This window comes from Dunckerocampus dactyliophorus, chromosome 4, assembly GCF_027744805.1.
Source record: "Dunckerocampus dactyliophorus isolate RoL2022-P2 chromosome 4, RoL_Ddac_1.1, whole genome shotgun sequence".
Taxonomy (NCBI): domain Eukaryota; kingdom Metazoa; phylum Chordata; class Actinopteri; order Syngnathiformes; family Syngnathidae; genus Dunckerocampus; species Dunckerocampus dactyliophorus.
The window spans coordinates 27,398,300-27,502,994 of NC_072822.1; the positions used below are offsets into that span (position 1 = coordinate 27,398,300).

At 39.6% G+C, this 104,695-nt stretch overlaps 3 protein-coding genes across 7 annotated transcripts in view; all 3 read right to left on the reverse strand.

Annotated features, from left to right (window-relative positions):
- ptar1 (protein prenyltransferase alpha subunit repeat containing 1) overlaps positions 1 to 6,023 on the reverse strand; it is a 21,368-nt gene extending 15,345 nt beyond the window's left edge. The window contains exons 1-5 of one of the 4 annotated variants that reach the window (XM_054774623.1): positions 5,969 to 6,023; positions 5,213 to 5,308; positions 4,459 to 4,628; positions 3,634 to 3,700; positions 1,314 to 1,418 (exon numbers count right to left, since the gene is read on the reverse strand). In XM_054774623.1, the coding sequence (XP_054630598.1) occupies positions 1,314 to 1,418; positions 3,634 to 3,700; positions 4,459 to 4,628; positions 5,213 to 5,298 (428 nt within the window). In that variant the 5' untranslated portion in view covers positions 5,299 to 5,308; positions 5,969 to 6,023. Of the gene's footprint in view, positions 1 to 1,313; positions 1,419 to 3,633; positions 3,701 to 4,458; positions 4,629 to 5,212 lie in introns of all 4 variants that reach the window. The other 3 variants (XM_054774622.1, XM_054774624.1, XR_008570130.1) reach the window with 3 other exon arrangements.
- A 3,871-nt stretch (positions 6,024 to 9,894) lies between these two features.
- On the reverse strand, positions 9,895 to 68,963 carry arid3c (AT rich interactive domain 3C (BRIGHT-like)). Its single transcript, XM_054774716.1, has 8 exons — positions 68,745 to 68,963; positions 68,099 to 68,653; positions 35,473 to 35,545; positions 23,700 to 23,883; positions 21,731 to 21,969; positions 19,742 to 20,017; positions 17,595 to 17,684; positions 9,895 to 16,683 (listed from the first exon to the last, which is right to left on the reverse strand). Exons 1-8 carry the CDS (start codon positions 68,805 to 68,807, stop codon positions 16,517 to 16,519), a joined length of 1,647 nt encoding a protein of 548 aa, XP_054630691.1. The 5' UTR covers positions 68,808 to 68,963; the 3' UTR covers positions 9,895 to 16,516.
- A 6,405-nt stretch (positions 68,964 to 75,368) lies between these two features.
- Positions 75,369 to 102,470, reverse strand: mamdc2a (MAM domain containing 2a). Of its 2 annotated transcripts, XM_054774197.1 has the most exons (18): positions 102,367 to 102,470; positions 102,250 to 102,287; positions 96,403 to 96,432; positions 96,175 to 96,300; positions 88,584 to 88,706; positions 88,345 to 88,472; positions 86,798 to 86,882; positions 86,579 to 86,716; positions 85,959 to 86,215; positions 85,367 to 85,483; positions 84,058 to 84,151; positions 82,583 to 82,729; positions 81,258 to 81,523; positions 80,878 to 80,974; positions 80,608 to 80,754; positions 78,235 to 78,494; positions 77,895 to 77,979; positions 75,369 to 77,778 (listed from the first exon to the last, which is right to left on the reverse strand). In XM_054774197.1, the coding sequence occupies exons 3-18, from the start codon at positions 96,428 to 96,430 to the stop codon at positions 77,711 to 77,713; spliced, it is 2,166 nt and encodes a 721-aa protein (XP_054630172.1). In that variant the 5' UTR covers positions 96,431 to 96,432; positions 102,250 to 102,287; positions 102,367 to 102,470; the 3' UTR covers positions 75,369 to 77,710. The 2 variants fall into 2 exon arrangements, with proteins under 2 accessions (XP_054630172.1, XP_054630173.1); XM_054774198.1 differs by lacking the exon at positions 85,367 to 85,483.
- Between the last annotated feature and the right edge of the window lie 2,225 nt (positions 102,471 to 104,695).

Here is a 104,695-nt window from a genome sequence, read left to right on the forward strand (position 1 = left end):
CTGCATTCTCTTCTCTCACACCAACTACCTTCATGTCCTCTTTCACTACATCCATAAACTTCCTCTTTGGTCTTCCTCTATGCCTCCTGCCTGGCAGTTCAAAGCTCAGCATCCTTCTACCTATATATTCCCTATCTGCACACAGCTGCACTAGCTAAACTAAGCGAACCCCGCTAGCTTCCATTCATGCTCCGTAATAGAGGAGTTTTCAAGGTATTTTGTCGCCGTTTCGTCATGTTTAGCCGTGTTTGTAAGATCCCCATTATCAACCAGCAGTTAGAGCGGCACTTCCCGTGCAAGCTCCCTTCACCATGACGCAGCAGTCTGGGCACAGTGAGAGGGAACTACCGCTGTGGCTACAGAGCCGAATGTCCAAAGTGAAATTACCTTCACCACGGTACACCACAGACATGTCTACATGGTGGTGTTGCGTCTTGTTCTTCTTCTTTGTGTGGCGCAAGCCGAGTGGCAAACAGCTTTGAGGCGCATTACTGCACCTACAATGTTGGAGTGTGGCTCAGAGTTACGAACGTGATACGGCAACCGGATCGTCGGAAGCCGATATTATTCGATCTTCACAAATGCAACGGATCAGCAGCCGATCCCAATCCTGACGATCGGATCGGGACATCCCTGGTGCCCTACGATCTTGATTCCGCTATTTTAAGAGGAAGGGTCATAAAAGTTTGCATGGTTTAAATGAAGGCGCTAACCAGAGTTCTTTTTGATGAAATGTCTGAACTTCTCCATTATTTTTCTAATTATATGAACTTTATTATGAATTTCTCACCTCATGTGTGAGTGCTTATGTGTTGACAAGTGAGGCCCAGAGAGGCTCCGTGGAAAGGTGGGGAAGTGTGGAGGGGGGAAAGGAGCCTCCAGCAGCCCGAGAATGGTGCCTAGAGGCCTGCCAGAATGGCAAGGTGTTGCACCTGGCGAACGCCAAGAGAGGCTTGGGGAAGTGCAGCGGGAACTGGGCCATTAGCAGCCTGGCCAGAACGGTGGCTGTTTATTCCTATCGACAGACTAGGTATTGAAACTAGGAATCGGAATTTAAACAATGAACAATCCCGGGACAATCGGAATGTCTTTTTGACATTGGAATTGACGAGGCGTGCAAACAAAATGCTCACATTTTCTTTGTTGTGTAGAGGTGCATGTATGAGTGACTGGCATCCTTGTTGGTAGGACTGGTATTCCTCGGCCTCAGACGTAGACAGCCTACTATCTGTCATTACTGTCGTTACTTGATGCATCCAGTACAATCAGCAGTTCTTTTCCAGTGACAAGGCTGACGTAACTGGCACACTTACCGATGTATCCATGTCTCTGGGCTCTTGGGGAATTTAGTGAGTGCCAACTTGCCAAGGTAGAGGTCTTTCTCAGGGTTAAAAACTCCGCACTGCAGCAACTCTTTCCTGTAATAAGGCAAATACATGACAATAGACCAGTGTTAGTCAAACGTTTTCCTGCAAGTGTGCACAGGAGACCGCATTCAAAACTACGTAGGACACGCAAAACAAGTCATTGGAAGACGTACAGTATATTCGTAGAGGCACGTACTACAGCAAATGTAAAGTTTAACAATATCGCCTTTGCAGGTATGTCTCTTCTGTTACAAGTACAAGTGACAAAGTGTGCAGTAGTACGAGAAATACTTCGGAGCCCACCATTGTTATGATCTACCAGGGGTGTCAAACTCATATTGAGGGCCACGTCACAATTATGGCTGCCCTCAGAGGGCTGCTTTAACAGTGAATACACTGTACCAGGGCTGGGCGATATACCGATACTATTAGGCCTGTCACAATAATCGATAAATAGATAACTCAAACACCTAAAAACAAACAGGCAATTATGATGTCCTCGATAAATTGACATGTGCATATATGTGTGTGCGGTTCGTCTCTCTGTGCCACACGGGCTGGATGACAAGAGGGTTCACTCTGCATCTGTCTGTGGGCATTGGTTTTATAGTAGAGTGAATGGAGAGAGTGAGACCTCATCTCATTCAGCCTCTTTGTGGAGGCGGGGCTACTAGTGAGTGGCTACAGAGGGTTAGCAGTTAGCTTTGTGAGGCAGCATACGCCAACATGAATGAAGGCACAGAAGCGATGGTTTCTGAGGCAAATGCCACAGCCGACAGCCCCGGTGTGGGAATATTTCGGTTTTAAACAGAATGAACAAGGTGAGCACATGAACACAGATGACTGACATGGATAGTTTTCTCAACTGAGAAAAAAAATATACAGATGTAGGTGCTCCGGGCAGCGGAGCCTTCGTCCCGACAGTCAGCGCTATGATTCTCGGCTCAATATGAGATGTGTCATTTTGTTGGCAACCCTACGTGTCGTGACACAGCAGACATGTAGGGTTTGCTGCTGCACGCCGATCGTTTTTAGTGATCAGCTTTGAAAGCCGTTTATGGGCATATGTCAATCAATTTTTTTGCAGAAGTCGGACGATACTGATCGGTGGCCGAGCGATCGCAGCATCCCTACTTGGAATATCTTGTTGCAGGATAAGATAATAATTTAAAAAAACCACATCTACAATGTATGTCTACATGACACTATTACCAAATGATCACAGCCAATATTATCACTGTACAGCTCCAATGTGCTGAAAATATACACTTCTTACATAGTCCTCTTTTGAGACACAAATATGTATCTCCATCAATATCAACTGACGAGGCTACCGACATGTTTCCTGATTGCAACATACTAAATGGCAAAGCATCGTAATGCACATGCATGCCATTTCTTACGATGGTTGTGCAGTTGGCTAACAACTGTGCACACCAGACTCCAATCAGGAGTTCTACAGTAAATACCATCATCTCATTTTGAAACTGTACGGTGACCAACTGACATTTGATCAGTTTAACGATGAACCCTATATTGTTAAGTGCCTTGTGTCATTGTGCACAAACGTCCTTCTTGCTGGAGAGCAAAATTCCAACTTATCAAGCTAGCGTCTACATGTGCGCCTCGCCAGTTTATAACCCAAAACAGATGAGAAAATGAGGGTCTGCATAAATAAGAAAAACATTTTATACTACAATGTGCTCTTTGACTTCCTCCTGCTTTACGAAACACCACTTTTTCAGCAGACATAAACATTACTGGCATGCACTGAGCTAATGAATCATGACGTCAATTTAATGTACCGTACAGTGGTGTGAAAAAGTCTTTGCCCCTTCCTGATTTATTTTTTTTTGTATGTTTGTCACACTTAAATGATTCAGATCATCAAACAAACTTAAATATGAGTCAATGACAACACAACTAAGCACAAAATGCAGTTTTTAAATTAAACTTTTATTACGGGAAGAACAAAAAAATTCTAAACCTACATTGTTCGTTCTAAGGGTGGCCCAAACTGTTTAGGGGGCAATCACTTTTCCACACAGGGCCATATAGGTTGATTATTTTTTTCTCCCTTACTAACAAAAAGTTTGATTTAAAAAATGCATTTTGTGTTCAGTGTTGTCATTGACTAATATTTAAATCTGTTTGATGATCTGAAACATTTAAGCGTGACAAACATGCAATAAAATAAGAAATTCGGAAGGGTGCGAACACTTTTTCACACCACTTATGTGACACATTTGTAACTGCCTGACAATACCTGACATTCCATGCAGTGGTGAAGTCCGGATTCAGCAGCAACAGGGTGGAGGTGATATCCACCAAAGCTGAGGGACATACAAAACGGTATCATTCAAGGCCATTGCATTGTCATCTATCACTGAATCTATCAGTCAGTGTGCAGATGTCAGTTCTTTGTATAACGAACTAGTTCAATGATTATTACTAGGGATGTCACGATACACTCAGTTCACGATATGAGACAATAAATGACATTGGGTCGATGAGAATGAGACGAGATTTTAATATTACTTTTAAGAAAAGCACAATGAAAATTAAAAAAAAATGACACAATATTGCAATCTACTAATTTAATCTCTACTACGTCACACTCTTCTGCACTGTGTGTGTATGCTAGTGGCTCAGCCTCCACCCACCGAGACTGTATGACTGACCAAACGGCTCACTGCGTTCATGTCGTTGTTCTATGGAACAAATATGCCAAGGTGCTGAAAACAATACACATTTAACCCTTTTCTTGCCTGTTTGGAGGCGAGAGACAAGGAAAACAGACATGCATGCAATATATTGAGATCATTTTTATTGTGTGATTAATTAATTTATTATTGCCACAGGCCTAGTGCCCACGAGACATTTTTTTTTCTGAACGAGAAAGTCACTTTTTAATCTCACACGATGTTGTGACACCCCTAATACTACTATTACTATTATGCTGCAATAAAATGATCTCTTATTGTGACCTCAATACATTTCTCTACCATTTGAAGACTAACATTGACCGCACTTGGCAGCTTTATCAGAACATGATCTGGTGATTTATTCCATGGTGACTGGCGTCGCTTACCTTCCCTATCCAGCCAATGTTTCCGCTGGCGGTACAAAACCAGCTTGTTGTGAACATATGGCAGCAAAAACTTGACACACCAGCTTTCAATGCCCAACTTGTTCTCCACCAACACGATGGGACTGCGATTGTAGCGCGCCTCTGGACATGGAATCACACCAATTTCATCACTGCAGAAAGAAACAACAATGTTTTTCCGTGTAGTAAACATACATTTGATGTCAGTAATTTGTGTAAAACGGTGTGTACATTTAATTGTTTTTGGTATATTCATCTTCTGCCTTGTGTTTGCATTTTAGTTCATTTCGCCATTTTTATTTTTGAAATGCTTAATTTAGTACTTTATGTTATTTTGATAGTGGTAAGCACTTCATCACATTGAGAGCTGATCTAAAATATTGACTGTCGTCAGTGTAAATTATATTTTATTATACAGATTTGACGTATTATGTAATGATTCAAAGAGTCTCGGGAATTTACATAATATACAAAGAATTAAAGCACAGCTGCCAGATAGAAGGTAACCTCGTATGCTGAAGTTGAACAAAAAACAAAACACTTTCTGAGGTCCCAATAAGCCAAGTAACGAAAGAGACTCTAAATGTATCGATGAAGAGAGTCAACTTTTCCTTGGTGAGGTGCGTTCATGTTCAGGCCCTTCAAATAAGCTGCTGCTTTCACAGATCCATTGGATGTAACGCACATAATTAATCATATTTTATATAACTTTATAATGACAAAACGCCACACTTACATGTTCGGGTTCCTCTTAAAGGCGTTGGTGATGTCTTTAACAACTCTCTGGACCAACACATCCACCTCCTCCTCCGACTCCGCCATTTTAGGTCACCTAATGACGTAAACAGGCCAATATGTTTCCGGGTCAAATGACAAGGACTACGGAAAGACACAATGATCGAACTTTGTAAATCGACAACAGTGGCGTTTAGCAGGCCACGAAACCCAAACCAAGGCTATATACCAAACTATGACCACACGTCTACTGAGTACTACGTCATGTCTACTGAGTCTAATTTACAAATCATAATACGTCTATTAAGGTAAGAGCATATTTACATTCTTAGTATTTACACTCCTTGACGATTCTTTTACGTCATTGTACTTGGCAAAGCTTTCTTATTATGTTGATTAAGTGAGCATCCATGGCCAGTAGATGGCAATGTAACTCTTTTGTTTCATCAGAAGCTGCACTAGTTCTAACCTACTCATGTAGCACTACTACTACTACTACTACTAATAATAATAATAAGCAATGTAACTGAAAATAATAAAAAAATAATGTAACAATAATTATGTTTCAAGCAAATGGAGATGCACGTAAATTGAACGCAGTTTCAAAACTACTCCTTTTCAACATACGCTCCTGACCAAAATCTTAAAACCAGTTAAGAAATTGCAAGAATGTTCATTTTATACCGTTCGACCTTAAGAAGGTTGTAAGTAGAGTTTCAAACTACAAATAGAAGAAATAGGAGCAAAAAAACAAAACCGTTTTCATGCTTGTGAAGGGAAAAGCCGAAAGGAAAAGAAGATGCTTGTTGTTCTAGTCCGTTGTTTGGTGTTACACTGAAATGCTTCCCATTACAAATAATGACACTTTCCGTATGAGGGAGCTACGACAACTAACTTCCTGTCTCTTTTTCGGGGTGAATTTCTGACCAAAGCTATTGGACAATTTCAAATGTGGAGGCGCGATCTGGTTTCCATTGGCTGTAAACTTTGTAACGACATGTCCGTCATTGAGGTCAGACGTTGCATTCAGAACACAGCCATCCGTTCACACAGACTCATTACAGTTGTTTGTTTCAATTGTTTGCACGCAATTTTGAAAACAGCGCTCCTTTAAAAAAAAAAAAATCACACAATTATCCAAAAGTATGCAAAATGACACACTTCAGTCCAAACGTGCACATATTTCTAAAAATGCTGTTTTGTTTTCATCTGTTCATTCATCTCATTTTCATCGTCTTGAAATGACCAGACACTATAACAGTCAGTTACACACTACTGTGATCAATACAAAGAACAGTTGTAATAAAACAAACAAAAAGATAAACCTATCTATTTTAGGAAATTACATCTGTTAAAGTTTTTTTTTGCCAGACATTTTTATGTAAGGGATAATGTAGAGGACAAAAAGATATTGGCATTCTTCTCTTTGTGATTATTTTGACGTATACAGAGAACATACACAAAAACTATAAACTTACCAAGCACTGCACAACACCGATGCTGCAGAATGAAAATATTTATTTCTTACCATACTTACAGCAACATACAGTCTTTTACACTTCAGCCCAGCACTTATAACACAGCTCAACTATTTGTTCAAAACCTTGCGTCGTGTATTAATATCACTGAAGAAAACTTGCATCTGAATCTGTGGTTCAAATGATTCACCCATCATGAAATAGTGTAGGAGCACTATTTTACACCACCCGCACACAAGACACCAGTAGCTTCACTGCTAAGTTGTTATTTCAATCCCTTACATTACTGCAAAAAACACTTGATGCATGTTCTTTTTGTGGTTCTAAACGACAGAGACAGTGAAATCATTGCACAAAATGTGATATTTATGTTTGAAATACAGTAGTAACAGGTTTATTTGAAGAATGGTGAAGAAAAGTTGCCAGAAGGCCAAAAAAGTAGCCCTAAAAACATTTTTGATCAGCTGCCGTGTACAAAGTGAACAGCTGTAAACAAAAACAATACTGTAACATTGTTACTTGTCGTTTGCATCAACTCTCTAGTCAGAGATTGTCATCATTGTCACAGGGGATATTTTCCCTTGATGAATCCAGGACGGACATTGGTCTGCCGACAAGGCCCAAGGTCAGGGGTCCTTGTCCTCTAGCAAGTCTTTTTCCCTTACCTCCAAGTCCACGTCCATGTCCTGTCACTGCTTGACATGTCAGCCGATGTTCCTGCTCCATGCTGTTGCTGTGTCGAAGCACATGGGTGCAAACCTCGACCTATACAATCTTTCAACAATGTGAAATCAATCATCCGTAATCGAAGTCAATCAGGAGTTGTCATTACCACCCACAGGAAATTTGTGCAAAAAACGCCGTTTCATCATTATCCATAAATCTACCATATTTTTAAACAACAATACAGTCACTTATTATTATGAGAAGAGTCATATCATATGTAACGGATGTATTCCATTTTCAAATAGTAATACTGTACTTTGATGTCGACGTGGGTCATTTTCAACAAGTGGTTTAAGTTTCAGTGAACAAATGACTTAAATATGATGTGTATTGTATCCAAAAACAACTGAAGAAAGTGTTTAGAGTTCGGAACAATTGTCTATTTTGATCATCTGTTTTGAGGTTTGTACAGTCGGTAGAGTTTTGAAAGTTGTGCAAAAACGTCTGAAGTTAGCATCAAAGTCATTGTAAAAAAAAACAGTGTAACACTACTATTAATAATAATTATTATTATTATTGTAAGTATTATTAAAAGCTTTATAATGTTGCTCCGCCTTTTGTTGTTATCATAATACAGTTTTGTCCAACTGCTAAACCACAATTCTGCAACCAGGCTCCCTTTATGAAAATATTGAACGCAAACTTATAAAAGCACACATCCAAAATGTAAAACACCTCATACATCCTGCAAAATAGAAAGACTGTGTCCAAAACTACATACAGCATGATCAAAATAACACTATGCGCCATGTAGTAGTGTTGCCCGCATGTAGTAGTGTGTAGTTGTGTGCATGTAGTAGTGTGGTGTGTGAGGAGTAGAGTTATGTGTGCATGCAGTTGTGTTGTGTGCATGTAGTGGTGTTTGTGTCGTGTATTAGTTTTGTGTGCAAGTAGTAGTGTTGTGCGCATGCAGTATTGTTGCGAGTTGTGTGCATGTAGTTGTGTTGTGTGCATGTAGTAATGTAGTGTTGTGTGAATGTAGTTGTGTTGCGTGCAAGTAATAGTATTGTGTGCAAGCCGTAGTGTTTTGCGTATGTTGTAGTGTTGTGTACAAGTAGTAGTGTTGTGTAATAGTGTTGTGTACATGTTGTGGTATTGTATGCATGTAGTAGTGTTGTGTATTGTTGTTGTGTGCATGATTGGTGTTGCATGAAGCAGGTGAAAGGGGATAAAGATTGGTTCATTAAGGCTGAGTATCTTGTTGTAATTATAGAAGTGTCAAAGATTAGCAGTCATCGATGTTGCTCCACCAATTTGCTGCTAATAGTCTTATCATTGGGACCAATGGGATGCTTGTACTTTATACTGGTGAATAAACAAAAACAAATCAGCAGCAGTCACCCAATAATGGCTTATCTTGTCAAGGAAATCCATGCCTCCATACACAGTGTTCATTTTATGCACCGCTGACAAGCACGCTGCCAATCAATAAGACCACAAGAAAGTAAGTCTGCTGTGAAGGTGGAGGGTTAGCTGTTTGCAGGTAGGCAGGAAAAAAAACAAAATGGACCAGCCTGGTACACCCTGACACAGCAGGGTTGGAGTGCAATAACGATATACAGCGGATCGCCGCACATTCAGCATTCACGGCCCTGCAAATTTGCAGATTTGTGGTCAAAAAATGTTGGGTTTTTTTTCAATTTGATGCGTTTTTTTCTGCAGAAAACACATCTCATTTATCTTAAATCGAAAAGTGTACTGCATGCATGTACCACTGTTACAAAAAAAAAATCAAATTTTTTACATGTTTATGTCTTGATGCTTCACTGATAAATGTTTTTTCATCAAGTGATGAGATGTTGCACTTTCTCGGCGGTCCTTGAATGCACCATAGTTGTGTGCTGAAATGTGTTTGGTTACGTTACTACGAGCTTCGACAGTGAATTCGGCCACGAAACTTGCAGCGAGGTGAACACAAGTTAATATACGATGCTAAGTCCTCACTGGAATTACAACAGCGCTAGCCTGACTAGTCTAAAGGCTACACTGCGACACAGATTCCATCTGTTCACGGATCACCTTTCATCATCATTCATTAGTGGTGAGTAGCTGTACATGTTATACTGTTAATGTGTTTAATGAGTGTGTGAGGCATATTTAGGGATTAAAACTGGATGGTGTCACGAGTAAGCAATGGCAATTGAAGAGAGAAGGGGAGGGTTCTGGAGCTGACTCGAATGTAATAATTACAAGTTGTGTTTGTTGCAAATGTTGATCCGAAGAGAAGAACATCAACATCAAGCTAGCAGGAGGGATTGGAGGATGGGAGACTGAGCCGTGTGTTTAAAATGGTCATTTTAATGGTCTTATCAGTTACTCGTGTTTTTTTTTTGCCATGGTGCTCCCGGAATTTAACACCCCCGCCCTGAAAAGTGTGGCTCGACTGTATAGCTTTGGGAACGACACAATTTTCACAATGCTCATGTTCAAAGAAAATTTTATTTCTAAATACAAACACAAAACAGGTTTTTTTCATACATTGAACCCCTGAGCACCACAATCCAGCCTTCCCATAATGCACTGGACTCATTCAAGATGAACAAAAGGGAAAGAAAAGCAACACTGAAAGCTTTGTACATAAAACTACCAGCAAAGCACTGCTCAAATACACAAATCTACTTTTTATTGTCTTGCCAGGGCTGACAATCAACACTTATTAAATCTTCCTGGACACATTTTGTCATCATTTTCACGCCTGTCAATAAAAAAATGACTTGCCTGATATTAATGAGGTCATTCAGGCGAACAAATATATGTTTAAAGTATTGTATTTCTATGATGGTGCCGACACACACTTACAGTAACTCTCCATTGTTTACCCGTTTTCATAAGGAGAATGCACTAATAATAGACTATCCATAACATGTACATCAATTGTTTGTCTCCATCGTGAAATTAATAAAGTACAACTTCATTCACTACATTTCCGTGCACACAATATTCCTGTATTAAGTATGTTCAGACATGTCAAAGCCTTCAAATCAAAGCCAGGGTATTGATGTTATGAGCAACAATTTCGGTGTTTGGTAAACGGGAATATATTTTTTTGCTTACAAACACGTTTATGAATATTGTAATATCGTGTACATGGAAACAGGGTCATTGTCCCAACTGACAGTTGGCTGAAGATTGTCCCCAACAAACCGTCACACAAAATATCACTAAGTTGCACTCACGCTACGACACCAGCATCAAAAACCTCAACACGTTACACATGTTGCCGTGAGAAAGTTACACTCCATCAACCAGTGGTGCGCCGTCAGGGTCAGCAACGCCTTCTCTGCTGGCCTAAACAGTATTAGGAGCTACATTTACAACTTCAATTCTTGTATATGCTGAGTATTTTTGTGATAATTGCAAGAGATGAAATGGAAGCTGGTGGTGGAGGGGCTGCTTTCATGTAGGGTCCCATATTTTAAGCAACACTAACATTCAGTCAACCCTCATTAGCGCCCGATGCTGCATCATTTAGTCGCTGTCCGTCATCACTGATTGCATGTCAACCACAAATGTCAGCATGAGAAAACAGGAAGTGTAACTTTGCCTTTTCAGCCTGCTTCTTTCATTCGGAAAACACAGTGCATCCGGAAAGTTTTCATTGCTCGCGTGGCAGCGTTTTGTTCGTCAAAACTCTACACCCGTCACGCGTGGGACCTTATATAGACAGGTATCATGTTCAAGCACCTGAATTGACAACAGGTGGACTCCAATGAAGCTGTAGAAACATCTCAAGGATGATGAGTGGAAACAGGATGCACCTGAGCTGATACTTATGTACAAAAAATATGAACCCATAAAACGTTTGCTCATGTTGTCATTACGGAGTGGTGTGTTTATCTTCATGGAAAGAAAAAAAAATTGACATTTTGGACTATGGCTTTGACATAAGAAAATGAGTAAAAAGTGAAGTGCCGTGAATACTTATGTGACGTCTTAAGTTTATTATTGTTTTTAATAAATTTGCGAACATTTCAAAAATATATTTTCATGTTGCCATTATGAGGCATTGTGTGTAGAATTTTGAGGATTAAAATGAATGTATTCCATTTTGGAATAAGACAATTACATAGGAAAATGTGTAAAAAGTGAAGCACTGTGAGTACTTATGGGTACGCTTAATTTTTGTATTTATTATTTTTACATTTGCAAACATTTAGAAAAATAATAACTTTTCATGTTTTTGGGATGGGGTGTTGTGTGCAGAATTTTGAAGGAAAAAAGTTGACTCCATTTACGAAGGTTGTCACATGAAAACATGTAAAAGTGAAGTGCTGTGAATACTGATGTGATGAAGATTTCTCACTTATTACATGTACTTATATATTTCACTTTATTCTATTTTGGAATAAAACGTGACCAGATTTCTCGTTCAGTCTCGATAATAAATCATTTAATCACACAATAAACGAAAATGAATTTGATCATTTTGCCGACCTCCTTGTATTGCCATGTGCATGCGTGTCTGTTTTCCTCGTCCCTCTCCTCCAAACAGGCAAGAAGAGGGTTCACTCATCACTCACTCGCATTGTTTCAGCACCTACACACGTCATAGAAGGGCTTGAGACGTTGTGAGACAGCGCGAGAGTTCAGGTCAATCATAGTCGCGTTGTCTCTGTGAGGGGAGGCGGGGCCACTAGCATGCACGCACCAAATGAGTGGAGCCTCATGAGGAGCAATGCAAGGTAACGTAGTAGTACAAACTTGCTCACCTAAACATATGCACCTAACCCAGTTTTCCCACAAAATTAAACACCAACGGTCAACACTCACTGAGACACACAATCACCCACAACGGATCAACACTAACAACGGAACAGCGTAAAATGGTGTGCGTTCACAGACAGTGTAGCTTAATACATCGCTGCTCTTTAACAGTTGAAAAGCCAGCATTTCAAAAAATGCTGCAAACGTTTGACAGACAGTACGAATTGCCTGTGAGAAAATACACGTCGCAAATGACAATTCCACCAGTCTACAGAGTCAAAGATGACATATTAAAAGAAATATTGCATTATTTCGATATATTATTATTATTATATATCATCATAACATTAATGGTTTATTTGGTCTCCTAAAATGTAGACAATAATATAGTTTAGTGTCAATTTGTGGGACATTAAACATTTCAGAACGCATCTGCATTGTTTTGCAACTCGGTTAAATAAAAGTAATATTTTTTCATTGTACTCTGCTTAAAATTAATGTTAAAACCTTGTCTCGTGGAGCCAATCTCGTTTCGTCTCGTGAGTTGGGTGTCTTTAAGAAAATGCGAAACAAGCGAAGATCTGTGAATGCTATGTCATGTCAAAGTTTTTTTTTATTTTTAATACATTTTCAAACTGAAAAAATATATATTTTTCATGTTGTCATTGTGAGTCATTGTGTGTAGAATTTTGAGGGAAAAAATTTAATTTATTTCACTTTGGAATCAGGCTGTTACGTAGGAAAATGTGTAACAAGTGAATACTTTCCGGATGCACTTTGCGTTACAAAGTAATACCTCATTTCCAATCACCATCATCATTATCAGTGTTCTTACACTATCAGTAAGTACATGAGCCATTACACAAACATCACATTTCTTACGTTTTCTCTGACAATGTATTATTTCTAAGCTTTTGGCATCTGTTGTTGCCAGGTGCTGTTGTCTATATGTACATGTTTAAATATAGACGCTAACACTGCAATGAAAAAACAATTATCTCCGTCACACATACAGTAGTCATGAAAAACAACGATACACTTAAGCATGTTGGCACAGTCTATAATAAACGAGGTAGATGTGTCAATCAAATATTCCCTTCTTTGGTATAATCATCAAAAATGATAACAAAGTCCAGTGATCTGTCACGGAAAAGACCGAAAAAAGAAAAAAAAAACATGGCATTGAAGGTGTATTATAAAAATGCATGAGGTATTTTTGCATGGACTGTGACAGAAAAGTGGTTGGCAAATGTTGAACGTGAATGCAATATTTGCAGAAACAAACGTGTCCTTCAAGTATGACTTTTTGCAGAGTCCATGTCCATCTTGCAACCTTTGCATAACAAATCATATTCCAACTGAGCACAATGTTTTTCCTGTGGCCACGCTCTAGGTAGACAAAGTAGAATCCCCCAAAACTACAATTCATGTTTTAAAAGAATAAAACATATAAATTACAATAGACATGTCATTTTTTTTAGATGCATTAACGTAAAACAAAAGACATTCAATAAACATAATTTATGTCTTTTACATCCTCCTTTGTTTCTGATCACCTCCAAGATGAACAACATTTCTCATTTCTGTCCTTTTGGCGTCTCCAACAAAGCATAGAGGAACCTCCATCACATCTCATCAGCTTTGTGCTTCTTCAAGGATTTCATTTTCTTAAACAGCAAATGTGTGTATGAATTTACACTGTGGAAGCGTTGTGTCATTTGTAAAAACAAAAACGAAAGTCTCCTGGACATGAGCTTTTATCATGACAATGTTGCCATTTGATCCATGTCTTTTGGGGTGAGTGAAGAATGTCGGTATTTTTCTAATAGTTTGCAGACACGTAGAAGTACACAATGACACCTTTTTATATTTACAATGTCAACTTTGAGTATGATGCAGTGTAGCATTGCTAACCACCATCATAATAATACCAACTATATTCAAACAAGCACTTCCAGGTTGAAGCTAACTAATGTATAACCCGTATGAAGGTCACCTGTAAAGATTATAGTGTACTTTAATAGGGCTGTCAAAATTAACAGCAGTGACTCATTTATTTTTCAGCGTAATTAATGCATGCACATCGTGGCAAGCCGCCTGTTATGAAAGCAGACGGAGGTACAGACGGAGGTACAGCGGCCACACAGTCAGCAGACTATGTCGCTGTTTTTCATTTTAAATTTGATTTAAAATAATAATGATTACTCAATCATTTTATTCAGGCCAGAACCTGGGCAGTGCAATTCCAACACCATATATGTATCTCCAACTTGTAAACCTCTCTCCTAGTTGCAAATGGTGGTTAATCATGATTAATTAATTGGAAAACTGTGATTAATTGGATTAAACATTTTAGTCATTTGACAGCCCTAATTTTAAAATATATTATAACCTATATGAAGCTCACCTGTGAAGGTTATAATACATTTTAGCTTCATCCTGAAATTTTGTGAGTAGTATATATAACCATAAAAGTACAAATATTCCAGATATTCATTGGACATGCTGCAGGACAGGGGTCTGCAAGGTATCAGGCTTGTGCAAAATTCTCAATTTAATTTTCAATTGAGTTCAGAATTTGAATTGGAACTGACGTTGTGAACACAAAGTAGAATTGCAATTCAAATTCCAATTGATAATGTTGGTGTATTGCAGACTCATGCTTTACAGCATATTGCTTACGGTTTGATATATTTCACAGAAATATTATTACACTGGAACCTCAGTTTTTGTCATTAATTCATTCCAAAAGGTCAGACGAAAACCGAAACGTAAGCAAACTGAGGAAATTTTTCCAATAGGAAATCATGTAAATCCAATTCATCCGTTCCAAAATTGAAAATACATTTTATGGAGAATAATTATAGTTTTACATGCAGAAAACAATGTGACATAACGGTGACTGAGTCAGCAACATGTAGGGTGCTTTGCTTGGGCATTTTTTGACATGAAGTTGTATGACATCCCCATCAGCAGTGGACTATATCAAGACTTACGTCACCCCTCCTACGTGATTAAGTCGCTCGCGCCTTCTTTTGCGATGGAGCACTTCGGCCGTCTTCCGTGTTCCACACCGAGCGTCTTCATCACATACATAAGAATCGAGAGGCGTCAGTGCGCAGGGATACGGCGGAGACAAATAGAACACCGAGCAATTAGTGAGGTCTAATTTTCTCGAGAAGGATTTTTCTGACGCAAATGTATTACTCTTTTGAATGCATGTTGTTTTGAATAGTCAAACTCTTTAAATGACCCAGCAAGTAAGCAGAAATCCGAAATCCGGGGGGGGGGGGTAAGTCATTGTTGATGTACTACACTGCTGCTGGGGATGTCATACAACTTCATGTCAAAAACTCCGAACTATCCCTTTAAGAATAAAAGCATCTTCTGTAAAATACATCATGTCATTTGATGTATTCTAACTTTGAAATGACGGAAAATGCTGAAAAAAATTCCCAGAATGCTTTACTTTATTGAAGTATTCCAAATGGCTGAAATGAAAAGAAAAGTCTTTTTTTTAACGAATTCAGCTTTCATTCCACTTCCTGTCATTCCAATTCAACATCCTGTGGGGCGGAGCTAATTCAATTCCAATCCATCAAATGAATTTAATCGAATTCTAAATTCTGAATTTTGCACAAGCCTACAAATTACGGCCCTGCTTATTTTATTTTTTTTGTAGCCCGCAGTCCAAAAATAAATAAATTGAGAAACAAGTCTTAATTTTAGCAGAAAAAGTATAAATGTTGACTGTTACCAGAAATGCCACTAATAGTGCTAAGTTTTTTTAAAGATATTAAAGTGATTATCATATCTTCATCTACTTTGGATTGCTTTTAGCAATTTTCAAGGGAGACATATCAAAGTGTCCCCCTCCTCCCGCATTCTTCAATTCCTCGCTGGAAAAAGTTTGTAGCTCTTTTTAAACATGCTGTGTCTTTGGTCGCTTGAAAGCCTGCAACCTCATCACCTTTGGTTGGGTTGAGGTTTGGATGGTGTTTCTTTGGTTGGGGTGAGATTTGGGGGTGGCGTTTCTTTGGTTAAAGTTGAGGTTTGAGCTGCGTTTCTTTTTTTGCGGGGGCGTTTAGGCTTGGGTTTGGGTGGCATCTCTTTGGTTGGGTTAAAGTTTAAGTGGTGTTTCTTTGGTTGGGTTAACGTGTGGCCTGTTTCTTTTTTTGAGTTGAGGTTTGGGTGGCATTTCTTTGGTTTGGGTTGGTGATTTTGGGGGGGTTGAAGTTTGGGTGGTGTTTCTTTGATTGGGTTGAGGTTGAACTTCATGAAGCCATGATTGTACTCCAAGCAGGACCCAAGTAGACATGAAAGGGTGAAGCCACCAAGAGGAAATAAGCTTTTTGTGTTGAGAAGATCATCTTCCTGATGGAGTGGGAGAACACAACTCAGGATGACGACACCGAGGTTCTGTGCGTATGGACAGAGGAAGAAGAAGATGAAGAGGAGGAGCATGACGGATGGAAGTGCATGGGACTGGTCTTCCCCTGAGAGGGACAGTTGCTGTGTTTGCCTCGCTGTCCTGCTGTCATTCCTTGGCCAGCAAAAAGGACACCTGCAGAGCAAACACATCACATTAAAACTTAAGATTCTTGTCATGATGCCCTGAACATGTCCTCTCTGTTGGACCGTCATTTGAAAGATAAAAAAAACACACATTTTCTACAGTGCAGTCGAAAAAAATTTCCACTCCAGTGTAGCTTTTTTGCCTTAAAGGAAAGAGCCCCCTGCCTTACAGGAGAGAGCCCCCTGCTTTAAAGGAAAGAGCCCCCTACCTTAAAGAGGCAGGGGACTCTTTCCTTTAAAGCCAGAGGACTCTTTCTTTTAGGGAAACTCTTCTTTTAAGGCAAAGGAAACAGTCCCCTGCTTAAAGGAAGTAGTTCACTACTTTAAGAATCCCCCACCTTAAGGAAAGAGCCCCCTACTTTAAAGGCGAGTCAAATACTTTGGTCCCCAGCTTTAAAGGAAAGAGTCCCATGCCTTAAAGGAAATAGTCGCATGCCTTAAAAGAAGAGTCCCCTGCTTGAATGGAAAGCGTCCCCTGCCTTCAAGGAAAGAGTCAGCTATGGTGGCCTGCTGACATGGATCAATTCAACACTGTGGCTGCTGGCTTTCTAAGATGTTTCAGATATGAAGTGACACCTATCAGGCTTACACTCTGACATGAAGTGTTTTGTGTAAGCACAGAAGCAGTAATTACCCCAACACACGCACACACACACACGCACACACACACGCAGATCCTCGGCCCTGCGGGCACATAAGACAATAAGCCCCATCGACCTTGAATCCACAGGCCCAGTTTTGAGATATTTAACTTTTTTAACGCTATTGGACTGCCACTTGATTACGATGGATTTGATAGCAAAGACATCAAATTGCGCAGAGGACTAAGCAGCAGGGTGCTGCTATAACTTATTGAATTTCCTTCCTGCAATTACATCAGCAAACGGAGCCTCTATTTACCTGTGTAGACAACTCCATTTATTTCTATTGACATGTTGATGCTGCTAATGCCGCTGGTAGACAGGTTCAATGCAGTCTCTTGTCTATCATCTGTCAAGACAGGAGGCAGAGGAAAACTCAATATGAGCATTTAGAAAGGGAACACAAGGAGCCAGAGGACTATTGGGCATAGTTCCTAGAGTGACAGGTGAAGAGAGCTTTATTAATGACTTCTGGACACAAAGCACAGTCGCAAGATGGAAAGGACATTTGTACATGTCATATCACCGTCGGTTGAGGACATATGTCTTCATATTATACACTCTACTGAATGTATCATGTATGTACAGTATGCAGTATATACTCTAGACGTGTAATGCTACGCCATCATTTCAATGTCACCCTTCATCTTGGGTATGGTAAGGAACCAAAATGCTAAACTTTTGTGGAAATAACTTTACTGATTTTTAAAGTCAAATATAAAAAAATTGCAAATACAGCAAATACAGTCTTTGTATTTGTACTTTATTTATCCCACAGCGGGGAAATTCACTCACCTTACCTTATTATCTATCTTATTATCTATCTTACCTATTGTCTTACCTTGTTATATGACCATTTTCATCTCCTGCAACTCCGACGTTTTTACAATATTACAACTTTATTCTCATAATGTGACAATGTTCATCTTAGAAATTTCCAATTAGATTTTTTTTGTAATACTCTGACTTTGTGTGCTCGTAAAAATGTGTTTTTTTCTCATAAAAAACATTACTTTTTCTTTTTTTCCTGTGACTATCGTCTTGTAAAATTCGAATGTATTTTTCCTGAATGTACGACTTTTTCTAATATTAAAGACTGTCTTTTTGACTTTGTCCTTGTAACATTTCAATAGTTTCTTGTGACATTATTACTTACTAATGCAAAATTCCTTAAAATGACTTATTTCCAACTTTTATCTTGTATCACAGTTAATTGTTAATCACAGTTAATCACAGTTAATTGACTCCAGACGTGACCGTGGTAGGTGAATTTTCACAAGTAGGATTCCTTATTTATAAATCACATATTTTCATAGTTGGAGCATAGAAAACCTGTTTATGACCTTCTAAGTACGGTTTTTAACCTTATTAGAGCCCCCGCAGACATGAAATAACACCCACTACAGTCAGCTTTACACATGCAGTGCCCATTATAGTAAACAAAATAAGCCATTTAAGACATATTGTATATAAGACTTGTGTTCGTGTGTGTCGCGGTGCTCGGCGCGCAGAGTTGCTCGTGCAAGGGTTATTGTGCCTGCAATAAAAGCCTGTTGTTCCAGCGATCAAGTCTGGTGCTTGTGTGTCTCACCGAACACTACAGTAACATTACTGATGCCTATGAATGTCTTTGAATGCGACACAAGGCATTACTGTAATAGCGAACAAAGTAAGTCAAATGTGGGTGGGGATAAATGGTAGTGCTGGGTGAGAAAGTGATTACAGTGTTTATGTGTAAGGTCTGTATCATCATGTATCTTCATAAGTACAATCCTTCGATCATGACTAATACCGTGTGCAGCCATGCAGACAGAAAAGTCTGCAGATAGAACTCATCCTCTTCCTTTAGCCTCCATCATTAAGTCCCATGTGAATTATGACTTGTCAGCTCAGCCAGGTCAGCGTTTTTACTCTCATCAAGCTGTACTACACTTGCGTCTTTCTACATAACAACAATGGAGCAGGCTCGAATTACGTATGTCATGTGACCAAGGACTCTTGGGAAAGGAAGTATTTGATCCTCTGCTGATTTACTATTTACTCAGCACATAATTGTTATGGTAACTTTATTTGAAGCTGACCTCAGGGACAAGATTGTAGACCTGCACAACGCTGGAATGGACTATGTAATGGATATGCAATATGTCTGAACAATAACAAACATTTTCAGCACAAATATTGAAATATCAGGAGTAAAATATTATGCAAAAGTTTCAGGCAATCATTGGATGAATTTTTGCAGTATAAGATTTGGAGGGTTGTTGGTTGCATTGATGTTGTTAGGTTTTATTATGGTAAAAAGACTGCTGGGAAAAAGCCCAAAGCTGGTTTGAACAGTACTAAAAGGTCTTGTACTGTATAAGCAACATGAAGAATAAATAGTGAATGGAAATTGGAGAATCTGACCTCTGTTGTTGAGTTTGATGCTGAGAGGCAGTTGGGTTGCCATGGCCAGCAGGTTCTGTTGCAGCGCATGCTGCATCATCCTCTTCTGCTCCTCTGCCACCGTCATCATCTTCTTCTCCGGGGGTTCGTTGCTTTCCAGCTTGTCTCGGAGCTGCTCCAGAGCAGCGGCCTGGACGGCAGCTGCAGCTTGAGCAGCCACAGATGGAGTGAGGTGGCTACTGGGAGACATGGGGAGGACCATCCTGCCTGGCACACAGCTGGCAACCATGGCATCCTCTGAAAAGAATGATTTGAACAACATATACTTAACAGTGCAAGTCATTCTGCCACCCTAAAACTACAAATGCATAGTCATAGAAGACTACAATCCTCCTCCAACTGCTTATTATACTGATTAGGAGTACTTTCCTAAAGGGACTAACATTAAAAACAGGTCTGTGAAGGTCACAATGCTTGCTGGTTAGTAGGAGATCAATACAAATTCATTTATAAGCTTTATTAATGTTATTTTTACATATTATCTCCATCTATCCATCCATCTTCCACCGCTTACCCGAGGTCGGGTCGCGGGGGCAGGAAAGTTCCCAGGCCAGTTGAGAGACAAAGTCTCTACAACGTGTCCTAGGTCTTCCCCGAGGCCTTCTACCGGTCGGACGTGCCCTGAACACCTCCCCGGGGAGGCGTCCGGGAGGCATCCTGAGCAGGTGACCAGATCTCTCTATTTCCAAATAAAGTTACCATAAAAATGGACTATTCATATCTTCAGAAGTGTGAGAAAAATGTGAGAAAAGTGAGCTAGATATTAAAAATATTCATTCATTCATTCATGTGATTGAATTTTTGCATTTGGCAACCCATACCCTCTCGCTCTGAAAGATATGACATCGGTTTTCAGTGTTATTGTTCAGGCTAAAGTTCACATAAGTAGGAAGAGTTCTGAAATGATTTGTTGTTGTTTTTTTTTTTTGTTTGTTTTTTTTTACAAACACTGAAATTTTAACAGGAATGCAGACATTAAGAACACAGTTGGGCTCATGTAGTGTATTGATAACACAATAAGACGCTAACTGGAAAATATATGCAAACTGAGGCAAAATTTTGCTCAAAATTTTTTATGTTAAACAAAAAACACGCTACCCTGGGCGTACGCTAACCGAGGTTCCACTGTACGGTGTTGGGAGTAGCACCATTACTGATTCCCAGTAATGGATCAATTAACTACTATTTCAAACATTACTTCCTTCCTATTTATGAAGGAGCAATTGCGTTACTAGTTCAATTACTTTATTGGAAAACTACTGCATATCAAATGACTTTTTGAAAGTAATTTACCCAACACTGGTCTTATAAGACTTGAAATTCAACGTATGCCATGCCTGGATTCCATTCCATGCAGCACAGATCATCCAGGTGCTATCTTTGAGGATCAAAACATCCTGACGTACGTATTTGTGGTGTGTTCCGACATCTTGCATCTGGCTGATGTGAGGATGTCCTGCAAGATGTTTCCTCTTTGAGGGCAATGACCCCTGTGCGAGGTCCGACTCTAACTGACACGTACATTTTTCCCATAAGAAATAATGTGAATCCAATTAATCTGTTCCAGAAAACCAAAAATGTTAACACAAAACACGCTTTTATAGTTTTACAATTACAGTTTTACATGCAGAAAACAATCCAAAATGCATATAAATGCATCAAAATGCTGAATAAAAGGCATCATTATTTGACAAGCACTGCCTTAGACTGATTCACACATCAGTGCAATATTTATTTCTCTTACTCATCAACTCGTTTGTTAGATCAGATTTGATTAGGATTTGTTCAAGCACCGGCTGGCACTGCTGTTCTGATGGGGTTTTGGCCTCGCTAGTGCATGGGGGCTGCCTACAGGGGGTCAGCGTGTATCACTGGCAGGTGTGCCAAGGGATGTATAAGGACGGCATATATATATATAGATTGTAAAGATTGTAAAAAGTATGTTCTTACCTTTCTTGATCATCTGGGAGATATGAGCAGTATTGTGAGTAGGCATTGGTAGATGGGAAAGTTGCATCTTTGGTGATGACAGAAGGGTCGGGGTGCCTACAGGAGAGTAGTTGAAGACGGCGGACCCGTAGCTCTGCCGGCGGCCTTCCCGCCGATTGCTGTCGATGGCTGCCTGAAGCTCACCAGGGGAGCTCAGTCCCCGCTTTTCGCATTCATACGGATAGAGGTACTTCATGTATCTGTCAGCAACGACACAACCGCACTTATTAACCCTTTACGAGACACTTTATTTCAATCCTTTCATTTCAAAGGAATTTCATTCATTTTAATTCATTTACTTGTATCCATTACAAATAAAGTCATTTAAAAATATAAAAAAAAAAATTGATTGAAATGTATTCTTACTAAGAATAATGTGGGTGCCAAACATCAACTTCCATATAACCAGTGACGTGCAATGAAGGGAGGCAGGCGACCTGTATTATAAATGTATTTTCTGTGTGAACCCAATAGTTTTAACATTTTCTTAAATAAAAATTGCCGAATTTGCACATTTCCTGATCAATTACATGGCAGAAACCCAAGATGAGGCTACCACGAAAGTTTCTTTTTGGCTTAGTGTGTGTTGCTGTAAAAGTATATGTTTTGGATGCAGCAAAATGCGTTTGCGACACAATGAAGTGTTATGCTTCGCAAATCACAGCAGCTGAAATGTTTTGTATTATTTCTTTCATTGTCTTTGTGACAAACTTTCACAAAATGGCGATACGCAAATGGGCTGAAGTTGACATAAGATCAGGCGAAGAAAGTATTCTACACTGTTTCCCCTGTTTAGTCACTGTGTTTGCAGTATATTTTATATGGTTCTGGCTTCAAACCATTGTAGTCTGTGCGTCAAGCCCCTCGTGGCGGCGCCCTCTCTGGTGTTCCTTTCAGGAGAATCACCCATATGTAAAAGCTGGCTACCATTCTGTGCTTCTAATTAGCCTTTTCTGAGTGTCCTTATAGTTGGGATGCCACATACAGTTTACAATTCACACACACCGTTATGTCTTCAATTTACATAAACTTGCAGTGGGGAAAATAAGTATATGATCCCTTGCTACTTTTGTACATTAACCCCTTGCAAAGGTATGAATGTCCGAAAATAAAGTTTGCAACACGAACGGTGGTTTAGTAGTTGGTGTAGAAATTCCTGTTGGCAAGCACAGAAGTCAGTCGTTTGTTGTAGTTGCTCCGCAGGGTTGCACGCACCTCAAGGGGGATTTTGCTGAAAGAAGCATTCCCAAAGCAGAATGTTTCTACCTCCATGTTAGACAGTCGGGATGCTGTTGTTGGACTCATATTCACCATTTTTCTGCTGATTCCGCTTGATGCGTGCAAAGAGCTCCATTTTGGTGTCATGTGACCACATCACATTCTCCCAAGCCTTCTTGAGTAAGGGGACCTTGCGGGCACTGGAATATCTCAATCCATTACGTCAAAGTGTCTTACTAATGCTTTTCTTGCTGACTGTGCTCCCAACTCCCTTGACATCATCAACCAGCTCCTCCTCCCTTGTCATTCTCAGCTGTTCCCTCACCTTTCTCACCTAGCTTCTTGATGATGCTCTTATAGTCCATTCCTGTCTTGGGTAGGTCTATAATAATCCTGGGGTCAGCCCATTAGTCTTGCCCATGGTCGTGTAGAGGTTTGAGTGGAGGTGTTTGTGTGACACGTGTCTTTTATCCACATAATGACTGGAGATTAGGCGTACTTTCCTAAACAGATGGGACTCAAATAAAAATCGGGCAGGGGTGGGGATGGAGGTCAGAATGTTTGCTGGTTGATACGGGATCAAATACTTATTTAATTCAATCAACTATTGACCAATTTATAAAATCAGCAGGGGATCAAATACCTATTTTCGCCACTGTACGACAAGGTATGTCATTCATTAACACACACGAGCACAAGTCTTATTACTCACTGTGTTCGAAGAGTGAAAGCTGCGCTGGTGATGGAGGTAGGAAGGTTAAGGCCTTTGGTGATCTCACGCCATATTTTCTTATTGATGACTTCCACTAAGCCGCCTTTTTCGGTGACGAGCTTGTAGAGCATGTAGAGATCCAACACCTGCTTGGCCATGATAGGAATCCGATTCACTGGAGTCCCTGCAGAAAGCCAACACAATATCCACAATCAATTCCATTAACTTTGGTTCCTTCCATCAATAGGCGTCTGCACCTTCTTATAAGACCAATTTATCTTCAGCCAGTCAAACGTCTGACAGCTTCCTTAGCGGCACGCAAAAAGTTTCTCCATTCTTACATGGACATTGATTGCACATGGCCTCATTCAATATAAATGTCATCATTCTGTCACGACTTTTAACAATGTCTCTCCCCCAAATGTTAACTTTGAAAAATATGTAACAATCAATCCAAGGAAATCACTCCACAAAAAAAGACTGGAGGAACTGAAAAAGGGAAATCCATCAATAAGTCTTCATTTGCTGGAAACATTGTAAATATAATCATTTGAAATTGGGGAGTAATTTTCCACTTAATGACAGCCGGCCCTGACCCTTATTAGCAAAATAAAGAGCCCATGGTAATAATTTGTATTTGCAATTTAATGTCAGGCAATAAAGAGAGAATGCCCACTCATTGTGAAAATTCCACAGTGCTTGACCCTGAGATAATTAACCTGCATTTTGCTGATAGAGTTCCATTGTGCCCATTGGATTTACCATAATAGGGATCAATAGCTGCAGAAATATAGTGCAAACAACAGCAGCCAAGGGGGAGGAGAGCTTGAAGTATCGTCTGAGGTGGTAAAAGCACATCAATTAAAGTCAGTAATTACGGCTTCATTTTGTGGTGCTGGCATGTGAATGGATGAGACACTATTAAAACACAAGATTGATGCTCCCTTCTGCTCTAAAGACAATATCAGCAATACCGTCCAGGCTTGAAACCAGCACAAAGTGCCAAAGTGGCTTCATTTAGACTCCAAAATTGCATCAGCGGGTAATGAATGAGCTTTCACAGGTAAGTCGGCTACCAAATCCACTTACGGAAAAGTTCTAATGACCAAATTCGATCTTTGAACTGCTTTGGAGGACAACACCTCGTCCAGAGTTGAAATACAGTAGCACCCCGATATTCACAGGGCTTACGTTCTGGGACCATTGTGAAAAACTGTGAATAATTGATACGCACATAAAAATGACTATTGTCAACAGACAGCTGCTATCTTGATGTTGACGTTCTCCTCCAGCTACCATTCTTCAGTCACGCACGACACAATCCAACTTTAAGCCCCAAATATGCCTCAAACACTTATTAAACACATTTAAAGTATAAAATGTACTGTATAGCTACCCACCGCTAGCACTGCAGTGTTTCTTCTACAGTATTTGGTGGATTTATTAAACTGTGGCAGCATCTGAAAAAGTTCGAAAGTTTCACTTTTGCTTTTCAACACTCAACTGCTGTGCGTTCAGAGACCGCCAAACAAAGCGTGAAATCTATAAACATTGTGGGCTTGACATGTATGCTGTACATTTTACCTGTATTATCACATACAGTAATCGCTGTTAATAACTTCCAAACCTGATCTTGGTCAGTGAATTTCTGCAAAGTAGGCTTTCTTATTTATAAATTGAATATTTTCATACTGTAGTTAGAGCATATAAAAACTGTTAACCTTCTAAATACATTTTTAACATTATTAGAGCTGAAATAACACCCCTATATCACTTTTACACATGCATTACCCAATATCGTATACATAATAAAAGAAAATAACATAAGACATTAATAAGACTTGTGCTCGTGTGTGTTGCTGTGGGAGGGGAGCTGTGTGAGGGGCGGACAGGAAGTGGCGTTGGGGGTTTAGAGGTGAGTTTTAGCTTGGTGTAGGCTACGGCCGCAACAGTAGCCTGTGTTAGGGATTATTGTGCCTGTTGTGAGATCATTCAAACCTGCAATAAAAGCCTGTTGCTCCGGCGATCAAGTCTGGTGCTTGTGTGTCTCACCCAACATTACAATAACATTACTGACACCTAGTGACCAGTGTAGAATACTACATATCATGACAGCATCTTTGAATGTGTCTTTGAATGCCTTATATTTGTGTTTTACTTCATTTAGCCATTTTTATGCTTGAAAATGCTTTATCTAGGCAAAAAGTAAGTAAGTACAATTAGGCATATTTTTTTATGAATAAGATATATTTTTTGAAAAACTGTGATAGAGTGAAGTCGCAAAATTCAAAGCCTGCCGTGGCGAGGGATTACTGTATTTATAAACTCTTACCCACTTATGGTGAATGAGGTGTTTTCCACAGAAAAAACAGCCAATTTTCAGAGGACAAAAAATGTTTTTGGACCAATAATGGGTGAATTTGCAGGGATGCACTTTTTGTCTGTATCTGCGCCGTATTACATTGATCATGATGACAAAGCCAAGCACAAAGCAAAAGGTTCTTCTAAGGACATTAGCAGCACAGGTGGCAGAGTGTTGCTGGTTTCTTTGGATTCACCTGGAATGTAACGTGCGTAAAGCGAAGTTTGTAGAATGAGATGAGCCAACCAATTTCAATATGTTCATGGACAAATGCTTTTCGTTCCCAACAACAAAAGCTGTGGGCGGCGCTGAGCATAGTGGGTGGCACAGTGGCCTCATGCACAACATGTCAGCTGATGTGCTGCATCTTATGTTGGTCACTTCCTGTTTCCGCCTGGCGTTTCCTGTCTCTGTTCTGTGTTTCCAGCTTGGTCTGGTGACTGGCACGGAGCAACAAGGCAGGTGAACATCATGACCATTGATAAGGCCTGCATGAAAACACCATATTATTCCTCACAGTTCCTCCATTTAGACCTGAGTTCTCATGTCTGTACCATGACTTCCTTGCCTTTCACTCTCTTTCTCCAGCGTCTGCCTTGTTGCTCCGCTCTTGGCTATTGTTTGCTGGACTTTTACTTTCTTTATGATGATATTTTTCTGGATTTGCGTCTCTGCAACAACTATTGTGAATGTAATTTTGTTCACAGCGGTTCCTGTGATTCATGAATGAGTTGCAAATACAATAAGCCTGCAAACAAGGCTCGGAGCAATAAATAAAAGTCTTCGCCTTTGTCTGGGGAAAGAAAAGCTTCTTTAAGGAAGATGTATGTGCTTTCAATAATAGACGTGATACATTTGTCTCCCTGATTTTGTGGAGGAGATATCAGGAATACAACAGTGAAGATGGAGGTCTTTTGTCAGCGCAAATGATCTCATCAGCTCGTACATCACCGTGACAACACATCAAGACTGCAAGCGTCCTCTTCACTTCATCCAATGCACTTCCAGATGTGCAACTTCATCATCATACTGATGATATTTCTTTATATACTTCATAAAGAGAAAGGTAAAACAGCGCAACCTCAATCAACATTTATTTCTCCACTCAAACTGGCTTTTCATCAATATGAAATCAATATCTACTTTTATGTCTACTCTAACATGTACTTTAATGTCTACTTTTATGTCTACTTCAACATTGTAGCGTCGCTGGGAGCACTTCCTGCTTCCCAGCATATTTTAGTGGACTGCTTTGTAAACAGTTGTAAATATTACATGTTTAATGTTACGTAAGCTGTTGTTTGTCATTCCGTGTGTTTGTAGTTGCCCTTTGTGCTTATCTATGTGCTTATCTGTTGGTGTCAAGTTTGCTGTATCGTGTATCTCTTTTATCTTTGTCTGACGCCATGACCATGGTTAGTGTCCTTTGCAATTACTCCCATTTCTTTCCTATTGTGTGCCAAGCTCATTGCACGCTCTGTCCTGACATCCTCCTACTCAAGCAGCTGAGCGTCTCTTCGCCGACACGAACAATACTGTATGTACTTCAATATCTACTTCTCGCTCTACTTCAGTATGTGCTTCACTGTCAACTTCAATGTCTTCTTCTATGTGTACCGTGAAGCACCGTGTATAAACCGCACCTGTGTATTAACCGCACCCCCATTTTCAGGCTCACGGCGGGGAAAAAAAAATGTTACTTCATAAATGCTTGCCAACTCTTTCATCTCAAATCAACATGCGTAAAGGTACTAAGCGATTTCAAAAAGAAGAAGAAAGGAGAAATCTGCCGTCCATCAATTCATCTGCAATGGAATTACATAATGCTGCATTGCTTCAGTGTGAATTTGAATAAACTCCCAACGTTTATTCAAGCATACACAAGCATTTTCAGCAACTGTACAGCAAAGAGCACTAAAGTCAAAGCAACTGTCTGACCCACAGACGGCATTTCTCCCCACATTTATAGCCAAATTCTGGCCTAGCGGACCCAAGCGTCCACGAGCTTGCGTCTAGTGGCGCCAAACTTTGACTGGGCGTTGTTGGAGCGGTGATGAACTTTGCCGTGGCAGAAAATTGGCCGCTCGTAATATTTTGTGCTGCTCAAAACTTTCGGAGCGGTGAGAGGGACCATCAGCGGTGGCTGAGCGGATACGGCGTTGCCTTAACGGGGTCCAACTTCTGTTAAACGGTGGTGAACGAGCGGTGATTAATTTTTTTCACCGCTCCAGGAACGCTACAGCAAAGTTCAGGCGGTGTGACCGCGCTTGTAGTACGAGTGATCTTCCGCTGAAGCGTTGTAGAAGCGTTGTCTGATATTATTTTTCAGTCCGAGTCTGGTTACAGACCTGTCATCGTGTATAAACTGCACCCCGATTTTTTGCTTCTTAGAGGTGGAAAAAAGTGCGGTTTATACACGGTGCTTTACGGTTCTTCAATATGAACTTCAATATCTTCATCTATGCAGTGGTGTGCAGTCATGGCCAGCAAGGCCTTCTTTGCTGGCCTAATCATAACCGGAAGTACTGACCTACATTTCAAACTTAAATTGTAGAAATTTTTCCATTAAATTATATTAATTTATTCACAACAGTCTATCATCTGGCTGTAGTGCTTCCGGTAGTGTTTGTTTTTTTTGTTCAATCAGATTTTGCCATATCAATGTAATCTGCCCAGGACCTTCAGAACCCGGAGTGTTGGCTCCTGTCACATACACACAATTAGCAATGGGGCTGTTTTTAGTAGCCAATGAGACTTCTGATTCACCTCTCAGGGCTCAAGGCCCCAGTTCTGACTAGACGATCAGAGCAAAGAGGCAGGCCCCCAGTCCTTATTGGTTGATCAGAGCAAAGCTCTTCAACAAGATAAACTGCTTCAGATGATGCTGTAGTGTCAATGTTTGGAGTTGGAGTTGGGAGAATCACCAAGCCGCTTTTATTTATGCTCATTACATTTGGCTGAGCACCAACTTTACAAGCGACTATACGATCATCAGTAAAAATTAGTCACTGACTCAAAATTATTAGCAGTAATGTAAGTCAGGCGTATTGGTGACAGAGGCTACGCTCACACTTGCAGGGTATGATGCCCAATTCGAATTTTTTGCTAACATCCGATATTTTATGTGGTTGTTCACATTAAAGCATCCGGAAAGTGGCCCACAAGTGCAAAAGCACGAAGTCACACGCTTCCCATATGAAAAAGAAATAGAAAAAATATATAAAAAATGTAAACTTTCAGTCACGTTCAGCCCACTAAAGGCCCAGACACCAAATGCGCTGCCCGCCACTGCTTCCATGTCTACTTCAACATATGCTTCAATCAGTGGCGCCGTGAGAGCCAGTATCAAAAACCAGTAGAAAAATAATGACAGGGAGGTTTCCAACCACGGCCGCTTGTATACAGCAACAGTTTGGGTACCAATGCCCCACACAGGTGTTTAGAGAGGAGGGAACTCCAGCAGATTAAATATGACAGCCGCGGCCGCCGTGAGATTGCTGCGACTACAACATTTTACCAATATAGGTTTGGATACACAGACACCAATACACTTGACTTACTTTACTTCTAATAACTTGGAGTTAGTGACGAATTTCCAACAGTACACTGGTGCTTGTAAACATGGCGTTCAGCCAAATGTGACAAGCATAAATACAACGGCTCCGAGATTAAAGGTTCAGACAACTCAAAACATTTACACTACAACCTCATCTGAAGCAGTTCACAATCAGTATTTATCTAATAGTATGACAAAAATATAAGACCTTTTAAGTAAAATACATCTACTTACCAGAGGTTGATCCTCAATCAGCTATTGTGTGCATAACTTATAGTGTAGAACAGTTTTGTTGAAGCCACAAAATTTAAAGTGCAAACTGGTAAGGGACTTCAGCGCTTTATAAGGACCTCATTTTATTTGTATTTTCAAATTATTTGGAGATTTGCAAAAAGGACACGGCAATATTCCCCACTCATGGTCCAAACTAAAGGTTGTAGGCAGCACTTGGGACTAATCTCAAATATATAAATGATCTTTCACTTGTATGGCGCTTTTCCACCTCCAAGGCACTCAAAGCATTTTGACACTGCGAGCAAATTTACCTCCTGATGATGCAGCTCCAGGAGCAACTGGGGGTTCAGTATCTTGCCCAAGGAAACGATCACGTGAGCACAGAGGATGGAGTCCGCAACCCCCAGGTTGGGAGACGACAACTTACCACCTGAGCCATGCCTCTCACGCTGCAAAAAAAGGGCTGGCCAAATATAAGACAAAAAGACTAGATTTTGGGAAAAAACTACTTTAAACTAGTGAAATTATCTGTCCATGCAGCAAGTAAATTTTACTTGGTAAGAAATCCTGAATTAAGATTTCGATATCTAGAAATAAGCAGGACTGAAATCCTATATTTAAGATTAATATATCTAAAAATAAGCAAGACCTTTAAGCTGGATATACTTATTTTTAGAATAAAATACGTATGTTTTAACCTTATTACAAAAAATGAAATGTTCCTAAAATAAGAAATATGAACACATTTTAAGTGAAAATTACCTAACTCTTAATAGTAAGTATCCTTCTGTCTCGAGAGACACACGTGGCAGGAGCAAGGTGTGAGAGGTGTCTTGTTGCCCCAGGGACACAACGACACTGGTAGGGCATATGGAGCGAGGATTGACCTGCCAACCCTTCCAGTTTCTGGATGAACAGCTCTACCTCACGAGCCACGACCGCCCCAACCTAAAAACCTAATACTAGTGTAAAGTAATAAAGCTGTATACTGAAACTAGTTGACACAATCTTGCAATAAGCCTAAATCCACTTTAAATGCAAAAAAGGGGTTGCCAGATACACTGTAGGATAAAGAGATTAGGAAAAAATACTTAAAACTAGTGAAATGATCTGTCTATGCAGCTAGTTAATTTTACTTGATAAAAAAATGACGATTTCTTTTTCGAGAAATAAACATCTTTAAGCTGAAAATACTTATTTTCAGAATAAAAGTCTTCATACATCCAATAAAAAGTGAAATATAATTGAAATAAGTGAAAATAAGTGAAAGTTTAACATTTCTGAACTAAACTAGACAAAATAATCCCTCATCCTAAAATTCCGGTTATATTATAAAGTCAATGAGTAAATAGCCCTTAAAAATAACTAAAAATATCTAACATGTCAAGAAATATTATTTTAAATCTTCGCAAGTGGCAATTAATTTGCAGTGCAGCTAAAGCAGAGTAAAGAAATGCTTCTCGAGGTAGATCGTCGACTTCGTTCAGTATATTTTTCATCAAAATAGTAGTCATGCCAAAATGTCTTGTTGCTGCTGGATGTTCATAGGTTCTGAGTGATACTGCAAGTTGTGCTTTCTTTCCAAAAGAGGGAACGTTCTGTTCTTTGCAGTGATCATTTCACTGACGACTGCTTCGAAGGAACACATTTACAAAAAGTGTTTGGCTTGACAGTACAGTATAAACACATTTTGAAAAAAGATGCAGGAAAAAAATAAGACAACGAAGAACGACCACTACGTCAAAGTTGGCACAAGAGAGTAAGTCATGTCTTGTTTACATAATGTCTTCTGAACACTACTCCACGATAGCGACAAGCCTGCAAAGCATTATACATCTTATAGAAACATCTTTTGACAGCGACGTGTTTACTGTGGGACATTCATCCTTGACGTTCTGCCACATATACAATAAAACAGGCTATAAAACCCCTTTACACTCATTAAGAAGTCGATTTAAAATAATAATTGAAGGATAGGCAATTGAAGGCAACCAATCTTTATCTCCGAATGTTTCTTCCTCCTCGAAAACTACTGCCACATCACTCAAGTCTTCGCTATAATCACTGTAAACAGTCAATGTTTGTTTACCTGAGCAGTATTACTTCGATGATGTCACTTCCGGAAACGAGGCTGAACTGCGAAAGCTCGTTCGTCATGACTGGCGTTATGAACTATAAAGGTAATTCTTGCGAATTTACCGTTCGCTTTCAAAAATCGAACAATGTAGAACATAATTAGAAACAATAAAAAACACATTTCAGCAAAGTTGATGAATCATGTCAGGGATCCTTTAATGTCACTGTTGTTCAGTGATAGTGACAGGTGGCAACAGAAAGAATATTCCATGTGTGTGACACGTATGATACAGCTGTGATTTCAAGAAACATTGATTGTGTTCCCTGGAGCAGATCACACTTGTCAGAGGTGAGCCTTCACCCTGACGATGTCTCCTTACACTTGTCCAAAATCAATCCCTAATTGAACACTTCAACACCAATCCATCGAGTATTAAACCCAAGTCTGCCCCCCGGCACTCGTGACTTCATCAACGTGTCACCTTTTGCATCCTACTCAGTCACATTTTGGACTGGATGAAGCTGAAGCACGTTTTTAATGTCATATATTTCCATGTGTTTGCTGTATTGCGTGTGGACGAGCAACATCTTTATTTTATTTTTTGGGGTCTTTCTATTGCTTTCCATGATGAATGTCTGGGAAATGTAAGCGTGGAGGAGCGATTGCAATATTGTATCAGTGTTTGTATCAGTATCAACCAAGACACACACACGCCTCAAATGTAACCATAGAGAAGCAATCACATTACAGTCTAATCCGTATTATAATCCCTGTTAAATACACATAGAAAACATGCTTTGATTTGGCATGACAGTAATCCATCACCACTCAAATTTCAGAGTTTCATTCTATCAGGTATTTTTACAAATATTTTCATATAAATCATGCTGTTTCGTGGTAAATATTGCCTATTAATAAAAAATGCATATTGAAGCAAATTTGATGTATTTTTGCCAAAGCAAAATACAAATTTAAGGCGTGCAGAAGACGTATTCAGAGACGTGATGATACAGTATATAGCAACCCATATTGGTCACTAGGTGTCAGTAATGTTACTGTAATGCTCGATGAGACACACAAGCACCAGACTTTTTGTTTTTGCTCCCATTTGTCATGAGCTGAACTCAAAGATGTAAAACTTTTTATGCACATAAAAGGCCTGTCTCTCTCAAATATTATCCACAAATCTGTCTAAATCCGTTAGTGAGCATTCATCATTCATGATTGATAATCTATCCACCTGGCAGGTGTGGTATATCAAAATGCTGATGAGACAGCGTGATCATTGCAAAGGTGTGCCTTGGGTCGGCCACAATAAAAGGCCACTCCAAAATGTGCAGTTGAACTGTATTGGGGGGTGGTCCAAAAACCAATCAGTATCTTCTGTGACCACCTCAAATACCGTATACACCAATCCAGAGCATCCCAAACCTGCTCAAAGGGTGACATGTCGAATGAGTATGCTGGCCATGCAAGTACTGGGATGTTTTCAGCTTCCAGGAATTGTGTACAGATCCTTGCAACATGGGGCCGTGCATTATCATGCTACAACATGAGGTGATGCTTGTGGGTGAATAACACAACAATGGGTCTCAGGGTCTAGTCACAGTATCTATCTGCTGTCAGAATGCCATCAATACAGTAAAATGCACCTGTGTCATGGATGGAGTGGAGTTATGGTATGGGCCGGCGCATATGTTATGGACAACAAATACAGGTGCATTTTATTGATGGTATTTTGAAGATAGCGAGCATGTTTGGGATTCTCTAGAATGGTGTATACGGTATTTGAGGTAAATGGTGGTCACAGCAGATACTGACTTGTTTTGGACCCCCCCCCCCCCCCCCAGACTGCCCCAATACAGTTCAACTGCACATTTTGGAGTGGCCTTTTATTGTAGCCAACCTAAGGCACACCTGTGTAATAAGCATGCTGTCTCATCAGCATCTTGATATACCACACCTGTGAGGCAGGTAGATCATGAATAAGGAATGATGAATTCTCACAAATACAGATTTAGACAGATTTGTGAACAATATTTGAGAGAGATAGACCTTTCGTGTACATAGAAAAACCTTTAGATCTTTGAGTTCAGCTCATGAAAAATGGGATCAAAAACAAGTGTTGCATTTTGATTTTTTTGAGTATATATTGGGTAATACAGGTGTAAAGGTGACTACATGGGTTAGGGTTTTGTAACTGAATGTCATTAGCAGCAGTGCCATGACACTCCACGGAGACTGGTGTTTAGGTACCAAAACATGCCATTTAATTTAACGTGCGTCAGTGCCCGGTGGTACAGACGGAATTTGGTCGGTGCCTAAAAGTACTATTAGGGGTACTGCAGGGGTATTATTTCATGTCTATAGGGCTCTAATAATGTAAAAAATACATACTTATAAGGTCGTAAACAGGTTTTCTATCCTCCTAACTATGCAAATATTCCATATATAAAGATAATAAAGATAATATTCACATACCACGGTCGTGTCTGGAACCGATTAACTGTGATAAACGAAGATTACTCAACAGTTTTTGTACACCCCAGTTTTTGTGTGGCTCGATTTACAGCAAAGATTTTGTCTCGGTACAATTTTGCACGTACCAAACTAATCCGTTTGTCCCGCGCTGTATCATTATGCGCAATCGAGTGCCCAAAAAAAGCACCCTACATGCTGCTGACTCACTCAACCGTGCATTTTTTTTCTTGCGTTCGATTGCTAAATAACCAGCCATGGGGCCAAAGAAAGTCATTTCAGCAATTTGATAAAGAAGGCGAAAACACTATCATTAAGAGTGCATCCACAATAAGTCCCACCCATTTAACATTCTTTTCTTCATGTAAAACTATAATTATTCTCTATAAAATGTATTTTTTGTTCATATTTTTGGTTGTGTGGAACAGAGTAATTGGATTTACATTATTTTTGGAAAAAAAATTGCCTCGTTTTCCTCGTTTTTTCAGAGGTTCCACTGCATTTGAAACGAAAAAAAATGTTTTTAATTTTTTTTTTTTCAATATTAATGAAATTGTGTGTGGAAGAACAAAATCGTTTGAAGAAAGGATCAGTCATTGTTGGGCTGAGGAGAAGGGGTAGGATTATAAATAAGCTCTGCTTCTTCCTACTCTTTTTCAGACATGTTGAATTGTGTAATCACATGATGTACTTTAAAGTAACTTGGTAGCCATGTTAGAAATAAATAAACCATAATCATTACATTTTTAGAGTGCCTTGTTCTGCGTTCGTAGTGAAGGACTTCTCGTTAACTATGATGTATGTGCTGAACAGTAAAACATTAATGGGCCAGCAAGGAATTGAAAGAAACAATAAGCTCCTAAAATACATGAACCGACTGGTGAAGTTTGCTGTTAAACTTCCTGGTATTGTTCCAAACATGGATCTAGTTCCCCAATATACAGATCATTTGACAGTGAGGAGGCAACCATTCGTAGTAAAGAAGCAAAATGCTGCACAAATGGTTGAACAGGGCGGAAAAAACTATAACAAATGGTGTAAGTAGGCTGTTGGGTTGGTGGCTTACCTCGTTTCTGCATGAAACTGAAAAGGTCATCCAGAAATTCTTTGCGCTTTTCGTCATCATCCAGTTCATACAACTGGAAAAAAAGAGAAGACATGGATTTTAACAATTTTAACCACAACAAGCCAGAAGAAGACTTTAAACGTGTTCAAATTTGTCCTGTACAGCAGTGGTCCCCAATAGTTCCCATAAATCTCATTTCAGTAATCCCTCGTTTATTGCTTTCAGAGCCGAGCGTTATAAATCAATTTCAGCAAAGTAGAATTCCTTATTTATAAATGGAATGATTTTTGCAGTTAGAGCATAAACTTGTTTACAACCTTTTATATATGTTTTTTAACATTATTAGAGCCCTCTAGACATGAAATAACTTTATACTCCTATTACCCAATATAGTAGACATAATATGCTGTAAATTTGTTCCAGTGGTAGGGGAGAGGACAGGAAGTGACTTTGGGGGTTCAGAACCTTTACTTTCACAAACCAGTGGAATTATTTCAGTAGCGCAAGTTATAACATGAAAGCCAACGGCTAGATACCCCCAAATGTCCACAAAAATAGGATTTTTCTGCAGAAATCAATCATACTCCTTTGTAAACAAACCCCCACCCTGCTTTGTATCAAAGCCTCGTCTTCTCTGTACCCAAATGTCCGATGCCACTGAGATTTCTAATGATTATAAAACTTTGAGGATATACTGTATGTATTACATGTATATTAATATGACTATAGGGGGCGCCACAAACATCCTTTACAGTCACGAGTATCTTAGCAGGTTATGGTGTGTTGTTGTTGCTGTTACGGGTATCTTTTAGTTTCCCATATTGGCATGTCCATTATTGTCCTGTCCTATTCACTGGGCCAGACATCAGTCAAACAGGTTCCAGGTACAGCTGATGGAAATAGGTTGACTTTCAGTTAACAGGATAATCAATACAAGGAGACAGAGGGATGACCTTTGGAATCAGTGGGGCCCTGTGGATGAGGCCCCTGAGATAATAACTGATCATTTGGAAGCACACTGGCTGCCACCAATATTAAAGGACCAGTGCAGGTCAGTACTCGGCAGGAAACAGTCGGGGGGATGGGACTGGTTGAGAGGAGGGATCCTGAAGTGGCGAATGGTGTGAATGGATGTGTTTGTGTTGACTGAGCTGTGGGTGGTCCATAGATGAGGCGATATTGAAAGGAACAGCAAGCAAACTTGTAGAGTGCACAAATGCACCGTGGATGAAAATAACAATGATCAATGGTCACATCCATGCACAGACATACACACATGTAAGCATGCATGCAAACCCACACCAGTGCATCAAAAGATATTGTACAGTAGATGATCCCATTGATTCCTTTGTGCATTTTATCAGGAACCCTGAAATACATACAGTATGTCATAAATGTGTGCCATTCACAGCTGCAGGACATCCCGCTAGGAGTGACCACGTCTGCTGTGATATAAACAATATTCGTCAGACAGCAACCTGTTTCAACACCAGCTTTGACAGTATCTCATTACCGTTACCAACGTGAAATGTGGTCTGTTATTATGCACTGGGCTCTAACGGCTGTTCATTCACTTGCCGGCTTGCTCATAGAGATCCTCTAAGTGAACGATGAGAACTGATTTGCAGATACAACAATTTACAGTAAGATATTGTCATTGTTCAAGAACCATTCGAAAAAGTCGACCCGTTGTCAAACATCATATCTCTAAGCTACACAAGAGAAGTAACAATGGTGAGCTGGAGCAATGTGTGGAGGTCCAAATGTCACTTTTCAGGATGTAAGCTTCCTCACTACTTCGACGCATGATGTAAAAGACAAGAAATACACGTGAAGTGTACATTCTGCACCACAGCAAAGTGTTTGTCCATTGAGTGACTCTAATCTTATCCATCATCTCTCAACACCAATACAAAACTAGATCCACATTTCTTTCACATATTTGAAGCTTTTTTTTTTTTAAGTAACGCAATCATTACTTTTCATGCTAACTACTAACATTTATGAAGGAATAATTCTGTTACTAATTCAATTATTTTTGGGGGAAAGTAACTATAACTAAGTAATTTGTCCAACACTGTTCAAACGGGAAGGAGAAGTGTGACTTTGCATGCCTGCTCTGGCTCTCCACTATTCTCAGAACCGCCAATCCTGTCTCCTTAGGCAGTGTCCACACAGAAACGGGTCACTGGGTGAAAACGATGTAATACATAAGGCACACTTACCTGTGGTGCTGTAAACGGACACGTGACACCAAAACTACAGAAAGAAGAAAGAATGTAAGCGCATAAAGTCCGTCGCCTCCGATGGCGGAAATTTTCAACATTAACGCTAACCGAGGTTCCACTATAATTAGATGAGAAGGCTCCTCTCCAGAAAAATGGCAGACTTTATCGTGCATTCTTTTTTGTGAAAGTGACTGTCCTTGTCCCTCGTCATTGCCTGCATTTATCCCAATAAGAACGCTATATATTACTAACATTGGTGGTATTCCCTACATTCTCCAATCAGGTTCCAGGGGCTGTTATTGATGCTGTAGTCTCCTCCTGTCATCCCGCATACTTCCTCTCTATCCCTCTGTCTGTCGCCTCTCAAAACCAACACATGAAATAAAATATAACAAAATCAGAGCAGGAGGAGTATTCCAGACTCACCTGTTGCACAGTAAATATGTAATCTCTGTAATAAGGTGCACAAATCACTCATACTGCAATACCAAGCTGCCAAACAGGACAGGAAAGGCAAGACATTCCACTGATCAGTGTATTTACATCCAGAAACAGATGATTGATTACTCGAATTGCCACAACAGCCCTACGTTTCAATGTTTTATGGGAGCATTTCAGTGTGTTAACCACAGGGCGTTATTCAAAAGCACTTATAGATGGTGGTGTCCCTGCAACACTAAGTTTGTTTTATACGGCTCTACATTCCAGATTTAGTTTTATCCTCTCTGTTAAGCTACCTGTTGGCAGTTTTTGGAGGTTTCAGAAGGCTTTATAGGTGGAATAGGTGTGTCTCATTACGTGCATTCTTAGCCGTCTCTTTTTACCTGTTTTTATATTTTTAGAATGCACAGAAAATATAACATGAGGATTGTGGATGATGGGCAAAATTCCCCCAAAAAAGTGCAGCTTTCCTTTAAGGTGTGACGGTGGGTCCAGGAGCCAAACCAGTTGAGAAGCACCGCTGTAGAGCATTTATTGGCTGGTGAGTGACGATGAATGAAAAATACAAAAATACACAATTGAACAATAACATAAAATAAATATTAATATTTGTCCGAGTCCGTCCACTCGGTGGCCGAGTGGTTAGCATGTTGTCCACACAGTCAGGAGATCGGGAAGATCTGGGTTCGAATCTCTGGCATCACTATGTGGCGTTTGAATGTTCTCCCCATGCGTGCGGGTACTCCGGTTTCCTCCCACATTCCAAAAACATGCATGTTAGGTTAACTGGCGACTAAATTGTCCATAGGTATGAATGTGAGAGTAAATGGTTGTTTGTCTATATGTGCCCTGCCATTGGCAGGCGACCAGTCCAGGGTGTAAGCCCAAAGTCAGCTGGGATAGGCTCCAGCATACCACCGCGACCCTAGTGGATGGATTTGTCCGTCGAACTGTATTTATTATACAGTAAATGTATTTTCTGTACGATTCCACCCATTTTTTGAACATTTTCTTCAGTAAAAATGTGCTAAATTTGCAGCTTTCCTGACCAAATATAAGGAAGAAACCCAAGGTGAGGCTACCGTGAGCGTGGCTTCTAGGCTTAGTGCGCAAGACCCGCCTGCCGTCTGACTGCACACTGAGTGGGCTCATGGCGCCTGCGAGTGTGCGTTTGTCAGCATGTGGCCAGTAATATAATGTTGCAGAAACATTTATTACACACCATGACTTTCTACAGCCTGTGTAATGTTTTTAATGTAAGTATGACATCATTATTCTTGCTAATCAGGCCATAAAATACATAGAAATGTCATACGTGAGGCACTTGCATCCTGAAGGGGTCGTGCGTGAGCTGGAAGGTGCTTGTCACTGATGTCCTTCCACAGATGATTTTTTTCTCATCAATGAAATGCATTCAATAAATTTTTAGGTTTTGCTGAATGAAGGAATGAATTTTACTGCCAAGATGGATGATTATGTATATGGGTTTTTCAGCAAAGTGTCCAAATGGAAAGGCTGCATGTACTTCATTTACAAATAAAAAGTAAGAACACAAATGTTTTCCAGTTTCTAAAAATAAATGAATAAAGAGATCTAAGAAGTACCTTTTTACAAAATTTTTTTAACCAACGTTAATTATTTTCGTCAGTCTCTGAATGAGCAACATGTATCAACAAAAAAAAACTCCAAAGGAGTCAGTGCTTCACCAGCCATGAACCTCACCTGTACAAAGTAGTCAAACCACTTTGAATTCAATATTCTTACTGCATCATATTCCAGTTCAAGTTTGTAATAGATAATAAGATAGTCCTACTCCATCAATACTACTTGGAAAACTCTTGAAATGTTTTACTGTTGCTTCATGAAGAGGGATAAAATGTTACTTGTTGTACTTTTAATGAACGACATCCTGTGGATACACGCCAGGCTGCCCTTGGTTATTAACTGGTAACATCAAGCGTGGCTTTAATTGCGCTCATGCAGGTGTGATTAAAAGCCTGCAGGTTTAGTGCTTTGACTTGTTTAGTGGCTCTGCAGCAGCCACGGGAGCTCAGTGGGTCAACATCTGGATGCTTCTTTGTGGAATCAGCCACAAATGAGACTTTTACAAATGCAAAAAAAGGGAATGATTTGCAATGGTTGTGTCTGTTTCCAGTACGCAAGTTGATTCCAATGACTGGCATTTTGGAGACAAGGTTCAGATGATTTGACCCTAATAACTACCAAGTACAGTAGTACCTCGCATAACGTAAACCTCCTTTTACGTAAATTCCACTGAACGTAAGGAATTTATGTAAATTTTTCACATCGTATTACGTAAGGAATTCCATATAACGTAAAGCGTCAAGTCCGTGCAAACGACAGAGAGACTAACAGAGTACACTTGGTGACGCCTTCTGGCTTCACGCTCTCATTAGCTGATTATCGGGGCACCGCCTACACTCTCATCTCATTGGCTGACTTATCCAGCGCGTCCAAGAGAGGTATATAGTCCACTTTGTGTGAAAAAGGTATTTATGGCATGTCTTGATTTATTTATGCCCCCTGTCATAAAAGTTTATGATATGGCAATAAAACAATAAAAGTTTATGATATGGCAATAAAACAATAAAGCAATAAAACAATAAAACATCAAAGCGTTTTCACACCTATGTGTCAGGAAGCAATAAAAGTTTATGGCATACCAACAAAACAATAAAAGTTTATGGCATACCAATAAAGCAATAAAACAATAAAATAATAAAACATCAAAGCATCAGGAAGCGGACATGCGGAAGTCATAAACGGACATCTGGAAGCCATAAAACATGAAAGAAGTTTCACACCTATGTGTCAGGGATCAAAGCATCAGGAAGCGGACATGCGGAAGTCATAAAACAAACAAACAATCATAAAATCATTCCCACGTGACTGTGTTTTCTTCCGGCTGCATGTGGGGGAAGCCCCCATTCCCATACCCCTCCTTTCCTAACGACCCCCCCTCCACCCCCACCACCCCCAAGACATCCTCCGGCCTTATCTGGGTGTGTCTCAGCATGTGTGACTGGGGCCCCCAATACCGCCCCCTCCGGCCTGTCTGTGTGTCTCAAAAATGTAGTTTTCCCATTGAAACAATATAAATAATACTGCTAAAACATTCAACACATCGCATCCTTAGCTCACACGTCCCCATTCAAACCATTTAAATCAGCCAATTGCAAAGACAGTCAAAACACTGAAAACTCTTTTTTACATTAGTCCCATTGAAACAATATAAATAATACTGCTAAAACATTCAACACATCGCATCCTTAGCTCACACGTCCCCATTCAAACCATTTAAATCAGCCAATTGCAAAGACAGTCAAAAGCATTGCAAACACTTTTTTACCATAGTCCCATTGAAACAATACAAGTAATACTGCTAAAACAGTCAAAACATTGCATCCTTAGCTCACTCGTCCCCATTCAAATCATATAAACCGGCCAATTGCAAAGACAGTCAAAACACTGAAAACTCTTTATTACCATAGTCCCATTGAAACAATAGAAATAATACTACTAAAACAGTCAAAATGTTACAACATTAGATACCAGTCTTTCTACTATAGCTATTTTGTTAAAAATTACATTTTAATGTCATGATTACCTGTCAGCAGTCCATCCACCAGCCTTGTTTCTTCAATAGCAATGTACAAATGATACATCTAGGCCACTCCCTCCTGCATCTAGACCACTCCCTCCAACCGGCCGATACAATTATTGTTGAAAGCTATCAGCTTGACCCCTTGGCGTTAAAACAGACTTTATACTTGCATTTGGTCTGCTTTCTTATGTTAAAATGTTTTGCATCGTGACGTCATCCTCTGAGCATGATGTATTGCACTCCTAGAGCTTTCCTAACATAGCCATGCTATCCCTGCAGTGTCTTATCTTTTAATCAGCACTCTAGTGTTATGAATGACTAAAGGAAGGTAGACTTACAACTTGCAACTATTTGGGCTCTTTTAATAAAAATAAAAAGTCTAGAACAGCTACCTGTCTTTCTACTACAACTATTTTGTTAAAAATTATATTTTTTAAGAAAATATCATGATTACCTGTCAGCCGTCCATCCACCAGCCTTGTTTCTTCAAGAGCAACAAACAAATGACACATCTTGGCCACTTCCTCCTGCATCTAGACCACTCCCCCCAACCGGCCGATACAATTACTGTTGAAAAATCACAGCTACCAGCTTGACCCCTTGGCGTTAAAACAGACTTTATACATGAAAGCAAATAAAGGTGATATACCACAGAGTCAAGAAGCTGTAAAAAAAACAGGAAACCTTGGGACAACTGTCTTATCACCCCCATGACTTATCAACTGTGGATCATTACAATCATCTCCAAGTACCCAAATACAAGAATGTACTATATTCTATTTATTTATTTATTTCCAATGCAGTACCAGTATACTGCAAGTACCCAAATACAAGAATGTACTATATTCTATTTATTTATTCATTTCCAAACGCAGTACCAGTATACTGCAAGTACCCAAATACAAGAATGTACTATATTCTATTTATTTAGTTATTTACAAACGCAGTACAAGTATACTGCAAGTACCCAAATATAAGAATGTACTATATTCTTTATTTCCAAACGCAGTACCAGTATACTACAAGTACCCAAATACAAGAATGTACTATATTCTATTTATTTATTTATTTCCAAACGCAGTACAAGTATACTACAAGTACCCAAATACAAGAATGTACTATATTCTACTTATTTAGTTCCTTATTTCCAATGTAGTACCAGTATACTACAAGTACCCAAATACAAGAATGTACTATATTCTTTATTTCCAAACGCAGTACCAGTATACTACATGTACCCAAATACAAGAATGTACTATATTCTATTTATTTAGTTCCTTATTTCCAATGCAGTACCAGTATACTGCAAGTACCCAAATACAAGAATGTACTATATTCTTTTTATATATTTATTTATTTCCAAATGCAGTACCAGTATACTGCAAGTACCCAAATACAAGAATGTACTATATTCTATTTATTTATTTATTTATTTATTTCCAATGCAGTACCAGTATACAGCAAGTACCCAAATACAAGAATGTACTATATTCTATTTATTTCCTTATTTCCAAACGCAGTACCAGTATACTGCAAGTACCCAAATACAAGAATGTACTATATTATATTTATTTATTTATTTCCAAACACTGTCCCATTAGACTGCTGTATTCTATTTATTCATTTATTTTGAAACGCATCAGTCTTTGCCCCCCTTACCTAGTCTTTGTGAAGCTTCGATCAACAGGGCTCCTCTTGGAACTTCTTCTCCTGGCTTGTTTGTCATGAATGAACATCCTGACTCGGGTCCATTTGGTGTGACTTCTCTCGGGAGTCCATCCTGGCCGCATCTCCATTTGGTCTGCTTTCTTATGTTAAAATGTTTTGCATCTCAGCATGATGTATTGGACTTGTAGAGCTTTCCTCACACAGCCATGCTATCCCTGCAGCGTCTTATCTTTTAATCAGCACTCTAGTGTTATGAAGGACTAAATGAAGGTAGACTTACAACCATTTGGGCTCTGTTAATACAAATAAAAAGTCTAGAACATACTGTATAAAGATGATCTAAAACGATAGATAGTGACTTTGTTAGGTATGTGTCCTTCTGAAAGCCTTTCCTACAAAGGAGTGTCTTGATTGAAAAGTGTGAATGTTGGTCATTAGCAAACCTGATTGTCCTGATGCATACATTTGACATTACAGGGCCAATTCCTCCCCCTAAAGTGGATGCAAATACTGTACTTACTGTATGTTGGCTAACAGAAAGACACACATATACTGTTTACATATGACCAATATTATATTTATTATCATTATGTATATATTGTCATTTAATGCACCCGGAAAGATTGGTTTATGGTTGTTATTATTGTTATTCATTGTCTAGTTGTCCAGATATGATGTTTTGTATGAGTTCTATTAATTATTTTCATTGTGTCCTTTTTAATCACAGTTAATTAGTACATATGTGTACTATTAATTTGACCTCTCTTTTACTTCTTTCTTCATTTTTTCTTTTTATTACAGTTAGAACATGGTGTTCAAGGAGTTGGTAATGACACAAAATGCATGCTACCCGTGCATTCTGTATGAAATCCTACAGAAGTACTGATATGATGCAGTATGGGGTGCTACTTCAGTTACACATTTGACAAATACATCACTAGCAGCAATTTTAAAGGTTCTTTCAGTTAGATATGCGTATGTGCCTGATAGGACAGGATGCTCCATTTGTTGTATAATGTATAATCATGCCATTCTCTCAGCAGGGGACGTAAGCACAATACGCTTTTTAAAAAATTGTATTTAATTTCCAAACACATCGCCGGTATACTGTAAGCATTCAAATACTAAAGCAGAGACATTATTTGATTTAAAAAAACAAACCAACAAACATGCCCTGACTTGTCTCCAGGACATGGGGGGCCTCAGGAGGCAGGCTATGCTTCCTCAATCTCCACCCCCCTTTCCACAGATACCCGAAAAACCATCCGCTGTACCCACTACATTCTACTGTCATCTGGAACTTGATTGAGAGAAGGAGACTCTTTTTTTCCCCAACCCCTATTTAATTCAACATGGCGCAGCAGAGGTCTTCAGGTAATATTCACCCTTTACTGATTACCACAAACCCATCATCCATCATTGGAGAACATTCCTATCATAAGAAATTCCTATGTAAAACACTATTGTCTAAACATTGACTAATATTTGTTTTTAAAGAGTGTTCATTAGATATAGAATATCATGTGTTGATATATATGTACTGTATGATATAGATTTCCTTTTCATCTCTGACATTATCTTAAAATATGCTTGATACTACTGTGTTGCCGGGCAAATTCGTAAGACTACTGGTAAACAACAGATGCATTACCCATAGCAAAACATACTTTCTCATCAATACAGTTAATCTTGTTGTTTGTTTCATTTCTAATCTCATTATTTTCTTTATAATCATACAGGAATCATCAAGGATCCACACAATAAGACGGCTGAATGCACCAATCTCGACAATGTCCCCACAACTTGGGGTTATGCCGACAATGAATCGACCTACGTGCCCGTTTATCGGCACGACGACGTAACCCCATCTGAAGACGTTGGAAGTGCGACAAGATTCACTGCAAACATCATCACCCTCTTCCAAACCTTACTGAAAAAATGTTTGAATCAGGTAGCGTGGGAAATAGCACGATCTGAATGCAACGGCTGCATCATAGAACATCCAAGCCAGTTGCAGCATTCATGTCTAAATGAACGAGGAAGTGTCATTTACATCAACCACTACAGCAGGGTAGTTGACAACCGCACTTCAGCAGCTGTCATGTGTAGAACCAGGATACGTTGTTATAAGTACAGAGAGACTTCTTGGTGCTGCCGAAGCAATAATACACGACCTGATGGAGAAAGCATGCTTTGGTCGCATTCAGGACGACGATGAGGAGCAAGGAAACGAGCCCTCACATGGAAAAATATCCATGGCTTTCTTGACATGGTTACACTAAAAACCATGTGTCTTCTTTTGTTTTTATTAACTTTTCTATCTGTTTTTATACAAAAATGTACATTTTTATATGTAGGATTACCTCACATGTGTACTTCAAATGACAAATTTATTCCTTTGTTTTTATCCTGTCACAGTTAGGTACTGCAATGGGGGGCGCTAGTGCTCCAAAGGCCTATTTCCCGCCCCCCACTTCCTGCTCAGCCATGGCTACTAATTGTCCATAGTTTTTCCGAGACTGCGTACACGCGTGCGTTCCTGTGCTTTCCCCTTTGTTTCTTTTTTTCCTGGCTCAAACAACAATTGTTAAGAATATAGATTTTTTTCTGCGTGCTTGCGTGTGTACAGTTTTTGCTGGTTGGTGTTCTTATATTTTTGGGTGAAAAAGCGTCATTTACAGCCAAGGATGGATACCACCTTTAACCGTCAATAAAAGAGTTCTTTAAAAACTATGCCTCTATTTCCTCATTCGCTTTTCAATAAGCACAATCTTCCAACAACACATCTTCATTGCATTATGAACACGAAAATTTGTAGAGTGACGACGAGCGTCGGACAGTACAGTGACATAAAAGGCTTTGCAGAAGTATGAAAGAAAGTGTGAAACAAACGTTTGCCTTCCTTACTGTGTTACCAATGCTAACCAGGCTACATAGAAAGTCAATACAAATAAATACATTTATCAATCAAAAACTATGACATGCAACTGCAGAATGAACTTGATCGGTACATGAAATCATTTGCTGCTCAAATCTGAACATAAAGAATGAGAAGTGCTGTGTGTCACCTTACTCACAGAGATGAATACATCAACCGTTGGCAACTTGGATTGCATAACAAAAGAAAAGTTTAAAAACCTTGTCACTATTTTTTGACCCATTATTAAAATGTAATGTGCACTTTTTTATTATGTGTTGCTTTTTAGGATGTGTGAGTCCTGTTTTCAGTGCATCACAATTATTGAAGTTCACTGATCTGCTACAACTTCTATCCAAACTACCCTCTACTACTACAATATTTTCTTCTCAATGGAGATGTAAGAGGGAACAATTTTACTTCAACATTTGCATGCAAAAACAAACACAAAACCTTGTGGAACTCTATTATGGCACGCACTGAGCAAAGAACTTAAACAATGTACGAAAATGAACCGTTTCAGGAAACAGTACAAGTTGTCGAGTATTATTACGTCATTAAAAGCACACAAACTAACTGTTGTCGCTGTATTGTTACTTCGCCATGTTTTCTGTTGCTGGGAACATGTCATACGTCATACAATGCCAACACGGATTTACAGTATTCATTCATTTCCTTATTATTGTTTACATCCTCAGTAATTACTCATACATGACATAATGTATTGATAATTTTACTTCTGTATTATTATATGGGCCAAGAAATTATGCCTTATATCAGTTATTGCTCGGAGGTCTTGGGAAATACCTATAACAGTCATTTACAGATTTTATATAGACTGCAAAAAAAAAGGAGTTGTGCACAATGTCGGTTATCCCGACCGTACCAACGTACTGTTCTTAAAATCTAACGCTTTAAAACTGAGGACTTGAAATTAAAAACACTGTTAGTAATATAGACAACTAAAAAGAACCAGCCCGACAGTAACATCCAACAATTGTCTGCCAATCGAAATGAGAAATATAGCTTAAGGTGAACACAAAGTCTGAAAGTACAGTGTACAGGTACAACCCTTAAGAGTCAATGTATCACACGCGAGGTACGGATCTATGGAATAATTTAGAGGAATACTTAAAAGGTGCAATTACTCTACAACTATTGAAAGGACATTATAAACATTTAAATTTGATAAATAAAGGTACATCAGTGGTATTATTGTGTCACACAAAAATAAAGGAAAAGCAGAGTCACTGAGATCATTTCTGATGATGATGGTTCATTTTCGTACATTGTTTGAGTTCTTTGCTCAGTCCTTGATGATTCCTGTATGATTATAAAGAAAATAATGAGATTAGAAATAAAACAAACAACAAGATTAACTGTATTGATGAGAAAGTATGTTTTGCTATGGGTAATGCATCTGTTGTTTACCAGTAGTCTTACGAATTTGCCCGGCAACACAGTAGTATCAAGCATATTTTAAGATAATGTCAGAGATGAAAAGGAAATCTATATCATACAGTACATATATATCAACACATGATATTCTATATCTAATGAACACTCTTTAAAAACAAATATTAGTCAATGTTTAGACAATAGTGTTTTACATAGGAATTTCTTATGATAGGAATGTTCTCCAATGATGGATGATGGGTTTGTGGTAATCAGTAAAGGGTGAATATTACCTGAAGACCTCTGCTGCGCCATGTTGAATTAAATAAGGGTTGGGGAAAAAAAGAGTCTCCTTCTCTCAATCAAGTTCCAGATGACAGTAGAATGTAGTGGGTACAGCGGATGGTTTTTCGGGTATCTGTGGAAAGGGGGGTGGAGATTGAGGAAGCATAGCCTGCCTCCTGAGGCCCCCCATGTCCTGGAGACAAGTCAGGGCATGTTTGTTGGTTTGTTTTTTTAAATCAAATAATGTCTCTGCTTTAGTATTTGAATGCTTACAGTATACCGGCGATGTGTTTGGAAATTAAATACATTTTTTAAAAAAGCGTATTGTGCTTACGTCCCCTGCTGAGAGAATGGCATGATTATACATTATACAACAAATGGAGCATCCTGTCCTATCAGGCACATACGCATATCTAACTGAAAGAACCTTTAAAATTGCTGCTAGTGATGTATTTGTCAAATGTGTAACTGAAGTAGCACCCCATACTGCATCATATCAGTACTTCTGTAGGATTTCATACAGAATGCACGGGTAGCATGCATTTTGTGTCATTACCAACTCCTTGAACACCATGTTCTAACTGTAATAAAAAGAAAAAATGAAGAAAGAAGTAAAAGAGAGGTCAAATTAATAGTACACATATGTACTAATTAACTGTGATTAAAAAGGACACAATGAAAATAATTAATAGAACTCATACAAAACATCATATCTGGACAACTAGACAATGAATAACAATAATAACAACCATAAACCAATCTTTCCGGGTGCATTAAATGACAATATATACATAATGATAATAAATATAATATTGGTCATATGTAAACAGTATATGTGTGTCTTTCTGTTAGCCAACATACAGTAAGTACAGTATTTGCATCCACTTTAGGGGGAGGAATTGGCCCTGTAATGTCAAATGTATGCATCAGGACAATCAGGTTTGCTAATGACCAACATTCACACTTTTCAATCAAGACACTCCTTTGTAGGAAAGGCTTTCAGAAGGACACATACCTAACAAAGTCACTATCTATCGTTTTAGATCATCTTTATACAGTATGTTCTAGACTTTTTATTTGTATTAACAGAGCCCAAATGGTTGTAAGTCTACCTTCATTTAGTCCTTCATAACACTAGAGTGCTGATTAAAAGATAAGACGCTGCAGGGATAGCATGGCTGTGTGAGGAAAGCTCTACAAGTCCAATACATCATGCTGAGATGCAAAACATTTTAACATAAGAAAGCAGACCAAATGGAGATGCGGCCAGGATGGACTCCCGAGAGAAGTCACACCAAATGGACCCGAGTCAGGATGTTCATTCATGACAAACAAGCCAGGAGAAGAAGTTCCAAGAGGAGCCCTGTTGATCGAAGCTTCACAAAGACTAGGTAAGGGGGGCAAAGACTGATGCGTTTCAAAATAAATGAATAAATAGAATACAGCAGTCTAATGGGACAGTGTTTGGAAATAAATAAATAAATATAATATAGTACATTCTTGTATTTGGGTACTTGCAGTATACTGGTACTGCGTTTGGAAATAAGGAAATAAATAGAATATAGTACATTCTTGTATTTGGGTACTTGCTGTATACTGGTACTGCATTGGAAATAAATAAATAAATAAATAAATAGAATATAGTACATTCTTGTATTTGGGTACTTGCTGTATACTGGTACTGCATTGGAAATAAATAAATAAATAAATAAATAAATAGAATATAGTACATTCTTGTATTTGGGTACTTGTAGTATACTGGTACTGCATTGGAAATAAATAAATAGAATATAGTACATTCTTGTATTTGGGTACTTGCAGTATACTTGTACTGCGTTTGGAAATAAAGAATATAGTACATTCTTGTATTTGGGTACTTGTAGTATACTGGTACTGCGTTTGGAAATAAATAAATATATAAAAAGAATATAGTACATTCTTGTATTTGGGTACTTGCAGTATACTGGTACTGCATTGGAAATAAGGAACTAAATAAATAGAATATAGTACATTCTTGTATTTGGGTACTTGTAGTATACTGGTACTGCATTTGGAAATAAATAAATAAATAGAATATAGTACATTCTTGTATTTGGGTACTTGTAGTATACTGGTACTGCATTGGAAATAAATAAATAAATAGAATATAGTACATTCTTGTATTTGGGTACTTGGAGATGATTGTAATGATCCACAGTTGATAAGTCATGGGGGTGATAAGACAGTTGTCCCAAGGTTTCCTGTTTTTTTTACAGCTTCTTGACTCTGTGGTATATCACCTTTATTTGCTTTCATGTATAAAGTCTGTTTTAACGCCAAGGGGTCAAGCTGGTAGCTGTGATTTTTCAACAGTAATTGTATCGGCCGGTTGGGGGGAGTGGTCTAGATGCAGGAGGGAGTGGCCTAGATGTATCATTTGTACATTGCTATTGAAGAAACAAGGCTGGTGGATGGACGGCTGACAGGTAATCATGACATTAAAATATAATTTTTAACAAAATAGCTATAGTAGAAAGACTGGTATCTAATGTTGTAACATTTTGACTGTTTTAGTAGTATTATTTCTATTGTTTCAATGGGACTATGGTAATAAAGAGTTTTCAGTGTTTTGACTGTCTTTGCAATTGGCCGGTTTACATGGTTTGAATGGGGACGAGTGAGCTCAGGATGCAATGTTTTGACTGTTTTAGCAGTATTACTTGTATTGTTTCAATGGGACTATGGTAAAAAAGTGTTTGCAATGCTTTTGACTGTCTTTGCAATTGGCTGATTTAAATGGTTTGAATGGGGACGTGTGAGCTAAGGATGCAATGTTTTGAATGTTTTAGCAGTATTATTTATATTGTTTCAATGGGACTGTGGTAAAAAAGAGTTTTCAGTGTTTTGACTGTCTTTGCAATTGGCTGATTTAAATGGTTTGAATGGGGACGTGTGAGCTAAGGATGCAATGTGTTGACTGTTTTAGCAGTATTATTTATATTGTTTCAATGGGAAAACTACATTTTTGAGACACACAGACAGGCCGGAGGGGGCGGTATTGGGGGCCCCAGTCACACATGCTGAGACACACCCAGATAAGGCCGGAGGATGTCTTGGGGGTGGTGGGGGTGGAGGGGGGGTCGTTAGGAAAGGAGGGGTATGGGAATGGGGGCTTCCCCCACATGCAGCCGGAAGAAAACACAGTCACGTGGGAATGATTTTATGATTGTTTGTTTGTTTTATGACTTCCGCATGTCCGCTTCCTAAAGCTTTGATCCCTGACACATAGGTGTGAAACTTCTTTCATGTTTTATGGCTTCCAGATGTCCGTTTATGACTTCCGCATGTCCGCTTCCTGATGCTTTGATGTTTTATTATTTTATTGTTTTATTGCTTTATTGGTATGCCATAAACTTTTATTGCTTTATTGGTATGCCATAAACTTTTATTGCTTCCTGACACATAGGTGTGAAAACGCTTTGATGTTTTATTGTTTTATTGCTTTATTGCTTTATTGTTTTATTGCCATATCATAAACTTTTATTGTTTTATTGCCATATCATAAACTTTTATGACAGGGGGCCATAAATCAATCAAGACATGCCATAAATACCTTTTTCACACAAAGTGGACTATATACCTCTCTCGTCCATGTTTGTGTGTGAGCTCCCTTCCTCATCTTAGTCCCCCTTAGACTAGTTTGCACGCATTGAAATCTCTTCTTAATTTGTTTACTTTTATTTGTGTTAAAATTACCGGAGTCATGGGCCCTAAACCAAGTGTAAGTGAGAAGAAAAAAAGGGAAAAGTTGTCGATCGAAACAAAGCAGGAAATGATCCAGAAGCATGACGGTGGTATGAAATTAAGTGATGTTGCTAGACTATACGGCAGTTCCCCATTGACCATTATACCTTATTTATCTTATTTTATATTGGAATGTTACTATACTATGTTTATGCTGTTTTCTTATATTTTCCCACCATATTTGGTGGACTTTGAATATTTTGAAGTGCCAAAGGTGTGAGTTTGGGAAGATCTTGGAACGGATTAGGCTATTTACATGTATTTTACGCTTTGTATAACATAAAATCCCTATAACAGAAAGGTTCTTGGAACGGATTACTTACGTTGTAGGGGCGTCTACTGTACTTAGACAGGGCTTGGACTGGACCTTAGTTAGCGCTAAATCTGAATTCTTCAACTCACACAGCAAAGTCCATGAAGGCAATGTTGAAAGACATGACGCGCTTGGACGTGGCATCGCCCACCCCCCGGAAAAAACATTCAACTACTGTGTATGTAAGAATAAAAAAAAAAACACCAAATTAATGTGTACTTATTGTGCATAGTAGTTTTGGAATATTTAAGCTTGTATGTATAATACAATACAATACAGTGGATTCACCCACTCTGCAAATTTGCAGACTTTTATTCTGAAAGCATGCTGGGAAGCCAACACGCACGCTTCCAACTTGATGTGCTGTTTGCAAAATACGCACACAATTTCTGCTACACAGACAATATCGACCAAGTACAGGAACTTTAGAAATCCAATAACAATCATTACCTTTTGTATCCGCCGTCACCGCATACGTTAATTAGCGTGGGAAGCACCTTGCACGTGTTCTGTTTTGCACGCACCAGCTGCAAAGTGAGAAGCTAGGCTATAGTTATGTGGCCAAATGACTCCACCTGAAAATAAACCTTATTAAGTTTTTTTTTTTTTTACCCCTGTCCTGTCCAGCCTTTAAAGCAGATAGAATTGTATACCTAAATGCCGTCAAGTGCTCAACAGATTTACTCTGCCAGAGAGAAGTGTGATATACACTTCCCCTGTCATACAAAATTTATTCGATCTTGATGCTTGTTATAAAGCAAATTTGGAGCGACCGGACCGGAGCAGGAGGGGACAGAGAAGAAGAGAAAAGGAAACGGGGGGGGGGCGAGAGGGGACAAAAACAAAAAAAAGAGAGACAAGAGACAAGGACAACAGCAGCAACAACAACAATTGTGACAGAACAACAGAAACATACAGAACGACATCAGCAAATAAATGTCCGTGACAACTATAAAGACGAACAAGGATAAAGGACAAATCAATATCAACAACCACAATGACAAAGCTGTCAATGACAATCAGACATAATAGCAGTCATGAAATGATGAACTATGACAGTGATCACAATGACAATACTGCATTGAAACAGTCGCACACAATAGCAGTCATGAAATGATGAATTATGATAGTGATCACCATGATAATACCGCATTGAAACAGTCACACATAACTGTAGTAATGAAATGATTATCCATGATAGTGAATAGAATCAAAGTTACTGTAATGCACATCATTGTAAAAAAAAAATATATACATATACACATATATATATACATACACATACATACATATATATATATATATATATACCGTACATATATACACATATATATATATAGTCATACTGCTGATATCACCGTCGCTGTAATAAAACCAACAACATAATAACACCCTGGTTAACTCAGTGAGTAATGTGGGGAAGTACGTATGTACTGTGAGTGTGCATATGTACAGGTATCTCTGTATGTGAGGAGGACTTCATATATATAAAGGTGCAGGAATGTGTGGACGTGTAATTGTCACTGAGAATGCATGAAAGGAAAGGGGCTGCCTTCCACCTCCCAGAGAGCCCCGCCCCAAATAGCAAGGCCGGGCCCCGGCCGCCAGAAGGCCACCAGGCCCATAGGGGCAGGCAGCACAAAGATCAGTGCCCCAAGAGCCAGCCCAGAGAGCCCCCCCCCCCGGGAAGACCAGTAAGGGGCCGAAGAGAGGCAATCCCAGCCAAGGACAGGGCGCCAGTGGGCCGGAGGACTGCCAACCCCTGAGACCAGCGAGAGATCACACCCCACAAAGGCAGACGGGTACCGGGGGCCACAAACCGGCAGGCCCAGAGACGCCTCCACAACCGGAAAGAAGCCCGCCCGCGCCGGAAGCGCCAATTCCCGCCCACCGCCACCCCCACCCCCAGGGAGCGGAGCCCGGCCCGCCCCGGGCCAACCCCCGCCCGACCCCCGACACAGGGTCGGGCGGGGTCCTCGGTGCAAACCTTATTAAGTTAATTATGTGTTGCTATTAAGGTTGTCAATGTTAACAAAATTTCCTTTAACAGCCCTATTTTTTTTTTCACATGTGATTAACATGCGCACGTCCTGTTTGACCCTCGGCCCACATCGTAGTTGGAAGAAAAGAGGCCGTGGATGTGGACCCACAAGAAGTATTGAGCGGAAATGGAGAAAGAAAAAGGTATTTTGAATGGTAAGTTTAGCTTCAAAGCCTTGGCAGATGGCTCTCGCAACAAGACCAAAGTTATTTGTATCTACTGTCGCTGTGAGTTTAGTGGTCATAGAGTACTCGACTGCCACAGAGAGGTGAAAAGCACTGCCGGTGTTTTTTTAAAATTGTCATTTATACAGTTTTAACTTGGCATACGAGTGTCCCAACTAACGACTCTTTTTTTTGATGCGAGCTGTCTCTCAGCTGATTTTTTTTCTACAATTTGGGTTACAAGCTGCTAGTTACGAACAGGCATGGCCAAGGACAGCTATTTGGGGGCTTGACTGAAGACGAAGAATGGCTGTAAATAGCATTAGCAGCTCTAGCATTAGCAGCTATAGCATTAGCAACTACAGCATTAGCAGCTACAGCATTAGCAGCGCGCTAGCTAGTCACCAAGTCACAAAGATTTTCAACACATCAGCAAAACATACGTACATTATAGTGATCTAATTTATCTTATTTATTATGTATTGTGTAAAACTGTGACAGGAACAACATCAAATTAAAAGCGCTAAATGAATACAGAGCCACCATCCACCAGTACAAGCGTGGACTTTGTTTTTCAGACAGGTGCACTGCACAAATATGCATATTAGCACTCATTAAGGTCATCAAATCTTACCTTTATGCATTCCCACATAGTATCAGCATTGGGGCCAAATATGAGGTGAAAGAAAAAGGGGAAAAAATACAGTATAGCAGTCAAGCTTGTGCAGATGGTAAGTTCAAGGACCATTGAACAAAGTGGGACAAGTCTCCGCTCACATTAAACATGCAAAAACTGTGGGATTTGTAACTCTCTATTATGTTTTAAATAAAATAGTGGCCGATATTTTCAAAATTGATATCCCTTTACATAAAATTTGATGTAGTTATGTACAAATTATGTGTTTTTTTGGCTTCTTTATTTTATCATGTAAGATGAATGTCTACATCAATAAATGTAACCGTTGAATCGTATCGTTCGTACACCGTATCCAATTGCATCGAATCGTTGTTTTTTTTAAATATATCGTTTTTCATTCGTATCTTAACCTGTGTCTCTAGGTGCGTATCGAATCATTTACCATAATTAATTACGAGTTAACAATGGACAAAATGCGATTAATCGTGATTTAATATTTTAATCAATTGACACTTGTAGTTGCTATCTAAACAGCATGTGGTGTCCAATCACTACAATTGTTATGACTGACATATTTCGGTGGACGCAGGGCTTTGTTTGCCACTATTGTTCATGAATTTAACTCTTTCGACATGTTTTTATGATGTGGCGCTTTAAAGTTTGACTTCCTTGTCAGGGAACACTCACATTAAGAATCACATCCTCAATGAAGGTAAAAGTAACCTCCAATGTTCATTTAATGTATTTATGTGCATTTCCAGTTGTTTTCTGCATGTTAAACTCTTTCTGGCTTTCTGGAACTGATTCATTGGATTTTATTTATTTATTATGGGAAAAATGTATTTGGTTTGCGTCCGTTTCGGTTAGAGTCTGACTTCCTGGAATGAATTAATAACACTAACCAAGGTTTCACTGTACACGACCCTAGAAAACACACATTATGAAATTCAGTCTTATTCCAAGGTGTTGTCACGGTTTTGTTAAGGGGCAGCATGGCTCAGGTGGTAGAGTGGCTGTTGCTGGTTCGATCCTCAGTTGAAGTATTCTTGGGCAAGATATTGAACCTCCAGTTGCTCCACCATCAGTTGGTAAATGTGGTAACAGTGTCAAAGCGCTTTGAGTACCTTGAGGGTAGAAAGCGCTCTTGAAATGAAAGGCCAAGTGAAAGGTCATAGAATTGTTATGGTATTGTCAAGATGTTATCATGGTATTGTCTAGGTGTTTTCATGGTATCGTCAAGGGCCAGCATCGCTCAGGTGGTAGAGGCGGTCCTCGGTGCTTCTGTGGCCATGTTGAAGTATCCTCGGGCAAGATACTGAGCCCCCAGCTGCTCCTGATGCTGTATCATATCTATTGTCAATATACCCACTTATGTCCACCTTATGTTATACATGATCAAATGTAATATCCCTGCTATTTGTGGGGGCTACAATCCGAGACCACTCACAAGCAAAAAAAATGCAAGTAATTGAAATGCCCATAAAAATGTCTGACGTCACGTCAGCACATTGTACGTGTATACTCTACTATTATGTTGTACATTTTATGCTGTACTATCACGGATTTGCTCATTTTCTGTGGGAAAACAGCCTATTTTTTGAAAGAAAAAGCACAATTGGGTGAGTTTTTCCCCTGCTAAAATAATGTATTTGAATAAAAATCAGTGAATTAGCCGGGAAACGACTGCTGGACGGTGAATATGCAAGTAATAACAACATTGTTGTTGTTGTACACAAGTCAGGTAGGAGCAGAGACATGTGGTTAGAGATGGAGTCATCCTGGAAGGATTTGGCAGCCTTCAAATGGGATGAAGGATTAGCATGCTGCTAAACTGCCAACCATAAACTCTCAAATAAAAACGTCACAAAAGTCCTCTGTGCCATGATGACAACAGTAAATGTAGTTTCACTGTAGCGTTTCATCTCCAACTGACACTCGGCCTGTGCGCCCATTACGCAAATGACCACCAGCTTTTGGCTCAAGTGCTTATCTGTTGTTTTAATCTGATGAATATCCCCTCAGTGATCTCCGACCAATTTAGGTACGTACTAAGCGGTACAAGTAGGTCAGAGGCCGTCAAATACTGCTAATGCCCATCAGAAACAAAGCAAGCAAGCGCATATTAGATTTGACACAGATAACAGGCGATCACATGACATGACCAGTCTTAAAGGTTACACGTGCCCACTTCTACACTTTTAAACCCAGCGCATCTTACAAAGAAGTGACTGTCGTGACGAAAGACACAAGAACGTTGAGTGTGAATAACTATTGTGTTGTCTGTTTAAGTGTTTACACCGCGCATCAAATGCATGTCAGGTGTCCATGAAACGTGACTTCTGTTGCCGCAGACCATTTGCAGGAAGACTGAAGACTATGTCAACAAAGATCCACTTGCTTTTTCTTAAAGCTCGGGATGTCCGACACATATTGGAATAGAAATGAGATAGAGGATCTTATTGGTTCAGGTTTTTCTGACGATATTGATTTCGGCGTGGGAGTGAGACCTCATCAAACTGGACCAATCTTGCGAGCTCAGTATGTCCACAGTGTAGAATTATTTCCAAGATTCACCTTTGGATTGTAAATACGCAATTAGCAAAGCCCTTTTTCTGCGAGGGGGTGGTATGGCATTTTCCTTCAACACGTCTAATCTAATATCACACCTCAGGAATATCACTCGGAGTCACACGTAGCATTTATGCAGCAAAAGAACGATCACAAGCGACCGACGGTACCCCCCACCCCCCGCTATACTTCACTGATTGTATTATTTGCCACATAGAAATGTGCAGCTTTCCAAACTGTATCGTTGCCAGCATTATTACTTGTGTATTTGTTAAGACTAACCTGTCTTACTTGTTACTTACTCGACTGTATTGTCATTTGGATAATAGTTTGCCTTTATTTTATAAGTGTAATGTTTATAATAGCAGACTGGATAATGGGTCGCATACAGTATGTCCATATATGCTGTATTTTTCATTCTCACAGTGAAGTTTCCCCATGGCCGTCACAAATGAAAGCTGGTCTTGCAAGCAGCAGAGTCTTCCTCTGTTTGTACAAAGTCTTTTCTCAAGCAATCTCAACAAAGCCGAAGACAGGATGGACAATGCTTTCCTTTATCACACTGAGGAATGCCTCAGCACCTCTGGAACACTTTCTACGACGACTACTTTTCTGCCTCAGTTCCTCCTTGGCACAATTCTGACTGATCATTATAATTTTTCATATCAGTATCATTAATCGTACTATGTATCATAGGTTTTAAGTAGAGCTAAAATGCAAAAACAAAGAAATGGAAGTGAGACAAAAAAATCATTTGAGTTAAGACTTGTCTTCTTTCTGCTCCCATTCATTCTGGTTTGAAGAGTGTTTGGTTTTATCTTATATTGTTTTAATATTGTTTGTTTGTTTGTTTTCTTCTCCCTTGAATGAAATAAATGTTTCAAATCAAATCAAATATCATTATCATTATCATATAATTTAGCATATAATTATTATTATCATGTAATACATGATTAATGATATGCACATGACATGTATCATACCATTAATCAAATCATTATGATACAATTTATTTATTTGTCATTATCATTGTCATTTATGATATCATTATCATTGATCATATAATTAGCATTTATCATATAATATATTTTATCATATCATTTATCATATCATTTACCATATCATCATTGATGATCAAAATTAATAATACGATTAACATTTATTATATCATCAAATCATTGGTCTTATCATTTCTCATATCATTATCCTTTATCACATCATCAGTCAGAACATTTATCATATCATTAGCATTGTCATTTTTCATATCATTTATCATATTATTATCATTATCACATCGTTTATCACATCATTTATCATACAATTTATCAAATTCTCACTAAGTTGCTCACAGTGTGCACAGAACACATGCCGGACATAAATGATTACATAAGTAATGAAAAGATGAGATACAAGAATGAAATGAAACAGTAATTAAAAGTAAGCCAAAGCACCAGCAACCTTTCACTGTCAACAATAAGAGCACTACACTGCTAAATTGCGGTTGCTTCCAGAGGATTAGCAGCCTTGCAGATACTGTAGGTGTCGTGTTAGAGTTTTGTGATTTCTGAACGTCGTTGAACATGCCATGAGTCCTGACTGTGTGCATGGCTACGGGAGGACAGCTGAGTTTGCCGGCAGTCGCACGTTTTGTTTTTGCAATACAGAGATTGTTGATGGACCATCTCGTCATCATCCTTACAATGTCCGGGTAGACGTTACACTATGGCGACCGTGCACTGTTGATAGGACAATAGTGTAACGTGGCCATATTTTGTTTACTGAAAACCAGGACACAACAAAAACAGGACGGCCAGGACAGGATGTGACAGGACATGCCCTGGGAATACAGGATGTTTGGTCACCCTGTAATAGCACATTCTTCCATGCCACGCTGTTTTATGGGAGTGTGTATGTAACCACAAAAAGCCCAAACTCAGAACGCCGTAATCCGAGGACCACCTTTTGGTGACTGTGTAATTTTTCATGTGTTGTGTTTGTGAGTGACTTTGCCGTTCATTTAGCCATCGTTTAGGTACGAGTTCCCACTTGTACTCTCAAACTTACATCCTTGTTGCGAAAATGTGGGTTCAGCTCTTTTTAGAGAACCAACTCTTTTGGCTTGGCTCCCCACAGAGAGCCTGCTTTTTTCCGCTCTGAGATTTTTATTGTTGCTTAAGTTGATTTCTTACCAAAATACGTGTAAAATACATTTCTATCTGAAAAAATACAAATCTCTTACATGGTTTCATTTATATGCTCAACATGGAACAAACTACAACCAAACAAATCGTGATAAATCACAAAAGCAAAGACCCATCTCAATTAGACACAGTGTCAGTCTCCAACAATTTACAGTGAAACAACACAACATCAACACATTACACAACCAAATCGTCATCACTCGCTACACCGCGCTTTTTCAAATATTAATTGATTAATGATCACTGCTTAGTGGTGGATCTATGGCTTATCATGAGTCAAACAATATTGAAAGACAAGTTATATTTGGGAATTCTGGTCCCTAGGCATTAGTAATGTTACATTGATGAGACATGACATTATACTACATTACCTTAACACTGCATGTAGTCAGCCATGGCATGTCGGACATGATACAGTGAAAAAAGTGTTTCCTCCTATTCCATGTGGAAGCGGTAAGTTTTTTGGCTTCTTTGTCGTTCTTCCCCACTCCATTTCAGACACTGTCTTAAGTTTAGAATAAGTCAATTGGAGGGTAACTAGTTAGCTTGGTAGCTTGCAATGCTGGTGGCGGACGTCTCTTATGTCCCTGCAGTGATCCCATAGCCTGTGCAATGTGGTGTTAACAAAGAATAATAGTGTAAAGGTGACTATAGGGGTGTTATTTCATGTTTAGATGACTCTAATGTCAAGACCCGTACTTAGAAAGTCATAAACAGGTTTTCTATGCTCTGACAACGAAAATATTCAGTTTATTAATATTGAATCCTACTTTGCAGAAATTCACTTATCATGGTCTGGAACCAATTATCCGCGATGAACGAGGGACAACTGTATAAATGAAAGTGTGCAAAACTAAAAGAAAACACGGCATCCAGGCATCCAACAGTCTGTGCTAAAAGATGGCGTTCACAAACTCAAAAGTCTCTCAGCGTTTGTTTCCTGCTGCTTATTTTCCTCACCACACCCTCCCCCTTCTGTTTTGTGTCTGCACACACAGCTCCCCACATTTTGATCAATCACGTTTGGCTTTTACAGACATAAAAAAAAAACAATGGCTCATTCACTTCAAAGAGCCGGCTCTAAGAGTCGTTTTGTTTGCGAGCGACCCATCACTAGTAGGAATCGAGCTTGCACGTAGACCGAGGACCTCCTGTACATTGTTTAAGGTTGTTAGATATTATTGTTATACGTTGAGATTCAGTCTAATAGCTTCCCACAGGAATGCTTTCGTGACACCCCCACTCACATAGCACAACTACAGTTGCACAACACTCACAGATAACTCATGGAAAAGTACTGAGAAAAGAAGATAGTAACCAGACATGCTCTCAGCATAGTTAGAGCCAGTTTGAGCCAGTCTCTCACAGACGAGCTTAACCTTCACTTTCCGGACACATAAGTTTAACTTTCACTTTCTCGAGGGGCGCGGCAACTGCTATATAGACTGTGTGCTCATTAATTCTTGGCTGTTCGTCGATCTTCCTCATTGCCACTAGAGTCCATCGCTGTACGCAAATATATTGCTCTTATTTTTTAATACAAGTTGAAGACCTTTGAATTGATCACTGACGACAACTCCGACAGCAACGCAGTGCAAAGAACCAGGAAGAAAGGCTAAAGGGAAGCAACATCCAAAACAGAAGACAGGATTAACACTTGGAGCAACATGAACATCAGCATCCAGACACTCAATGTTTGAATTGAAGACTAGCAAGAGAGTTGCTCATTTGGGCACCCAGTCCTGGAAGTGAGTGTTGGACACGAGTCTGCAAGAATGCATCAAGTCAGTGGAAAGATGCAAGTAATGTCATGTTACTGCGGGTTTTTAAGTGGCATGTAAGCTGACACTGTGCCCTGACTCCACTTGGTGATTAGTGAAAGTGTAAGGAAGTTCTCTGGTTGGAATGTAAAGCTTTTGTCTTTCCATCAGATGGAGCAGTAGTGCAAACATCAGCTGCAATTGTTCATGTAAAAAAGTATTGCATTTGTCCAAACATCAAGGGCCCAAACAAAGCCACCTACGCATTGCTGACTCACTGTCCATGCATTTTTTTTGGTGTGCGACTGCTAAATAACCCACCATGGGAACAAATAAAATTGCAAGTGGCAGCGATTTGATAAAGCAGATGAGAAACACAATTGAATTCGTTGAAAGAAGTCATGGCAAAGTACGAAGATGGCGTCCCCTCATCACCGTCTCCGCCGGCAAGAGTCTTCAATAAAGGTAAAAGTGATATCCTGTCTATAAGGCAGCAAAAAGGCCATCCTGTGTTCCTCTGGTCTACACACCATCCAGCATGGTGACAACAAACACAAGCATCACACTGAAGAACAATCTTTGAGGCCACTTTACATACAAATCTCAATTTTCATTTCCATTATTTGTTGGATTGTGTTAAGTGTTTCTGCATCCATCCTTCCATTTCCGATGGTGCTTCTCCTCATTAAGGTTCCAGGGGAGATGGAGCCTATCCTGGCACCCTGGACTGGTCAGCAGTCAATCACAGGGCATCTTCGCTTCACCTATTTTTAGTTTCCCCCTTTATTATACGCGTACACTCAACAACAGCCAGAAGCCATAACAGGCTTAACAAGGTTAATTGACTTATGCTACAAGTCATCTTTGTGGCCGCTTGGCCTGGACAGGTGAGAGCAGATGCATCCAGATTACTGTCAATCTGGACGCACAGCCACTGAGACACACACACACACACACTCACGTGCGCACACTACGTGTGCACATGGAACAGCACTGATTCAGAGTGGGCCATCAAGCTTCAATAGGAGTGTAATTATGCACAACACAAACAAAGTTTTCTGCGTTTTTGGTGGCCTGAAATGGTATTTTTTGAAAATGGTTTCCAGAGTGGGAAAATCTGAGAACGCCGGCTTGTTGTTGCCGTGTATACAGGAAATACAAAAACGATGACGTCACCAACTCACCGCCTCCTTGTCGCCGTCATGTCACCAGAAGTGAGCTTTGACAACAAACCAACATAATATCTGAATATTTCGACAGACATGACTCACCCCAGTCGACATTCTCCTCCTATTTTGTTGTCTTATTCTCCATAATGACTCGCAGAAGTAATCACCAAGCAGAAAATGACGGACTTGTGTGCATGCGTTCTTTCTTCTTCTATAGTTTGGTGTGTCACGTGGTTCCGCCCGCGTGTTTGTTCACAGTGCACGTATGTGTGCTTGTGTATTACATCGTTTTCCCGTCTGGATGCAACAATTTACAAATTCGGCACAGTATTGCCTCAGTTAAGGTCAGTGTTCATGAACCTTCCCAGGAGTGGCCAGCCAACCAAAATTACCCCAAGAGCACAGCGACAACTCATCTAAGAGGTCACAAAAGACCCCACAACAACGTAAGAACTGCAGGCCTCACTTGCCTCAGTTAAGGTCAGTGTTCATGACTCCACCATAAGAAAGACACTGGGCAAAAACGTCCGGCATGGCAGAGTTCTAAGACCAAAACCATTGCTGAACATCTTGATGATCCCCAAGACCTTTGGGAAAATACCCTGTGGTCTGACAAGACAAAAGTACAACTTTTTGGAATGTGTGTGCCCCATTCCATCTAGCAGAAAAGTAACGTCGCATTTCAGAAAAAAAACATCATACCAACAGTAAAATACGGTGGTGGTAGTGTGATGGTCTGCGGCTGTTTTGCTGCTTCAGGACCTGGAAGACTTGCTGTGATTAATGGAACCATGAATTCTGATATCTACCAAAAAATCCTGAAGGAGAATGTTCAACCATCTGTTTGTGACCTCAAGCTGGAAGTAACTTGGGTTCTGCAGCAGGACAATGATCCAAAACACACCAGCAAATCCACCTCTGAATGGCTGAAGAAAAACAAAATGAAGTCAAGGTCCTGACCTGAATCCTTTTGAGATGCTGTGGCATGACGTTAAAAAGGCGCTTCATGTTGGAAAACCCTCCAATGTGGCTGAATTACAACAATTCTTCAAAGATGAGTGGGCCCAAAATCCTCCACAGCGCTGTAAGAGACTAATTGCAAATTATCACAAGCGCTTGATTGCAGTTGTTGCTGCTAAGGGTGGCCCAACCACTTATTAGGTTTAGGGGCAATCACTTTTTCCACACAGGGCCGTGTAGGTTTGGATTTTTTTCTCCTTTAATAATAAAACGTGTCATTTAAAAACTGCAGTTTCTGTTCAGTTGTGTTGTCATTGACTAATATTTAAATTCGTTTGATGACACATTTAAGTGTGACAAACATGCACATACTACTATTTCACACGACAGTATATATAAACACTCGGTTACAAACAAAACATTGCAGTACTACGTTGTACTGCATTCTCTGTGAAGCCCAAGGATAGATGTGTAAGTTGTCATATGCTAACACACCAAGTCAATAACAATGTGTGGTGGGAATGCTTGGTTACTCCGAGGGCATCCCAACAATGGCAGGATGGAAAGAATGAGTTGGAGACGCAGCGGTGAGACAATATTTGCCCAACATCTCGTCAACACAGGGGAGCTTTTGCAAGCAACGGCACAAATTCCAGGCTGCTGTGATTAGAAATAACGCCACACTGAACAAGACCTCTTTTAATTTAAAAGAGACCAGTCATTTGCAGTAAAAACAACATTTCAGCAAATCTCATTGTATGACATTCCAGCTCCTATGTCGCACAATGCATTCATTTATTTCGCATTTATTTTGCTGTCCATTCAGTTCACCTCCTGGCAGTCAAATTCAATCATTCATTCAGCAGAGCATAAAAATATCTTTAAGGCATTTGACTTGCTGCTAAAAAGCCGGTGCTGCTGTTTCTCGGAAAGGACGGCAGTGACAAGCACCTTCCAGCTCACACACGTCCTCAGTGAGGACTGCAAGTGCCAATATACAGTAGTTACTGAGGAACTAATGAAGAACTAATGAGTACAGTAGTTACTGAGGACCTCTAAGCCACATAACTTTAGAGTAATTACTGAGGAACTAATGAAGAACTAATGAGGAACTAATGAGTACAGTAGTTACTGAGGACCTAAGCCACATAACTTTAGAGTAATTACTGAGGAACTAATGAAGAACTAATAAAGAACTAATGAGGAGCTAATGAGGAACTAATGAGTACAGCAGTTACTGAGGACCTAAGCCACATAACTTTGGAGTAATTACTGAGGAACTAATGAAGAACTAATGAGGAACTAATGAGTACAGTAGTTACTGAGGAACTAAGTCACATAAATTTAGAGTAGTTACTGAGAAACTAATGAGGAACTAATAAGCAACTAATGAGTAGTGGTTAGCACACCTACATGTGGCGCTGTGAAAAAAACACACGGGCAGAACCACGTGACACACCAAACCATAGAAGAAGAAAGAAAGCATGAGCACAAGTCCGTCCTCTTCCGCTTTTCGGGACTTACAATTATTACGATTGTTATGAAATTTGAGAAAAAATATGAGGAGAACGTCGACTGGGGTAAGTCATGTCTGTCGAAATATTCAGATATTATATTGGTTTGTCGTCAAAGCTCACTTCTGGTCACGTGAAGTACTGGAAGTACAATACTCCCTCATTTTTCACGGTTAATTGGTTCTAGACCCGTCTGTGAATTTTTGCAAGGATTCCTTATTCATAAATGGAATACTTTCATAGTTAAAGCATACACAACCCGTTTAAGACCTTCTAAATAGGTTTTTTAACATTATTAGAGCCCTCTAGACATGAACTAACACCCCTATAGTTACCTTTACACTCATACTACCCAATATAGTAGACATAATAAGAGAAAATAAACATTTAAGACATAATAAGACTGGTGTGTGTTGCTGTAAATATGTTCCGTTGCTAAGGGAGCCGAGCGGGGGTCAGAGTTGAGTTTTAGCTTGGCGTGGGTTACGGCCACAACGGTAGCCCGTGTTAGGGATTATTGTGCCTCTTGTGAGATCATTCAAACCTGCAATAAAAGCCTGTTGTTCCGGCAATCAAGTCTGGTGCTTGTGTGTCTCACCGAACATTACAGTAACATTACTGACATACTACATGTTATCACAATGTCTTTGAATGCATCTTCTGAATGCCTTATATTTGTATGTGTTCTTCATCATTTAGCCATTTTTACCCTTGAAAATGCTTTGTTTAGGCACAAAGTAAGTACAATTTGCTTGAATATGTATATTTTTTTCACTTATAATAGGCCATATTCAACCACAAAACAGCGTGATTTATTCATTAATATATTTTGGGAAAACCATGATAGAGTGAAACCGTGGAAATGGCAAGGGATTACCAGAGTAATATTTCTCAAGATCAAAGGGAATTTGGGTTAGAAAAATGTGGAATTTCGAGGAAATTTTGGGGCTGTGGAAAATTGTTAGCCTGAATGTCCTGGATGAGCTGAATGTTTTCATGTTGGACTGGTTTGAATGGGTTCGTAACTGTGAGAAATAACATAATTCATAATTCAACCAGGACATTTACTGATCCATTCATGGATCGCACACCTTTGGGAATTTTGTGGTTGACTTTCTTGTTAGAGAACGGCAAGTTGTGTCAAAATGAAAATATCCCAGGTTTAGTGAGTACCTTGCAAATGCACTCAATCAACTTGACGGCAAACAGCAGAAGGTCAAAGTGCAAAGTGAAAGCAAAGGTCACAATGTGCACAGTTCACAGCGTGCACGGACACCACGATGTCCAAGACTTGGACTCCGTATGCAGAGAAAGACATCCACGAATGTACACTCACGCTGCTATTCAGCAACACATTGTTGCAGAGGGAGTACTTCCTGCTCCCCAGCATGCTGTGCGGGACTGCTTTGCAAATTGTGGTTAATATTACGTGTTTCATGTGATGCAAGTTGTTTTGTCGTTCGACGTAGGATTGTTAGTTGCCCTGTGCGTATTCATTTATCTGCTCTTGTCATGTGTATCGCTTCTCTTTGACACCATGACTGTGATTTGTGTTTTGTGCAGTTGTTCCCATTTAAGCTCATTGCAAGTTCTGTCCTTGCTGCTGCCCGCCCACAATGTACTAGATATGATATATTGTATTTGCAAGCACACATGTGGTATGGAACAGCATATATTATATATTTTATGTACAAGCACACACACGCACATTCACATCTGACAACCTTTTCGTCACATATTAACACATCTTCATCGTCAAAGTTGATTCATACTCTTCACTTATTGTGAATCTGGCTTATCGATCAAATAAAGCAACTGGTGTTATATAATATATATTCCATAAGAACCTACTAAAGAGCACTTTAAATGTCAGATGTGTCCTGTCCACATCTACTATGTTTTTAATATCTATATGTCATATATTTTTGTATACCGTGGTGGTTTTTAGTGTTGTTATTCTAGTATTCTGGTACTCTAGTGTCGCTAAAAACTGCTTGAGACGCTAGAAAATTGAGACTTTTTATATTTTTTGTATTTATGTTGCATTATTATTGCACATATATTACACTGATTACACTATTATTATTACATTACAGATTACACTGTATGTATTATTATTACGTTATGTATTATACTACATCATTCCATTATTATATTACACTTTAGAATATACTATATTGAATCCAATAATATTACTTAATTATATTAAACTGTATAGGCTACATTGTTAGTATTATTATTACACTGTATGCATTATTATTACATTATTATATTACACTGTTGAAATAATTAATAATGTCACTGTGTACATTATTATTACATTATTTATGCATTATTATCACATCACACTGTATATGTTATATATTACACTTGATGATTAATTTTTAAAAATCCATGCAGTGTTAAGCATGGGTGTTAAAAATAATAATAATTGAATAATTATTCAATTTTAAAATTCTTATTTATTCATTGTCTTAGTGTATATAAGAAAATTCTGCTGTTTTCGCATTTGACTTTTTTTCCCTTGCTGGGTATCACATATAATTATTATATATTAATAAACATACAGTTGCTCGACAAAGCAATATTTGTCACTCACGTGTATGTTGGGAAATAAGTCTTATCTGTCCAAATGTAATAATAATAATAATAATAATGGTAATAAAATGTATAGACTCAAACATGAGTAACATGGATTTTGCTAATTCTGCTAATCATTTCTTTGAATTCCTGTATTTTTTTTTTTACTTTATTATCTAATGTATAATGAAATGTAGAGAATAATAAATAAACATTTGGGAACAAGTTTCATGTTTATTTATAAATGGATAAATGTTGAAATGTTGAATAACTTCAAACTAAACCAAAGATTGAGACAGTAAAACTTTTTGAAAAAGTCTTCTACTGACTGAAAGAAAGTGAAAAGTAGCAGGTATTTTTTTGGTGGTTGTGCTTACCTGCTTGAACTGCTCCTCGTAAGTCCATTCGTGGTTCTGCGGTGGTCCGGGTGGAGATTCTGCTCGGCGGGTGTGGACCACCGAGGCTGGCAGAACTCTAGCGGTCATCACCGTGGCGCTTCTCGCTGACAGACGGGCTTCCTGTGCCAACAGCGCGTCTTGTTCCTCGTCTTCCTCCATGTCCTCTGCCAGGTCTTCCACCAGGTCTTCCTCCAGGTTTTCCATGTCCCTGTGGTCCCCGTGGTGGCTTCTGTTCCGTCCCGCTGCAGGCTGCGAGCTGACTCCGGCGGCCAAGGCGCTCTGCATGGCCGCCTGGTAGTGTCGGAAAGCCAGAGCTTGTTGGTGGATCTGGGTCTCCACCAAGGAGCGGAGGTCTTTCTCCTTCTCCTGCCTGAGCTTCTCCTCCAGGGCCAACCTCGCCGCCTGCTGCCGCTGCAGGTTCTCCATGACAGCCTCCAGCTTCATGCCGCCCTGCTGAGCTTGCACGCCGGGGAAGAGAGAGTGTGAGGGGGCGCTGACAGGATGGAGGCTGCTGGAGGACAAACAAGCTGCAGGCTGCGCGCGTGGAGACAACACAGCAACACAAGTCAACGGTGAGAAGAGAGAAGATAGAACTACAACATTTCTATCATAAACTACTTCTTACCAAAACAGATCTTAAAGTGTTGTCAACCATGCTTCCTTCCATCACAAGCACACATGCGGTCATCGAGAAGAAAACTACACTCCCTATATACTGTATATGTACGGTATACTGTATATACTGTACTCTATATACACTATGCACATGCAATCATGAAGAACAAAAGTACGGTATACTTCCTGCTGTGCACACCATTAAATGTCCTACTAACATCTACCTGACCTGCTCCTCAACTCTACCACACTATATATCTATACCTATACCTGCTCTTCAACTCTAACACACTATATATCTACACCTGCTCTTCAACGCATCAACTCTAACACATACTGTCAACGAGTGGACTCACAATGACCTCTAGAGGATGTAACACACTATACAGCTGCTGTACATGACATCAATAGAACACACTACACGTGTATATCACATCAGTATGACATACTATACAGGTATATCTATGTCACATCAATATAACTTATATCCAGTGACGTGCAGTCAAGGGGGGCAGGTGAGGCAGAGCCTTCCTGTGCAAGCCGTGCCTACCGTCTGAGTACACAAGTTGGATCATGGCGTCTGCCAGTTATATAATATTACCAGGACGTTCTACAGCCTGCCTCATATCTTTAATGTAAGTGTGACATCATTATTCTTGCTAATAGGACGATAAAATGCGAGAGGTGCTGCAGTACTCTCCTCATCCTGAAGGGGTGGGGGCGTACGTGAGCTGGAAGGTGCTTGCCGGTGCCTTCCTTCCATACAGAGGAGTAGCCAGAGTTTGTTTGGTTTTTTGACAGCAGCAGCACCAATTGAACAAATGGATTAAATATGTTTTTATGCTCTCCTGAATGAATTAATGAATTTGACAGCCGAGGTGGAGGATTATATATCGAAACGCATTAGAAGACAAACTATCAGAACTTTGGAGAAGGATACCAGGAGGATACCAGATAATAGGTATGAAAACAAATGGTTTTCAGTTAATACAAGTAAATAAATAACTGGGACCCAGGAAGTATTTGAAACATTTTTAAACAGAAGTGATTATTCTCTTCTTTTTCTTGTTATCTTCTTAACGAGCGACCTTTATTAACATAAAGAAAAACTCCAAATGCCTAACCAGCCTTGAACCTCACTGCACATCAATATAACACACTGTGCATCTATATGACAGCTATATTGCATCAATGTAACACACAATATATTGATATCACATCAATTTAACACACTGTACATCTACAGGATATTACAGCTACATTGCACCAATATAACACACAATATATTGATATCACATCAATTTAACACACTGTACATCTACAGGATATTACAGCTACATTGCACCAATATAACACACAATATATTGATATCACATCAACATACACAGCAGACTTTACCCATCGACTGAACAATGTCCTCCATGTTGGCAGTATCACTCTCACTCAGCATGCCTACATCTGTGGCCCCCTTTTGCAGATCCTTGGGCATCAGAGTTGCCATTATAGTTGTGGGCTGTTGTTCCATAAATCCTTCAAGCATTTCGAATGAACTGTTCCACGGTGATTATGTCTTGGATCAGTTTATGTTCTGTAAATCCATCAGAATTTGTTTTTCCCGTAGGACGTGACATGCAATCGGGTCTGAATTAAGTGGTCGGGTAAGCCATACTCCCGGAGTAGTACCCACAGGATTCCTCGAGGAATACCATCAAATGCCTTCTCCAAGTCCACAAAACACATGTGGACTGGTTGTGTAAACTCCCATGCACCCTCAAGGACCCTGCAGAGAATGTAGCGTTGGTCCACAGTTCCACAACCAGGACAAAAACCACACTGCTCCCCCTAAATTTGAGATTCAACTATTTGTCAGATCCTCCTCTCCAGAACCCCTGAATCGACCTTACCAGGAAGGCAGAGGACTGTAATCCCATGATAGATGCAACACACCCTCAGGTCACCCTTCTTAAAAAGGGGGACCACCAATCCAGAGGCACGGCCCTGCATGTCTACGTGATGCTGCAGAGTCGTGTCAACCAAGTCACCCCCACAGCATCCAGGGCCTTAAGGAACTCCGGGCAGATCTCATCCACCCCAGGGTCCCTGCCACAGAGCAGCTTTTAGACCACCACGACAACCTCAGCCCCAAAAAGAGGAGAGCTCACCATTGAATCCCCAGGCACTGCTTCGTGACTGGAAGACGTGTCGGTGGGGTTGAGGAAGTTTTTGAAGTACTCCTTCCACAACATCTCGAGTGGAGGTCAGCAGCACACCATCCCCACCATACGCGGCATGACAGCGTACTGCTTCCCCCTCCTGAGACAGCGAATGGTGGTGCAGAATCTTTTCAAAGCTGTCCAGAAGTCGTTCTCCACGGCTTCCACAAACTCCTCTCACGTCCGAGTTGTTGCCTCAGTGACCTACAGTGATCTTCCTGAAATCCATGGTGTCAGGACATACAATATGCATCGTGAATATACAGTAAACACACCTTTCATTTCATACGTACAACATAAACAATCCGTTCAATAATTCTCATACAATTAAATCATTTTGTACATTTTATTTCATATATCATAAACTAAATCAAATATATTAAAATGAGTATATTACATGAAAAGCATATCATTCATTATTATTATAAATGATTTCTATTTATTATGAAAAAATCTTAATAATTCCAACACCATATTGTTACATTACATTATCACTCTTCTATTTTTTTTTGTTTTTTTAAATCACATATGGAATACAGGAAGTGAATAAATGCACTGCAACAGATGTGGAACGGACAGGGGGGTGGGGGGTGGGATTAAATAAACTTTGCTTCTTCCTACTCCTTTTGGACACGTGGAACTGTGACTTGAATGATGTGACGTATTCCATTGTAACGTATACCATTATATTGTATATATATATTTAAACTTATAATACGCACATGTTTGCCTATGCGTACAGTATGTTGTTGTGTATGTACAGACTGGTTCAATGAATAATTACATTTGAGTGTTATATAATTAATAGGGGTGTCACGAGATCTTGTGTCAGGTGTTAATGCTAACACCCGTATTGAAAAGCCAGCGTCTCACAGACACATGCTTACGAGTGCAATTTGCCTGTGACAAAATACATGTCGTAAACGGCAATCCCGCAACTTTACAGAGTGAAAGATGACATAATAAAGGAAATAAGAAAAAAGGTAACAACAAAAATCTGTGGTGCAGGACTAACAGTCACAAAAAGAGCACCACGACAGAAGGGGACCGAAAATAAAGACTACAGAACTCAAAACGGGAAGACTAACTGGGGGAAGCTAGCGAACTGGCAGGAAGGCAACTATTTGTGCCAGCATATCTACCCAACAACACCGGCAGGAATGAGTCCGGAAGGGTGATGCGCAATCAAACGACGCCTTCCTGCTGCCACATGTGTGATAATAAAGGGATAGCATTGATATGGAACACCTGTGGCTCGTTCGGTACCTCCACCCGTCAAGCTAGCCCAGGGTCTAGAAAGACAAAAACCACCATAAGCAAGGGAGGAGAAACCAAACCCAAAACAGAGAAACCAACAAGGTGCTCGCCTGCAGCAGCAGAGTAGCGTCACTGCAGAGCGTGACAATTATATCATTATTTATTATTATTTATGATCATAAAAGTGGTTAATTTGGTCTGAAATGTTGACAATAATGTAGTTTAGCGTCAATTTTGACAATAAACATTTCAAAAAGCACTTGCATTGTTTTGTGACTTGTTTAATTAAAGTTTGTTTGTCCAGTTATATTTATTCATTGTACTGTTCTTAGAATTATTGTTAAAATCTCGTCTCGTTCTCGTGGATCCAATCTCGTGCATCGTCTCATGACACCATACGTATTACACAGGAACATATGTTATTGTACGTTGCCTTCCTGTATGCTGCATGCTACGTAGAGCATGCTATGTATAAGATATACAGTATGCTATAGATTACATACCATGTGCTACATGCTACCTTATACAGTATACAGTAGTATGTACTACATGCTACATGCAATACAGTTAATGCTATCTATCTAGAGCTTTATAATATTGTTCGCTTAATTTTATTATAATAACAAATATTATTATCATAAATGTTGTTTAACATTGTTCTGCTTAATTTTATCATCATAATAATACAAAGCATTATAATAATATTAAACATTTTATCATGTCGATCAACATTTTATCATGTTGATTAATTTCATGTTAAATACTTTATAAAGTTATGTTATTTTATGATCAGAACAAAAAATATATATTATTAAAAACTTTATAATGTCGTTCCACTTAATTTTATTCTCATAATAACAACAAATATTATTATTAAAGCTTATTAGGTGATAACGTGTTTTTTTTGTTTTATACTGACACAGCATATTTGTAAAGGAGATCATCATTAAGTCTAAACGATGAATTTCTTTCATGAGCTGAAAAAGGAAACGCACGCTTTTTTCATGGATGATTAATAGTGATCAGTAATCTATCGCAGTAACTTGCATGAAGCACAGGGTGATCTTGCAATATTGAGTAGTCGGCCTAAGGTTTGCGTTTGATTTGTATTACTGAATAATGCAACGTTTTTGTCATGATCTTTGTTGTCGCTCTGCTGCCGCCTGCTGTTGTGTCTCCGTAGCGCATGCTGAGGCGGAGCTGGGCCATCACCACACCTGCTGCCAATTACCTGCCACCGCTCTTAAGCTGTGGGATGGCAGCAGCCCGTTGCCAGATTGTCTACGCACCTCGCATACAGTAGTGCCAACTTTCCGTGCCTAGCTTCTACTTGCTGTTGTTCTTGCTCCTGCCAGGCTATTCCGGCAGCGTCCTTGTTTTTTCCTCTACGCTACGGTTAGAATGCTCCCGTCGGCTTTCCCGCAGTGACCTTTTGTTCTCAGTTTTTTTTTTTTTTACTCTGCTTGGGTCGCCTTTTGCTCGCCTACTCCTTTTGTTAACCTTCTTCCTCTTTGAGGTTATTTTTGCATTAAACGATTCGCACCCAGCGGTCTGCTCTAAAAGTATTTCAGAGCTCCACGTGTCATAGCTGTTATTGCATGATTTGTTATCTTATATTTTATTGTTATTATATTCTATATTATTACTGAGGTGTGAGAAATGGAGAAGCCTGATTATTTCAGTAATCCAATTAATTTATTGCGGGGAAACATACTGGCTGTGGGAACGGTGTGTTCTCACCAAAGGACGACTTCCAAAACTCATCCTCATGTTTCACATTCTCTCAGGCAAACTTCGGTCCAGCTTTTCTTGGACGATGGCCATGAAGTCAGAGGACGCCAGCTCGGTGACAATCACCTTTTTTCTTTTTTTAGAGAGAGAGATGTGGGGTTTCTTGTTCACATCTCCAGCTATTTTCCCTCCAAAGTTCTGGGAATGTTGCGTTTTCCACCACGCCCAGGTTTATTTTTCACACAATTAGCTTCTTTGTGTTGTGCAACGTTGCAACACACAGCTGTTCTATGAAACACACAGAAATGGCAATATATCCCTCCCCCTACAGGGGTCTCCAAAGTGGGGGCCATTTGGGGCCCCTGGCTTTAATCTAATCCCGAAATTGTAATCTAACAAGAATAACGTTGTAAAATTATAACATAAAGTTGACATATTACAGAAAAACATGATTTTATTTTGTAAAAGTCACAATATTAAGAGAAATAAACAAAACAACAAATAAAGTTGTCATTTTGGGCCATCTAGGTTGCAGGAAGTCATGTTACGAGAATAAAGTCAAAATAAAGTCATAATTACGAAAAGCACATTCATAAAAAGAAAGTTGGAAATTTATAATTTAAAAAACAGCAAAAATGTCAAAACAAAACAGCTGTAAGTCAAAATATTAACAGAAAAAAGTCGTATTCTAATGATTTTACAACGATAAACCTGTAATTTTATGAGAAAAAAAATGTCTTTTTAGTAGCATAGAGTTGAAATATTAAAGAAAAAATACGCTATCTTGAAATTATGAGAAACAAAGAAAATAAAGTTCCCATTTATGGAAAATTTAATTGGACAAAAATTCATAATATTCCAAAAAGAAAATTTTCATAGATTATTAAGAAGAAAGTTGAAATATTTGGAAAAAAACCCAGCAAAAATGGTGGAAAAAAGAGCCTTTTTCACCTATATCACTGAATATTTCGTAAATATTGCAAACACTGGGCAGTATTTTAGAGAAATGTTCCAAAGTTCCTGGGGTGCTAATCATTTCCACCTTAACTGTATCTATCCATGAATCAATCATGTAGCTGTTATCTAGCTAATACAGTAATCCCGCGCCACTTGGCGCTTCGAATTTTGTGGCTTCACGCGATCACAGTTTGTAAAACACATGAATTGATAAATCATGCTGTTTTGTGGTTGAAGACGGCATAATAGTAAAAAAAAAATGCATACTTAAGCAAATTTTACGTATTTGTTTGCCTAATTTAAGCATTTTCAAGCCTAAAAATGGCTAAATGAACTAAAACGCACATATAACGCGTTAAGAGGACACATTCAAATTCGGATGATACACTATGTAGTATTCTACACTGGTCACTAGGTGTCAGTAATGTTACTGTAATGTTGAGTGAGACACACAAGCACCAGACTTGACTGCCGGAACAACAGGCTTTTATTGTTTTATTGTTTGAATGATCTCACAACAGGCAAAATAATCCCCAACATGGGCCACTGTTTCGGCTGTAAATTCAACTCTGAACCTCTGACGTCACTTCCTGTCCTCCCCCCACTCAGCTCCCCTAGCACTGGAACGCATTATTTATGTCTTATTTTCTCTTATTATATCTACTGTATTGGGTAATAGGAGTGTAAAGGTGACTATAGGGGTGTTATTTAATGTCCAGAGAGCTCTTAAAATGTCAAAAACCGTATATACAAGCTCGTAAACAGGTTTTCTATTCTCTAACTACAAAAATATTCGATTTATAAATATGGAATCATACTTTGTGGTAATAGGATAAGCGGCATAGAAGACGGATGGATGAATTCACTTGTCACGGTCGGTATGGAACCAATTAACCGCGACAAACGAGGCATTGCTGTGTTTATATTTCTATCTATGATTGAGGAGTTTTACCGATGCCATCAAATGCCAAACTGTTGACTTTCCATTTATTTGCCATGTTTACAAAATATTTAGCATTCATACGTTGTACATGATCCATGTATTGTGTGTGTACCTTTAACAAATATGAAACTCTTTTTTGAAGTGCTGCTTTACACGAGTACAGTGGAATCTCAGTTAGCATACGCCTCGGTTAGCGTGTTTTTCGGTTTTCAGTGTTCCCTCGCTACATCGCAGTTCACCTTTCGCAGAATTTTTTTAAGTGCAATTTTGCTTTTTGCTCTTTTCTTTAACAGCGCAGTGATCTATGGGTGCTCTGTTTTATGTTTCTGTTATTGTATTTACTCCTGCTACCAGCAGAGGGTGTTGTATACTCATGTGAGAGTTGAAGAGTGTCTAGTTCTGAGCAATGTGTGTAGCCAACTAAGTAGAGCCACAACAGTCCTGATTGGCTAAAGGAGAAACCGACAATTGTGTTCTGCGTTCTGGTTGGCTGTAGACCATTGTCAAGCAATCTCCTTCGTGCAGGACTGCTTGTTTCCTGTTTTACGATGGCTAGCTGCTAGCGATCATACATGCTGAATGAATACTGTAAACGAATCTTCGGTCCGTGGAGGACGAGGAGGAGGAATATGTTTTAACAAGGATACAAAAACGCTACAGCCTAGCAATCAAAGAAAATATGCGTGAGTCACTTCATTTCTTGTGTGCAATCTTGTAAGTTGATCATTAAAATTCAAACGAAACTTGAACTATGACAGTGTTTAAAAGAGAGAAAATGTTAATGCCTGTCTGAGAAAAGTGTATCAAGTGTATGGTGAGGGGTTTTACAGCCTTAAAACATATAGAATAATTGTACAAAAATATTGCTGGCTGCTTCGCGGATTTCACTTATCGCGAGTTATTTTGGGAACCCTTCCCCCACGATAAAAGAGGGAACACTGTATGTCAAATTTCTGTCGAACCGATTTACATAATTTCTTTTGGGAAAAATTGTTTTGGTTAGAGTACGTTTCGGTTAGAGCCGGAACTTCTGGCATGGATTAATGACGCTAACCAAGGTTCCACCGTACAGTACACATAATGAAAGTTCATTTTATATGTAAATGATACATAGGTGTGAATGGTTGTGTATATATGGACTCCAGCCCAGCTGCGACCCTGATGAGGACAAGTGCTATAGAAAATGAATGACTAGAGTGCTCTCCCAGTGCATAATAGATAGAACATATAACAGGGGTGTCCAAAGTGCAGGTGGGGGCCATTTATGTCCCGCGACTGTTTTCTTTATTGGCCCTCGGTACATTCTAAAAATACAACTAAGCAAGAAAATTAAAAAAAACAACAGCAAAAATGGAAAAACGAGCAAGAATTTTTTACAAGAATAAAGACAAAATATTAGGAGAATAAAGTCATAATATTAAGAGAAAAAAAATAGCATGAAGTTGAAATATTTAAAAGTTGCAATATTATGAGAAGCAAACAAATCAAAGAATAAAGTTGCAATTTTTGGAAAATTAGGTTAGGAAAAAGTTATAATATTATATACAGCAGTAATATTATGAATTCTAAATTTTATGAGAATAAAGTCATAGTTTTATGAGAAAAACATGTACGAGAAGAAAGTTTGAATATTTGTAAAAAAAAAGAAAAGTGTAATTCAAGGAGAAGTTCGTACTAATAATACGCAGAAAGCTGAGATGCGGGCTGTTTTTGTCTTGAAATATAAAAACGTTTCAGCAAATCTACATCAGTTGGTTTCCAGACATTTTAAGTCCTTTGATTTTTCAATATGCGGCCCACGGTGGAAAAAGTTTGGACACCCCTGATCTATAAGGTCCAACATGTATGAACAAAACAACGCGACTCCTTCTGCTTCTAAACCTCGTTGAAATACTCGTTAAAGTACTCGGAGGAGCCTGAGGAGGAAATGATGTCATCAGGATCTGAGAAGGAAAAGCAAGCGTGCGTCACTATTCCACACATCAATCAAACCATGTCCTCAAATGTACGCAACACTGGATTGCTACACTGGATATCCATTTCTAGCAAAACGGTGTACCTTCACATGGAGCGCTTTTAAAGCGGACGTCGTCAATGGCAATATCACTCCGCAGGGATGGACCTCGAATGGCTTCAAACACAATCTGAAACAAATACAGACATCTTTCCTTCATGACTCGTCATTACTTCTGCCGAGACCACCCGTCCAATCGCGACATAGTAGGCGTGGCCGGGGGAGGAGGCTGCCCAATCCGTCAGTTACAGCCAAGAGGAGAAGAATGCAGATTTGCATTTGATGGCAAGAAGCTTCATGGAAACGTAGTGAATGTAACTTTTGAGTACAATATTCACACGTGTACTCAGTGTACATATGAGCATAATGTAGACTTATAGAGTACCTGGTGACGTAAATGACAGTGGTAGTCCACAGTGGCCCTCATCCAAGACACGCTCTGTTCCCCACGTCGCCTCCACAGCAGTGTGTCACCTTCAATGTCGCCACGACGCAGGAGAACGCGTAAGATCCCTGTGCCAGATCCGTACATGTGGTAGTAGAAGATCAAGCAGTGAGGGCCTGAGGAGCCTCTCAGGTCCCACGTCCGCAAGTGGGCCTTGTTACCAGGACGCAGGTGTGACGCCTCCATGTACATGAAGTAACCTGAGTGAAGTTAAGAGGATAGAAAACCTGTTTACGACCTTCTAAATATGTTTTTTAACATTATTAGAGCCCTCTAGGCATAAAAAAACGCCCCGAAGTCACCTTTACACACATATAAAACATAAATAAGACTCATGCTTGTGTGTGTTGCTTCTTGTGCTAGGGGAGCTGAGTGGGGGGGCCGACAGGAAGTGATGTTGGGATTCAGAGTTCAGTTTGAGTTCGGCGTGGGTTATGGCCGCAACAGTAGCCAGTGTTAGGGATGTGCTTGTTGTCAGATTATTCAAATCTGCAATAAAAGTCCATTGTTCCGGTGATCAAGTCTGGTGCTTGTGTGTCTCACCCAGTATTACAGTAACTCCCCTTCTCTCTTCAATTGCTATTGTTCACTAGGGACACAATCCAGGTTTAATCCCCAAATATGCCTCACATGCTCATTCATTGAAATGATTTGCCCCACTTGTGTGAGTGTGCATGGTGTGTTGCATAAAGACATGAAATAGCTGAAACAAGGCAGCCAACAACGGTGAAAGCTGATTTTCTGTGTCAGACATAATGGATGGAGCAGATGAAAATAATGCTTCATACATGTCTACCTGTGCTCTTACACCAAGTCTGTCTGCATGAATACTGCTTGTATTTGTCCTTCATCGTTTCGCTGCGCTGTTTTTCCATGGGGGTGTCGCGCAGCAGTACGCCTGTGAACATCCTCATTCTCCCAGGTCATTGTATTCTCACAGCATTTAATCGATCGCAACTGTTCAGGGTTGTCACATACTCACATGTGATCGTGCAATGCAATGTGGGCCGCAGGCGCCATTTTTAGGGCAACAGTGCTCGTTTAAAGGGATGTCCCCATCCGCAATTTTTGGCTTCCGATCAGATCCGATTTTTTTAATAGTCTTGCCAATCCGATGCAGTACTGATCCTTTTTTTTTTTTTCACTTTAATAATAAGCTTTTCTTACAAACATGAATTTGTGGAAATGAATATGGTTATGAAAATAGCTCTTCAAAGCATTAAAAATAATGCAACCGAAGTACTGCTGAATTTACTTTTTTGTTACACAGAATGACCAACAATATCGCTTGGCTTTTGTAACAAACCTCTGTGAGTCAGGTCCCTAATCCAATAAAAGATACATCTGATAAAAAAGTCCATCCAATAAAGGATCCAATAATGGCCTATATGACTAATCATTTGACATGGTTATAGATCAATTTGTGGTGTGATTTAGAATATATGGCATTTTTTAACAAACTCTCTTTAGCGCAATAGTAATTTATTGACGGTCCCGAGTGTAAACAACCAGCGGTTAGAGCAGCACTTACCGAGCGAGCAGTGGCAGAGCCAGACATTTTTCATTGCGGTGGCCGAGGTGAGACCATTAGTCACACAGGGGTGGCAATAAGTTGATACCTGAAATGTCTAGATGGCCAGTGGGGTGGCCGGAGAATGACCAAGGGTGGCCATGGCCACCATTGGCCACCACGTACTGTAGCTCCACCACTGCGTGCAAGCTCACCGCACAATGACACAGCAGTTCTGGCACAGTGAGACATACTGTCCAACGTGAAACTAACTACACCGCGGTACATCGGGGACATGTCTTGCAAGGTAGCCAATCCCAATCCTGAAAATCAAATCGGGACAGCCCTACTTGTTTATATCAGAGTTTTCTGCTGCAAGAGAGAGATACACGACGTAACAAACACGCTGATCACACAAAAGAGAAAGGCGATTGACAGTAACGAGACAAGGGTACAAGACCTCCGAATTTTATGGTTTAAAGAGAAGACCGTTGTCATGTCAGAGGAATGTAAACAACACACGGCCGCATGTTCTTATGTTTGCATTATTTTGTGCATGTAAAACTGTAACTATTGTCTATAAAATGTGTTTTGTGTATCTAGAACGGAATAATTGTATTTACATTATTTTCTATGGAAAAATTTGCTTTGGTTAGAGTCCGTTTTGGTTTGAGTCGGACCTTCTGGAACGGATTAATGAGGAACCACCATACTATATTACTACACACAATTCTATACAGCCACATTTGCATCTGAGCAGTGAGTGAATGAATAATTAAACAGTGAATCAAGACAGAACTCACCTACCCCAGTGGTATGGTCTCCTCTGGGTCCTGTATAAGATGTGGGGGTGTTTCCTCGGACCCGCAGCCAGTCAGCTTGGTCTTGTGTCTTCTCCTGGATGAAGCCGCAAAGTCCACTTTCAAAATCACACTGACCTGGGAGGGAGCCTGAGGAGTCAACATGTAAGATGTTCATAGACAGTATGGTGCTGTACAGTTAATATGATGATGATTATAGTAGCCATAATAGTCTGCAGTGTAAACCTGTGAGAATAAATGTGAGAGTTGTACCTTTTTTTATTCCGCAATGTCCCAGGCTGACAGTGATGTCATCAATGGCTACCAGGCCACATTCCCAAAAGTTACTACAAATGCTGACAAACACGATCTAGGAAACATACAAAGGATTGATCATTCATTCATAGGAAATACACATAGGACTGATGTTCATTCAAGTTCATTCATGCACTCCAAAGAGTAAGGTGTGAAGTTGTACACCCTCAGTGTGAAAGAGGCTTGTGACTTCCTGTCTAGGTCGGCCTTATTCTACTGTTTGGTGAAATGAACCCAGGTCTCCACAGGGGGGTTAACCACCGGACCACAGCATGTCTTCATCCTGTGCTCCTGTGCTCATGAATAGTAAAGCCAACCACTCAGCAAGCATCACCTACCTTGGACACCATGGGCTTGATGTAGGTGATCTCCACCTCCGTCCATACGTCACTAGAACTGTCTGCCAGGCTCCAAACCTTATCTTGGCCCACGTTGTTCTCATCATAAATATAAAGAACCAGTGCATTGTCTGCCTTCCTAAATCCATGAAGCAGGTAGTAGAATCTCAAGCAGTATTTGTGGTTGCCCGGTAAGAAAGGACCATGAAGCCGACCCACGTAGCCAGGCATGGAGGAAAATCGGGTATTTGCCAGAAGCATGCCACCTTTAAAGACATGACAGAGAAGCAGTGAAGAACGGGATTGGTATTAGAGGCGTACAGCCTTGTGATTGGTGTTTAGGGTTTACACCGCCTTTTGACCACAGTCAACTAGGAGAGACTCCATGACTCAAAAATAAGGAGTACATCTGTGAGGTTCAATCGGGGCAACTGGACTCTTCTCCTCTCTACTTTCGTTCAATAGGCTTCTTCAGACTCCTCACAGTGAGGAGTGCAATGACTCCTACATTGGAGAGACCAAGCAACCCTTACAAAAAACGCATGGCAGAGCATAGGAGAGCAATTTCTTCAGGCCCAGAGTCAGCTCTTCATTTGCAGCTCAAAAAGAAGACACCATGTCCAAATTCTGGATAAGGAGGACCACTGGGCCGCACGGTGATCTAGTGGTTAGCACGTTGGCCAATACAGGAACAGCCTGGAGATCGGGAAGACCTGGGTTCGATTCTCCCTTGGGCATTTCTGTGTGGAGTTTGCATGAAAGAGGCTTGTGACTTGTGACCAGTCCAGGGTGTACCCCGCCTGTCGGCCGAAGTCAGCTGGGATAGGCTCCAGCATGCCCCCGCGACCCTAATGAGGATGAAGAGGAATAGAAAATGGATGGATGGAGGACCACTGGTTTGAAAGAGGTGTGAAAGAAGCCATTAATGTCCAACTGGAAAGGCCGTCCTTAAACATAGGAGTTTGCACCATCACCTATCATCCTGACATCCCTTCCCCCAAAAATTGTCTCATTCCACAGGAAGACTGGCCACTCATGAGCAGGCGAACGACCTGTTGTTATTCAGGACTCTCGCTCACCAGCCACGCCCAGCAAAAACAACAAAAACCCGACTATGACCACCCACCTGGGACAAAAACAGGCAAACTCCACATCTGGAATTTAGAACTGAAGGAGTCTTTTGGATGAAAGGTGAAACGTCTCCAACAAATAAGCAGAGTCCAGTTACCTCCATTTACCCTTTTCAGATGACCATGACCTGGATGACTGGTAATAGACAAACACACACTAAACAACGTGGTGTCATGTGTTTCCACCTGACTCACCTGTTCCGGTCGTATGGTCTCCGACTCTGTAAGCGTTAGGAGTGATTGAAACTCTACGCCATACTTTACTCTCAGCTCTCTCCAAGTAGTACAGACACAGCCCATCCTCAAAGTCACAGTTGGCTATAGAAGGGTCCACATTTGCTTCTGGGAAAGAAAAAAAACATGAAATAAAACACAAACATGACTTGTATGATGAATACTGACATACTATACTCACCCGTTCAAAGACAAAAGCCTGGCCAAGCATATCATATCACATCAGTTACAGTATTTCCATAGGTTTAGTGGTTGTGTGTGTACCAGTAGGTAAGTATTATTACTATATAAGCAAGTAGGCAGCGTGTCAAATTAAACAAAGCATAGGTAAGGGGGGGTGATATGTAGTATTCTACACTGGTCACTAGGTGTCAGTAATGTTACATTAATGAGACAATAGCCACAGATAATGTGACTCTCCCCATGCTACTTGTATAATGTGTGTCTTATTTCGGTCTTATTTTCTCTTATTATTGGTTTGGTTTGGTTTGGTTTAGTTTATTTGAACATGAAGGTTACAATGGAATACATCTCGTGAATCATTTTTTGACAGTTCCACATGTCCAAAAGGAGTAGGAAGAAGCAAAGCTTATTTAATCCTACCCCCCATCCATTCTACATCTAGTACAGTACATGTAGTTCACTTCCTGGATTCCATGTCATGTTTTCAGTGATAGTCAGGATAACACATAATAGATAACGGTGAGATAACCGTCCCCCCAAAAAAAGAGAGAACATTCATAATAATGATAATATGATGACAATACTAAATAAATAAATAAATAAATAAGAACAAAGCTTTTTTTTTTTTTTTAAACACAACAAAGAAAATTATAAAAAAAATAAATAAATAAATAGAAATAAATAAATAACAAATAAAATTTAATTAAATAAATAAAAAATAAAATAAAATAAAATAAAATAGAAAATAAAAAAATAAATAAATAAAATAAAATAACAATTATGTCTATTATATTGGGTAAAGTGTCTAAAGGTGACTATCGGAGTCAGTAATGTTACATTAATGAGACAATAGCCACAGATAATGTGACTCTCCCCATGCCACTTGTATAATGTGTGTCTTATTTCGGTCTTATTTTCTCTTATTATGTCTACTATATTGGGTAAAGTGTCTAAAGGTGACTATCGGGGTGTTATTTCATGTCTAGAGAGCTCTAATAATGATAAAAACCATATTTAGAAGGACGTACACAGGTTTTCAGTGCTCTATGAAAATATTCCATTTATAAATAAGGAATTTACTTATCACTGTCGGATCTGAAACCAATTAGCCACGATAAACGATTACTGTATTTACAATATGCTGAGTGGACAAGACGGGAGAAATACTTGCAGTCCTGTGGGAGCTCCAGTGCAGAAGCTTTATTTGTAATAATATTGTTGAGTCAGTCCGAAATCCAGATGTGTCCTCTCACCTGTGTCAGCGTGGCAGAATTCAGGGGAAAAGGAGATGTCATCGATGGACACGTATCCACCTCTGGCACTGTTAAACGCCGCCTCAAACACCAGCTGTTACACACACACACAAAGATGGGAAGAGGAACAATGTGTGCATGGAGGACATAAAGAACAAAGATGATACACTGATGGGCGTGGCTGTATTGCTACAATCAAAGTGAAAGATTGATTGGGAAAACCAATCATTGGTTGATGGAAAAGTTGAGTAGAAATCTTGGCGGGAGTGCAGCAGTACAGTTGCACGAGCTTTTTCCACACTGACAACAGCAGTGGGAGGTGTATCTGCAGCTCAGCTTTGTGTCGTAGGCAACCAAGTGTAGTCCAGTGGAACATCGCTGTTCATTATTAATTAGTTCCAAAAGCTCTGTTGCAAACTGAAACATAAGAAAACCAAATATATTTTCCTCATAAGAAATCATGTAATCCACTGAATTCGATCCAGACACACACAAATACATTTTATAGACATTAATTATAGTTTTAATCGAACCTAAGATTACGTTAATTGGCGACTTTAAATTGTCCGTAGGTATGAATGTGAGTGTGAATGGTTGTTTGTGTATATGTGCCCTGCGATTGGCTGGCCACCAGTCCGGGTGTACCCTGCCTCTTGCTGGGATCAGCTGGGATAGACTCCAGCATACCCCTGCGACCCTAGTGAGGATTATGTCATCCTGATATGATAATGAATGAATGAATAATTATAGTTTTAGATGCAGAAAACAATGTGAAATTATACTGTATATATATAATAAGTGCATGTTTGTCACACTTAAATGTTTAAGTTTATCAAACAAATTTTAACACAAAATGCAGTTTTTAAATGAAACTTTTATCATTAAGGAAGAAAAAAAAATCCAGACCTACGCGGCCCTGTGTGAAAAAGTTGAGAGTTGAGTTGAGATCTATCAGTCTGGAAAAGGTTACAAAGCAAATTCCAAAGCTTTGGGACCCCAGCGAACCACAGTGAGAGCCATTATCCACAAATGGCGAAAACATGGAACAGTGGTGAACCTTCCCAGTTAGAGGCCAGCCAACCAAAATGACCCCAAGAGCGCAGCGTTTGGGAAAATACTCTGTGGTCTGACAAGATAAAAGTTTAACTTTTTGGACTGTGTGGGTCCCATTACATCTGGCATTTCTTACATTTGAGAAAAAGAACATCATAGCAACAGTAAAATATGGTGGTGGTAGTGTGATGGTCTGGGGTTGTTTTGCTGCTTCAAGACCTGCTGTGAAAATGGAACCATGAGTTCTGCTGTCTACCAAAAAATCCTGAAGGAGAATGTCCGGCCATCTGTTTGTGATCTCAAGCTGAAACCAACTTGGGTTCTGCAGCAGGACAATGATCCATAACACACCAGCAAGTCCACCTCTGAATGGCTGAAGAAAAACAAAATGGAGATTTTGGAGTGGCCTAGTCAAAGTCCTGACCTGAATCCTATTGAGATGCTGTGGCATGACCTTAAAAAGGCGCTTCATGCTGGAAAACCCTCCAATGTGGCTGAATTACAATGATTCTGAAAAATGAGTGGGCCAGAATTCCTCCACAGCGCTGTAAAAGACTCACTGCGAGTTATCGCAAATGGCTGAATACCTGACATAAAATGACATTGAATCCACATTTTTGCCAAGATTTTGGCTTTTACAGGATGCGGTCTTGAACTTTTGATCAGCTGATGAACAGCCTATTTCACTTTAATGCTTATTTGCAATAAATTGGTTACTCAAAAAATGTTTTGGACTGTGTATAAATATCAGGACTGTATATATATGTGTGTGTACTGTATATAAAATACTGAATATTACTACAAAACACTGCAGTTTGTAATGAAGTGTACTTTGCTCCAGTACTGACCTGAAGGGGTTGAGGGGCTTTCATGTCAACATTTACGAGGGTCCAGCCGGAGGTGACGTAGACGTCTGGTCTCCAGATCTCTTCGTAGTGGCCAAGCTGATCTTTGGTGAAAAGCGTGAACATGTTCCCCCTTTCCTGATCCCGATGGTAAAAGAAGGACAGGCAGCCGGCGATTGGCACGTTTGTTACTGGTGACATAAGTTTGGCAACTTCCTGGAAGTGTTTGGCGTACAAAGAGTCTGCATACATGAAGTGTCCTGCAGGAAGATATATACATATTTATATGCTCGATATGTCACCTCCTCTTTTTCTGTCCTGTCTTTTATTTTGTATTCTTTTCCCCCCTACTGGTTCCTTTTTGTGTTTCCTGTGCAGAGTCCTTAACTTCCTGTGCGGGGCGGAGCAACGAGACACACCTGCAGCCGTGAATCCTTAACCCTTTATAGGGCACTCCTTTACATACTAGCAGTGCTTAGCAGTATTGAAATATCATACATTATAATATCATTACTGTATTTGAGTTACTTAGCTGACATAAAACGTTTCCTATTAAAGACTACAATCATCATAAGCTACTTTGGGTTTGTTTATGATTGTGAAGTGATGATGATGATGTCTACCTGTGCGGTTACTATTGCTGACGTGGTCAAAGAGGTTGGACTGGGGTGCAGCAGTGTGACTCCCGCCAACATACCAGTTGATGTTTGGATTCCAGCTGTTACTGTAGCCACACAGATGATGCTCCTCAAAATCACAATCTGGTGACCAAACAATCTTTTTCAATTCTTTTCTTCCCGATCAAGCGCACAATGATTGATTATCACATGATTACTAATTACCAAGGCAGTAACCAGGAACAATGTGAACTTCAAAAATTGCCACACTGTTACTTGGACCGTGTTCTGCTTGCCCGTCCAACAGAATCTGCAACAGAACCAGCAAGATGTTAGCCTCATCATCATCATCATGTTAACATTATATTAGCATTCATTAGCATTCTATCATCTTTATCCTTAATGATGGCCACCACAGTTCAGCGGTTGGGACCAAAAGAGCGAGCAATATTGGTGGGCGTGTCTCCTCTATCAAATACATTTTTTGCTTTTTTTTTTTTTAAACCAAACCTGCCCAGCCAGCAGGGCAAATACCACTGTTGATCTACATGTATTTGACTTTATTTGATGTTCTATTGTGATGCCTATTTGGAACGGCCGGACCGGAGCAGGAAAGGAGAGAGAAGAAGAGGAGAAAAGGAGACAGAGAAATACAATAGGGCCTTCGCACGACCGATGGGTCTTAGTGCTCGGGCCCTAACAACAACAATAACAATAAGACTACATGAGCAAATGTCTATGACAACCACAGTGTACACAGAAGTAGTAAAAAGATAATATCAACAGCCACAGTGATAATACTGCACTGACAGTAATACAGTAATACCCACACAGCCAGGACCCACATCACCAAAAGCCACCGGGCCCACGGGCAGACCAGCGGCCGCAGAGAGGCAACCCCGGGCAGAAACAGGGCGAAGAAACAAGAGGACAGCCAGCCCCTGAGATTGCCGTGAGACCACCACCCACAAGGGCCCCAGGGGGGACAGCTGAGGTATGGTGAGCCCCTCATCTGCCCAGCTCCCCCAAACCCTAAGTGTCTACTGTGCGGTTGAAATTCAGGAGCGACCAAGTCTGAGGAACGCCAGGGGTAGAGGAGCTGCCGCAAGGTACACCACCCCTCACCACGCCTCACCGTGGACTGCCCCAAAGTCCTATACAGTATGTACTGTATGTGTGCTAGTGCAGCGAGTTTCACTTCCATGCTGATGGCGGTCCTTTTCTCTGGCACACTGCCGCTTTGGAGACATAATGAAGTGTATTCTTCCGCCGGTGCGTGATGTGTCTGGTTAATTAATTTATGGGAGCACTTTGTAACCACAAATGTTGTAACACGGAATGTTGGAAACCAAGGACTCCACGTAATTGTGAATTATGAAGTTGCGTGTTCACTGTTGATGCTAACAAGAACCATGTCGTGCCAGTTCTTTATCTTAAACTACAAACTCTCAGAAATGTGTCTTCTGAACCTCCCAGTGCTTTTTCTGTCCTTGTTCGAGGCAGTTTGTTAGAGTCAGCGTGTTGGAATCAGTTGGTTGGAGCCAGTTTGTGCTGCTCTCTGAAGGGTGTCGCTAACTGCACGCAGAGACGATTTGACGTTTTTAGCATAGCCTTCCTTTCTAAGACAACAATAGAATGACACGTATAGAACACATTTCCCAGTCATAAGAGCAATACAAGAAGGAAAGGCAAGTATTACTAGTATTATACAATACAAGTATTAAGAACTTATGACATTTATTTTGTGCTGAATGTGATTCTACTGTCAATACCTGGTAGTTGACTGTGCTGTTGGGTATATCCACGCTGCCGATCAGCCAGCTATCAGAGGATTGGTTGGCTGTCCAAAGCGTGTAATCAAAATTATCACCTTGTGGCCGAAGGTGGAGCTGCAGCAAACCTTGGATGGATGGATGGATGGAATAGAAGTTTCCAAAAAGAGCTGTGTTAAAGTGAGTTGTATTCCATAATAATAATAATGTGTAATGCAAAATGAAGATGAATGCCGAACCTCGTCCAATGATCTGATACACCAGCCTGACGCAGCTCCAGTCCTGATGGTCCAAAACGGGACTGACAAGAACGGCCTTTTCCTGACCACGTAAAGAGGATGATTCCACTGTTATTAAATGCCCTACAACAATAAAACCAACATATACTCATCATCTGATACCATTGTGTGCGCAAAGGTGATGCAAGAAGCTCACAAATTGCACTATGCAGTCTTCCGCAGCACCATCGTTTTCACAAAAATGATATTTCAAACTGGAATATCACTCTATTGTTCCATTTCTTTAGCGGCCCACTTCTTGGTTAACATGACGGTGAATCTTTTTGATTCTTGGGATTCCATTGTAACTCAAATAAGAGGAAAATCGCAATAAGACACAAATGACAATAAGACAAAATGGCAATAAGACACAATTGAAAACAAGTCACAAATGATAATAACAGACAAATGACAATAAGACACAAATGACAATAAGACAAAATGGCAATAAGACACAATTGAAAACAAGTCACAAATGATAATCACAGACAAATGACAATAAGAGACGAATGACAATGTAAGACACAAATGATAATAAGACATAAATGACAATAAGACACAAATGTCAATAAGAGATTTAGCAAGTAATTGGACCCCTCTTTTTCAAAAAAGTGACTAGAGTCAAATCTAGTGACTTTTTCTGGCCTGCTGTGCGCCCCTCACCCGTCTAAAAGCTCTCACAGGCGCCTCTGTCTTGTGACACAAAAAGAAGCTTGACAGAAAGTTCATTTGCATTTCTGAACATGTTCATTTTGCTTTTTATGTTTTTGTTCACTTTTTGTCTCCCCCAGTGTCCTTTACGCAAAAATTATACAACTACGCATTACACATGTTTGTGTGAATGCCTCCCACGTGCCCCCAAAATCTGAAAAAGCTAGAGTGTCTTACTTCTAAAACAAGAGCAGGAGGTTCGACAATTCACTCTGAGTAAGCAGAGGACGTTTATTGGACATAAAGACAATTTAATGGACTCTGTAAATCACGCTAGGAAAAGGAGAATGTAGATTCCTTATAAGGCGATATCACCTTAGCATGAACCTACACCAAGAGCAGTCATGTTCCCTTACGCACATTCGCATCCGCATTGCTCGTCACACAATACACCATTGAACATTTGTTCATTCATACACTGACAATATTCGATATCAAACACGAACATCCATGCTGTATAGCAACAGCTTTCGTCAGTTTCTCCACTCAGGAGAAGAGGAGGCAGTTTGCTGACATAAACACTTTTTTTTTGGTGCATTAGGGTGACCACAGCTGCTAAAGCACTAACATGTGGTACAGATTATATAAAAGAAGAGCAAAGCTAAACGCTGTGGCCACAATTTCCCCTCAGTAAATGTTTAAATGCTGGCGGCAAGCGTTTCTCAAAAACAACAAAGACAGGACAACCTGGACATAAACACTCTTCTAGAGTTGACACCGGGAGATTTTCTTCATTGAGCAGCATGCATGAGCGAGGGTTAGTGCTTTGTATACGCATACTTCACACAAGATAGTTCATAAAATCATCAACGTTTACTTGGCTTCAACCGCAGCCTTGTACGTATTTACCACACTGACATCCACACGGTGGTACATGTGGTACTGCAGTTATACCGCATGCATTTTGTGTTAATTAGCACGTTTCGTGTTATGCTTGCACTCCCGTAAATGATCGCTACGGTACAAAAGGTAGTCTTGCTTCGCTAGACTGAGGAAGGACAACCCCACTTTTGTTCTTTTTAGTGAACTTCTTTCCTTTTGTGATGTCTCCCAAGTGTGAGGCGGACGTCTGACCGCAATGCGTCAAAGAAAAGGAAAGTGAAGTGAAATGAAATTCGATACGATAAAATGCTGAGAAAGTGGAGATATCAGCGTTGGCTGCATGCCTGGTCCAAGTCGCTCGAACGCCGCGACCATCACAGAGGAAAAAGACGGCATCTTTGAACATGTGAAAGGATCTGCTCCTATGAAATGGACAGTGATAACTAAGCAGTGTTGATTATTGACACATCCTGTTTATTCTTGTATTGATGTAATGGCGTATTGATGTATTTTGCTTTTGTTTTATTTTTAAGTGATTGCGTTTATTAGGACACTTTGGCAGAGCTGCTGGAAACATGACCTTCTCCTAGACATAAATAAAGTATCTATCCATCTATATATGTAGTATTCTAGTCACTACTATGCGTCAGGAATGTTACATCGATGAGGTATTTACCTGCATTAAATCAGCCATGGATGAAGAGTCCAACATAACATAGTGGAAAAAAATGTGTTGGACGTTTCGCTCCTCATCCGAAGAGCTTCGTCAGCGAACTAATGGACCCTGTGTTCAGCAGGTTACTGAGACCGAAACCCACAGCTCTTAGTCTTGCAAATGAGGTAGAGTCAGGGCCGAGCCAGAACAATAGATGCTAACGAGCCAGTATCAGAGTCGTTCATACCCAACTCAGGGAGCGACACTTCCCTTTTATCGGAGGTGCTAATGGCGGGAGAGGATTATACCACTACTCCGCCCAGGCTTAGTGTAAAGAACCAATAGGAGGAGGGTGTTGGCACACCAATTCCGCCCACTCTTACTGTATTTAAGGCCTAAGCTACCAGCACTTATTAGTTCGCTGACGAAGCTCTTCGGATGAGGAGCGAAACGTCCGACACCTTCTTCACAAAAGTGCAGATGACTTCTCAAGAAGCCTTTCCCTCGATGGACAACTCCTGTACGACTGAGAGCCTACACAGACACATAGTGAAAAAAAGTTCTCCTCCTATTCCGTGTGGCAGTGGTACATTTGTGGCTTCTTCCACTCAGTTTCAAACCTATTCTTACGTTTAAAATGAATAAATTGGAGGCTAACCAGAATGCTCGGTAGATAGCTATACTGTTAAAGCAGCGGCCGTATCTTGTGTCACTTGAGAGACCCCACAGCCTGCGTATGGGCGGTGCGCAATGTGATGTAAACAAAGCTAGCAGTATTGTCGGAGTGTACGTCTATGTCCTGCATATCAATCCAGTGACAAACGTCATAGCGAGGATGGATGATAGGTTGATTTATTATTTTTAAATACTTTATTTTAATGTCATGTTTGATCCGGGCATTCCGGTCTCCTCCCACATTCCAAAAACATGCATGTTAGGTTAATTTGCGACTCTAAATTGTGTACATGATGTGAATGGATGGTCTGTATGTGCCCTGCGATTGGCCCAAAGTCAGCTGGGATAGGCTCCAGCATACCCCTGCGACCTTAATGAGGATAAGCGGCATAGAAATTGGATGAATGGAGTACAAAGGTGACGATAGGGGTGTTATTCAATGTCTGTAGGGCTCTAATAATGTAGAAAAACACATTTTTAGAAGGTCAAAAACAGGTTTTCTATGCTCTAACTAGGAAAATATTCCATTTATTAATATTGAATCCTGCTTTGCGGAAATTCACCTATCGCAGTCGGGCTGGAACCAATAAAGCGTGATAAATGAGGGATGACTGTAGTGAGAGTATGCCAGATGTGTTATATTGTGTTTACGAGCGAGGATGAACAGGTAGCGCCCAATCTATTTGTTGTGGTCCAAATGTATTAGGAGCGTGTGATTGGTGGAAGACAAGGAAGTGCTTTTAGCCAGTCTGTGAGTTACGCTGTTACGCCAGAGGTGGCCAAAGTGCAGCCCAGTTGCCGTTTGCGGCACGCCGCTGTCTGTTTATGGGCCTGCGGCACATTTTAAAAATCAAATTTTACACTAAAAAAAAAAAAAAAGAAATTTTATAAGAATAAAGTTAAACAATTAAGAAACAATAGTTGTAATCTAACAAGAAAAAGTTTACATTTTTGAGAATAATGCAATATTATGATAATGATTACGATATTATGATATGATGATAAGAAAAACGTAATTAGTAATATTAATATTAAAATGGTAATATGAGAAAAAAACAAAAAACAAATAAAGTTGTAATTTTTGGAAAATTTGGTTAGGGTTAGGTTGGCGAAGTTGTAATATTACAAGAATAAAGTCAAAATATTATGGAAAATTAAAAAAAAACAAAAACAGCACAAATGTAATTTTAGTAGCAGAGAGTTGAAAGATTTTTTTTAAATGCTATTTTTTTCAAACTCGTATTATTATGAGAAACAAACAAAACAAAATAACTGTAATTTTTTGAGAATTTAAAGGGAAAAGTTAGTATAATATTACGGCAATGAAGTTAAAACATTATGGGCATGAAGTCATAATATTAGGAAAACAAAATGTTCAAAGATTATTTAAAAATAAAGTTGAAATATTTGGAAAATTAAAAAAAAAAAAACAACCATACAAAAATTACAAAGAAGGAGCAAAGACTTGCTAATCACATGCTGCTTTTTTTTTTTATACCTATACCACAAAGATGAGATGCAGTTTTTTCTTTCAATTATATATATAATTATATACAGTATATATATACACAGTATATGAAGTCATTAAAGGATACATTTCAGATAGAGCATGTCTACATATTGTATTTTTTTAAGTAGGAGGAACCCTGCGACCTCTTTTCATTGGTCTCAGGTCCAGTGTTAAAAAAGCATCCAACACAAGCATCCTTTTTAAACCACTAAATCTTCCTTGGGTCTTATATTGGCGCTGACTACTCAACTTACCATGGCAACCAAACACCACCATCTTGTTTTTATGAGCTTATTTATTCCACAGTGTGTGTATTTATTCCACAGTGTATTTAGCAACCATCTCCAAGGCTGGCCCGGCGGTCGGAACTAGTTTTATCACGTACCGCTTTGTGGTCCGTGATGAAGCTTCTGTTTGGCTTAGAAGCGCGTCGCCTTTCCTCGTGAATAGGCAACAAACTACTGATAGCGACACGTGTCAAACACACGTCGAACAGGTCAAAGATTGCTCCTGAAGACAGACGATCTTGGTGATGTTAGGACAGTGTGTGGTTTCCATGCAGGCGGCACGAGCAGGCAGTGGAAAATGAGAAAAGTGGGTGGAGCGGGTCAGAATGTGAGTAATGTGTCACTTTTATAATGCACCAAACCCAAATTCATTTAATAGTCTAACTAGATAGGACGGCTCTAGTTTGAGGAGTCGGCGCAGGGTCCACGCAAGAACACTTCGGCTGTTTTGAAGTGCAAAATGCCAGTCATTAAGATACAAAGGAACGGGGTCCCTGCCAGCCAACGACAGTCGTTTGGGTGGTATCACCCTCGTTAGTACTGTTTCTTCAGTTTCAAGCCTTTGCCTTTTATCAGGTGTAAAGTGTACCACCCAGTCCCCCACATACAATGGCAGTAGTCTATAATAAATAAACATGACACAACCACCTTGGTTTCAGGCGCATCCATGATCATATTAGCATACTGTATTAGCATTTGAACTAGCATCTGCCTACATCACATGATATGTTAAATGCTTCTACAGCTTCTCTCGCTCGTCTGTTAGCATACAAACTGTTATCATTTTAGCATGCTACTGATTAAAGTGAGATTCATTCTTTCATTTTAGCACCTCTCTAACGAAGCAAAAGATGTTCCCATGCTAACATGAGGTATTCATCCATGCTAGCATGCTAGCTGTTACAATTCCATTGTGTTGGCATACTGTCCAGGTTGAAATTGTATTTATTATTATTCTTTTACTACAGGGTGATAGAAGTGTTTATGGATGGATGTGCTCCCATAATGTTAAAATATTTAAGGATATGTAGCATTGCATTTGTTTCCTCCTCACCCCATAAATGTAAACATTAATCGCGTCAATTCCGCTCCATACCGCCCGCAAACAAATGCCAAAATCCTTTTCCACGTGAGCAGTGAGCATGTGCAATATTAGAGTACCGAAAGGTCCTTTTTTTCCCCCAAGAAATGCCTTGTTTTCACCTCCTGTCCTGACCGTCTTGTTTTTTTTTAAGTCATGAAAATGTCTTGGTTTTCCTTGTTTTCCATTGGGGCTAAGATAATACAGTAATCCCTCGTTTATCATGGTTAATTGGCTCCAGACACAACCGTGCTAAAAGTAAGTACGATTTATAGATTTTTAAATGGACTATTTTCGAGTTAGAGCAGAGAAAGCCTGTTTACAACCTTCGAAACATGGCTTTTAACATTATTAGAGCCCACAGGCATGAAATAACACCCCTATAGTCACCGTTATACTCCTATTACCCAAATAAGACAAAATAAGACATATAAGCCAAAGATAAGTAGTATGCTCGTGTGTGTTTTGCTGTAAATGTGCTCTGGTGCTAGGCAAGCCGATAATATTTGTTTAAATATGCATATTTTTTTAACTTTTAATAATAGGCCGGAGTCAACCATAAAACAACATCCATCCATCTTCTTGGCCGCTTATCCTCACTCGGTTGCGAGTATGCTGGAGCCTATACCAGCTGACTTTTGGGCGAGAGGCGGGGTACACCCCGGACTAGTCGCCAGCCAATCACAGGGCACATATAGACAAACAAACATTCACTGTCACATTCATACCTATGGACAATTTAGAGTCGTCCATTAGCCTAAACTGCATGTTTTCGGAATGTCGGAGAAAACCGACGTACCCGGAGAAACCCCCCATAAAACAGCATGATTTATTTTTTTGAAGAAATTTGAAGACCCAAATACATTTACAGCAACACATATGAGCATGAGTCTCATACATATGTATTATATGTCTTATTTTGTCTTATTATGTCTACTACATTGGGTAATACGAGTGTAAAGGTGGCTGTAGGGGTGTTATTTCATGTCTAGAGCAATGGTGTCGAAAGTGCGGTCCGGGCGAGCCATTGGCTGCCAATGACTTGTTTATTGTTAGCCCTCGGCACATTGGAGAAAAAAAACAAAAAAACCCCAAAAAAACCCAAGCAAAAATTGCCAAAAAAATTGCATAATGTAAAGAAATATGCTAAAATGTCCATACTAATAATTAATAATGTCATTTTCATAATTAATAACACAAGTAATAATTATTTTTACCTTTTTTTATAACATGTAAAAAATATATAAAAATATCAAAGTGGCCCACCGGCATCCTTTAATTTTTCTGTATTTGGCTCTCGGTGGAGAACGTTTGGACACCCCTGGTCTAGAGGGCTCTAATGTTAAAAATCATATTTAGAAGGTTTTCTATGCTCTCCCTATGAAAATATTCCATTTATGAGTAAGGAATCCTACTTGCCTGGAATGTACTTATCACGCACGGATCTGCAGCCATTTAACGGAGATAAAGGAGGGATTACCGTATCTCGTTACTGGGTCCAGTGTCCTGGTTTTCAGTGATCAAAATATGGTCACTCCACCGTCAACCACTTCATATTACACCATTTATGTCTTTCTATCAGATTATATTTATACAGGCATAAACCAGCGCTCCCGATCACCCTTTTCATCATCCCAAAATGTGTTTGCACGTCTCAAAAATGTGAACAATATTCCGTTAATCCAGAAATATTGTGCGCGTGGAAACTTTCAAGGTGTTCAAACGTGTCCTACAGCAAGCGTGTGCTTGAACTCATATACAGTATCCACGTGACGTATATAGCAAACATTTCCAAGTACTTCAAGCTGTACCTTGCTGATTGATGTTCCAGTTGTCATGTTGCGCGTGTGAAGTATACCCACAGGTGCTCGTGTCAAAGGTACAAGATCCAGGTAGTACTTCCTGCTGCGTCAGGAGTACTTCTCTTAGTAGAAAAACTGTCAGCAAAGACAAGACAATAAAAAACACGGACAACTGAAACACTGAAGCGCTGTACTTCTTCCATTTGTAAAGGTATTTGTGTAAAAAGTAGTACTTACCCTGCACAGCAAAATACACGACGTTCATCGCTGCAGTAAAAAAAAAAAATACCCTTAAGTACTTGGGAGACTTGATGTTCTGATCCCGACCCAATAAACTTTCCACGGGACCAACACTGACTCACGCTCGTCTGCAGCCTCTCCACACCAACGCATCAATACGTGAATTATTACATAAATGCATGCACGCTTACGTGAATGCATGAATTAATACGTGGATACATTAAAGTATGGTTATATGAATGCGTGAATGCATTGCTGCAGGGGTGGAAGAACACAGTAGCTTCTGTGTCATACAAAAATATTCAAAGTCAAAAATACTTTGTTTAATTAAACATTTTATGGATAAGTATAGTTACAGTACTTTTCACATGAAATTTGATGTGTATTTCATTTTTAAAGGAAAACTAAATCAACGTTATAAAACGCGACTGCTTTACGGCCCCGTCGCCGCTAGGGGGCTCCCAAACATCATCTGTGAAGACAGTAAAAGTTTGTATTTGATTTTTAATATCTTCTTTATTGCTTCTATTTACCTTTTTACTTTGGATCTATGATTGGATTTGGACACTTTTTGTAATCTGCGTGTGTGTTTTGTTTTTGTTCTTGAAAGAAAATGAAAAAAAAACATTAAAAATTAAAGTGAAATGAGTAGAATCTTGTCTGACAAAATGAAAAATGTCAATATAAACACTAATAATTACGAATTCATCCTAAAAACTGTTGTCTGTGTGTGAAAGACATGAAAATTCTTACCTTTTAAACACTTTTAAAAAAATAAAGCATCGTATTTATTGGGAGAGTTTACAGTTATTAGGTTTAGAGGGCAATCACTTTCACACAGGGCCGTGTAGGTTTTGGATTTTTCTCTGCCTTAATAATAAAAACATTCATTTAAAAAATGCATTTTGTGTTCAGTTGTGCTGTCAATGACTAATATTTCCATTTGTTTGATGATTTGAAACATTTAAGTGTGACAAACATGCAAAAAAACCAAGAAATCCGAAAGGGGGCGAACACTTTAACACACCACTGCACCTGCAAGCAGTTTGCAGATTTTGTTTCATTTAAAAAAAAAAAAAAGCATTCAAGTTGTTAACAGTAAAGCCAAGCAGCTCAGTGTTTTGTATTTTGTTTCCTTGCTGTACTCAAAATGAACCCTTAAAACCGTGACGATGTCGTACCTCCTCCACATGTTAACAATCAAACAAAAAGACGGCGAAAATGCGTAATGTTTTTGCGCAAATTTTTGTAGCTGCTGCATACTGTATGAGTGACAGGAAGAAAAGCTCAAGACTCCCTTAGGAGGAAGTGCTTTGGCACCTCCTGCTGGTTTCCGTGAATAAATCTCTCCATCTTTTCCCCATATTTGTTTTGGTACAGAAACCAGTGTCATTGATCAGCTGGATTTACTACATGTATGACTTTTATCATGGATGCCAAACTTCACTTTTTAAATCATTACTGCTAACACTGAAGGGTTTCCCTAAAGTCTGGACATACTGTAGAAAATACACACATAATGCAGTATACGTATATTGTACAGTAATCCCCCGTTGTAGTAGGATTCCTTATATATAAATGCAATATTTTCGAAGTTAGAGCAGAGAAAAATTGTGTATGACCTTATACAGTTTAAACATTAGAGCCCTCTAGACATGACATAACACCCCTATAGTCACCTTCACACTCCTATTATCCAATATAGTAGACATAGTAAGAGAAAATAAGACATTTAAGACATAAATTTGAAGACTGGTGCTCGTGTGTGTTGCTGTAACTGTGTTCCACCGCTGAGCTGAATGGGTGACATCTGGAGTTCAAAGTTCGGTTTTAGCTTAGCAACAGTGGCCCGTGCTCATTGTGAGAACATTCAAAGCGCCAATAAAAGCCGGTTGTTTCGCCGATCAAGTCTGGTGTGTCTCACCGAACATTGGTGACATTACTGACACCTAGTGGCCAGTGTAGAATACTACATATCATCACAACACCTTTGAATGAGATTTCTGAATGCCTTAAATTTTTTATTTTACTTCATTAAGATATGTTTAAGCTTGACAATGCTTAATTTAGGCAAAAAAATATCGTACATTCCCTTAAATATGTATATTTTTATGCATTCAAACAAAAAAAGAAAGATTTATATATTTTAGAAAAACCGTAAGAGTGAAGTCGTGAAATCCAACGTAGCGAGGGATTACTGTATACAAAAACTTTAATTCATAATTTATTTTAAATTATTTGTATTTAAAAATACAATTGAAAATATATAAAGATTGTATATAGTAATTGATTAAAATATATATTTAAAAAGAATACCAATTTCTATTATTTACTATTATATATATTAAATAAAACATTATTTAATAATTATAATTGTACAATATATGCATTTTTGCTGTGTCAAGACTTCAGAAACACTATTTTTACCAATTCACAAATGTGATCACCTCCCTGTACGAAAAGAGTAAAAAAGAAAGAAGTGCAGAGGGTGTAAACATATTTGCATCAACAAGTCCACCATTGTGCAAATGTCATTCACTCGGCTTCACAGAACGGGTTCAATGTGATGTATGCTAAGATAGGCTGAGTGGGTGTAATTCAGGTTTACGTAGACATTAAAAACGTAATTTATTGTTACAAATATTTTTAAAAAAGCATGTCTTTCCTAAACTTAAATAGACAGGACTTCCAAGTAGGATGAACATAATAGAAGCTTTGAACATGGGGGGAAATAAACAAACTATTTCCATAAAGCCCTCACAAAAAAGTGGCACCAGTGAGGGCTGACAGAGGATGTTATAATAATACAGTAATTATTATTACGATGAGGGTGTTACTCAACAACAAACTGCGAACAAATTATCTTATGACAGAGAAACAAGTAGAACATTTTTCATTTCTACTTTCCAGTGGGAATAAAAAGCTTTGTGCTGTGAAAAGACAGCAGCAACACAACATTAAAAACATGACATTTAGTTGCATTAACTACTGCAAGCCTGTTAGACATTTGTGTTACAATATTCAAGGCTTTTGAGGAGGTTTACATCCTTCCGTCTCCTCTTGAGCAGGTAAAATACCATACTTCACACGAGTCTATTTTCAAGGAATAACACGAAAGAAACAACACCCCGATCCAATGTAGGGAGTGTAGAGCTTGAACGACAGTGTAAATGTACCACCCGCTCAACTCCACACACACCCATTCATGTCTGAACCACCCTCAACATAAGTGAGTACACCCTTATGTTAAACTGTACACATGCTACAAAGTCAGGTGTTTACGCTGTCTTGATCTCAAAGGCAAAAACTCTTTCTCTCTCAAAGGTTTGGACACCCTTACTTTGCATAAAGATGTTCTAGGCCAGAGGTCACCCACCTTTTTGAGCCTAAAGACCCACTGCTTTGCTAAAGGTAAAGGTGATGAACCCTATAGAGTGGGGCATCCTCAAAGAGGTGGAGGAGTACACGGTGTCTAACGTCCACCAGCGCCATATTATCATGGAGGCCCAAAAGAGGATTCCAGAGACAACCTGTGATGTTCTAGTGAACTCCAACTACACTTTTTTAGCCATTTTTATGAGGAGTGTACTGAATTGTGTTGCGAGCGGTTTAGACGTTGATGGCTGTGTGTTGAGTTATGAGGGGACAGTAAATTTGCAGTTATACAAGCTGCACATTGACGACTTTACATTGTATCAAAGTGTCGTTTCTTCAGAGTTGACCCATGAAGACATCAAAATATTTCAATGTGAGGGGTGTGCTGACTTTTGCAAGGTACTGCAAATATGACGCCTTATATATGATGCCTTATATTCCTCTCTAAAATATAAGAAGTGGTGTGGCTGTTCCAATACTTTGAGGAGTTTAAATTGTTAATATTTTTATTTGTAAAAAGAAATTGAACAAAAAAAATACAAACAAAAAGATGATCATGCAGTGTTCTTTCAGGAAAAAATAAATTAGTTTGAAATAGATGCATGTCCTCAGTTGATGTGGTCCTTGGCGATTGAGACGACAGAAAAGAAGTTTTAGAATTTTTGCGTCATTTATCCCCACCCCCCTTGTGGCTTTTCCCTGTAGGGGTCGCCACAGCATGAGCCATGAAAGGCAGAAAGTGTGTACCCATCACACCACCAGGGATTAAAAAAAAAAAAAAAAGTTTACAAAGAAGTTTATAAAAAGGCAGAAAAAGTAAAATGTGCTCATTTACACCGGTGATGCTGTTTTTGTGTCTCGGCTACAAAAGGCCACAGAAAACAGACCTCGACTTAAAGGTCCAGTAAAAAGTCAGTCGAGTGAAATAATATCCGATATACTGTTGTCAGCGCTTGCTGCGCCCGTGACGACACGGGTGGTGTCGTGGATGGGGTGGGCTGTGCGGGTGCTGGCGTCGTAGCGGCTGCTGGAGGAGGAAACCAGGGTGGAGCTGGTGCTGGGAGAAGACACACTCTGCATGGTACTGGTCAGGTTTTCCAGAAACATCTGTGGCCTGTAATGCTAAGCAGGAAGAACAACTTCCTGTCACAAAACTACTTTATTCTTTCCAGCATGCCAATAAACTTTCTGTTCAAATGACAACTGCAGATCTATTCCATACCTTCTGCCAGATTCATTTCAGCGCTTTCTTTTCCAGGTAGTTTTAAAGCACAATTGCATGAATATACAGTGTTCCCTCGTTTATCATGCAGGATAGGTTGCCAACATAGACCGCAATAAGTGAAATCCGCGAAGTAACCAACTTAATTTTTTTTTTTTTTTTTTACAATTATGTATGTTTTAAGGCTGTAAACCCCTCACCATACACTTTATACACCTTTCACGGACGAATTACATCATTTTCGAGCGGAAAATTCCTTCTCCCTCTCTCGACCATTTGATAGGAGCAGATCCTTTCACATGTTCAAAGATACCATCTTTATCATTCATGATGATTGCTAGCGGCTTGGACAGAGCATGCAAACAATGTTGATTTCTCAACCTTCTTTTACCACGTCTAATTTCATTTGACTTTCCTTTTCTTTGACACACTGCATTCACAAGAGTCTGCCTCATACTTGAGTGACATAAATTAGGGAAAAAAGGAAAAAACGTGACGTCCTTCCTCAGTGTAGTGACACTCGTATTCTTTCACCTATGTAGTCATCCACCGCACAGATAACTACGTAGTTCTTTTTGTACCTACATATTAATGACTATGGGGAGTACGTACATAAACACAAAACGTCGGAACACGAGGACCACCTGTACTTGGAGGTGCTGAGTCTCAAGGTTCACACTCGAACCGCCCCAGTAAACACTGAAAGTCATCAGGACCAAATCATCCGCAAATAGAGATGAGGTCCTAAAGCCTCCAAACTGGACATCCTCAACGCCTTGGCTGCGCCAAGAAATTTGGTTCATAAAAATTATGACCAGAATCGGTGACAAAGGTCTGCCTTGATGGACGCCAACGTTCGGCGTGAACAGGCTGAACTTACTGCTAGCAATGCGTGCGAACCAGGCTCCTGCTCCCGTTGTATAAGGACCGAATGACACATAGTAGCGTGTCACAAACCCTATATTCCCAGACCACCCCCCACAGGACACCGGGCGGGACACAGTAAAACGTCTTTTCCAAGTCCACAAAGCACATGTGGACCAGTTCGGCAGTCTCCTCAACTCCCAGTGTAGAGTTGGTCCAGTGTTCCTGTTGCAGCCCTCTTGAGGAGTTTGATCCCAAAACTCAACCTATCTAGTGTACCCTGTTTGTTCAGCACATTTCACTGTACATCTTCCAAACTTCAGTACCATCTACATATGTGTAAAGTTGCTCCAAATGTGCCCCATCATGTGATAATTACATACCTGAGGATCCGCTTGAATTAAAGAAAATAAATCCAGGCCTACGAGAAGGAGACAGAATGATCAGTTTTGCAGTTGAATAGAACACGGGATTCATAGGTGACTCAGTACCCAACTTACTCTGCATGTCTGTGGGGATGGTAGCCAGGGTGGACGGGTGGAAGGGGACTGCATAGTCAGCAAGTGTAGGTGTCAGATATGAAGTGTCCAGTCCCTGAACCGTTGGTACACGCATAGTGGAAGGCTGATACGTCAATACTCTGATAAGAAAGTGAAAACATTTGGTATTCAATATTGACAATGAAGCAGCAACCTGAGTCAAGTCATCAATTGTATTCACACTTTTCTATCATTATGTGCTTCTAACTTACCCCTTCGCATGCATGTCCTCATTTTTAGAAATGTAAACACAGCGTTTCTTCAGCGGAGGGTCTGTGCTCTCCTCCTCCTCCTCATCATCATCATCAGAGGAGGAGCTTTCCAGAGTCAAATCAATGACATCAGCCTTCTTAGTGGGGATGGGCTCAGCAGAATGTGGAACCACCAAAGACTGTCGAAAAGGAACTGATGCTGAAAAATATAAAGTCAAATATTTGTTGTTGCTTAATGTGTCTTCAAAGCACAATGCAGCGGAACCTTGGTTATCATCAGGAATCCCTTGCAAACGGTCAGACAAAAAACGCAACGACAATAAACACAAAAAAAGCAAATCCAATTACCTAAAAAATATTAACACAAAATACATTTTATAGAGAATAATTGTAATTATTTAAAGAAAAGAATGCAAAATACATATAAATGAGGAAATCCATGGATAAATGAATTCCCCTGGAACATGTGTTAACTAGGAACCTTAACATTACAACCCTACCGCAAAACACGCTACCTTCCTACCCTGCTGTCCTACTTTCTTGAATTCAATACTGTTTCTCTTTTACCACTTCCAACTTTATGGAGTTAAAATCATGCCAAAAGTTCACAAACACACAAAAGGATGTTTATTCACGCTCAACAATCCACAAACAAACTCAATGTGGTTTGTCATTTTGTTTTGCAAATAAGAAACGTACCTACCAAACAAATACACCCTGCTATACACTAGGTCCCCAACTTACGAACACCCGACTAGCGAACATTCGCGGATACAAACACAAGCCGACTGGTCTATATTTGATTTTATTTTGCCTTGTAGTCAGTCGCTCAATCAGTATTTATACTGCTACTGTACATGCTTGACCAGTAGAGGGCACTGTGACACTGCTAATGCAGCCTTAGAGCTAATGAGACCAACAGAGGAAGAGTTAGACGCTGGGCAGATAAAGTGTAAAGCTAAATGGAAAGCTAAATTATACAACCAGGACAGAGCGTGTGATTAAAGTTTATGAAGAGTTAATAGGCCTGCTTAATTCTACACCACCCACAGAACACTACCTCTTTTAGAAGAGTCTAACGACGACGACCATTTGTCCTTTTTTCAATAACTCCTCCAACTCCTCCACGACATATGCTCGACCACTCCTCTTCAAAGGTAAATAACATTTATCATTACGTATTATTATATCACTTTTATTATTGTTTTTTTCATTAATTATCCTCGTTTAATATTACTACTGCATCCAAACTCATATTTACATACATACACATATACTGTATATGTATACATGTACATGTAGTACCTATATCATTGGTAATATTACCGTTTCCCCTACTTAAGAACGATTCAACATAAGAATGGTCGTCTGGAACCAATTGTGTTCGTAAGTTGGGGACCTGGTGTATATATATATATATTATATATTAATGATTTATTTGAAGCATTGTTTTTCCAGGGTGAAATGATTGTGCAACGTTCATCTTCAATGATCGTTATTTTTTGTGGCCTGCTGTTGGAACGACAGTGAAAGGAAGAAGAAGAAAACGGGGAAAATATGACAGATAAAATACAGACAATGTACTCACGCTCAATTTTTGTAAGTGACTGAGAGGAGACCTTCACGGCCTCTTTCTTTGGTCTCATTGGACACCAGGTACCATCCTCTTGGAACTTGATTTCATCCACATCAGAACAGTCATTCAGGATCTCCAGGAATAAACTACACAAACAAAACACTACATTTAACGGCCAACGAAATCAATCAAGACAACATGTGTGTGGGGTGGAAGAATACGTAGTACAAAGAACAATGTCACTTGTTTTTGTTAAACATAGAATGTGAAAAGTACAATTAAATTAGACATGTGGAGAAATCAACACTGGTTTCATGCCTATGAAGCCTGTCTCTCCCTATCTTGCAACACCCCTTCCAGTGTGCAAGACAACCACAGGGATAGAACAAAATTCTTGTATTTCAACTTTTTATTACTGTATTTTATATGTCCGTCATGTTTTGTGTGTACATTGTGAGTGACTTAGGGGTACATTTAGTAACCATTGAGGTATAACTTCCCA

Coding starts and splice junctions, on each gene's coding strand:
- arid3c (XM_054774716.1), bottom strand. CDS start 68,807: ATGACCGCATGTGTGCTTGTGATGGAAGGAAGCATGGTTGACAACACT. Junction 68,654..68,744: donor ACACTTTAAGATCTGTTTTG/GTAAGAAGTAGT, acceptor CCACGCGCGCAG/CCTGCAGCTTGTTTGTCCTC. Junction 23,884..35,472: donor CAGTTTCATGCAGAAACGAG/GTAAGCCACCAA, acceptor GGCTTTCTGCAG/GGACTCCAGTGAATCGGATT.
- mamdc2a (XM_054774197.1), bottom strand. CDS start 96,430: ATGAACGTCGTGTATTTTGCTGTGCAGG. Junction 80,755..80,877: donor ACATTGCGGAATAAAAAAAG/GTACAACTCTCA, acceptor TTGACTCCTCAG/GCTCCCTCCCAGGTCAGTGT. Junction 77,980..78,234: donor ACTGTCATTTACGTCACCAG/GTACTCTATAAG, acceptor TATTTGTTTCAG/ATTGTGTTTGAAGCCATTCG.